The sequence below is a fragment of the Scomber japonicus genome, chromosome 2, assembly GCF_027409825.1.
Source record: "Scomber japonicus isolate fScoJap1 chromosome 2, fScoJap1.pri, whole genome shotgun sequence".
Taxonomy (NCBI): Eukaryota; Metazoa; Chordata; class Actinopteri; order Scombriformes; family Scombridae; genus Scomber; species Scomber japonicus.
In genome coordinates this window covers 28,383,944-28,499,240 of record NC_070579.1, presented here as the reverse complement: position 1 = coordinate 28,499,240, position 115,297 = coordinate 28,383,944, and the positions used below count along the sequence as shown (strand labels likewise).

Here is a 115,297-nt window from a genome sequence, read left to right as displayed (position 1 = left end):
ACATGCTGTGGTTTCTTACTCCATGCTTTCTTTTCAATGCAAGTATTTCTTTAAAAAAAAAAATCCTTATTATTGTGCCATATCATTTGTTTTAACTTGATCAAAGTCTTGACCTTACTTAAGGGAAAATCTGTTTTTTTGATTCTATATAAGTGCCAGTGCAGCGTGATAGGCTGAGCAGGGAACTATGGGAAGAATGAGGGAATCACATGAAGCAGTGTTAATTTATGTATTCTGCTTTGACACGAGGGCTTGATACAGTATTCATTTGTGCTAACGTCCCAGTGAAAAGGGGACGTGCTACAAAGCAGACTGCATAGATTTTTAGTTTGTGTAGCAGCTAAATGCACATTTAAGCACAGGTCTTGCACAGTGTTTTTCTCGACCACTTGTATTTGGTAGTTATTACCATCAGATAGCTTTTAAGAGTTGAAAGAGAATTCTTGTCTGTCACAGCATGTACAATCAAAAGCACAAAATCAAATCAGATAAGGGAATTTAAAAAATGGAAGAAGGTGGTTTTAAAAAGTGAGATCATCACAAAAGCAGGAAGGCACTTTAAATAGAATTAAAGTGATACTGTGACCCAAATCTGTCTTATGAGTATGAAACACTCACCCCTTTTAGACCTGAAAGGTGGCTATAAAAAGGTGAAATTTATTGAAGTGATGCTTGATTCCAGGGAAACGTTTCAAACCAATTCTGCAGCATAGTTGCACCAAAGTACGACTAAATACATCAGTCTCAGTTCTCAAATACAAACTTTGTACAGCCATCTTTTCAAGCCAAGGTCAGAGTTTGATATTCAGAACGTTTTGAGGGGAGTATTACTTTAAGTGGGACTGTGAGGGACAATCACTGTGTAGTTCATGATTAGATGAAAGAGCGGTCCACGTTGCTGTTGGTTAAAGTGTCAAATCACAGATCAGCTACAGTATCGCGTGTAAAACCTCAGACTCACATGACGTTCCATTTATTGCCTTCATTGCTAGAAGAAAAAAAACTAAACAAAACACACTCATCAGTCCATCACTATGTATTTATTCAGTAGCTAAGTATTGTCTGCCTTTAGCTGTGTGATTTGCTGTTGAAGGGGTGGGACTTCTAACTTTATCCCGTCACAGCCTCTATATTGAGGGGGCCCTCTACTGTATCAATATACTTAAAATTGTGCCACTTTAATTGAGTGATCTATAGGTGCAGTGCAACCTAAACTAGCTGATTGTTTTGTGGTGCCTAAAAAGTATGACTGTATTTTTGAGTATTTTGGTTTTCAGAAAGTTTTGTATCATGCTGTTGTCATAATGAGGATAGATGATTGTATGTTTGAGGAAATTATGCTTGTTATGCAGGTTTTGCTGCATTTTTCTTTCTTTTTTGACAAATTCCATCTTTTTTTTTTCATTAACTGGTTGCCTCGAATAGTGTGGTGGTGTTCCCATTGAATAGTGGTCACCTATGTAGTTATCTTTGCTCTTTACTCAATTCATGCTTTGTCTTGACTTTTGAAAACACTTGTTTCCTCCTTACACTTTGTGTGTGTATGTGTGTATGAGTGCGAGAAAGTCAAAAACACAGATAAGATCACTGTAATGTGATATAAAAGTAAATCAATCAACTGCATGGCCACTGAGAGCAGTTGGTTTTGCTATAGCTGTCTTCATCTGGAGGGAGGAATTGTATACACAAAGTTACATTCTTTGAAATGGGAAGAAAAAGATGAAGAGGTTGGAATCTATATAGTTATCCTGCAAAAACATCACTACATATTTTACAGATCATTTAGGTTAAAGAATCTTACCTGCAATGGTTGCACATACAGAAACAGAAATGACAGTGAAACAGAGGAACCATCTCTATTTATGTAGCCGTTTCCATCTGTAGCATAAGAAGTATCTTTGTTTACCTCTGCCATTGTGCACTCCACACACACAACCAGTGCCTTTCGAATCAGGAACACTTCTAATCAGCATGTGGACTGTGGTTATTTGTATCAAATAATCGCTACAGCACCAGTAGCATACCTACATTCAAAATCCAAAGAGGCTTCTCCAGAAGCTGTCACTCTAGATTGAGGCACAAAAAAAGCTACACATCTTCTTTGTGGTTAAAGGCCATTGGTTTAAAAGTATTTTTTTAAATCAGACATTAATCTTGTTATACTTTCAACATGCTCGTGTTTCCTAACCTAATAAACCATAGCACACTAAGTCATGAAAACAGATGACAATACCAGGTATCAATTTTTAAGGGGAGTCCCCCCCCCCACCCATATTTTCCAGAAGCTAGATTATCTGTGATTTTCAGGCCATGTTGCTGCAGCTATAACAAGCAGCAGCAATATAAAATCAAATCCATGATGAATTTGAGGTGTGAGATTACCCAAATTGATGGGCGCACCACCTCTATAATTGCGCACATCTGTACACATGTATAAATAAAACAAAAGTTTAAAGTGAACACTGCCGGCTCTGTGATCTGTGATGAAGACGGGGGAGAAGTATGCATGGTGTTCTTTGAATGAATGAGAAGTTTTCTTCTTTGTTAGACACCCTACAATTTAAGTTGGATATCGCTCTTAAATGTAATTTCAACATCATTCTTTCTACAATAATCATCCTTTATACAATTATGTTGAACATTTAGCATGTATTGCATGACTCTGCAAGTAATGCAACACGCGGGATTCTTCAAATCACTAGGCTTTGCTCATTTAAGGATTTTGTCCTTCTCTGACAGCGTATTGATAGATGATGTGAAACAAAATTTTGTTTTTGCAGAGGGAAAGAAGTGGCCCCACTACTCCAGTGCTCCAGTTAAGAAAATACGGTCAAAAAAACAGCTAAGTGCATTGAACAGACGTTGAAGGGATTAAGTCATCCCCATTCTACATCCTTGTAGAAATGTGATTCTGCTTTGTGACAGAAAAATGAGGGACAAGCATAGTGTTTTATTAGCACTTGTTAAAGTCATTGCAGTTTAGAAGAGCATTGCCCAATCAGTCATTTAAATGGTGTTAACTCCATCTTTTCATTATAAATTTGAAAGTAAATTCAACCCGTATGTGTTTTTAATTACACTGGGACAAAAATTAGACAGAGTTGTTTTGATTTAAAATCTTTGTGTATTTGTTTTATGTTCATGAATGAAATGTATTATGTATGTTTTGTGCACATTACCCATGTATCATTTATCAACACATGATCGTAATCTGTACACATTTGCACAAAGCACTCAGTGTTTGTACATATGCAGTTATTTTATGTCACATATGATTTTTTTTATACATGTGCATGTGTCAGATTTTGCCAGAAAACAATGAAAAAGAGACATGTACTATCAAATTGATTCAATGTGTGTCTATTTGAGAAAGTGTGAGTGTTATGATTTTATTACTCTTTTTTTCAGTATGATTGAAATAAATTTCAAAGCAGAAAAATAGATGAGTGCACTGTGAAGTATAAAGTAAAGATGGTTCTTGTCAAATCATACACAATATACGCACATTGCAGGTGGGTTTTGGAAAGGCTTACCGATTTCCACGCTGTTCCAACACTGTCAGTAGGGTGGAAATATTTTTGATCTGACTAATATGTGGCCATATAGTGTGTATCTACCTGTATATTCTGCCAAATATTCACTGCCAGAACCTATATAAGGTAATGATTTGCTTTTGATGTCTGTAATTACTCACTTTTAACACCAAATCAAAAGGGACATACATGTAAAAAATGGCCAGAAAGTGGAAAAAAAAACAACACAGAAGAGATCGGTAAACTACCTGTTGTCAATTCATGTTCCTTGTGTGTTTTTTTCCCTTGTAAATGTACTTGTCTGCAGGAAGGGCTAACATGCACAACAATCTGCTTTACTTTAGTGATGCAGAAAATTATTAGTGAGGTTAATGTTGACCTCAGGGAAAATGATGAAATGATGTGAGTCCAGTTGAGTCCAATGTTAGTTATCTAAACTATTTTATTACAAAAAGTGCAGCACAGTGCAGCATACAGCTATAATGCACATTTATTTAGAGAATATGTTCATATTTATTAATAATAATGATCTTTTATAACTGATTATTATTAATACTCAATGCAATTTAACTAAAATGTATATGGCATTATTAAACAGATGTATGCATGTTTTACTGGCATGTAAATTGCTTGTGTGTGTCTTTGGTGGTGCTGCAGCGCCCCCCGCGGTGAATAGGCGCAGTGTTTGCACGTAGGGCGTGATATTGCGGCCCCTCCCCCTCCACAGCCGATCTGGAAAAGAAAAAAAAAAACTTTTTTGTATCGAAGGAATCAACAGCCGCCATCTTGTCGTGGCTCGGAATTAGGATTTCGGTCCAACACTGGTTTTTACGTAGAAATCGAGCATCCTTACCGCGATATGACAGCGTCCTTCCCCCCGAAAACGAAATCTTAGCACCGCCTCGGAGACATTTTGTGCGAAAAAACGGGAATTGGCCCAGTGGTCGTCGGACAGAAAAGCTCCGTATATCTGATTTCCCCTTCGGAGTGCGGCGATTCAGCCCTGTCGCCGTCCGGGAGCAGTATTGTTTACCGTGGGCAAGCGGAGACCAGGTCGTGACTTTCGAAGTGATTTGCAGAAAGACGGCATTTTTATGCAATTGTGCATTTTTGTGGAGCTTCGCGCGATTTTTGCATGAAGAAATTTGACGTCACGCAAAATGGGTACTTTGAACATCTAAAAATTACGACGTTTTCTCCGGAATGCAGAAATCCACCTAATTTTATTGGATTGACAGCTTGAAGTTCGATTTTTACATGGGGAATATTTTATTCTGGGTTATTTAATGATAATAATGTGGGTGTTGGGTGTTGGATTATCATGGGGTGAATGGCGGTGGCGAAGCGGGGCGCTATTGCATCTCTTTTGAAAGACACCGACTCTCACGTCAAGTAGTAGCTAACAGTTAACTTAGCTGGTAGCAGGCAATTAGCTAGCTATTAGCCAGTTAGCTCACGTTAGCAGGCTACCAGCTTGCTAATGTGCTAACCGGGAAGATTCGGGTTGATAAAACAACTTCCCTGTCGTAAGGTTAACGATTATTACCCACTTGAGCAACCCGCCGGAGAAGATATCAACTATGGCTGAAAACCTGCTGGACGTCGGACCTCCCAACTCCAAGCGGCCGAAGCTGAATTCACCTGCCCTGTCAGCGTCTGATGGACCAGGTAAAGGCCTTCGTACAGTCTGCACATGAAACACAGAGATCATTAATATGTACACGTATCAACCTCCTTATGCAGCATAGTTAAAAGTTATCAGGTCAGTAAGGTGTTCGGAGCTGTGCAGCTGTAATAGTTGCTGCTGTGGTTTTACTGCAGTGTTGTGGTTAGGTCTGTGTTGAGCATGTCATTGCAGGGACCTAGCCTTGTGTACTGTGCATATGCACAATAGCCAATCTATTAAGTACACTCATCTAGTGCTTATGCTGTCTAACACAATGTCATACAGTATGTGCCACCTTCATGATAATATAACACAATACAGTTTAGTGGTACTACTTCACACATGTCTTTTAAAGTTGAATCAACATCATCAAACAGCTTCAACAAACCCTGCACATCTGATGCAAGGCTGTTTCATTAGTTTTAACTGGGTGTATCTAATACGCTGGCAACTGAATGGCATTTATTAGACACACCTGAGTCTGAAAGCAGAGTAGTCCTGTGTAGGAGGTTGTGATGTTCCAGGTAATTGTTCATAAGGTTGGACAGGCACACGAGTAATAGGTAAAAATGGCATAATAATGATGGTCTTCCATACTAAAGTGATGCAGAGTCCACTCCAAACAATGCACCTATTCCTAAAATCAGGTGTCCCTTCAACCCATCATGTGCATCAGAAATATGTGACTAACACAACTAATCATAATGGCCAGGCTGCTCCTGCTAAAGCATTTTCATTCATTTGAAGAGCGATTACATTTAATTTATTGTGATAGTGTTCAGGTAGTGAGTGGGGTCAGGAGGTAGTTGCTGGCCAGGGAATAAAACTGTTATTAATGAGCAGTGTTGCATTCAGCACTCCATTCAGTTATCAAAATAAAAAGGAAGCAGGAATTACCAGAGGAAAAACTGTACTTTGCCCAGCCACAGCATCCCTAAGCAAACATATGAACCCACTGACTAATCTGGATTGGAGTGGACTGCCATTGATTGTAAATATTGTATTTACTGATTATATTTAATGCAAGGTTTTTCTGTGTCATTTTCCTCTGTGGACGCATGCATTCTATAAATATGTAGGAGTACGTGGCAGAAGTAATCATGCATGCTCTCAAACATTAATTGGGAGTCATGAATGCCTCTCTGGTATCTGAACTTGTACATGTGCGTCATTTTACGTTTGAAAGGAAATATGCCAATTATGACTTGCCGCCTCAGAAAAGCTAAATTAGAAAACAGAGATTAAGAATACAACAAGGTATGTAACAAATTTTTACTTGTATTGCTCATTTATGTGAAAAAGGGTAAATCCGTACAAACAAAATGTCCAACATGTAAGCCAGTGATAATTCTGTTAGTTAGTTCCGTGTGTATAAAGTTGACACTACAAACGACTTCTCTTTCCTGTCAAAGTTGTTTGGGAGTCCCCACCTCCCAACCCACTTTATCTTATCCACTCTCTAGCTTATCTTTTAGGCTGTCATTTTCTGACACGGTACGCTGTAGTTTTTGGTCTTCGTCAGATGGTGCTCTGGTACATTTCAGAGGTAGCAAAATCATAAGAAATGTATTTTGTCAGTAGCAACTAATCATGCTAATCACATTAGCCAGCAGACATCTCCTATGGGCTTACTGGAATGATTTAACCCATCAGACAAAACCTTGCATAATTAAGGTATGAACAATCCATAATACAACACTCTTATCAAAAACCTGTATTAGGGTTTTTGATCTTAAACTTGAATGCAATGACAAATTCAACACTCACCCCTGCAGAGTTGCTGTGATGTTTAGCTCCTTTTTAGCTAATTGTTAAAGTTGTTAAAGCCTGCACATATACTGTATGGTTGAGTGTGAGCTGGTCTCAACATTTGCCCTGCACCAAACATCAGACTGACAAAGTTACCATTAGCTATGAGAACTTTATACACTTGTAATATATAATGGATGTGTGTGTGCGTGTGTGTGTGTGTGTGTGTGTGTGTCAACTTGGTTTGAAAATGTTGTGCCACAAATCAATTAATGGAGCGGATCAGTATGACCTCATTAAGCACATTGACTAATATCAGCTAGGATGTGATCAATCCACATTAGATATAGTGTATTTATGTTTCCGTTATCTGTTACATTCATTCAGTTTTCTTAGTTGGACAGCAATCCCTGGTCTCATGTCGCTTGCCATATAAATGATCGCAATGATTTCTGTGCAATTAAATGTACAGACTTAAAATGAATGATATCGAACTTTGATTACTATTATCTAATCGGTACTCAATATTAGCATATAGCCTGAGTTGAGTTATCTTGAGTCAGTATCAGGTGAGAAAAAGTTGGATTGGTGCAACTGGCTAACTCTGAAATCTAAGAGCTGGTATTTATTTGATCTGCTTGTTTAATGTTTGCTCTTGTCGCTAAGCAAATTGCTTTCTCTACATTATCAATCCTCTCTATCGTCTGGCACGTGTTCATTAAGTTTGATTTGTCTGAAAGAAAAAAAGAATTGTTGGACAGCCCTCAACAAAAACAGCAGCTACAACACCAGTGAATTACAACGCCCATCACACATGGCAGAGGCACACTGTGTCTGCAGTGATCAATCATTAAACCGTCTCCGCCTTCTCTTTATACTTGTCGCCAGTTACAATCGGGACCTAACGGACCCCGCGGGACTGTATTGGGCAACACTATTGTCAGCTGTAAATTACAGCAGATGAAGAGTCGACTCGCTTTGTGAGCAGCGCCCCTCTGCCCTGACATTTGCCCTTTGTCTTTTATAGCACAGCCTTTAGGTTTGAATTGCACACGGGTGTAAGGTAGCACATGTTTATGGCAAATGTGAGAACGCATTTATCCATGTGGCGTCTGTGCACACTTGATGTTTTTATTCAGTCAAGTTTCATGTGCGTTTAGGGAGGTTCCATCTTTATTGTTGTGGCAGAGAGCAAACACGTGCCCCCTGTCTCTCTATTCTAGCCATCTGTCACCCTGCGGGGTCCCTCGGCTCCCCTTTCCCCTCTGTTCGTGAAAAATCTACTGGCTGTGTGCACAGGTTTTATTAAGATGTTATGCCATCATAGTGACGTATTTCAGCTTGGGACAGTGGCTGTAGTTGTTAAAAAATGTTACTGCACATCCAGAGTTGCTGTGCTTTGATAGATTGCATTTTAATCATAGTCTTTAAATAGCCGCTGATGGACTTAAGCTATTATACTACTTTTCTTTGACAAAAGCAGGGTGTGTATGTGTGGGAAGAGTTTCAGCAAACTCTGCTTCTCTCTGTTTTCATCCAAGTCACGAGTGCTAAAACATAATCGGTGAATTTTGTTACATATCTCGCTGAGATCTAGTAGTGCAGCAAAGTCATGGCCAAGTCAGTGAACTCCTTCACCCCAAACACCCAAATATTTACTTACTATGGCGTAAATGGCACCCTTTAATGCCTAGCAGGCAGACAGTAGGCTCATGATGCAGCCGCTAATGGAGCCATTTATGCTTGTGCCTGCAAGCAACCAGAAAAAACCCTGAGAAAAATGAAGAGCGAGCAGCAAAGCAGACAAGGGGGGGGGACAGAGGGTGGTGGTGTGTCACCACCACCTACCTCTCCATGTTAAGTGTTTTTGACAACGTCATCTTGTTCCTTAGCTGGCTTAGTTTGCAGCATGGGCTAATTGGTGGTGGTGGTGGTGGTGGTGGGGGGGTTTCATAATGCAATTCGTTGGAAGCATCTGAGCTTGTATTTAAGCTTGTTTCCGCTTGTTATAATACAGTCTGTTTCTTTTGGACAGTATAGCTATTTTTACAGATCCCATGCTGCTTCTGTGTGTAGGGTAGTGGATAAGAGGCAAAGAGGATTGTTAAGAGAGAGCATTTTGTTTGTACGCAAAGTAGGAATATTCAACTTTCTGTTTTTTTTTTTTTTTTTTAATTGCAAAAAAGCTGCTTTTCCAAATATTTATGTGAAAAGCACAATACATCATTCTGCTATCCTGGCTAACACCAGACCGCATCTGTCGTATTCCTCGTATTTGAGGTGGGATCAATGCATGTTGATCAAATGCTTCTGTACGCTACACTACTTTTAAAAACAATAAACAATTATTTTAGTATTTGTTTCCTGTTAATTGTTTTATGTCCCTGTGTTGTTTTATCTATTTATGTACAGCACTTTGTTTCAGTTGTGGTTGTTTTAAAGTGCTATATAAATAAAGTTGAGTTGAGTTGGGCAAACTTACAGCCAATCATGTCAACAATACACAATGACGTATTCAGAGCCTGTAGGGAGCACCGTGAACACATGAACACTTCCAATTTATTAAGCACACAATCTACTGCTGCTTCCAACGGTTGCTGCACCTCCATGGCCGCCATGCTGGATGTCAACAGAGTCGCTCTACAGTCGTCATTGTTTTGAGCCCGCCTCCCCGTTTTGTGATTGGTTCCCTATCTTAGGCAAAAACCCAGGCTATCATTCTGTTTTATGCACACCTGAAATCAAGAAATGCATAAATCTCCCGTATCTGCATTGTACTATGAGAAATAGCCTGTCATTTATAGCCCATGCATGTCACTTAGACCCAGTGGTTGGTGGGTAATTGAGATGTGCAGCCTGGTGAGGATGAAAAGCAAGAACAGAATGAGTTCATAAAATGGAGGAATTTCAAGAAGTTCATAGGGGTAATGTGTACATCAGGTGTAAAGACAGAAAAGTTGAAAAACAGAAGACTTTGTGACAGAAGTGCAAGACAATGACAAAATTCCAGAAAAAAACATCTCAAGAGCTGAAGACATTACGCTTCACTGATTTAATCCACTATAGGAAGTAGCAGTGATTGAGGGTTCCACAGGTCGTCCTTTACACGCTCAAAATGATCCTATTACGTGGATGTTTTCCTGCCCATTGTAATTTGAAATTTGCTTTTTGGATGGACCACAGGGACCAGCCCTATAAATACGAATGACTGTCCTTGACTGAGTGATGAAGTTAAGCCATTGGTTGGCTGAGTAATGTAACTTCACATCACTCTTCCATCGACGCTTTGGTTGATTATTAGGAGGGCAACACTAATTTCATGTGTCCTTACAGGTACAGTCACTGATTTGTTAGCAAGCCTTACAGAATATAATTTCATTCATAATTGTCTCTACTCAACTGATGATAACATTTGCACATTTGATTGTTTGAATTGAAACTTGTCTTGACACGACTTAATAACTGTAATTTAAACAAACTTTTTGTGGTTTGCATGAGTGGCTGACACATTCAGTCTGTTCAGTCTTGCCCAACCTGTTGAAGGCCTATTAATGTAAAATGCTTAAACCACAAAGTGAAAATGATTTCAGTCCAGGGACTAGTTCATTGCAAGTGTGTGTTGGGGAGCTTGTGTTACGAGTAGCTAGCTAGGGAGGTCTGACGGCATGACCTCCCTGGAGAAAAAAATGTGCCCCTAATAGTCCAAACATTTTTAATCCCGCTATTCCACCACATACACGGATCTTAATTATTGCATATTTTAATGAGTATGCCTTCTGATCGTTAACATGCAGTGAATTATTATATATTATAGGGTAGTTAGACTACTTGTGTCTTTTAGCATATGCACTAGTGGTGTGAATGTTCACTGTCCTCACGATTCAATTACAATTCAGCTGTTAATGATTTGATTCTACTATGAATCCCGGTGCATCTCAACATATCACATCCTGATTGTTCTACATTACTGCATTGCTCATTTTTCATCAATTGATACAAGAAGTCAGATGAATATGAATTCCCTTTTTTATTTAGAAAGTACTTTAAAAATCTAACACAACATACATGTTAAACATAACTGTCTTCAAGTAGACCAAAATAAGTCAACAGTATAGACCTAGCAGAAAATAGACCTTGCCTGTATGAAAGTAACAAACTGAGGGCGGAGTGCAGCGCTGTTTATCATTTCTCCAGCAGTGCATAGTAAGGGTCGGCCGACATGTCGGTGGTGTAGGACTTCTTCGGAGTAAATGAGACAGATAAAAGACAAGCTATTTGTAATCTGTGCAACACTAAAGTACCTCGTGGGGGAGGTAAACAAATGCAAAATGTTTCAACACCACAAATTTAATCAGGCACCTGGATAAGGAACACAAGGAGGAGCATGCTGAGTTTAAGAAACGGAGCATGGGCAAAAAAAACAAACAAACACCGAAACGGATGCTAAAGCAAACGACTTTAGACACTACCCATCCGTAAATGGACTGTACTTATAGCTGTGACAGTGAGAAGGCAAGGGGTGGCACAAGGAAACTCATGGAGTTTATTGTGCTGGCCGACCTGTCTGACCTGGAGCACCTAGCATTGCAACGTTTGCTGGCATACTTTGATCCATGCTACCTTGATTGACCCACTTTATATTGAGCTTCAGGTCACAAATTTATACCTTGACAGAACTCAAAGCTCCATCAATGATTACAAGCTGTCCTCCTCCAGAGTCAGCAAATCAGGCCCAAACCAAAGTGCTGCCACCATGTTTCACAGATGGGATTAGCTTCTTATGTCGAATGTTTCGTTTTGTTCGTCGCTAATCAAAAGTTACTCATTTAAACCAATAAGTGCAACTTTGGTGTCATCAATCTATGAACATTTTTCTGAGTGACTTCAGGCTCATCCACGTGATCTTAAGCAAAGCTTTGATGAAAGCAATGTTCTATTTGGAGTGAAGTGGCTTTCTCTTTGTAACTCTGCCATGCCAATGATGGTCAATGTTCTCATTATGGTGGACTCATTGACTGGAGCCACCACAAGAAAGGCCTTTAGTTTACTAGACGTTACCCTGGGGTCCCTTGTAGACACCTCAACCATATCATGCCTGATTTTGGTGTGATCTTTGATGTTCAATGGTGTTGCATGTCTTCCGTTTGTACTGCCCGGAGTCCTAACTCTTTACAAATGGTTAATAGCCCTTTTCAGCCTGGTGAGCATCAATAACTCTTCTTCTAAGGTCCTCATAAATCTCCTTTGTCTGAGGCATGACACATTTCCACAGACCTGTGTTGTGAAGCTCAAATTATGACATTGGAGACTTGGGTTTCTTTTCTTTAATCAGGGCTTCCCAGACTCACACTTGATGGCCATCCCATTGTTTTAAACACCTGATTCCAGTTTTCTTCACATGCTTTCATCTCACATAAATATGTAACGTTAGATCATTTTCCTCAATGAATAAACAATTAAAAGGTTTTTGTCTCATTAGTTTAATTGATGTCTCATTGCCTAGTTTTAGGACCTTCATGGAAGTCTGATTGTGTTTTAGGTCCTATTTATGTAGAAATACAGCAAATTCTAAAGGGTTTACAAACTTTCAAGCACTGTATGGACAATGCATTTCCACTACCTACCGCTGTGCAAAAGTGAAATGAAAATATCTCCTTTCTGGGAGCTGCTATCTTGTTTGTGTGATGTAATTTTGAGCCAGAGTAGGCCTGCGGGACACGCTTCTTCAGCCGTCCCGCTGCCTGATGGAGGTTTGAGAGCGGCTGTCACTTGGACAAATATCAGCATGATAAGAACTACCTAAAATGACAGAAACCATCTGTCATTTTGAAACCACAGTTTGGCTCCCATCCACTAACATGGAGGCAGCAGGGTTTATAACCTATACTGCAGCTTTAAATGTTTGGTATGTTATGGGGTCACAGTTCATTATAGTAGAAAAAATAGTAAAATTGTAAAAAATAAAAGTAAACATCCAACAATGGCTCATTTGCCAAAACCATGAATACACTGACAGGAGCTGGACAGGAACAGTATTTCGTTTCATTTTTGTTTATCTTCTCAAGGTGTTATTGTCCACACCAAGGAACATTAATACTACTACTACTACTACGAATAATACTATGTTTACAGGGGCTGCATAGTGAAAGCAGCACATTAGCAGAACAGCAGCAACGTCAGTCCTGTTAGTGTCTACACACGATGAGTTAATGAGATCCCCTTAGTTATTACAGTGTAGAAATATGCTTCAGGTTTTAGTTACGCATGTGGAACGTGAATGAAACATGAGCCGTCCTGAAGCCTGTGTAGACAGCTGAATTGGTTAAAATAAACGTGTATCTGTTCTGTCAGACTGAAAATTCGAGGGTGAAACTCCACCGTTGTAGGCCAGCCCATTGTAAAGGGTTTTTAGGATAGATTACCTTCGCATTACCAAATGGGTCTCTTGCTATCCCCGCTGTGATACTGAACAGCTAGTGAAATGCCAGGCAGCACCATACTGCACCTGTCCCTCCAAGGCCAGACACTTGGCCCTTAGGGAAGATGACAGACAACCCCAGACTGGACCACTGCTGGGGCTGCTTTTGTGGCTATTTATAGCCTCTAATTCCCAGACGGGAGCCGCAGGGGATATAACAGGAAAAGCAGAGAGCAGTTGTGGCAAGTAGGAAGTTAAAGAGGGAGAGAAAACGAGTGAAAGAGCATAGGATGGAAGGATAAATAGGAAACAAATGGGAACAGGAAAAGTATTAAAAGATGGAGGCAGCAAGAGAAGAGAAGTACTACGTTTCTGCATCCCCTCCCGCTCCTCCCGTGGTTGGTGCTCCCCTGACTGCATGTGGTGCTACCTAACCAAAACATTGCTTTGCATTTTTGGTCCACAGCCAAGGAGCCTGGGGGCAAGGTCGCACAGTGTGTGTGTCCCCCCGTTAAGAAATGAATGGGGAGCCAGGCCTGAGCACATGTGATTGAATTGAATGCTGCTCTAAGAGCATCCATGTGGCTGCTGGTTTTAAGAGGAGCGGCTGTATGGAGCGAGTGAGGGAAAAGACGGATGGTCCCTTCAGCCTTAAACAAGCTTTCTCCACATGGAGCACCTGCTTGCCTGATGCCAGGGACCAACAGCGGGCTAGCACAGCAGATCTGGAAGGCTGTGTTTACTCAGGGAAGTGCGTAGGCCAAGTGCCCTCATTAAAGGCTGGATCCTGACTGAATCTCAATGAAGACATCCAGCAGCAGCAGATGGGAGGGGGGACTGCTTCACTTTGTCTGCTCTGTTCTGTCCTCTCCCATCGTGTAGTGAAAGATTAGGGCCCTGATTGTCGTATTTAGATGACTGTGAAGCTTGATTTGATCAGGGTATGGTTTAGATGAAGTAACATTCCTCAGCTCTCACTATCACTCTTAGCTGTGGTGTTGCCTGCCAGCTACTTGCATGAGTGTTGATCATGGGTTGTGCCCTCTACTCATGTTGCCTTTTTTTTCCCTTTTCAAATAAACATTTGCTCTTGTTCTTGAAAGATAATTTCATCTAAGATGATCAAATCCACTTAGTTGGATGTTCACAGGTGTTTTGAGTTATTCTGACTGATACCTGTGCTGAGGTTGACGATAGTTGGAGCTAAACTGGGAATTAGGTGAGGGTCACCAACCATAGTTATAAAGGTGCAGTCTGTCCCACTTTGACAGAGTGAGGGGAGATGTAAATGAGCGTAGTCTGTACACGTACAGGCAATCTTGAGAAGTGGTCTGTTCGCAAAATAAGTGGAACACCTGTGCTGGTGGATGATGGGTGTTAACATCTTTTAAGACAATAATTTCAACCTGCTAACATTATGTTAAGCTTGCAATTCAGAAACACAAGGACAGTTGGCTGCCTTATTTGTAAGAAGAAAACAAGTGTTTTTATTCTCCATCTCTGTGTCTTTCACATGAAAAGTGTTCCCTCAGTTCAATAGAACAAAACTTCAATTACGTGACATCCATGCTGGTAAAAATTTGGATCTTTATTTCTACGGTCCGTAATGCCAGCACACCTCTCCCATATTTCCTTGCTGTCTTAATCACTCCATCTCAAACAAATCATGAGTCCCTAGGCTCTCTGCATTATGCTCACACCTCTGGATGGTGTGACACAAATATTCCTCCACTGCTCAACATGAGCTCCAAGTGCTGCTGGATTCTCTCTGCTGTCACACTGTGTTTGTCAGCTACTGGCTGACAAACACAGTCAGCTACATGCATCTTGTTTCTGTCCTGTGCTGCAGGGACATGGCCAGAGAGCAGCACCAGTTGGCATGCTGGCTCATTACTATCCCATAACTGGGAATTGGAGATCCACACATATAAAATCTCAGGGACAATAATGATAACCATGATGGTGTGGTGTTTTAACAATGATACAAATTCGGAAATGAGAAGAGAACAGTAAATATGTAATTATGATGGTCTCCACCATCCCTAAAGTAAAGACTATATTTGCTTAATGGATCCCTAATGGTGTTGACTTTCAAAACTGGTCTCTATGGTATCATTCATCCATTCATTCATTAATACTGACAGGTTGGATTTTGTTCTATATATGGCAACAAGTATTGTTGCTGTAGACTCGAATAAAATATAACCCCAAGTAGGCCTGCACGATATCAGCAAAATGTGCGATGTGCGATCACACTGTTCAATATTGCGATGACGATATGACTTGCGATAAATAAGAAAATATTTAAAGTTTGCATACAGTTTCTGTCTCTTTCAGATTTTCAGCTTTAAAAGATTCCCTGCTTTTAGGTACTCTAAAACACTGAATAGCTGATTGTCATTACCGCAAATTCCGGACTACAGAGCGCACCTGATTAAAAGCCGCATGCTCTAATTTTAGAAAGAAAATCAATTTTGTACTTGTACAAGCCGCGCCGGATTTTAAGCCTCAGGTGTCCCACGTTGTAATATGAGATATTAGCTATGGTTGGTCTGGCGATGCCTGACAGCCATCACGCATTTATTGTGTATTATTTTATCATTATTAAGGCAAAAGAACTCAATTTATGTCCATGGACATTGTAATGAATAGGATATATGCTTAATATTAGTTTGCATACAGCGTGCTGCATGGACTTCAATACATCTGCTGCACCGCTGCTACCACAATTATCAAATGCTAAGTTTCTACAGTCTGTGACTGTGACCCTCATAAAAGTAATATTTTACAAATCTGCATTATATAAACTAACGAAATTCGTTAAAGTAAGTAATTTGGCGACTTCTAAGTCATTAAACTAAGTCTTACTTTTACTGGAGTAATCTACCTCGTTGGCACCTGTCATTGTACGTCTTGCTTTGAATTAAAACTTACCTACTGAGCGAACTCTCCCGTTCTCTCCTATGAACGAGTCGGACGACAACGTGTATCAACCATGAAGCAAAGTGAAAAAATAATAAAGTACGTAACAGCCGCATCATATGATTTTCTTCGAGTATTTTCCATGTTGATGAGAGTCAGTACAAATGACTGATTTACAATAATAAAGCGTGCTTGATTTATCACACAATTTCATTGGACCTCTGTGAACTACTCATCAATTTTATTGGTCTACTGTTACAAGGCAAAATGTTTTGGACGCCACGAAAAAAAAAAAAAAGTGTGCGTGGCCAATTTATCGCATTACAGACCAGCTTTTGCGATGGGTTCATCGCGAACGTTCACATCGCAATGACGATGAAAATTCGATTAATCGTGCAGGCCTAACCCCAAGTCTGTTTGATTCTTTCCGCTCTCTTCTCTCTGCTATGAAGTCGCACTGTGTGTGTGTGTGTGTGTGTGTGTGTGTGTGAGTGTGTGAGTGAGTGTGTGTGTGAGTGAGTGTGTGTGTGAGTGTGTGAGTGTGTGAGTGTGTGAGTGTGTGAGTGTGTGAGTGTGTGAGTGAGTGAGTGAGTGAGTGAGTGAGTGCAAAAGCAGACACCGCATAGAGGAGAAAAAGAAAAGGCCGTACAGACCACCATATACTTAACTAAAATCATGTTTCCTGCTCTGCTACTCTCAATTTCAGTACTGGCAGACAATCTGGTCTCATTCACATCTGGGTTTTGAACATCATCCCTAGTCTGCAACTGATGTGAAAATCTTTGGGATTATCTCATGTGATTATTGACTGAATTTAAATTGGAAGAACAATATGAATTACATTTTCTCATATATTAGCACACTGTGTATCCTTACTGGGAATATTTGTGAACATTTGGATTGAGGCAGAGATTCAGCTGAGGAGTGAAATAATATTTGTTTGGTTTTTGACACCTTCTGTCGTGTGTGGAATTGAGGGTTTTTGATATCACTGACAAATGGAGAAAATATAAATATTTGGCATTGGTTCTTCTGCAGTCTTATTTACTACAGAAGGCACTGAAGCCTAGGAGCGTGAATGTTTCTTACTGCCTGGCGCACAGTGTTGAAACACTTCATATGAGACAGTTTAAAAAAAAATAAATCTCGTTTGTCACCATTAACTTCTCTGAAATTGAATCAAATTAATCTTATTCCTCTCTCCTCTTTCTTCTCTTCTAGACCTGAGCTCACTGTCCTGGGATGATTTGGAGAATGACCTTCCAGATGAGTTGATCCCTAATGGAGAGCTGATGGGCGTGATGCCTTCAAATGGTGGAACAGCACCTGGAGCCGGTGGACCAGGTGGCGGTGGTGGGGCCACCGGCGTCCCAGATGCAGCCGCCAAGCACAAGCAGCTCTCAGAGCTCCTTCGTGCCGGTAGCACCTCCAGTATTGCAGGCGCAGGGCTGAACTCAGCAAGCCCTCAGCCAGGCAGTATGGGGTCTCAGCTGGGCACACCACTGGGTAAGAGCCCCTTAGGCCAGGGCTCCCCTAACAACCACCCGTCCCCCCAGGCACAAAAAGCAGGAACACCTACTGGGGTAGCAGGACAGAACAACAACAATAATACTGCAACAATGGGCTTGAACACAACAGGCTTCAACCAAGCCATGATGAATAATAGCCAGGGCCATACTGGGCTCATGGCCCAGGGAGGGCAGCCCCAACCTGGGCAGGTGATGAATGGTGGTCTTGGACCTGGAGCTGGGAGAGGACGAGGAGCAGGGGTGGCAGGCATCCAGTACCAGGGACCGACAATGCAGGGAGCAGCACCAGGACCAGGAGGAGCAGGGAGTGCGTTGGCAGAGACACTCACCCAGGGAGGACAGCAGATGGGCACTCACGCCACCCTCAGTGCTGCCCAGCAAGCAGGGAACATGAGCAAGGTGAGTCATATGCCTATTTCTCAACATCCTTTTAGTGTAATGATTATGAATGTGCATTTTTAGGCATCAATCTGTTGAGGTGTGCATTACTGTAAATATGTTGCATATGATTAATCATTTGCACCCAATTATCCATTAAAGTTGTGTATTGATGTTGTGGGTGGGTTCCCCGTCTATAGCGATACGCTGACTGACTGTAGTCCAGTTTGTTGCTCTCACACATAGCTGTCTGTAATGGAGATATGATATCAAACATGAACGAGAGGTGTATTCCTCTTCTGTGGCAGCAAACGCAACACTTGGGCCAGACAATAATTGTGCTGTATTCAATGCCTAACAAGATTCAGGGCTGGTGAACATTATCATCAACTCAACCGTAATTAACAACAGGGCTACGACTATGTACTGGCACTTTAACAGAGGGACACACAAACACACACAGGGACAGCATCTCGTAGTTGATCCGCTTGCCCAGCTACAACACAGGTACCCACACAAAAACTTAACTATGCTGTGATTAGATGGTTAGGGCTGTCATGATTACTGCAATATTTGTAATAATGCACTAAAGACAAGCCAAATGTAGTGCATGGCAAGTATTTGCCACAACCGCACCATGTTCATGATTTTACTTTTTTACTACATGAGGCAGGGCCCTCTTGTGCACTTAAGTGTGGGTGTTTTGACTGTTAGGCAGCTGCCCCAGTACCTGTCTATCTGTAGCGGCTTTGGAGATTCCAGCCCGTTGCACAGTTCTCACTCGTAGGGTTCCATGAAGCCTATCCTGTAGCTAGCATCCACACTTACAAGCTAACTTGGCTTCCAGCCCTCATACCAGAGCTGGGCTCAGGGTAAGCTGACCGTGTCGTGGCTCATGCGCGGTAGTTGACAACACGTATGAATAGTTTGTATCGGTTATATGTTTAAACTCTCCTGGGTCACCGCACGGCTGAGCAGGCTGACATTTAACACTCCCTGCATCGTCACACACTGTGTAGCCATGCTTTATACAGACGCTTGTCTCTGCACTCTTCTGTTGCATTTCTGGCTAGACTGCAACAGCAGGGCCAGCCCTACACACATGAGTCTGTCACTGACTGAGTGATGATGTTTCACCATTGGTCAGCTGCAGGCTGTTGAAGCTAAGTATCCCAGAATGCATTCTGCAGCAATGGCTGAGATTGTGTGGGAGTGTTTTATATGTGACTTGATGGAATTTTCTTTTCAAAATGAAGCACTAAATTAATAAAATAAAAGCAATATAACCAATATATTTACAAATGGAAACTTAACACATATGAAACACTGTATTGGGGTAATTTATACTCAGCATTAATAATAATAATTATTATAGTTATTTCATTAAGGTGGATAGGTGAAATAATATATAAAATATATTTTTAAATAAAACCTTAATCTTAACTCAACTCTCCTTGTAACAGCAATATAGTCTACACCCAAAATCTGGTGCAATGTATATTATCTACAGCACTAGTAGTAAAATGCAGCACTAATTCATGAAAAGTGCTAATAACTAGCATAGAGACAAATGTCTTAAAAATGTCTGATGGTAACCAGGCGACTTAAAAATTAAGAGCTCTCTAGTGTTTTATACGCAGTATAGCCATACACTGCTTCTTGTTTAAATATGCAGGGAGGGAGGATGCTGTCAGAATTTGAGGGTTTCTTACTCTTTTAATGAGTGAAGATTAGTGGTGTGCATCTTTGATTTGATCAGGATTCATCAGTCTATGATGCGATTCGATTCGATTATACGACGCATCTTCTTCTTCTTCTTGATGCATCCTCAATCTTCTATATTACCACACGTGGCTTTTTCATCAATTAACACAAACAGTCAGATCATCTACTCTCCTCTTAATGTAGCAGAAGACGTCACTAACATGACTCTTGGAGTCTGGGCATGAACACAGTAGACAACAGGGAGGCTTACAATACAAAATCTCTACAAATAGTAGTTCTACAGGAACTTCCTGAATATGGCAAACATGACTTTTAGAGTCTGAACTCAGACACAGCAGACAAAAGCTCTGTAACATAGTGATGCTTATAAAAAAAACCATAGGCCTAACGTACTTAGATTTATGTGCAATTGTTGTTGTTGCAAATGTTCAATTCTCAAAAACAAAATAAAAACCTCTTTTGCAGTGTACTTTCACATCAGTTGACATTTCATGAATGTGGACAACATCAAACATGACTGAGTGAACCTCACACAGTATATGAAATGACTGCAACACATTATTGTTCTCTTCTCCTCTGTCTTCTCATCCTCTTCTCCCACCCTCTAACACTACTCCTCTGAGTCCTCCTCTTTCTTCTCATCGGGAATGTATAGGTTCTTGTGTAAGAACACTAGTTGATCTAGGTGTTCTGGTGAGAGAGAGCTTCTCTTAGCGGTGACAATGGTTCCTGCAATGAAGAAAACCCTCTCAGTAGCCACGCTTGTGCCTGGGATGCACAGATAATGCTTCACCAGCCTGGAGAGGAGCGGGAATATTATCATTTGCTGTCGGATTCAAACAAACATGTCAGTGGTGTAGGACTTCTTCAGAGTAAATGAGACAGATAAAACACAAGTATTTGCAATCTGTGCAACACTAAAGTACCTCGTGGGGGAGCATCTGCAAAATGTTTCAACACCACAAATTTAATCAGGCACCTGGGTAAGGAACACAAGGAGGAGCATGCTGAGTTTAAGAAACGGAGTGTGACTTTAGACGGTACCCATCCGTATAGCTGTCACAGTGAGAAGGCAAGGGGTGGCACAAGGAAACTCATGGAGTTTATCGTGCTGGCTGACCTGCCATTTAATATTGTGGAGAACCTAGCATTGCAACGTTTGCTGGCATACTTTGATCCACGCTACCTTGATTGTTAAACATTGACAAAAATGCTTGAGAATACTTTTGTTTATACTCAGTAAACAGTAAATTAACAAGTTATTTAAATACACATATTGCTCCCTCACGTGATCAGATCGGTGATCAGTGATCGGTTTATTTAAACTCACTAATCGGTGATCGGCCCCAAAAATCGTGATTGTGTAAAGCCTAGACTCCTCCTCTACCACAGGCACGGTCAGTGCATCATCTGAAGATAAGACAAAACAGTGTGTTTATTAGGGATTTTAAAAGCACTATAACTTATTGATTACATGATATAATCCCCGAAGATATCTGTGGATGGGTTTGAATGACTTTGTCATGTATGTTTCATAACACACCTATAGATGCATTATGAATGGGTAAAGCATTGCCAGAAACACAACACAGAAATAGAATAGAATACATGGGCAAACTAAGCAGAAACAAACCTTCTTCCATAGGTCCTGATCCTCCAGGTGCATCAGCCACTTCTGTCCTGGCTGTCCTCTCATTCTGTGTTTGAATAATATAAAGAATAGCAAACCAACAGTTAGCACTTTCTCAACCAATGGAACAGCTTGCAATCTCACAACTACTAGGTTACCTGATTTTCTCAGTCTTATTTATATAGTTTGTTTTAATTTGTTTAAATTAGGTTTCACATGAAACAGTTAAATTTACCTCCAAAGTTGCAGCTTCATCAGCCACTCTGCTGTAGACCTCCAGTCCCCCCTCCTCTGTGATAAAATGCAGTCCCTTAAATTGAGGATCTAGGGCTGAGGCTGTATGCAGCATCTTCTTTTCTGCTTCACTGTTGTACCTTTTCTGTAGATCTGTTCTGATGGTCTGCTTGACCATCATTTGTGTGTCTCTGGTGGTGTCTGAATCTCCTGGATTAGCTGAGCCTTTATTGGAGCAATGAGGCAGACAGTAGGATGTTTGTCTACTGACATCAGTAGTGTGAGTCATGGGCTTCAAGGCCTTAACAATGTCCTCTGCATTTGTCACCTCAGTTTCAGTCTGAGTGGCTAGGTCAGACTCTGATCTTCTGATCTCAGGGGAGAGCAAAGTAGCGGTGATCGCTGGTTGTTGTTCCAAGAACCTCTGGGCCATTTTGTATGCACCGTTCCACCTTGTGGGAACGTCAGTCTTCAGTTTCTGATACTTCAAGCGGAGAAGTTTTTGCTTTTCTTTTAGCTGGTGGCTGGCAGTAGCGCTTCGATGGAAGTAAGCGGTTATACGTCGGATTCTGGCCATAAGCCTGGAGACTGGAGCCACATTAAATGCTCGCTGGGATGCCAAGTTCAGAGTGTGGGCAAAGCACCTCATTTTCAACTTGTGCAGCCACAATCATATATGATGCATTGTCCGTCACTAGCGCAATAGCTTTCTATCCTACCGCCACCTTAGGCACTGACTATCTTGTTCACAGTAATTCAATCTAACATCAATATAGACCCAATGCTGATCATGAATTTATAAATAACGAATAAATCGATGTGCCCAAGCCCCATACAAATAATACATTGTAATAGTAAAATCGTTCTATATTTCCTTATTATTCAAGCATAAACAATTCACACATGCAATCAAATTCAGATTAGTCACAAGAAAGTTTATTAATCCAAAACATGAAATAACTTAGCCTTTCGACAATGCAAATGAGCAAAACAAACATAGGCTATTGAGGTAGCTTCCCTGACATAAATGACAACAGCAAAGCAAACCAACTGCTTGCAACATAAAACGTGGTTGTTATTTTCTATTTTTAAACATAAAACTCGTTTTACCGTTGAACTCTGGATGTAGGCCGGGTATAAGGTTACAGTAGCAATACAAGCAATATAATAATATGCTACAATGTAATAAAACAAACTTAAAAAGCTGCACTAGAGGAGGTATCTTACTTTTATAGCTTGGACTTTTACAATTTGCTTATTGATTATTTAAATAAAACTGCCTATAATAAACTTTTGAAACAAAAAAAAAAAACAACAGAAAAACCCTCTTATTTCTTATTGCCGTGCTGGTAGGATTACTAGCCCACATGTTATTTCCAAGGAAAACCAGCATGTTGACTTTTTTGGGCTTTAAAAAACTGCGGTGTGGAGTTACAACCTGACCTGCTCAACTGAAGATGCGCTCGGAAAGGTGTACTGGTTGCGGGGATGTGTGTGTGCAAATATTTGTTTGCCCATTGTTTGCAAGTAAGGGGAACCTGCTTTCATTCACCTGCCACCATCTAAGGGGCCGCTCATCGCCCGCAATTACATCTTCTTGTATGTAAATGGCCATTTCAGCATGTGGACACGTGCACCCCCCCCCCCGCTCAGTGTGCCATTGGCTAATGTGGTTCCTCATATTAGTGGTCTTACGAAAGTATTTGATTTTAGGGTGGCAAGTTTTACAAATAGCATAGGTGTTGTCCAGTTGTCGTTTCATCCCAGGAACTTCATAAAATCCGAAATGTTCCTAGATATCGCTTTTAAATTGTGTGGGTTTTTTTTATTGTGCTTGGGCTACCTCCGCCATGTTAGATGTTGGGTTTACTGTGCTCGCGCGTGTGTCCGTCCTTCACCCACAGTGCAACTTGAACTTTACAACTTTATTGTCCAGCAGAAACGGGAAACACAACAACAATCGCCCATGTTTTATTTTGAATTTTAAAATCGATTGTGACGTTACTGCATCAATTCAGACTCGTCCCATTAAGCATCTCGTTGCATCTTTGTATCGATTATTTTCTGCACCCCTAATGGAGATGCGCTATCACTGACCATAACACCAAACACGTGTTGTTTTAATACATTCTCTACAGCAACTGAAGCTTTTGAGATTGCTGATAAGGAACTTGACTGAAGCCGCCTACTCTCCATATCCCTCCTTTTTATTTGATATGTATGGTGTATTGGCCACTAAACTCCATTTCTGGATTTGCTCAGCCGTCTCTCCCTCCCGAATCATTTCAGCAGTCATATTGTTAAGAAATTAAATATACACTCCACACTTGGCAGCTCTACTTGAGCTTTTGGCAAGAAGCTGATGTTGACATTGCTGTCAACTGCTCAGTCAGTGTCGAGATTAGTACTTGGACACTAATTTATACGAGTGTGCGAGAGATAATGTGTGTATTCATAGCGTCACTGGCTGTGTAGGTAAGATTGCCACCAATGTGGTTTCACAGGAAATTGGTGGGAAGCCATCAATTTTACTGGCTGTGTGTCAGAGCAGAGACGCCCAAGTTGCTCATAACCACAACACTCAGACAGCTACGAGCTACTGAGAAGAGACTCCGAGAGATAGTGAATGTGTGAGTTCAGATTCATTCTCAAATAGAGTATGCACACATGCTCTAACCGCAAGAAAGATTAAAAGCTGGTGTAAAAGTATCAGTGCAGGCATTGTCAGCATGGGGGAAGGCCTCGGTGTGTGTGTGTGAGTGTGTGTAAGCGTAAGCTCAGCTGGTCTCCCTGTGATTATCATGACACTAACAGCTCTAAAGGAGAAAACTGCTTGGCCCAGTCTTTGTGTGTGGCTTCCTCTATTGTGTTTTAATCGCAGGTTGTAAATCTCTTTCTGGTCAATTGTGTCGGTGAGAGGCTGCTGTCACTCCATTCCCGCCCCCCCGTGCTCCTTTTTTGTTATTGTCCGAAAGAGAACCCTCCTTCTCTTTCTCCAGCTTATTAAATGGCTCCTTGCCCTGTCAGTCACATAGAGGAAGACAGGTATTGTAAACCACTTAATCAGTTAGAATGACAGGGGGCGGGTGCAATGAGGAAGAAGGAGGGAGAGCAGCTCAGCTGAATAGTCTGCGCTGGCAGCAGAGCGGCGAGATGATAGCTGGCAACTGTCCTGCCTGCCGATGTGTGGAGTGTGTCAGAGAGTGGGGCACTGAATGGGAAGAGCGAAGCAGAGGGGGTGTTCATTTGTGTGCGTGTGTGTGCGCGACAGTGTGTGACCGCCTGCTCAGCTGTGTTGAAAGGCTGCCAGTGTCTGGTCGTCTCAGCTGGGTCTTTTTTTATCTGGTCTGTTGGAGCGGTGTCAACAGCCTGAGGGGATACAGGCTGGCCTGGCATAGCGGAGTCTGGTCGGGTCTCCCAGCAGCTCCTTGGATGAGAGAGCAGTGAGTTGATCAGTGTGTAAAGCATGGCACTAACAGGGATTTATTCCCCCGGTACATCACATCTTAATGTATGCAGTTATGGCTCCTGTTGAGGGTAGGTGACATGGGTAAACTCATCTAGAAAATGTTAGACAAATAAAATATATTATTTTTCTTACTATAACGGTATGTTCAAATTCATATTTTGAAATTTATTTTCTGGCAATTCAAATGAAAAACCACAGAGATATAGTACAAATAACCACATAAACCTTTAATAAAAGGTCCTATTTTGGTTAAATTTGTTTTATTTATTTATTTTTGACTGGACCCGCCGTAGAATAGCTCTGTCCATTACTGATTCACTGTCACAGAGTGTTACACCATTGGTCGGCTGACCCAGTGTTGGAGTTTCCCCATTGGCCGCTGCTCTTTTAAAATGAGTTGGTGCAAACAGTTTCGATGGCATACTCAGGTTGTTTACAACAGAGCCCCGAGTGCAGCTCACCCTCAGTGGGACTGAGAGTGACTGGGACTGAAAGTTTTTACTAACCTATTTACCGTGTTTCACATGGAGGCTCTGACTCTGAGAGGAGCACCACACTGCAGACACAAAGGGCCTGCGTACCAGCCTGCGTACCAGCCTGCACGCAGCTAGCAGCTAGTTAACATTGTTAGTATTGTTAGCATACCTGTGCTGTGTGTAACTCATAGACTTTATAAAAATAGGGTGTAGCCACGTTGTTGCCAGTTGAACAGCCCCTTACTGGGCATGTGAGAAGTGTCTTTACAGTGTTTGTGTGCTCTGCCCTCCTCTGAGGGAGACCTGGCCAAGACAGCACACCAGTTACAGTTAAAGTAGAAATAATACACGGTGCACAGGGAATACAATCTCTAAATCAGCTCAAATAAGGCAGCTGCAATTCTCAATTACATGGACTTTTTACATGCTTTTAAAATTTTCCATATTATTATATATGACATCATTAGATTATTAAGGATTGGCGTTAAAGCAGCATGTTATTGTTATAGCTGCAGTTCGACCATAAATCAGCATAAAACAGCTGTCAGCAGGTGTCGTGACTCCTTTCACGAAGCAGAAAGGTTGTTTTCTTTTTCAGCTGCAGCACAGCTAAACTGTCAATAGACTCTTATACAGAAATTCTGCTTTATAGCCATCAAGAAGATATGTCAGATTCAGAGGCGTGATGTGCAACACAACAGCATCAGCTCCTGTCTCTTTTTTCACAGACATCAACTGAGCTCTGTGACAACCTCTGTAGCCAGCTTATTGGTGGAGCAACTCTGGCCCCACCCACATTATGTCTGTACCTTTTTTATACAGAACAGAGAGAGGCAATAAAGGAGCAGCATGCCCGCCTTGAACAGGCTGTGTAAAAGTGGCTAGTAATAGTTTCCACTGCAGCACAACTGAACTGTTTCAGTTATAGTTTTGATCACTGAGCCACTGTTGGATGTTGACATTTTTTCAAAATAGATGACCAAAATGTTATTTTCTATCTTTCTTTTTTTTCTCCCTGCTACACTATCTACTGCTACAGCATCAAACCGTGACCCCTAAACTGAGGTGCTTACTGAACCAGGAATTTTGTGTTCTGTTACACCCCAAACATCCAGACTTCTTAAATCCTTAACTATGCCTGTTTGCTGTTCAGGAACAGTGGAACTTTCTTCACTTAAACAATCCACTAATAGTGACACATCATTTTCAGGCATATGTTGGCAGCTAGCTACGTAGTAGTAAGGTGTAAATAACAAAGTCATAATCCTCTCAGGTAGAATTTGAAGCGCATCACATTCATATTTTTAACTACCAAACTCTGAATCAGGCCCTGTAGGATTCAAGGCTGTATGACCATGTCCTGTCAGTGTGAAGCTAATGCCTCTAAATAATAACTTCTCTGTCATCTGCCTGTCTTTCCAGATGGGCCTTGGCAGCAATGGGGGTCCGTTTGCAGCTCAGTCCTACGGTCAGGGTGCCACAGGGCCCAGCCAGCAGCTAAACCCTCAGCAGCAGCTCCAGAACAAGGCTGCCCTCGCCAACAGTCTGCCACCCTTCCCCAGTGAGCTCAAAGGGGCCGCTGTCACGAGTGTGCCAAACATGGTACGTGCTTGTTACACATATTGAGACATTATGGTATACATAATAACACAGTATTTCTCTGTAGATGTTTTTATTGTATGAATTTCAGGATAGGGCAGAACCTCTTGTGTAGCTTTGAACTTCTTTGTACTATCTCAGCATCACATTTTAAAGTTAGCAAAGTTCATCATTGACAAGTTAGTTTTCCACATAGAGCTGGGTGATATATCTGAGTAATTACAATTTCTGTTATTGCATAGTGTGTAAAATATCTAAATTGTAAAAAATGGCGTTATTACAACAAGCACAAAAACTGACCTTCAGCCAAAAAGTAATATAGATGATAGCTGCTACATTAGTTGTCTTTTGTTACAACTGCCGCAGTTCTCAGGACTGTGTGTGACCCCTGTTGGCTAGCTTTTGGCCATCTCCTGGTAAATGTGACGGCCACACATATAAAATGGACAGACTGAAAATGACTCTGCATCTGTGCAGTTTGTGTTTGTTGACGGGGCGTCATGTCAGAGTTTAAAGGCTGAAAGTCGACTGAACGCTGCAGATTCTACTTTAATTGTGCCTTTGTCTGCTAGGTAGCTAATGCTAGCTAGCAAACAGTCGGTGGATGTTATGCTGATGTTTTGTCAGGAAACACAAACGGCAGGGGAAGGTTATTTAATGAGAACACCTTTCTGCTCCGTCTGTGTTGAAACTGAACATTTCACTGGATGCCTGTGTTCTACTCCGAGCATTTGAAGCATCTAGTACTGGCGGTCCATAGCTGTGTGAGATAACAGGTGGGATGCAGGTGGTGCTGGTCATTTGTTATTCTAACTTAACTGTCCTGAACATGATGTTCTAAGAAACATGATGCTTGCAAAAAAAACTGACCCCGCACTAAATTGTGATAGAGATTTCAGTTGTTGGACATATTGTCGAGTACTATTACCACTACTGCACTGTGTTAGTTAAAGGCCAGAATGCCAGAGCCAAATGTCCGTAATTCGTTTGATAGATAATTACTAATCATGCTCAACTGTCCTGAGGATTTGCACATCTGTATCCAACCCTGACCCCGTCTCTTATCTGTAATCAATGTCTGTAGAAGCTTAAATTTCTATACATCAGAACTTAAGGAATGTTTTAAAACTTCCTTTTGATTGGTGTGTGAAATGCAACATGATAATCAGCAGTTGACAGGCCCTATAATTAGGTGACAAGTCTATCAGATGTAATAGAGAGGTCGGACAATCAAAACTTTTTTCTTTGACCCTTCTTAAAGTGATAGAAGGGCAGCACTGAAGGCCTCTGAACTAATGAACTGATTTACTATGTGGTGTTGAGTCTAGAATTTGAATAGGAATATTACACAGGGATATCTCACACTTCAGATAAAGTAATTTGATAAATGTGTGGTGGCAAATTGGTGATCAAATGAGCCTCATGACATTCTCATAGGACTGGAGAAGTTACAGTCTCTCCATTGTACCAATTAATTAGCTTTTTACTACTTAAGACTAGATCACACACATTCATTTATCAAGATTGTCATTGATATGTTTTATGTTGATTTATATGATAAAGCTTTAGTGCTATTTGGAGTGATGATTACATTACCACTACCTACATAAAGAAATCATCTTTCCTCAAAGAGTGATTTCACAGCTGTATGTAAATATGATGATTTTTGTAAAACTAGGTCACCTATTGAAGCCCTGTGAATAGAGGAAACTGAGATTCTGCTGTCGCTCTACAGGGGCAAATCCCACAACAACCACAATGCATTGTGCGCAGTCCTGTCCAAAGCTACTGATGGCTTGTTTATGTTGTGCAGGTGACAAATACATTTCCCAGCAGAGCAGCCAGTTAGCAGAGACAAAGTTAGTAGTGATCAGCTTTGTATCTCTTACTGAGAGTTATTTTTCCCTAATCGAGTCCAGTTATATGATACCGGTGTGCAAGGATCCCATTGCAAACTTACCAACAACTGTGCAAAAGCCAGAATGCTGCCAGAACACATTGGTCTAAAAACCTCAGCCTGCAGGCTTCAGTTTGGTTTGGGAAACAATTGTAAACAAAGGGATGAGAAACTTACGACTAAAAACTGTCTTTTATCGCTATGAAGAACGATGAACCGGGACCTAACTGTGCTCAAGCTTAATTCAGCAGTATAAGTTACAGTTAACACACAGTTGTTGTTGTGCTGTCCTGTATTAAGTGTTGGCAAAGATATAATAATCTGTCAGAGAACAAAGTCAGGTTTAGCAAAGTAGCGTGAGGTTTGTTGCAGTGCAGAGTTTTCAGTTCTGTCTTGATTCTCTGTGATGAAGACACTGATCGATGCTGTGGAGCCAACATCCGCAGCGTTTCTCTTCTGGCTGATGCTGTAACTGCTCCAGTGGTCGATACCTCCTCCATGCTCTGTGGTGTCTGATTCCACAGCACGATATTGAGCCTCATATTTTGAAACAGTAATGTCACATCTCTGATCCAACATAATATTGTAAAGCCAGTTTGTGTTAGATTTTCTGTCCACTTGAGGCTGTTGTCAGTGGAATCACAGTTTCTCCAAAATAAACTCAGCACCATGAAGTTTGTCACAGTTTTCAATGCTATCATGGTGCATGTGCCACAGACACACCACCAGCCATCACCAATGCTGCAATGCTGCAGCCGTTATGTGGCTCTGGTGCTTACTTCCTCCACCATACTCTGTTGTGTTGTGTTTCCACAGCATAATATTTGCACTCATAACAATAGTTCCAAGACTCTGATTCCAGCATTGTATCACAAAACTTGTTTTCTTCACAAATATACAGATATTTTAATGTCTGCTTTTCCCTATCGCTCAAGAAAAGAACATGGCGGACGGAGTGTTTTTAGAAACCCCCTTGTCAGTCCTAAAAGGCACCATTACAAAAATGTTTTAAAAAGTACTTTTTAGTCCAAGTCTGGCGGACGTTTGCAGCTGTATAAAAAGGGATATTTGAATACAGGGAAGATACAGAAAAGTTAAATGTCACTTGCATGAATTTCCCTCTCTACATCTGTTTCTGTGGTTACAGCCCCACAAGCAAAAACAGATCGAAGACCTTACTTTAATTCATCACAACACTGACACTTTCTTAATCAACCATGCAGCAGCTCCAGCAGCAGTCCCAGCAGCAGACCATGCTGCCCCTGGCCGGCGGTGGAGGTGTGACGGTGCCTTCAGCAGGTCCCACAGCCGACCCTGAGAAGCGGAAGCTGATCCAGCAGCAGCTGGTCCTGCTGCTTCACGCACACAAGTGCCAGCGACGGGAGCAGGCCAACGGCGAGTTGAAGGCCTGCGCCCTGCCCCACTGCCGCACCATGAAAAACGTCCTCAACCACATGACCCACTGCCAGGCTGGGAAGTCTTGCCAGGGTAAGTTGGAGCGTTTGAAGCAATCAGATAATAAAATCTAACTGATGATTTCCAATTGTTCTAAAAGTTTGCAGATGTTGGCACCCTAACAATTTTGTCTATAGCCTTTTGAACAGAGTAAACAAAACATCCTGGCCAAAAACTGCTTGATTTCTGGATGTGAGTCTTGTGTGAAAATCCAGGCTTTGTGTTAATAGTGACAGCGTTTCAGTAGTGTGGATGTCACACCTACAATCACCCCTTTTTGAAATGTTCAGAATTAACACAGTAATCGAATGAAGGCTGGAAGTGGTTGTGATGGGCAGAACTGTTGGGTTTTCTGTCTTTGGACAGAAGCCTGTTCTGCTTATTTTTGATGGCAGACAAGCTGTTGTGTCTCAGATTGTTGAATTTATTGAGGAATTAATTGATGAGTTCTTTAAAAAAAACATGAAAATTGAATAAACATGAAGCACCCAACAGGCTGTGCTGTGCCAATGTTTCTTTTTCCCAATCACATATTACTCTTGACTGCGTTGACAAAATATGACTGTTGCAGATACAGCCACAAACAAAGCAGCCATTCTTCTCAATCTGACTGAAAAATCATGAAGTGACCTCAGTCAAGTATACACACACACTTCAGGCTCCTTCACCAACCATTTTAGTGGAAGACATGGGGTTCAAACACCTGGTAAATGTTCCCTCAAAGAAAAGTAACAATGTTTTGGAGAATTGGCACATAGTCTTCCTCCTTCCTAACCAAAAGTTGTACTTGGTGTTGTGTTTTGTGAACAAAGCTGTGCATTAGTAAAGTGGATTTGGAGAACTAAATGGAACATATGATGGGAACGTGTCGCTAAACTAAAACAGAATATAATGTGTCGTTGAATCAGTAATGTTTATACAACTTTTTTCACTCAGTCTGGATGGGTTTCATAGTTGCCACATTTAGAAAACAGTATTTGGAAGTGACTGACTTTTTTTTTTAAATGAGCGTGGAATGAAAAACTCACTCTAACCTCCATTAGGAAATAAAAAAAGCATTTTGAAATGGCAAGGCAGATAGGGATTCCCCTAAGTGGGAAGAGAAAATGTTAATGAGTGTAACGTACATATGCAGAATGTTCTAATATTTTAAGGTGGAAAGACGGGGGGGGAAACGGATGATGAAACTTTCAGTCAACATCGACTGTAGAGGGAAAAATTGCGTCTCGCTTAAGCAGCACAATGATAATCCCAGTGATTTACTGCACAATAATGTGATCTAGGTCATTCTTTTCTGTTTTTCTTAACAAAAATACATTTTTTCCAAATGTGGTCTACATCACAAGTGGCTTTGGCTCTCCCAACTTAAGCTCAGTTTGATCACATATAATAGTTTTAATTGGTTGTGAGTAATAGAGAAGATGGGCTTGTAGGGCCAATAAACATGAATTGCAAATGTATTGATCACAATACATACATTACAGCCATAAAAGTGAGACTAGACTACTTCATAATCCACAATATGAAAATTAGTCTTTGGCTTCACCAGATAGTTAAATATAACACAACATATTTGATTTAAGATGAGAAGAAGATTTTAAAGGGCATAAATAAAGTTATAAAACATCAGTATAGAACTGAGTGGGGTTGGATGCAAGATTTAATTTGACCATTTAAGTTACATCCTGTTAATAGCGCACCCTCCTGTCCAGCTTAGCAAACCCCTCCCTTTATATCCTTGGCTGATCTCCTGTTGAGGTCAGTAGCACAACCAGGGCCCTGACATATGCTTCCCTTCACTCCTCATTGGTCACACCATGTGTCTCTGTGTAATCCACAGCGCAGGGGAGGATTTCCACCCATTCATTCATTCATTCATTCAGAAAACAGCAACACTCGCCCCCTACCTGCTCACTCACTTGCCTTTTTGCGGCCTGGCTTTGCCGCTCCTCTTCATTCACCATTTTCTTTGTGTTAACACCAGACCACACTCTCCTTTCTCCCTCCTCTTTCAGCACCAGCGTTATTTATTTTATTATTTTTAATGAAAAATGCCCCTCAAGCCACTCTCAATTAAATTCGGGCCCGGTGACTTTGCACCGCTCTCGGGCTTGAATGCTTCAAGCAAAATTTCAAGCCAAAAATGCTCCGAGGCCAAGGTGTGTTAAGTGTGAAGGAGTCTGTGTCTCTGCTCCCCTCATGCCAGCTCATTTCCTCTCACTCGGGACCTCTGCTTCTCACTGCCACTAAAATAACTGTGGAGAGAGATTTTGTTCCCTAACACAGTTATCATCCATTAGATTTTAGATTTAACTGATGTCTGTTGGCTCAGTTCATTTTCACCTGAGGGACCCTGGAGTCTGTGGTACGACTAGTGCTTGGATTGGCTCTAGATTTAAATCTTCGGTCTTATCTTTGTTTATCACTGCATACTGAATCTACAAAAAGCCACCAATAATGATAGCTCTGCTGTGTTTGAGTCGTTGCCAGCAGTGTTGGCGTTGTTACAAAGATAATAGTTTAATTGTGTTTATTTGTGCGTAGCCCGTGGAAGGTTGAAGGCGTGTAGTAACTGTGTTTGCAGCAGCACTTGGAAGTGTAAGGCAACTATAGCAAAGCAGATTTTTAGCCTGCATGTGATTTTCTTGTCAGATTAGCTGCTAGCACATTAGCCTGGCCACAGATGAAATGAAGCGACTCGGTTTGTTCAGACACACCGCAGGAAATATGGTCTAGGTTCTCTTTCCACTGAGCCAAACGCACAGCTTTCCAAGAGTGGAAATCAGTGCGGTGAGGTGAACCTGAGACCTTTTTTTTTGGGCAGACACTTTTTTTCCCTCCAAGTTTCTCTCATTTTCTCTGGCTGTCCCTCCGTCTCACTTTCTGTACGTTTTTTTCCCCTCCCTACATTCATTGAACTTCTTTTCCCCCTTGTTTTTATATAACGATGAGGCTATCCTTTATATCATTATGACGTTCATAATGTCCTTTATATTCACTGGTGGGTGACTGGGATTAAAATGTGAAGTGAAGGTGAAAAGGAGACTGAAAACAAACAACACTTTATTTCTCTCCCTCACTCACTTTGTTCTCTCATTTCATCTCACTCACTCTATTTGGCTCTTTTTTTCCCCTCTGCTCCAGAAGCAAACAGAAAAACTTAAAACTTAAACAAAACACAATAAGAAATATTGTAGAAAAAGTTGTGGTTGATGGGTGAGAGTTCGACCAATCAACGACATTCAGCCGAACTCTGTCTCTGAGGCTTCTGTACCATGAGAAGGTGCGGTGCAGCTGCTGAGCAGGGACATGGTTACATGTGTAATTATGCAATAGTAACTAAATGAAGTCCCTGGTTGAATACCTGAAAACGGCTCCACTGCCAACATAAAGAATATAAACCCTGTTGCTCTCTCTCACTCACTCTCTCTCTCTCTCTCTCTCTCTTTTCTATGCAGTGGCTCACTGTGCGTCGTCCAGACAGATCATCTCCCACTGGAAAAATTGCACACGACACGACTGTCCCGTCTGCCTACCGTTGAAAAACGCCAGCGACAAGCGCACCCAGCAGCGTGAGTACATGCGGCAAAGCACTGACCCTGCTGTCGCTTAACCGTTGTCAAATTGCTCAACTTCCCTGGACATAACATGAGGCTAAACTGCTTCCACTGACTGTGTTGGGTTAAGAAGGACATCAAGACTCAAGCTCAGTCTTTACCTCAGACATTAATTAGGTTTTATTGTGGTATATTGATGTCTTGAATAGTCCATAGTGACAGCTTGAGAAAGAATAACACCAGCTAGCTGCTTTTCTAAAATCAGCAAAAGATGTTACTTTGTAGAGTGTGTGTGTGTGTGTGTGTGTGTGTGTGTGTGTGTGTATTTTGCGTCAGTTTACCGCTAGGTTCGTGCTCCTCCACAATGACTAAAAGCACTCGATGAGTAAGAGTGTGGTCCTGCTGGGCTTGTAATCTGACACACAGAAGGGATAAGAGTGTGATGGAGGGAGAGAGAGGAAACGGAGAGCGTGTGCTCGAGATGTCCCGCTGAGCCATTGGCTGTTGGGCTGTTTACCGCTACTCCCCACTATAACAGAGCAGAGTTTGACGCTCTCTCTGCCTCATACTGAAACTGCTTCTCTTACTGTTTTGTTTCTCTCTCTCTCTCTTTTCATGTAATGGTTGTCACGGGATCACAGTTAGTTTTCGTTTATGCAACCATCTTATTAATCCTCCTTTGCATTACTTAAAGCATTTTCTAATATTTCTCTGGATAACTTTGTTACTTATGAACTCTTTTTTTCTTTTTAGTTCCTTCTGTGTTATTTTTCTTTACTTCGCCACTCCACTCAGCAGCTTTCATCACTTAGAGCATTCCAGCGTTGGTCTGTCCCTGCTTGGCTCTCATGTTAAAGAACATGACGCCGGGGCTTGTGCTCTCTCCTGCCAACATAAACAGAGCCCAGTATTTCTTTGTTCTGCCTCCTCCGATTTTTGTCTTTGCACAAACGGAGATTTTTTTTTTTTTTTTGCCGGACTAGTGCCTGAACCCAGAAGAATATGCAAATGCTCTGTCGCCTAAAGAGATTTATGCATGTATTCAGGCCTTCTCTTTTTAAAGCGTTTAGCCTTACATTAATATTTCCACTGTATCATGCTGACATGTTATGACTTAATCTCGCCAGAAGTCAGAGAGACTTAAAGTATTCTACGCTTTTGCCATGTTTTGACCAAAACAGAATCTTTTTATATTTATTGTGCTTGGCACTCAGTATCAACATTAGCATTTTGTTTATGTGCTGTAGGTAGTGCAGCAGTAAAGTAAGCACGCATTTCAAGATTGTCAACATTGCAAGCTGTTAACAGTATAGTCACTATGGTTGTTTGGGTGTTTTTTTGACCGACTGCTCCATCTCTATCTCCAGCCATGCTGAGCTCCCCCAATACGGGCCTCCAGAACCCCATGTCCTCAGTTGGTGTGGGCCAGCCCAGTGCTCCCACCATCAATACCTCAGCCCCCATAGACCCCAGCTCTATGCAGAGAGCTTATGCGGCACTTGGACTGCCCTACAGCAGCCAGACCACTGGGCAGGCCCAGACCCAGCAGGCCCCGGGCCCAGGACAGACAGCAGGCGCACAGAACGCCCAGGCCCAGCAGCTTCCACAGCAGATGAGACCCATCAATGCACTCGGTAACGGACTGATGTTATTCCTGTATTTTCTAAGCACTGTGACGTTTATCGAGCTGGCAATTTTCGGATTTTTGTTGTGTATATTTGTTTTCAGTTGTAGCCATGGCAGCCATTCATAGCCAAATTATATTCACTGAGCTTGATTATGAAATCCAAGTAGTGCTGTTTGCTCAGAGCGTTTTGTATTGACAGGTAACCAGATGGCTCTTGGAGGTGCGACAATGGGCGTGACCACCTCAGATCAGACCAACCTGCACACAGACTCCCTTCCCAACACACTCAACACTAACAAGTCAGTCTCCACCCATAAATTCTGGCTTATAATAACTGAAGTTGTCATTTTGAATTGCAAGACATTATTATTATTATTATTATTATTATTATTATTGTTATTAGTATACAGTTGCCGGTAAAATTAAGCCCTTAAGACAAAGACTTGGCAATGAAAGCTGCAGTCTCTCACCTTTTTTTTGTGTTCCCCCTCATCCTGTTCCACTTCCAGTCAGCTGCTGTCAGACGGGTCAGCTGTGGGCTCAATGGGCAACCTACCCACAGCAGCACCCCTCTCTGCCACAGGCACCAGGAAATCCTGGCACGAGCACGTCACTCAGGACCTGCGCAATCACCTCGTACACAAACTGTAAGAGCATAATCCTGCTGTGGTTTAAATGACTGATTTTAAAGGGAAGTTTTGGAGTAGTAGAAGTTTCCAGTGAGATATTCATGGGTGCGAATTCTCATCTTCCACGGCAGAGTACAAGCCATATTCCCAACCCCTGACCCGGCAGCTTTGAAGGACAGACGAATGGAGAACCTGGTGGCCTACGCCAGAAAGGTGGAGGGGGACATGTATGAGTCAGCTAACAGCCGGGTAGGTGTTGGGACTCAAATTACTGACCTTTTTATAAGGACCACATTCAGTTAATATACCCTTAATGATGAATACATAATTCCCAGTTGATTGCTTGCTCTCTTCAAATCAAATTTACTGTCTTCTACTTTCCTCCTACCTATCTACAGGATGAGTACTATCACTTCCTGGCTGAAAAAATCTATAAAATCCAAAAGGAACTGGAGGAGAAGAGGCGCTCTAGGCTACAGAAGCAGATCATCAACCAGGCACCTATGGCTGCACAGGGGACCCAGCAGCCCACCCTCCCCCAGCCCGGTGCCCTGGGCCCCAGGCCACAGAGTGAGTCTAAATGTTCACAAGAGTGTATCTCTGGGAGTGCAGGGTAGTAAGAATGGTTTCTGCGCATGCCACATGACCACGTCTGTGGTTCGGTTCCAGGGACATTTTTTGTATGTCATAACCATCTCTTTTCACTTGTTTCCTGTTTACTACTTCACTTACAACTAAAGAAAAAAAATGTTTGCCCGAGGATGAGTTTTTTTTTCTTTTATATCCCTGATATACACAAAATGACTAATATATCAAGCAATATCACATACTAACATATTGATTACTAAAAAGAATAACCATTGGCTGTAAAGCTATGTAAGTTGCCATATTGCCCATTCAGAGGTACTATACCAGTATTAGATGGCACAGATTTGTCCTCTCGAAAAGATTTAGCTGTTGCCTTTAACAAAGATGATCTATAGATTTCTCAATTAAGATTCCAGAAAAGATTCCACAGAATTTGTCATCATAATCTAAATTGAGAATTACCATCAATTAAAATTTCATCTGTATCTACCTGCAGAGTATATCCAGTCACTGCTGGTATTTATAGTGTCTTCAGTAGCTTTAATCTTTTGTATTCTTGTATGAGAACCTGAAAATGCTCAAAAATGGAAAACTGTGCAGTAACACTGGAGGTGTTGAGCAAATCTTGTACTTTTTTGTCATTACAGCTGGTTATGTGGTTCTTATGATTTCCTTCTTTTTTGTCTGTAGACGGACCTGTTTCTTTGCCCAACATGCCAAATCAGATCATGAATCGCATGCAGGTTTCACAAGGTACGTCTTGCATGTCACACATGATATGATATTTCCAGATTCCGATTATTTAATTAGAGACAATAAAAACACCTGGCAACTGAGAGGGGAAAACATTAAACTGCATTTCATAATTGATCAAACATTTCTGGTAAACTGGCAAAGCAAAAGAGCAAGAAACATAAAGAAATAACAGGATAAAGGAAGTTGTGGGAATGTGGGAATTGAACCAGTAAAGAGGAACAGAGAAGATCACTGGGATGAAAAGAGAAATGGTGAGCCACATTATCTGCAGGTCTGAATTAAAAAAAAACCCAAAAGCAGAACATATTCACACGCATACACTCAAGATGACATCAAAGTTATACAAGAAAAGGGAAGAAACAAAAGTTTTTACAATGCTATGAGGTGCCACCTGCTGCTCAGTTTATTGAAGTATAACAACATACTGTAGATCTTACTTAACTGAAAATTGACAAGTTTTACTTGAACTGAAAGTTTATGTGGAGTTGAAAAAAAAAAAAATTGTGTAACCATTATCTTGGCATTTTGACTACTATTGTGTGTGTGTGTGTGTGTGTGTGTGTTTGTGTGTCCGTCCATGTGTCCATTAATAAACATTGCGGTGTACTCTCTCTTGTACAGGAATCAACCAGTTCAACCACATGGCTCTGCCCAACGCCCAGATATCCCAGACACCCATGGGAGCCCGAGCTGCCTCACCCATGAACCACCCGCAGCAAGTGAACATGAGCTCCGTCCCAGCGGTGAGGAGGGCAGAGGGCAACGCCCACACACACTCTTACACATTCAGTATACAAAGTAGCGTGAGATCACATCCAATACGACTGATGCTACAAATTTCAAGCGTATAAATACTTGACAATTACAAAAACCCAGTTAATGCTGTATCCTGCGATTTACTATTAGAACTGTTACTGTTTAACTTCTTAAGAATCGTCAATACATAGCTATGCAGGTGTATTGATTAGGATCTTGTAGGGAAATAGAATAACAATGTCCTTTTCTTTTTTTCTTCTTATTAATCGTCTGTTAATATATTTATCCTTAAAAGATAGTAAAACTGTAGTTTGCATTGGCAGGGACCATTTTTACAATACAACCCGATAAATTATGTATTGGATTTATAAATAATTTGAATCACAAATTGAATACAGCAAAACAATGCTGTCACTCAAAGTGCTCTCTCTTGGCCTCTCATTAGTTAACAAATTAGATTCAAAGGAATACACTTGATTCCTTTTTATTTACATGCTTTCTTTTCCTGGAAGACATAAATTAGAAGAAACTGAATATGTAGAACACTAAAGAAAAGAAGGAAATCCCTCAATGATTTGTTTTTCACACTAGCAAAAACTGTGTTGCAGCTCTCCACCCACTGTCAACCACACACACACAAACACACACAAGAAACTGTGTCAATACATTATTATTCTGCTGCCAGGATTGTGATCGATCTTTGCTACGGCTGATGTTTCTGGTTTGATCAATGGAAGCTCTCTAAGAATTCCTGTTGCTCTACTCACAATTACGTTTTCTCTTTCCTGTCTTGTAGATGGGCATGTCACCCTCCAGGATGCCTCAAGCCCAGGGTATGATGACCGGTCACGGCGGCGGCAATATGGTGGGCCAGACGGCGAGCCAAGGGCAGTTTCTGGCTCAGACTCAGTTTCCTCCAGGATCTGCTGCTGTTGCTGCAACGGGGGCCATGAATGTCACTGTGGGGCCTGGAATGGGCCAGCCACCCGCACAGGCTGCTGTCACCCAGGTGAGACATGAAGAGTGTTTACAGTGTGTAGAGAAATTAGGTTCAATAAAGTTGTGCCAATTGCTGGGGAGCTAAAGTCGATCAACTTTAACCAATCATACTACTCACTAATTGCACTTAAATTGTCCTAATACCAATCACAAGGTGCTCTGTAAACCTCAAATTCTGTGTGGTGTTTGTCTCTTTGACCTTATGACTGTTTGTTTGTCTGCTTCTCGTGTGTGTGTGTGTGTGTGCCTTCCCCTTTGTGTGTGTTCTTCTCTCCAGCAGCAGCAGCAGCAGCAGAGCTCTAACATCCCCATGAATGCACTTGGGCCCTCGCTGGGCCCTCAGTTAGCCTCCTCCCAAACCCCCTTGCACTCCACACCTCCGCCCGCTGCCTCCTCCGCCTCCACGGCTGGGGGGTCCACTAACCTGCCGCACCCCCAGCCCTCCAGCCGCAGCTCTACCCCCACCCTCCCCGGCCCTGCCCCAGCCCAGGGTGCCACCCCGCCCCGCCCCACCCAGCCCCAAACCCAGGCGGAGCTCCCGGCAGCAGCACAGACGCAGCCCCCGCCTCAGCCCCCTACCACGCCGGTGAGACTGAGTCCCTCCGCATGTCCTCCACTCTGATTGACCCCCCCCCTCCCAACCCTGCAATTCCCATCACTCTGAATGCCATGCACCAACCTGTCCCATCCACATTCACCCCTCTGTCTGATAACTGTATCTTCATCACTGTTTGAGCATCCATCACAAGGGGAATGTTGCATCTTTCAGCTTAAGGGAGGAATGACATGAATATGGGAGGTGTTCATCCATGTCATAGTTTCCAACCCTGCATGCAAAAAAAAAGAAGAAAAGCAGTTGATCTGTTGCAAATACCTCACGTGTTGTCTTTTCTTTTTCCTTCCTCTGTGTTCTATAGCTGTCAGCTCAGCCAGGGGCCAGTCTGGATAACCGGGTGCCCACGCCGGCCTCAGCTGCCAGCGCCGATCTGCCCGTCCAGGAGGTCAAAGCGGAGGCGCACCACGACCAACAGGATTTTGAGGCCGCTGGCGGCAAAACTGAGCCCAAGATGGAGGTGGGTTGAAGTACACTTCATCTGATTCATCCGTCTACTCATTAATTCACACTGCTTTGAACATCGTTTGTGCATTCTCTCCCTGCTGAGTCACCCTCAGTACATTTTTAGATCAAATGAAGCCTCTGTAGTTTGAATGGCTCAAATTTACATCTTAACTTTGAATGATCCATCCATATATTTCATATTTATTTATATTCCTATCATTTGACTAACATGTTTGATATTGGTGGTCCTCGGTCCTCATGTTTCTGTTTATATTGAACAATCTAAACAACAATTAAACTAAACCATATAATTGTTACTCCGGGCTAACTATAGCTAGTAGATTTAGTGCTCCATCATTTGGCTGCAGTCAGCACCAAACATTTCAGTTACTCTAAACAATCAGGATTCTTGTTGATTGAGTATAAAATAGGCAGAGTTAAAACAGCTGAACAAATCTAGTTCTTTTCTAAAGATGGATTTTGGTATTTGTGAACTTTGGATGTGTTCAAGAGAAGAAGAAATTCAAGAGACGCAGACAAAAACTTCTGCACCATGACTCACAAGCACACACACAACTAAATGAGAAGAAAAACATTGTAAAATACAAAAACGCTCTGTCATCCTACCCACTTGAGTTGTGTTTAAAAACCCGATTTTCATTGTTTGTCTATAGACTGAGGACGACTCTGGTTCAACGTTGGTGAAAAAGGAGGAGCCAGAGGAGAAGCCACAGCCTATGGAGGTTGAAGAGAAAAAGCCGGAAATGAAGACAGAACCCAAAGAAGAGGAGGAGGGAGGAGCCAACAGCACAGCCTCCTCATCTCCCTCTCAGTCACGGCGGAAAAGTGAGTCTGATGCCAAGGGATGAATAAAATCTGTGACTGACAGAAACAAGATCCGCTCAGCAAACATAGAGAGTTTTTCATCACTGCCAGTAATGTTTATACAACCGCGCTTTGCCAACTGTGACTTATGACTTATTTTGAGTTTCAGTAAAACTTATTATCACATCATTATTAGTCTGGCAATGACTCTGAACAACATCCAGGCTCCTTCTTCGATCTTTGCAGCGTTTTCACACAAATAATGAAAGGGCTGTGCATTCGCTGGTAGAACACCCTCAACAAATCATGATACTCACTTAAAACTGATTTACAGGCGAGGAGCGACGTGTGTTGAAGTGAGAAATAAGTCTCCTCGCACAAGCATGCGGCCAACACTGTATCATGTAGTTGGCGTTAGTCAGACGCTGAGATTACAGTCATGTAATGAGTGATGGTGTTGACGACTCATTCGGTTTCAATTGTTTGGCTATTTGTTGATTCGAAACAGGTGACGTAATCCGGATCTGACAATGCACCAGTACTGCGTAGTGTTCAAGATGTCTGTTGATGGAAAATGTACAGCATTTGATAGTGAACACACAAAATAAGAAGAGAGAAAAGGAAGACTATGGCCTTTACCTTTTTTTTTTTTTTTTCTGCTTCCATTTAGTTTTCATGTATAGTAAACATTTTAGATCTACTCGTGCTATATGTGTGTAAAACTTGCCTGGTCTTTTTTCTTGCTTGTTTTCCAGTCTTTAAGCCAGAGGAGTTGCGCCAGGCTCTGATGCCGACTCTTGAGTCTCTCTACAGGCAGGATCCTGAGTCTCTGCCCTTCAGACAGCCAGTAGACCCCATGCTTCTGGGGATCCCGGTAGGCAGCACACATGCACATGCTACCCTCTTAAAAAGAAAACCTTTTTAATCGATATGTTAGCAAATATAAGCAACAAGATGTTAAATGTTACTTATCATAATTCAGCAGCACTGTATCATTAATGTAGTCTGCAACACTAATACCCTCATCTCTCTCCAGGACTACTTCGACATTGTTAAGAACCCGATCGATCTGTCCACTATTAAACGCAAGCTCGACACGGGCCAGTACCAGGAGCCCTGGCAATACGTTGACGACGTCTGGCTGATGTTCAACAACGCCTGGCTCTACAACCGCAAGACATCCCGTGTGTACAAGTACTGCTCCAAGCTGGCCGAGGTGTTTGAGTCAGAGATCGACCCCGTCATGCAGGGCCTGGGCTACTGCTGTGGGAGGAAGGTGAGATGGAGCAGGCTGGGAACTGGAAGATAAAAAGCATAAATTACTGTTAGCTGGCAGTGAAATGATTTTATTTAGTGGCTGCTCAGTTACTATGACGCATCGCTAACTTCTGCTGAAATTTTAAAAAAAAAACAGTAACTCTGTATTTTCCTAGTCTGCAAAGGAAGAATTGTTGTCATGGTTTAGTTTGAAAAGTTTTGACCACCTTTGTCATCTGGTTTGTTTCTGCAGTACGAGTTCTCTCCTCAGACCCTCTGTTGCTATGGCAAGCAGCTCTGCACCATACCTACTGGGGGCACATACTACAGTTATCAGAACAGGTGTGTGTGTGTGTTTATTTGTTGGTGTATATCTTTGTCTTTATGGGTTGCTGCTGACTCAACTGAGTGTTTGGTATAAAATAAGGCACCAGCTTGAATTTTAATCTCACTGAATCATCTTATACGAGCCACACATTTGCGTGAACAGTTCCCTATTAAGTGTTTTGATGGGTTTTAAATTCGATATGTTCCTCTGTGGTTCTATAGGGACCACAGTGATCCAGGCAGTTGTCATCCTGACAGCTACAGATTTAATGGCTCTGCCTCCTGGTCCTGGCATTGCATGAGACCATCAAAAGGTTTTTCTAACATCATTTGTTAACAGCCAGGTTCCAGCACCGCACATAAAGGGAAACACTCCAAAGACGCTGAACCCGACAGATTGTCAGACACTGAAGGCAGTAAATCAGTTAGTTGGATTTATTTTTTCTCACTCAGGATCTATCCAGAGTGAATTTGGCGTTGCTGTCCCCCTCTCTTGTACGACAGATGAAAATATAACGCTTTGGTGAAGGCCACAAACAGCTTTCATCATTGCCTTTTCCTCTCTGTTGAAAGCCAGCAGATGATGGCTTGCACCACATTCCCTTGCGCCCCCTGCTGTACGAACTACGCAGCTGCAGCTATTTTCTCACACTTTGGGCACTTTGAGAGCAGCAGTAGTGATACAGCAGAGGCTGACAGACAGCACGAAGCTCACGCAGCGCAGTCCATTTACACTCTCAATAGGAGCTCAGGGATTCCCTGTCTATTATAAAACATAAAAGCCAGCCACTGTTGTGTGCACAGTTGTATTGGGAGTGGGAATCTTTGGGAAACTCACGATTCAATTCTGATTCTTGGGTTTCCAATTCGATTTAGAATCGACTGTGGAATCACAACAGATTCTTGATTGAATGAATAAAGAAGGGGGCACTATTTTTAGTCTCTTACTCTGGTACACTGTGTGCCAAACCATTCACTGGTATTCTTCCACTCAAATGTGATATGACACACAACTGACAGTTATAAATAGTCTGCAGCTTTTTTATTTTAGAAAGTGCATTAATTAATGAATTATTTGAAAGCATCTTATAGTCTTCTGCCTATTTGCAGGGGTGTGGTGGGGGTGTTGTGTTATTAACGTCATATCTCCAGCAGTGGGGAGCAGGCTGAGGAAAGACATCACTGTCCAACACACTGAGTGGGTGCAGGGTGTTTGAGGTTAAACAGACTGACCACTTTTCTTTGTCCCACCAGAGTTGGTTAAGTTGTTAAAGCGCTAATATGTGTTGGACAGTCGGTCTTGTTTGTCACTGCCGGAGTTTGTCGCTTAGCTTACCGGTACGTTAATCTCAGGGTGATGGCATAGGTAGTATTCACGATATACTTCACATTTGTCTTGCAGAGGTAATTGAGTCATTAAATAGAAAAACAAAAACACAAACGCTTCACTTTTTTGAGTTTGAACTACAAAATGTGTGTGTGCTGTAAACTGGGTACTGCACTGCCCTCAGAGCTGAGTGTTGCCTTTTTTCTTTCTGCCATGTTAATTAACATTTAGAAAATACATTTTTAACATTGGTGAATCGATTCAGAATGAATGAAGATTAGAATTGTGATTCTTTCACCAAACCCTCATTTGTATTGTGTACACACACAAAGAACTGAACACTAAACATTGCAATATTACACGTTTGTGCACCACTTAACTGTTGTTTGATCTGCTACATGTGTAGCGTTGCACGTGCTGAATGTTGATTGTGTATACCTGCAGGTACCATTTCTGTGAGAAGTGCTTCAATGAGATCCAGGGGGAGAGTGTGACGCTAGGAGACGATCCTGCACAGCCACAGACGTACGTAAACCTGCTGCTCATAAAACCAGTGTGTAAAGTTTTGAACTGCAAAGCAAAATACCCCTCTCACTTAATCTCCATCAGGTCATCTTAAAAACAGACACCGGGCAGTTTAAGAACATTGGAAGAGTTTTCTCCACTTGTGACAGCATTTGAAAAGCTGAGCTAACTAATAATCCCAAAATAATATTTTTGTCATTCACAGTCTCTTAGAGAATAGCCGGAAAGTTGTCTCCCTATTTTAATTATAAAATGCATGATGATATAACATGTAAATGTTCCTTAATTAGTTCTGATGATTATTCACTGTACAGTGGCCCATTAATTGTCAGAAAATAGCAAAAAAAAGTCTCACAATTTCGTTTTATTCTCATCTCATCTAACCAATTATCCAAAATCTAAAAATTCAGTTTGCAATTAAAGATGAGAGGAAACCATAAAGGAGTTATTTACAGTAAAAAGTTGCGATCAAATATTACTTGAATGATAAATGGATTGTTAAAAGTGTTACTGATATTCACATATCAGCTCATTTATTGGATTCACTCTCATGAACAGTGTCGTCATGCTTTTTATTAATGCATTGTTGAAGTGGTACACAACAACAGTCCACATACTCACACATTCACTTTCTAGACAATCTGTTGTATATAAACTGTCTTCACACAGACTGAGACCAGGTCTGAAGATAGAAAGAAGCATCTGTTGTTTTTTTTTCTTTCTACATTTGAATTATTCTCTCTGCCCTTTGTGTCTTGTTTTCACCATTACCTCACTCCTTTCTCTCATTTTGTCTTTGTTTCCCTGACACTTCAGAATGATATCAAAAGACCAATTTGAAAGGAAGAAGAACGACGTACTTGACCCTGAACCGTAAGTAGACACAAACCCCGCTCCCTTTCAGTGAGAGGGTCTAACCGACTGAGATACACGGCCTCTCTGTTTTTAATTATATTACTGCTTTTCCTACTTATGTGTTCAGGATCACATCTTTTTAAAGTTCTTTTTCTGCCACCCACATCTGGCTTTGTTTTTGTGCTTTTGGTGCACAGTCTGCATATTTTCTCTCTGGTGCTCTCAGATCAATCACTTGGTTTTCAGTGAAGCCCCAGGGCAACTCAGCAGCACCACCTGCTGAGTGGAACTCTGTTAAAACTCTGTTGAATGAGTCCAACAGAGAAGACTTGTCCCGAGTAGTTTTTTTCATGGAGTGAATATGATATTATAAGATAGATTAAGTGTTTAAGAAATAAAAAGATGCTCAGTTTACTTTTTAAACCTCCCACAAAGGCACACTTGCATTGGCTGGCTTGCCGGTGCGTAACGAAAGGAGGAACAGGAATTTGAATGAAGATGTTCGTGTCGCAGCAGTTATGATATCATCATTCATACAACAAGTGCGACTCGGACCGTCTTGGGAATAGGAACAGCATTTGATGTTGTGCTGCTGTTGTGTGTCTATGTAAATCTCAAGTCAACTAGGTCAGAGGATACGGGTGGATAGACGATGCAGTCGAAGTACCAAATGAAAAGAATCTGTGCAGTCTTTGCTACAGAGATCTGTGACTTTTTAATAAGTTTTAAATGTCTGATGTTATATGTTTGCTTTTCTTCAGGTTTGTTGAATGTAAAGATTGTGGACGGAAGATGCACCAGATATGCGTCTTACACTACGAGGTCATTTGGCCATCCGGGTAAGAAGTTAACTCTTACTTTTTATAGCTTGACATAACTGAACACGCATGTTGTCTGTGTGAATATTAACTGGAGTGTTATTTCTCTCTGTCTCTCTCTTACCAGATTCATCTGTGACAACTGTTTGAAGAAGAGTGGAAAAACACGGAAGGAAAACAAGTTCTCTGCAAAAAGTTCGTACTCTATGCATATGCTTAATCTCAAGTCTCCTGATAATGTTTCATGCTGTGTACAAACTTTTGTCTCAATAGTACTGAATAATATAAACCACCTCCATCTACATATGGGCTGCATATGTCTCTTACAGTGGCTTTCCTGCAGTGACGGCTTTGTGTGTTTTTGTTGTTTGCCTCGTGGTTTCACTGGCATTTGTTCTCTGATGTTTGTTGCCCTGTGACCTTTATGACATGTGGTGCGAACAGACTCGAGCTCTCACCGTCTCACGAGAAACTCCACTTTCGTCAAAGCCATCAGACGTAGTGGTTTTCTCAATTAAAGGCTAGCGCAGGTTATTTTAGAACTAATGTGACCCACGCTTTTCCTTTCATCCTAGAAAGTTCACAGAAATTGACAACTTTTTAAAATGTCTCCTGTGTGTTTCCGCTCACTTTAGGGCTGCAGTCAACACGATTGGGAATGTACATAGAGGATCGTGTGAATAAATACTTGAAGAGACAGAACCACTCGGAAGCCGGCGAGGTGTTTGTGCGAGTGGTGGCGAGCTCCGACAAAACGGTGGAGGTTAAACCAGGCATGAAAGCCAGGTGAGTGTGTCACAGAGGACGCTATTTATAATGACTTTGTGATTGAGTGTTTTCCACCTAAGGCCAATACAGATTCTGGAAGCAGGTTTATAAGCATATGTGTGTTAATGGTATTATATTATTATATAGCACAGCTCATATTTGCCCTGAGGTTATTTATTTTATTGCCCCTGCCTTACAAAGCTGAATGCCCTCTGTGAAGCTTTTTATGTCTACTCAGAGTGATTGTAGGACCTGCATGATTAACAAGATAGTGTGCACACACTCCCTGAGTACCTCCAGAGAAGGGTGTTAAGTGTTCATGTTGTGTTCATCACACAAGATCAAAGACTACGATGCTTGTCTCTTCCTCACGGAGAGGAGACCCTTTTTAGAGAAGAACCTGTTATCTTCAGGTTGACTGATTCAAGGTTGTTTGCTTTTGATTGACTTGAGGACACTTGACTTGAATTGTCCCATTATGCTCTTTTGACTGTTGCTAAAAGCAGTGACCACACAAGGCAACTTCTGACTGTCTTATTTCCTGGAAGTAAATAAAAAAAGGGGGGGGGGGCTTTATGTAACTAATTTTATATACTGTATTATATTATATAGCCATGGAACACTTTGTGTAGAGAGTTATAAATGTGCAGTGGTCAGGATTCAATAGTCCAGCAATTGCATGCAAAACAGAGTATTGAGTAAATAGAATTATTTTGGGATTCAGAGCAGATCTTTCAAACATATGGCAGTAAGACTGAGTATCACAAAATGCTGTAGCTTCTACTGTCAAGTTAAAGATCACCATTATGCACACATTTTAATATTTGTCTTCTCTTCATGACAACAGGTTTGTCGACACGGGTGACATGCCCGAGACCTTTCCCTACAGAACCAAAGCACTTTTCGCCTTTGAGGAGATTGACGGTGTAGATGTGTGCTTCTTTGGCATGCATGTGCAGGAGTACGGCTCTGAGTGCTCATTTCCCAACACTAGGTCTGTACATCCAATTATTGTGTGCAGCATTTTAGCTGCTTTGTAAGTTATGGGTTATTAACCTCATTCTCTCTCTCAACCTTTGCAGACGGGTCTACATATCATACCTTGACAGTATTCACTTCTTCAGACCTCGGATTTTACGAACAGCAGTGTACCACGAAATCCTCATTGGCTACCTTGAATATGTCAAGAAACTCGGGTAAGCCAACTATTAGAAAACTGGGTAGAGTCTCGGGAGAGAGGTTTGTAATGGGCTTCATTTGTATTGTTTCTTTGGTGTGACTTTTGGTGTGTGTGTCCACAGGTATGCCCAGGGCCACATCTGGGCGTGTCCGCCCAGTGAAGGGGACGACTACATCTTCCACTGCCATCCTCCTGACCAGAAGATCCCTAAGCCTAAGAGGCTGCAGGAGTGGTATAGGAAGATGTTAGACAAGGCCTTTGCAGAGAGGATCTTGCATGACTACAAGGTAAAGGGAAATGTTCTCTCACATATTCACACACAAGGCTTTCTCCACATTTCTGGATGTATGGTTTGATGTTAAGAACAAAAAGGGAAAATTATATGCGAAAGTTGGTCAATTTGTAAAAGGGAGATATTTTTTTGGTCTTCCTCTTAGGACATCTTCAAACAGGCAACAGAGGACCGCCTGACCAGCGCCAATGAGCTGCCCTACTTTGAAGGCGACTTCTGGCCCAACGTGCTGGAGGAGAGCATCAAGGAGTTGGAACAGGAGGAGGAGGAGAGGAAGAAGGAGGAGAACACAGCTGCCACTGAAACACCTGAGGTAAAAACACTGGGTTATGTTTGATAATGTAGTAACACAGTGAGTCTAATTATTTAGTAATGTCGTATAATCCTCAGATAACCTGGTTTTTCTAATGTCTGTGGTTGCATATCATCCTCAGGGTACGCCAAGTGACAGCAAAAATGCTAAGAAGAAGAACAACAAGAAGACCAATAAAAACAAGAGTAGTGTGAGTCGAGCCAATAAGAAGAAGCCTGGGATGCCGAATGTAGCCAATGATCTGTCCCAGAAGCTTTATGCCACCATGGAGAAGCACAAAGAGGTCAGACTGGTTTTGTTTTTATAACGTTTACAAGTGATACTGAATTTAAGAAAAATTCAATCGTTTTGTCACATGGAGGATATTGGGCAATAGTTTCAAGTGTAGCAGCGATTGTCCCAAAACAACACATTTTGAAAAAGAAAATGATCACAAAGATTCAGCAGAATGAAGCTGAGCAGTATTCTTGTTTCATTTTTTAGCCCCTAGTTGAGTAAATGATACTTGTGCACTGCTTGTGGTGCACATGGTTGAATCTGTTTGCATGCTTGTTTCTCTAATTATTTTTGTGTTTTTTATCGTCCACTGAAGGTGTTCTTTGTGATCCACCTCCACTCGGCTCCAATGGTCAACACCCTGCCACCCATCATTGACCCTGACCCCATGCTCTCCTGTGACCTGATGGATGGACGTGACGCCTTCCTGACTCTGGCCAGGGACAAACACTGGGAGTTCAGCTCCCTCAGGAGGTGCAAGTGGAGCACCATGTGCATGCTGGTTGAGCTGCATAACCAGGGACAGGACCGCTTTGTCTACACTTGCAACGAGTGCAAGCACCATGTGGAGACACGCTGGCACTGCACAGTGTGCGAGGTGAGTAACTACTTTTGTGCTGTTATGTTTTGAAACTAGACTTTCATGTTTCACTGTATGAAACAGTTGTATTGTAAGTGGAAGTGTGTCAGTGTTTAAATCGTTGATGGGAATTATATTGATGGACTTCTGGTAGATCTATTTATCAGTCTTGCTTAGACTCATGCTAATCATTGTGTTTCTGTCTCTCTCCCTTGTCTTAGGACTTTGATCTTTGCATTAATTGTTACAACACGAAGGGACACGAGCACCAGATGGTGAAGTGGGGCCTCGGCCTGGACGACGACAACAACAGCCAGAGTGGAGAAGCCTCCAAGAGCCCCCAAGAGAGCCGGCGCTTAAGTATCCAACGCTGCATCCAGTCCCTGGTCCACGCTTGTCAGTGTCGCAATGCCAACTGCTCTCTGCCGTCCTGCCAGAAGATGAAGCGAGTGGTACAGCACACCAAGGGCTGCAAACGCAAAACCAATGGTGGCTGCCCTGTGTGCAAGCAGCTCATTGCTTTATGCTGTTACCATGCAAAGCACTGTCAGGAGAACAAGTGTCCCGTCCCATTCTGCCTGAACATCAAGCACAAGCTACGCCAGCAGCAGCTGCAGCACAGGCTCCAACAGGCCCAGCTGATGAGGAGAAGAATGGCTACCATGCAAGGCAGAACCATGCCGTTACCGTCCCCACCAGCTGCCCCCAGCACTCCCAATTCCCATGCCCAGCCCAACACTCCTCAGACGCCCCAGCAGCCACTTTCCAACCAGCCGCAGACCCCCAACTCAGCAGGTGTTATGTCCCCCTCTTTTCCCAATGCCCCTCGCAATGGCCAGCCTCAGGCAGCAATTTCCCAGGGCAAGCCTGGGCCCCAGGCCTCCCCTCTACACCAGCAGCAGTCCCCTCTTCCCCAGCCACCCCAGCAACCTCAACAGCTACCACAGCAGCCTCCCCTTGCTGCAGTCAAGATGGCACGTCACATCGAGATGATGGCACAGGCCCAGCAGAACCAGCAGAACTACCGGGTCAACATGAACGGCTTGGCCATGAACCCCCAGCAGCCACAGCAACGCATGACTGGACCAATGCAGCCACCCATGCAGATGGTTCCTGGGCCCCGGGGACCACAGGTCTTGCAACCCGGCATGGCCCCAGGACAGTGGCCTGGAGCTGCAGGGTCCATGCAGGCAGCTCAGAATCAACAGCCAGGCCTCGTTCCAGGACAGACCCCACAGCAGGCCATGACCATGCAGAGAGCCATGATGCCCCCAGGGCAGCAACCTCAGCAGAGCCAGAGGATGCTGATACCACAGCAGCCTGGTGCTCGGCCACAGACACCGCAGAGACCTGGTGCTATAGCCCCCAACGCTCTCCAGGACCTTCTGCGTACCCTCAAGTCTCCCAGCTCACCCCAGCAGCAGCAGCAAGTCCTAAACATCCTCAAATCAAACCCTCAGCTAATGGCTGCTTTTATCAAACAGCGAACAGCCAAGTACCATGCCAACCAGCCGCAGCAGCAGGCAGGTCAGCAACAGCAGCCTGGTATGCCTACAATGCAGGCCATGGCCATGCCAGGTGGGGCGGGTCAGAGACCGGGGATGCCCCCTCAGCAGCCCCAGCAGCCTCCTGCTCAGGGCATGGCCGCATTAGGGGCTCAAGGGCAGCTGATGAATGCAGCACACAACCCTGCCCAACAGATCCAGGAGCTCTACCGTCGGCAGCTCTTAAGACAACAACAGCAGCAGCAACAGCAACAACAACAACAACAACAGCAACAGCAACAACAGGGAGTGATGCCTCAGCACCCAGGCCAGTTCCCTGCTCAGGCGCAGGGCACAGCAGCTACATACTCCCAGCTCCGCATGCAGCAGCAGCAACAGCAGCAGATAGCCATGCAGGCACCCATGGCTCAGATGGCCCAGCCTGGCATGGGGATGGACTCCACCCAGAACTTGCTGCACCAACGTATGCTGCAGCAGCAGCAGCTTCCCCAGCAGCAGCAGCAGGCCGTCCTCAAGCAGCAGATGGGCTCTCCTGCCCAGCCCAGCCCAATGAGTCCCCAGACCCACCTGCTGGCCGGCCAGCCTCAGGGTGGAGCCCACCTCCCCGGCCAGCCCGCACTAGCCAATGCCCTCAGCAACCAGGTCCGTTCCCCCGCGCCAGTTCAATCCCCTTGTCCACCCTCGCAGCAGCCACAGCAGACGCCACATTCCAGTCCCTCACCACAGGTCCAGAACCAACCGCAGCCTTCGCCGCAGCACCCGCCTCCACCCCACTCGGGTTCCCCCCACCACTTGGGGACACCAGAACAGAGCGCCATGCTACCGCAGCTTAACACGCCCAACAGAGGGGGGCTGAACAGTGACTTGGGGATGGTGGGAGATGCTACAGGAGACACTCTGGAGAAGTTTGTGGAGGGATTGTAGCATTTCTGCTGGGAATTAAAGAACACAGTCTTGCTCCCAGGGACCCATCCTCCCACACCTCCTCCTAGTTTCCCCTCAGACTCTTTATCCCGTTAGAGGGCTTTCTTTGTTCTTTCTAAGGTTGAGAACGTTCTTTTGTACTGACATGTAAAAAGTTTCAACTGTTGTAAAAAGAAAAAAAAACATTTGGTCAAGGGAAAAAGAAAAAAAATAGTCAACACTTCTAGGGAATGTAAATGTTTCCTAAAACCCGAGTAATGGGTATTTCTTCCTTAAGATGTTGAGGGATTTGCAAGTTTGCTTCTTAAATGAAATTTAAATCAAAAAGAATATATTTTTTGGTTGAGACCAAATGTGCTCAAATACTCAATTTATTTTTGGTTTGTTTTGGTATGATTTCATGCCTTTCTTGTTTCTTTTTTTTTAAAGAAAATGTACAATTGCATTATATTATTCATATCTTTTTATTTTGTACCTTTGGAAAAAAAAACTTACAGCATTTTTTTGTGTTGAAACTGTAAAATAATTTGTCTGGGAATTGGGCCAGGTTTTTTTGTTCTCTTCTCAAGCTGTCATTCCTGGCAATTGTAATCATACGTTGTACCATTACTCCAAGACGATGCGTTCAGGGACAGAGGCCGCGACCTTCCTCCTTGTGTGTATGAAGAGCACTCAGTTGTATTAAAAATAGGAAATGGACTGCGGCAGGTTGTGTATACACGGGCATGTATGCAGGCGCACATGAAGACACTGACACACACCCTCACAGTCACTAAAAGAAACACATGGACTGCAGCCTACATTTCAGTGGCCTGGAAATTGGAAAAGTCTGTCTTGCAGGTGTAGAAAATTGTTGCTTTGACATTAAAAAAAAAGAATTTGTCATACGTATTTTTTTTTTTTTTTTCATTTTGTCATACACATATTGTAAAGTGTAAAGAGAATGTGAGAAAGAGACCAGCCCCCTAAGCTGAGGTGGAATGATCACCGGTTGGGTCACATCTCGAATGATGCCCCATCCTCCAAATTTTTACACTAAGCTGTGTGTGCGATCTAGGGATGAAGGGCACATTGGAGATTTCCCCCTGAGGAAAACTAAATGTTATCAATGCTCATTCCTCTCGCAAAAACTTGAATTGGGGGGGATTTACTTTTTCTCCTATTGTAAATCAAGTTATTAAGCAAAATACTATAAATATAAGGAAGAGAGAATGAAATCACTGTATAAAATGGTAAAAGACTCATTTCTTACTTATATACCATATTGTTAAATAAACTGTGTGCAACAGAAGAACTCTAGTACTCTGTTGACTAAATAATGACGCATCACTCCTTCTGTTGGTTTGTGTTTGTTTCAGCTCAGCAATGTTTTTATCTTTCAGCCAGTGGATGGACAAATTAGTCCAGAGAGATGTCTTAGTGGGATTGAAGCTCTGTGTCTGCACATATCCTCTAAAATTTCATTTATCTCTAGGTTTGTTTTCAGATGACCACTTACAGTAAGAGCACCACCTGAAATTCTGCAAATTGAAAATGGAGGTGTGGAAGTTTTTTAGAGTTTCAGATGAGCCTGGATGTTGACTAGTTTTGCAGCCTTGCTGGAGAGCTGATGATATGTAGGTAACTTACAGCAGGTGTGTGGAGGGTGCATTATTTCAAGGAATTGATCCACTTCCATCAATAATAAACGATAAAGAAAAATAAATGTATGAACTGTAAGGTAAATCTTGTTTATTTAGTTTAGGGTCCAGCACAGGTGTGAAATAAGTCGTTATGGTTTACTTGCATGCTAATTAACACTCAGTTTACAATAATGGCAAGAGCTCCAGCATTTCATCGGTGAGTAAGAAGTTTGCAGTTTATCAGAATGAATATTTAGTGGCACAGATCAGCTACAAGAATGTGAAAACAGAATTACACTCTTTGTCAACATGGTAAAATCAGAATATAAGTAATAGGCTCAAGTGACTTATTTTATTGGTAGTTACAGCTTTTGATTATTCTGATTAAGTCTTAACACTAGGAAGAATGTCGTTAGGTCCTCCTTTCTGTAAATCTTGTGATGATCTGGCACAGTGTTCAGAGGTTTCTTTTGTGGCAGTTTCTGTGTCACACAGTGTATTACAGAGTAACAACAGACAGGATTATCTGCTAGCTGGACAGAGGACCTAATCATTGACAAGCTCTGAGTTTAAAAGGTATCTGTCAAAATATAGGACAGTTGTCTTACACCAAAAAAAAAGCACAATGACAAAAGCTGGTGATGAAAAGTGTAAGGTCTCGACAAGAATCTACAGTTAGTGTATAGATGGTTTAACAAAATATAGACTATATAGGCTTGCTACACAATAGCAGTTCTTAAGATTCTATTTATCATAATTCCATTTCATCACAGTCCCTGAATTAAAATTATAATGATACAAGTCTTGTGACAGGGAAATAATGAAGGAAAAGAGAACTTGTTTTAATGACAGTTGTGAATAATTAAAAAAAGGAAATTCTTATAAAAAACTAAAATGTTGCCTCGGGTTTACCGCGACGTTATCATGTGACCCCTTTCACTGTCACATGACCGGAAGTTACACTGACGCGGTTGAGTGAGTAATTTTGAAACGAAAACAAACCCCAGACGTTTTCTGTCCGCTTTATTAACACAATAATGAATAAATACGTTCAATTAAATCACGCCAAACAGAGTTTCAAACGATGAGGCGGAAATGCTGAAGCTGGAGAGCAATTCATCAATCCCGGGTGAGGAAACAGTGTTAGCATGATAAGCTAGCTGCTTTCTGTCCACTAATGATAGACTGAATACACCATCACATTTAGCTTTCAAACTCTTTCTGTAAAGCATTTCCATTATACTCGTTTTTGTATTATCGATAATGTTACTGTCCGCTTTGTATGTTGCTGTAGCAGTGCAATGCTTAAAATGGTGTAGTGTTTCCAAGGTTTAATGTTAGTTATTGAGAAAATACTTGAGTGAAATTGTTCATATTTCCCTGCGAGGTCTAACTATCTGTATGCTCCCTTGCAGGATAATTGTCACAAGAGGGGACATGCTGTCATATAAAAGCTCATTATCATGAACGACTCAGACCAGGATTTTGTAGACCTCAGCTCAAAGCCACTGAAACGAGTCCGCAAGCCTAGACAGCCAAGGCAAGCAGAGCATCCGCCCTCCAGTCAGGCAGGCAATGGAGACAAGAGGAGAAGAAATAACAGAAGAGATGGTGGCTCTGGGTCTAAGTGTGTTGCAGCTGTCGGTGGGACGCAGTCTGTTTGTATTGAGGCAGAGCAGCTTGTGGTCAGTGGTGGGGTTGGGCTTGATTCAGGAGACACTGGGTCATCTGTTTCTGCCCATTCATTTGCTTCTGCAGCAGAGAGAGGTTTGTGCACGAAAGACAAAGTGCTCAACAGAATGCAACAGTTCAGGAGAGTCAATGCTCAGAGGCTGCAGCACAACAATCAGAGCTTGCCAACAGGGCAGGAGAAGGACCGAAATACTGCCCCTCCACTGGGAGAAAGACGAGGTGAGATAACATAACATGATGGGCATACATGATGGGCCACATAAAAATGATTTTTATTATACATAACTAATATAATACGGCTGTTATGTCTTATTGGATTCATTCCTGGGTTTTTCATCTTGTTTGAATGCACCCCAATCATAAATGCAGGACATGAAACAAACTTTTACTGACATTTGTGTGCACAGTACACACTGCACAATGTACAGTATGGCTGGAAAATGTTGAGAATATTGAATATATCCAAATGTTTTTAAATATCCCAATGTTGCTGATATAAGAATTAATTATTTAAGATAAAGAATTTTAAATAGTCGTATTAACTGGAATGAAACTTTGGAATGAAAATTTAGGAATGACACAACTGAAGTCTAGTATCAGTACATCCAGTTCAAATATCCAGTAAAATATTAAACTGGTAAATCTCTTAACTGTATCTGTATCTGCCCCCTCTCTTCTGTGCCCAGATACTCCAGAATCCACCAGTTCAGGTCTCCATCTGAATCCCCCGGACAGTGACGAGGCTCTGGCCCTGCGGCTGCAGCAGGAGCTGGACAGGGAGGCGGCAGAGGCCCAGTCGGGGGACCTTGAGGACAGAGGCCTCTTCTTCTGTCAGATCTGTCAGAGAGACCTGACACACATGACCCCTGAAGGGCGCGCGCAACACCTCAACAGGTCTAAACATTTATATTCATACTGTAGGAACTGAACTGAAGCTCTGATCCAGAGCGACTCTCAACAGGGAAATGAGATTACACATCTTGACTGCAAACAGCAAGCCTTCCAAAACGAATGTATATACTATTAAAGGCAGATAAGAGAAATTATCCATGCCTTATCAGCAAGAGGCAAAGCAAGTATCAGTGATGGAGAGAGTGTAGTGGTATGCAACATATGGTTTGACTGAACTGCAGCCCTGAATAATCATTATTTTCCACTGCTGTTTTCTCCTCTTTCACCCTCTTCTCAGGTGTTTGGATGAGAGTGAAACCCTCATCCCAGCTCCTCCTCCACCTCCTGGTGTCCCTGACTGTCCCATCTGTGGAAAGAAGTTCAAGTCCCAGAAGAGTCGCTCCACCCACCTGAAGCGCTGCTCCTCAGACATGGGCGTCTCCCCTGCTGTCCTGCTGCAGGCTCTGCAGAGACAAACTGAAGAAAGCCAGAGCACTGCCACTGCTAACACACTGTGAGTTGGCTTCAGCACATCTATCAGTCAAGTGGCAGCACAGGAGAAAAATCCACTGATCAGCCAAAACAATTAATACACCTGCTCACCCTGTAGACTTTCAGACAGATGACTATAATTACTTTAATGTTGCTCTTGCACGTAAAAGATTTTACTCTGGAAAATAAATTACATCTGGAAAAAATGGGAAAGCACCAGAATTAAGTTTCTCTAATTGCCTAGCTCTTAAGAATTAATCATCTCAGTCAGACTGATTTATAGAAAGCACTTGTTAGATTTAAAGCAGTCATGTTTCTTTTTCCATCCTGGGGACAGCTTCTCCATCAGCGAAATTACCTTTGACTCAGTTATTGTAATCTAAAAACATGTAGATGTCCTTCCAATCTTTGTAAGGTGGGTCTGTGTTAATGTTGGTCACCTAGAAGTGCACCCATGTGTCGTGATATAGACTTAAAGTCCTCATATTTGCATTTGTCTCATTCAGTGCACAGACTGGAGGCACCAAAAGGAAAGGTCCACCCAAGCCGGGCCTCCCAGTGAGTAAGAAGCCCAGGAAGAAGACTGAACCCCTGGATGAAGACACTATGGTGGCCCTGGCTCTTTCGTCCTCCCTGCTGGAGAAGGAGAGAGAGTCACAAACAGAGGCTGCTGCCCATGGCACCTCTGTGATGCCTGTGTTGAAGTGGAGGCCAGACACAGGTACAGAAACATCACGTCAATACAAAGGAGTGTTTATGATAAAAGCAGTAACCTATGAGAGGGAGTGTTGTAGCACACAGCATAACTCAAGTATATGACTGCTTTTATATAAAGTCTTATAAATATTGTAACACCTCTTGTACTTGTGCAAGATGCTGAATTGCTACCATTTAACATGTTTTGGAACCAAAATGTTGATCCCTTAAGCCTTAGGAACCAGTTTGCGATGTATCTACAACAGGCTGGGTTTTACATTTTGTGTTTATAATGTGGGCGGTGAGAAAACGTTAACTGTAACAAACAATACATGTTGTATTTAGTATGGAACTCTCTAGAGGTTGTTTTCATGCCTTGAGGGATTCATGTTGTCTTTGTCCCCCTGGAACAAATATTTAATACAATCTGCATGTGTTTACGTTCGGCAGTGCCTGAAGCAGTTTATTCATTACTGTCTTGTAGACATTTAACAGCACTAAGGCTTGCTACAAACTGTGAGAAAGCATGTGATCCTATTCTTCTCCTCTGCTCTTCTTGGAGTAGGTAAGGGTCATGGGAAGAGAAAAAAGGGCGCCATACCGCGTCCTCCTCCACTCCTCCTCGTTCAGGAGGCTGAGGCGGCCCTGACGAGGCTGCAGGAACGCGTTTCTGCTCTCCTCCTACGCAGTCGGGCTCCATCTCCCCCCACCCCGACCCGCTGCCCCAGCGGTCTGCCCGGATGGAGTGGTGCTGCCCCCCTCTGGCAGAAGAGTGCACTGCTTGACCAAGGCTCCACCAGTTTGTCTGATTTCTACGCCCCGGAGCTCAGGGAGTTCATCACTCCTTGGGAATCGGCAACAGTGAGAGAGACCAACAGGATGTTTGCATAATGTGCTGTGTTATGTTTGTCACGTTTATTTAACAGTTATTGCAATCAATTGGGCAGCTGTGGCTCAGGAGGTAGAGCGGTCGTCCTCCAATTGTAAGATTGGCGGTTCGATTCCCAGCTCCTCTAGTCCACATGTCGATGTGTCCTTGGCAAGATACTTAACCCCAATTGCTCCTGTTGCTGCACCAATGGTATATGAATGAGAATGAATGGTTTAATTCCCCCTGATGGCATGGTAGCTCTGCCATCAGTGTATGAATGTGTGTGAATGGGTGAATGACATGTAATGTAAAGCGCTGAGTGGTTGTAAAGACCAGAAAGGCGCTATATAAGTACAGTCCATTTACCATTTGTTATTAGTAAGTGTGTTAAAATGCTGTCTGTAAAAAGCAAACCTGTCTCAGTCAGTAACTGCAAAAATTGACATACTAAAAAACATAAATGCGCTGTCATGATGTATACTCACCTACTTTTCTCTATCACTCTCCACTTCAAGACTGATGTAGCCTCCTTCAGCACCAACAATAAGCCCGATACGTCTCTCCAGGGCGTGACTGAAGGAACCCCCGTCACAAAAACTCAGCCCTCCGTCACACCCTCCTCCTCCCAGACAGCTGCCTCCTCTCCAGCTCCCTCCACCCCGGGGACTGGGCAACTCGCAGTGGGCAGCCAGGTCCTCCGAGATCTGATGGAGCTGGCTGAAGACGGCATGACGCTCACACAGTGTGGCTACACCGCTCCAGGCCCTGTTAAAGGTAACACACCATGTCACAGACTGTATTCTAAAATATTTACAAGTAAAATAACCCTTTTAATAACAAACTGGAACAAAGTATGTAATAATTCATCATAATTGTGATTTTGTTGGTAATATATTATAGCCAGATTATTTTACTGCTTTTTATGAAAGTTTTAACTTTTTGTTGTTTTTGTAAACCCTCCTATACTGGCCCTAAAATGTTCCCTTTGTACTGTGGTCTCCCAGGAGTACAATAAATTAGGTTTCAAATAATTCTGTGAATGTTCCACTAAAATAAAGTTATTTACATTGAGGATTTATTTATAGTTACAGTACAATAGATACTCATATCTCACTCATTCTTGCTCAGTTATTTAGTGTTTATTCTGAATATTTAAAAAGAGATTCAAATCAGAGAACCGTTTTTTCTTTTGGATTTCTGTTATCAAAGCATTGTATAAGCTGAACTTGTCAGAAAGGGAAGTGTCTTCTTTCAGCAAAAAACACAAAAATGTTTGGATGTATAGGCAAAATTATGAAAATTGATGTACTACCTTCTTCATACAATAGTTCAGCTTTTGAACTGCATAATACTGCTACAGTGTTCTAATCTTTTTGAGAAACTTGCCAACTCACACAGATATTTAACTGGTCGTACATTTTGGTTTAATGGTACATGTTTCCACAGACCAGAGCGCCAGGCTGTCTGCAAACCTCCATCTGAGCGGCTTCGTGCTGGATGAGGCAGAAGAGCACGCTGATCTCTATGTGAGCGGGTTCCTACCAGAAAATTCACACGCAAACGCACAGGACACCCACCGCCAAGCAAAAAGGACGACTGATCAGCCAGCACGAGATAAAGAGCGCCTCAGCCACCAATCAGTAAGACCACTTATAATCACATAAAATCAGGATTCTGAACATTTTCCTCCTGGATCTTTTCCAGTTCGCAGTCTGTATCGTCAGAACAAACAGACTACCCAGTGTCTCCTGCTGGTGTTTCCTCTGTAGGTGGCGCTGTCCAGACTGGCATCAGAACTGAGCAGTATGGTGAACAACCCTCAGTTTAGTGATGTGCAGCTCCAGGTGGACAGTGGAGAGGTCTACTTTGCCCATTCCTTCATGGTGTATGCACGCTGCCCCCTGCTGGCAGAAATGGTAACAATTATTACTGCATTATTACTACTTTTCTGTTCTCATCATTTCCTTTTTAAAAAGACAGTATAGTAGACTGTTACAGGTCATAATGTTTTGATAATGAGTGAATGTAGCGCTTTATGTAATTGAAAAAAATCTGTTACTGTCACAATACTGAACACATAATGGCCAAAAAATTCAGCTCCTCTTCCTCTTGGAGGCTTTCCAGTGGATGTCAGGTCCACACTTCACCCCTAAATTCCTTTCAGCTCAACTGAGCTATTCCAAAACTTTAATTTTCAAAACAGGCTGGTACATGTAATTTTTACTTATTTGTTACATTTGAAACAAATTTCCATTCCTTTTATGCAACTTTAACATCTTCATCTTTTACGTCTTTGATTAGAAATGTACAGAACTGTACAACACAAGCTTGTCATCTGCATATCTGCTCTCTTTGTCTTTTCAATTTTGTATTTACTCCATCTGTCTCCTCTCTCAGGTGCATGAAAGTGGTTTCGGGGTGCAGGAGGAAGGCATGCCAGCAGCTCAGCGGGTGTTGATGAGTGACGTTCCAGGAGAGGCGGTGTTGGCTTTGCTGCAGTACCTCTACGCTGCCCAATTCTCCATCCCAGCATCACTGCAGCCTCATGTACTGGAGCTGGCATCCAGGTCAGTGTGGAGTTCAAACACCCAGTGATTCATGCATTTTTTATAATTAGCAACTTAATCCAAGGAATGCTGTTTGATCAGTCTGTGGGCACCTTTTGTCACAGCTCTGCTCATGTCTGTCGTGATCCTCTTTGGCTTTTACTGCTTTTATTCTCATGTATTCAGTTAGAGGTGCAAGGAGTAGAATTTAGCAGCATCTAGCAAAACGAACTTGGCAAAAATGCAATTAATATTCATATGAATGTTTTAATTGGTGTATAATCCCCTAAAACTATGAATCATTGTATTTTTGTTATCTTAGAATGAGCTTTTATGTCTACATAGAGAGTGGGTCCTCTTTCATAGAGCCTGCCCCTGCCATGTTTCAACAGTAGCCCAGAACAGACAAACAATACGTTGATCTAGAGAGCGACTTTCACATCCAAGTTTTGTAATAGTAAATTGTAAAGAAATTAAAACTCCTTTAACTCTTCAGTGTCCAGTGCCTTTTTTACTTACTTGTTATTCTGTATTCAATTTTGTTCTTTTTGGTGAAATAATTGTTTAAGTTCAAGTGATGTGCATTAACATTTCGTGAAATCCTATGTTGTTCTACAGTCATAAAGTTAGAAAAGAGTTTTGTCACAACTCCTCTTGTTTCTCTTTTCACTTTTTTAAGGTTTGATCTGCCGGAGCTGCAGCAGCTTTGTGAGCTTCACCAAGCTGAGGCAGACTACACAAACCAGGAGGACCATCTCAACAACCAAACAGACCTGGCCTTCATGGAGCTCCTCCGCTCCATGTGGAACGAAGAGGATGATGATGATGATGATGACGACGGCAAGCAGACAGATGGGGATGGAGGAAGAGAAGAGAGAGGTCTAGAACATTGTCAAGACGCTGATGTCGAATCAGGCGACAGAGAGCTGCAAGAAGAACAGGTGAACGAGGAGGAGATGGAGGAGATTTATGAGTTTGCTGCCACGCAGAGAAAGAGGGAGGAGGAGGATGACAGCGTGGAGGAGAAGGTTGACGAAGAAGAAAATGGAGAAGTGTTCACAAAACTGACAGAACCCAAAAGAAGCTCAAGAGTATTCAGTGACAAAAGCCTGCAGCCAAATTCAAGCCTAGACCGCAGCTACAACCGCCTCTTCTCAGACTCTTGGGGCGTATACAGAGAAGAAGAAGAAGAACCCTCCACCTTACGTACTACCTCTCCCCCACCAAAAACGCACATCCTCCAATCCCAGCAAAACCAGTCCCCTCACAAACCCTCATCTGAACTGTCTGGCAGAACTTTGCTTCAGTCCTCAGCAAGCGTAGTCGATGACCATTCCCTCAGCCCTCGACCCAGTACATCCAACCTGCCTGTCCCAGGTTTGTCTCCTGGGATAGTGGCTGACTGGGACGGTGGTGGAGATGCTGATGAACCTGAACAATGTTTGCCTTTGAAGCGAGAAAGCCAAGGTCCTCGTAGCATTTGTATCTCCCTTTCTCCTGATTCCCCCCAGAAAGAGAAGGAACCAGAGCTAGTAGTTTTGTCTGACTCAAGCGAGGAGATGGAGGTAGATGTTGCTGTTCTTAACTCTTGCAATCCCTCTCCACCTTCTCCCTTTACTGCCCAGACTCGGCAAAGTTACACCCAGCTGATCCCAAAATTTAAAGATCCCAGTAGTATGGATTTTAGTCCCAGTGGTCCATCTTCAGTCACGGTTTCTAGTCAACCAGGTTCCGGCGATGACCAGAGTCCGGTAGACTGTTCTCCAGAGGTTTCCTGGTTGATCCCATCCACACCAGTCCAGCTTCAAAGAACCAGCACGAGCAGCTCCACTCAGACCAAAAGCAGCATGTGCAGGACGCAGCTGTTCCCTAAACCTTCATCACCCTCATCCACTGTTTTCGCTTCTCCTGCTTTACCGTTTAACAACAGACCGCAGACCTCAAACAATCCCACCAGAGATTCAGCCCATATCAGCCCAACAGATGGCAGTCTCTCCAGGTTGAAGCAGGACAGGGTGGGGGCCTGCAGCTCTAGTTTGGATCTCAACTTTTGTCCTAAAAGAACAAGTAGTCACATTATGAGTGAGGACAGAGAAGTGGAATCGCCTGTGTTAAAAGGAGGTCAGTTCTCACACCTCTCAAGCTCAACCCACCCCTATGTCCTCGAACCTCCTTCAAGGCAAAATATCTCTCTTCACCTCCAGCTGCATCCTCACAGCAGCACACCCCTGCATTCAGACCTTCACCAGCCCCCTGTCCTTCTTGCTGACTCCCCGCTCCACACCGAGCCTGATAAGTGGAGGCTGACAAGTCAAGAAAGGGATAGGGTGCCCTCTGAAAGCCCAGAGAAGACAGAATTAGGGAGCTTTCATCTCTCCCCCTTGTCTGACCCTTCAGGCCAACCCTCTTCTTCTTCTCACAAAAGTTTTCAGAGTTCACAGAGACGCAGTAAATCCTCAAGTCAGAGTATACATTCTGTAGAGTCCAGCAATCACTATTGCACAGGGTCTGAGCTGAGGAGCGGAATAAGAATTAAGGACAGAGGAAAAGAGAGAGATTGTGAAAGTAAAGGCACAGATGATGATGGGGAGCAGGAAGAAGCAAAAGGAAAAAGTGGAGAGGCAGAAGCTGCAGACTCCAGTTTTCAGCAGAGCTTCACGGACGAGCCCCCCATAGCATTCAATGACTCGTGGGGCTTCGACGCCTGCAATGACTTGGGAGAAAATCCGGGCTGCTTCAGTCTGAGGCTTGAAGACAGCGAAGCATCTAGCCTACAAGAGCACAGCTCAGAAAACACCAAGTCTGGTCATCATGTCCACCAGAACGGTGTGACTGCCTCTGCTCCATCCAAATCCCTCAGTTCACAAACATCCACCAGTCAACAGGCTCTTAGAGGCCCCTCCTTCACCCCCTCACCGCCTAATCCCACGACCCTTACCACACCAGATAAAATTAACAGCCTCCTGGACTCTAAAATATGGGACAGCTGGGAGGAGGAAGAGGAGGAGGTTGTTCTTCCCCTCTCTCAGAGGGTGAACCCACTTAAAACCCCAGGTAGGTAGTCTCAGGTAGTTTAATACAAACATTGAAAATGTACTCTAGAGTGACAGCAGCCTCAATGCAGCACAGCCCCAAGATGTTGTCATTTGAGTAAGCAGTGTAGCTGCGGTTTCCACTTGTTCATATGCTAGTTGGCTCAGTAGTTGTATTTGTTTTCCATATTCCATTCTTTTTCATATACCCACTTTCCTGTGAGAACAACTAGTTCATGTGTCTAAAGTGGTGAGGATGTAAACCTTTCTTGCTGTAGATGAGACAAACTGAAAGAAAACAGGCACTGCATTAAAGAAGATATTTACTAATTCCATTTCACTACACACATTTGTCTGATTTATGAAGCTGCGGTACAGGAATCAGTGGCAGTGCATAAGAATCTCTACCTGTTTGTCTCTCTGTAGTGCGATCGCACAATAAAAAGCGTCGTTCTTTGGTGCCCATCACTCCCATGCCGCACTACTCTGACATGGACACACCGGACCTCAAGAACAAACTGAACAGGTCAGTCAGTTCACACTCATCCCTGTCCTCGCACTAAAGAATTGGTAAAGCAGGGCCTCATCTGTTCTTTTTTTAATCAAGGCAACTGAGGAGCTTATCCATTACCTCCCCTGGTGTCACTGCCAACTTAGTTTGTCTGGCGCTGCTCTCTGTTTAGACTATTTTTCTCCCGTTCATTTGTTTTTTCTTCTGTCCGTCACAAATGCTACTTACTTTCTCCTCTGCACAGGTTTGGTGTTCGGCCTTTACCCAAGCGCCAGATGATCCTCAAATTGAAGGAAATCCATCAGTACACCCACCAGTTGGTCAACTCTGACTCTGAAGATGAGACACCCTTTGCGGGGGGCACTGCTCAGATATTAAAACCCCCTCCCACTAGTTCAGCGGCCGCTGGCAGCAGGCCGGTCTCCTGCGCCCAGACCGTGAAGTTTAAAGAGCCCATTGCCATCTCTCCTGTGAAACTCAGCAGAGAGGAGGATGCAGAGCCGCTGTCTGCCTCACAGGGCTCCAACACCTCTTCAACTGCTGCCAGTGAAGAATCTGAAAGGTACAGTGTAGATTCAAGTGTGTGAAATGTTTAGCGCTCAAATCATTTACTCTTAAGTTGTCATACTCTAAACATAAATATTTATATTTTTGACCTCTTGGGGGCAGCGAAATAAGCCCCTAACCCTTCACTTGATTGTTACCACCCTATAAAGTTTTTATTGATAAAGTGTTGCCTGTTAACACATCCCATAGAGATGCAGCAAAACAATCAAAACAATGAGCTGAAAGATGCTGAAGTGCTGCATAGAGCTGAGGGGAAATGCATAGGTTAGAATTCTTATGAGTTGGTCTTCATGAGTGACGTGTTTCTCATTACAAACTGTAATTTTATTGTTACCATAACAATATTGATTGGAGTTAAAATGTTGAGGAATAAAAGAGTCCTCTGGTTTACCAAATCAGCTGTGGTACTTCTAAAAGGGACCGACAGGCAACATATCTAATGTTCATATTTCTTTATTATAAACCATGCTGTCATGTTTAGTAATGTGTATGTTTTTTGTTGTCACATGTTTACATTCAAAATAAGAGCTTTTGGAGTGGAAAGGGGGTAAATGTACAGGATGGTTTCACAAGATGCTTAAAAATGTCTTTTCAACCCCCTGACTCTCTCACTGCAGGTCAAACCCAGAGATATGTCTTTCCTCTGATGGCGACTCAGACAGCGACGGCGGCATCTCAGCGTCACAATCGGCCACGCGCCTCCACGATCGTCTGCGGGCAGTGCGCTCCTTCATCCTGTCTGACTCAGGACTATACAGCCAGATCCTCCAGTACAAGCCTCTGGTCCTGTCCCAGCTCCAGCAGCGACTGAAAGCAGCAGGGATCCGCCTGGGCGCCGCCAAGCTGATGGACTATTTGGACTCCCAGTGCATCACCTTCACCACAGCCAAGCCGGGCAACTCGGCACTCAGCCGCAGGCGGGGCAAGAAGACAAGCAAGGGGGCAAAGGGAGCGAGCAGGAAAAGAGATGCCAATGCTGTGCTTTAAAACTTTGTAAGGTCGAAAGAGAAACTGTGAGAGGTTGCAGGTTTTACTAAAGGTGCATGGGACATTTATCTTAAAATAACTTAAGAGAAGGAAAAAAAATTAATTATGAAGATGTTTTTTAAAGACTGGCAACAACAACTGGCACTCAGCTGATTCCTACAGAGGAGATTCCAGGCTTCACTGATGAAAAGTTTTACCATTTTGTTTAAAATGATGAATATTAGAATTTTTCATCAGGGCAGGTTTTGTATTTTAAGTATTTTGTTTCAAATGTTGCATTTATGATCCCCTACTGTGAAAATAAAACATTGTAAATGTTACGGTGGCATTATAGTTTCTCTTAGACACTTCTGATGTGTATATAATAGATTTTACACACCTTCTGCCATGCTCTGCGTGTGATGGTAAAAGAAAAAAAAAATTACCTTCAGCATGTATTATTTAAAACCCAGCTCAGGTGCAGTCACCATCATGCATCATAGTGATACTAAATGTGTTTCAGTTGAGTCAGAATTTCATGGAAAAACTATTTTTAGTTGGACCAGGTATAAAATGTAGCCAAATTACAAAGAAAATCATCACAAGAGATTTTTGGAAAAACATTTTACTTTTTTGCTCTTCAGTAGATTTATATCCAAAGATGAGACAATGAGTACATACAGCTGAGCACACTTGAGAAAGGAGGCAGGTTTTTAAACAAGGAAGAATCTCACAACTTCTATCCGATATGTCATTCAAGTAGAGAGAGGCGGGTCCTTTGTGGCAGCACAACATCAAGTCAACACTGTCAGAGTTCACAGCCAGGGTGCTGTTGCATTGGGGCGGTTTTGTGTCGTGCACCTGGTTTTCTCTACAGCAGCGTGAAGCACAGGGCATCAAATCAGATTCCAAATTATTTACGACCCTTCGCACCGCAGATCCTGGAGACTGACTCGGCTCCTCTCTACCCCTGCGATGCCTTCACTGATGGAGCATCGACACGGGGCTTCCTGTCCCGGCTCACAGCCTCACGCAGTCATGACATGTTGGCGATGTTAGCGAGGAAGCGCTGAGCCCACCACTCCTCCAGGTCTATGGGCACAAAGTCTGTGGAAACAGGGGAGGCAGACTTACAGAATGACCCACGTTCAATGATGCACTATGTTTTGTTGCATGGATACCCACTTCAAAATCAGTCACCTTCTGAGAAGGATACAATTAAAACTTCTACACATGGTTTAGTTTTATTTCTTTACTAAGTTACTGAATGATTTACTCCTTACAACTTTTATTTCATGTTGAATCTCATCCAAAAAAAAAGTACCAGTGTCACGTTTGTTGTCTATTTAAATGCAAGAATTTCAAGTGTGTGTGTGTGTGTGTGTGTGAGAGGAGGGGGCAAGATAAGGAATATAATTGTCACTGAATGTCCATGTAAATTTAGAGTCTGCAGCCACCAGCAGCTGTGTGAGACTGTAGGCATGACAAGGGCAATGCTAATATAAGCTGATGCTAAGCAAATGTTCACCATCTCAGTTTAGGCACTTACATATTTGCTAATTAGTCCTATTCACAAAGTACAGCTGAGGATGATGGAAATGTCATTCATTTTGCAGACACTTGGCTCTAAACCAAAGTACAAACAGTACAGAGCAGCAAATCAACTACTGCTCTTAAGAACTGAGTGCCTCAGATCGTCTAATAGATTAATTACAAGGGGGAAAATAATTTGATTCCTGAGTGAATCCGGCTTGAGTGGCTGTGTCATGTCTTTTCAGGGCAGTGAGCCACAAGAGGAACCGGATCAGACAGGCCGGTGCGAGCCAAGACGAGACAAGCTACAATCAACAGCCAAGGATGGTTTAACCAGAACAGACAGTAAGAGTTAAAAATTAAAGCAGACTATAAGAACAATAGCCCTCCAGCTGCAGATAAAGCTGAGCCAAAAGACAGTTGGCATGTGATTCCTTGCGGTGAGATGAGAGTAGCCATTCAGCTTTCCTGTGGTGTTAAAAGTACTAGTTATAAAAACATGGCAAGGTTCAAATTTCTTGCCATAAAACTGTGTGTAGTAAGACTTGATTAGCTCAACAGACTAGATGCTAGTGCACGTGCATCCACAGAGAAAAACACACTGGTGGACAAATGAGAAGAGGAGACGCTGATTGCTTACTCTTCATCGCAGCACTGGGGGTCTTCTCAGTGTACTGAACTGGCCCCTGGCTGCCGGTTGATTCCCCAACACTGCCGTTGCCCAGCTTCTGCTCCACCTCCTGCCATGCTGCATACAAACCAAAACACACATTACATTACATTTATTCTAGCAACAACCTGATTTCCTAACTAAGGTGCAGCTTTATGCAGGGGTATAAAACACAACCTGACAATGACATTTGATCTGAATTCTGACTCTCCAATATTCCCCCGCCATGATATATGACTAGATGTGCACAGCAACCTTGTGTGCAGTGTGTTTATCAGCTGTACGTTAAGGCCTCAAGGTTTCAGCCCATCTTGAACACACAAACCTTCAGCCTTCACACTACTTGTTAACATTTTGTGCTATCTAAACATTTGAGGATCTCTGGAGGTGACATTTGTTGTTGGTGGTAGTGAATATTTTCTCCCTGCAAAGACACCCGGTCAGGTTTTCTATCTGAAAGCAACTTGATGGACTGTGACAGAGGTTTTTCTTTTGTGGTGTGAGCGGTGAAGAAAAACCGTTCCTTTCCCCCAGATGAACTTTATAGTCACAAAAGGACGCCACAGACCAAGTGTTAACTGGCAGCAGTCCAACAGTAACACAGATAACTAGTGGAGCTGATTCAGCTCTACAAGTCATTCATTTCCACCAGGGCATGAAGTATTGGCCAGCGCTAAGGCATGCTGGGTAAACTTTGGATTTTTAATAATTGTTAGGTCTTCTTTCTACTATAAGCAACACACTCCATTGCTTCACTCCCTCCCTGTGGGCAGTTTTAAGAACTCCTGCACCTTAAACCTTAAACTTTGTAACTTTGAGTTAATATGTGGCATCAGTTGGTGATAAACACTGTAACAAAACCTGTTTACATTGTATCAAACCACTGTTCCCAATTGATTTAAAGATCCACTCCAGATATGTATCAAGACTTAAAATACTCTGCGCCCATCAATAATGTGTGTCAGAAATGTTTTTTCCACACACAAAAAAAGTACAATTACCACTTTAAAATCCTTATACCTTATCCTTATTACATGTACTCCTTCATTAAAAAAATCCATAATCTAAATATGCAAATATCAAAAGTTTTAAGTGCTGGACTCCTAAAGTCCATTCTCAATGTCTGTACACAGAAGGCTTCAAGTTTCAACATCACACTTGTGTAAGTTGAATATTGGACCAGGAGTGCCTCCAAACTAGTTGTGATGTTATGAATCATACTTGTAGGCCCACTCCTTAAAATCAGATCAGAAGCTTTCCACTTTCAGAAGAGAAATGTACTTAACTATACTGAAATGAACTGTAGGAACAAGAGGAAAAACAACCAACACTTCACAAAACGCTTCACAAACACTTGTCATTGATAGTGTTACCAGCCACCTCCTGTTCTGATTGTCTCTGGTAGATAATATTATATACACTATTTTTGCCTTGTTATACATACAACAAAATGCTGACATGCACTAAATTATGACCCTAACCCTGTTTAAATAGAAAGCACATTTTCAGGCAGCTCTTACTTTACCAATCAAACCAAACTGTACATCAGTACGGTATCTAGTTGTAGTGTCTAAGCAGCTTCTAAGCATGGCAGAAAGCAAAGAGAAAGCATGGGATTATCTTCTAACTGCACTGTCCCAGTTCCAACCCTCACAACCTATGACCAAGTGACCTTCAGCAAGCTCACGATTCTGTACCAGTGCCAGGGCGTCAGACCTTGCATTACAACCCACATCCACCCATCTGTTGATCCCTGGACCCTCACCTTCAAACACAAATCTGACGTTCTCCTCATGTGCAGGAGTGAATCCCTCTGCTGTGCTGTCAGGCTTCTGCGTGGACGCGCTGTGGTAGCGCTTCCCGTTCAAGCGGTTGAACACAATTTTTGGAGGTGGAGAGCTGGAGAGATCAGACACAGAGTTAATAACAGAATGGTGGCATGTGTGAATGAGTGAATGAGTGTGTGTGTGTGTGTGTGTGTGTGAGTGAGTGAGTGAGTGAGTGAAAGAGAGAGAGAGAGAGTGTGTGTGTGCGTGTGTGTGAGAGAGAGAGAGTGTGTGTGTGTGTGTGTGTGTGAGTGTGAGTGTGTGAGAGAGAGAGAGCGACAGAGAGAGTGTGTGTGTGCGTGGGTGTGTGTGTGTGTGTGTGTGTGGGGGGGGGCTAGGACGGTCAGCATCATAACAAAACACAAAAGTTGAAACTCTAGAAGGCAAATATGTTGCAGGTTGCCAGATGACTTCAGATAACCTCATGGCTGACTGACATTTACTCATCATGTAGCCATGCTTGAAGCCTCAGGTTATCTCTTTAGCTTATGACGGTTCATTAACCCAGGACACAGTCGAGGTTCACTCGAGGTCTGCTTACAGTCTTCAACAGATGGGGCTTACAGAAATTGATTTTTATACACCAAGACGCCTTTCAGCGACTCCCGGGGGCGGGGACAACAACAACAACATTAAACTCCCTATTCAGAATGCAATAGCTTGTCATTGCAATGCATTCTGGTCAACTGAGGCTTGCTGTGGGTGAATAAACTATAGATGATCTACTCCTGTGATTTTCTCCTAGTATAAATATTAAATGTTAGACCTGATAATGACCTTTTAATTTTACTGCTGTTTTAATTAGCCGTTATTGCACTGGAAATAAACTAATCTCATTGTGCCGTTTATTAGCTACAACTCCCTAAATAAATACAGGAAATATAACCTACTTAATTTAAAGTAGTGTTGTTGTTCACATGGTTCTAGCTAGGTGTGCCTAATAAACTGCAACTGCGCGTATCGGTATGTGGGTCTGATTTGTCCGAGTAGCACCTGAAGGCAACACGTGATTCCCACTACTTTTAAAGACAGAGCAAGACAGGTAGGCTGCGTGAGATCAACTAAAGATAGCGGCTCTACAGATCGTAAATGCGCAGTCAAAGGTAGTCAGGGCTGCCGGGCAGAAGACCACAGTCATCGGCGGTAACGCGGACCGGGCTGAGGCTGCAGGGAAAGTTCTGTCCGATAATGGATGCATGTCACCAACCCGAGTCTCACCTACTATATGTTACATGATCGCGCTGCACGTGTGGAGTATTTTGGGCTCTAGCTCCTCGACCACATCACAAACATACCTCTAGAAATTAGACATTAGAGAAAGACAAACTGCAACTACTTACTTTGACGTGAGCCAAGATGTCGGCTTGAGTTTCAAGTCGCTGAATTTGCTCTCGATCTGCTGTGTGGGACCTTTTAAAAACAAAATTCAAAGTAATAGTTTCCATGTTGGTCCTTCCAAATGCTCCTCTGTCAAACACTGCACCGATTTCATTAACGCATTAACACAAAATATTTCCACTTCGTGATCCCAATGTGATGTGACGTTACGTTGCATCATGCTTTAGATAACAGACATTCACTCACCTGTCCTTCGTTGTGTAACAAGTTTGCTGGGACCTCTGGTGATTGTGTACATCATGTGAGTAACCTGAAGAAATTCAAGAAGTGTCTATGCTTTAAAAGCCTTTCTGTCGTGTTAGTTATGAAGTGAAAACATTGGCGGTCAACTCTACAACTTTTCCGTCCTCTGTCCCTTCCTCCTCACGCAGTCACGATAGGGGGAAAGACGCAACGTGGTTTATTTTGTTGCCCAAGTCAGCTGCTCCAGAGTCGGCCTGAAGCCTGCAGGAGCCTCGCTTTGACTTGTTGCCCGTGCTGTGTATTAATACGCACCCCGCTGCTCCTCTCAGCCAGCAGGTGTTCACTGAGACGACGTGCTCTGCTCCTGCCAGAGGCGGCGTGTAGGTCATCCAAGGAGAAAGCGGCCACACAAGCCGGGGGTCAGTCAGTCAGTGGGAGGAGAGGATGAGAAGGGGGCGGACACTGTGGTTCCTGATGGCCGAGGTAAGTGACACTCCGGGCGGATACTCTGACGTCTCTGCTCCGCTGATGCTCTCCAGGATTGACTGCAACAGAAGTGCTCTCTGGCTGAATACAAGGACACCGCACACTGTGTTTCCATCGGGACGTAAAGTGGTCATGCTTCTCTGCGTCAAGTTAAACGGAATTAACTGTATGACTTCCGGTAAGGATTTTCAAAATAATCAGGACACGAGTCTCATGTGATGCTTATTGTATCTGGATTAATACATTAATTTTAATTGAAAGCATACTCCATTATAGGGAAAATGACCAAGCAGCATTTGACATTAAATGTGAATTATTCACTTAAGCAAATTTACACTACCTTATGCTACAGAATCATGTTTTGGTTAAATGTGAAGTATCTGATTTATAAGATTTAGGTTATTATTAAACCCTGCACAATGTCAAACCATATTTTTGTATATACTTCGCAATGAATGACTCGTGCTGAATTTAGGCCTTTTCTGAATATGTCTTTAAGATTTTAAGGTTATCTACAATCTCTTACAGTTCTGTTGCTTTTATTTTGAAGTTAAAATCTCTCAATTTCCGCTCTTGATGTTTCTGTTTACCTCTGGGCAACCCCCATCAGTGACGTCACTGCACGCCCCTCAAATGGGGTTTTGGAGGAGGAACGGGGGGCTCACCTTTCACCTATTAAACCAGACCCACAGATGGAGTCTGTTTACAGTGATTTAAGAAAACTGAAATAAAAGTGACCTTTTCTGCAGAGTTTGTAGATTAGTTTATAACCCAAATACCTAATAAATGATAAAAACACTTTGCAATTTATAAAGACTGTATATGGCGTTACACAATAGTTTACAATAAACTTATGTGAATACTGTAGTCGTGGATGATAATTTTGTTTAAGTGCTTATTTTTCTGGATACTTTTTATAGCATCTCTGTAAGATCCATAAGATTTTATTGTAAAGGAACTAGCGATGTGTCTTGTTCAGGTGAAAACCACAAGTGACTCCATACTGTAAGGTGACAGTCTGATCAGGCGGGACAAGAAGCAGCTCAGACAGACTTATCCAGGGTGATATCCAACACTACACCTCCCACTCACACCCTCCCCCTATTCATCTGTACTATCTGGGTCAATCACCTGAGTCTCCAGGCCAAGAGGCTAATCATCAACAGTCCACATTACACAGGTTTAGTGTAACAGCAGTAAGAGGCCACAATTGACAGCTGGCCCCTCTCTGTGGAAGATGCATTTATCAGCTGTCACATGTCTAATGAATTTACTAAATATCTGCACTCTTTATTCAGAGCAGTGTAGACATATGTCAATATCATACAAGGTAGCTTAAGGTTCATTTACCCATCAGTTTTTCAACCACCTGTTTTTTAGGACTACTTACCCTCTTTTTGTCACATTCATGATAGGAAACGTGTGCCAAAATGACACCCCCCCCCCCCCCCCCCCCCATCTCCCTAATACAGTATGCTAGCCTTTATGTCCTATCATTTGAATAACCTAAATGATCATTTTTGTGGTGGTATATACAGTATATTGACAGATTTGTTAATAGTCAGTGAACCCAAACACATTAAAGACATTTCAAATTTGCTGAATCACTTGTAGTTGTATTTATATTGGATTTTATTTAGATGTAACTGTGGTTTATTGCCAGTTCTGTACCTCTTTTCACCCAAGTGGGAGACAATGTATCTAATGAGGATGTTCATTCCTGAATAAGACCAAAAGAAACAGCTGATCTGTGGGACATGATTGTTTCAGCTGCCCCAAGGTTTCATGAGAAATAAGAGCTTCATGTCAAAAAGAGATATCCATCATTTGAAACATGATACATTTTAAGTCTACCCCCAACGTCACATTTCTTTATACAGATTTTAAGACAAATGGAAACAGTACAGTGAGTCTTTCATGTTTTGTTATCTGTGATAACTACAAGATCAAAGAACCTTTAATCACAACTAGTCTGGTGTCTTTTCCACATCTTTCAGAGCAAAGTTTGGTGTACAGACCTTCCTTACAGTATATTTAATTTGTCACATACAGGTGTAATTAATAACCTGAATAACAGCTGCCCTGATGTTGTTTTGTGACTGTCAGCTGTCATCTGAGGACACATTTCTGCAGATCCACTACAGCTTTAGTGCCTCATAAAATCTCCCACTCCTGAATTAGTTATTTCTATCGCCATTGCTTATCCTTTACTCTGTGTTACCTGACTGTGTCTTATGTCTTGTGTATGTCCTCTACAATGCAATTACAATTCTTCATCTTTTGTTTCAACAAGAGCACATCATCTTATGATTTCATGATAGCTTCAATCATCTCTGGTATCTGTCTACAGATACAGTGAGTTGCAAAGGTTAGCAGTCTACAGCCAAGAAAATGATGTTTCTCAAACAACATGACAATTTTTTCAAAAATGTTAATGCTGAAGAGTATGATAATTATATTGCATGATTCATATATGAACCTAAGATCAGATATTCACTCTACTTTGTACAAGCAAATCAAAGTCTTGCATTTTGAAATCTGACACAGCCTGAAAACTTGCTATTTGGTTGCCAAACTTTCTGTATTTTTACATTATAGGTTCATATGTGCATATCTCAAAGATATAAAATGTTTACTTGTATTATTAATAAATGCTGTCAAAGAATTTCAAGGTAGTTTCATTCAGACGAAAGGCCTTTTCTGGATAGAAATCATGGGAACTGCATGACTTAACAGGACAAGACAGTATGATACACACGATAACAAAAAGAAGAAAAAAAATCTAAGCAGTCCTGAGTTGGTTAATACAGTACACTTGATTCTGGTCTATTATAGACAGGTATTACCAACACATTGTATTAAAAGGTTTATAAATGCATGTCAGGTACCTCAACATGTTTGAGTGAATTCATCATATCATTAAATTAATTCAATCAGAAAAAAACCTGACTTGGCCTCTTGTTATTGAGTATGGCACCCTGTCTGGTAAGTATACTATTCTCTGGAAACATCCAAATATAAACATACATGCTCGCATACACACACACACAAACAGTAATCATAGTATACATGGAAATAAATAAATGGTATATGTTTTCTTGCCTGATGCCACCACATGGGTGATATATTCTTTTCATTTGATTCTTTTGATTGATTCATTTGAACTTGGAGTATGTATTATGCGTGCTGGATTCACGTGAGTGTCAGTAATGGGGGTCACAGTCTTCCACAAGGCTGTCTGTGATGTAGTTGACTTGCAGCAGCTCTTGGTAATACTCTTTCTCCACCTTTGTGTTGACCGTCCAGGCTACCACCTCCACCCCTCTCTGGGCCCAGTACTGCACGTAGTCCCTGCAGACAGCACATAGAAAACCAGTGTCTCTCGTAACGTTAATAGGACAACAGAATTAGTTATGATGAGTGTGTATGACTGTTTTGGTCTCAGCTGTGGAAAACTCACGGTGAGACAAAGTTCTTCTGTATCAGGAATGCTGAGATGCCACAGAGCTTCCACAGCACGTGATGGTGTGCCCAGTCCAACACCATGTCCATTAGTGTCATCCAGTGGTGTTTCCACAGTGATGAGAAACGTGGGGCACCGTCTCCAAACCGGCTCAGGCTCCAGGGCCGATGGGTCAACGCTGTGACCACATCTGGGTTACTCTGCCTCATCTGCGCCACAGAGAGAGAGAGATTAAGTCATGGTGAATGGTGGCAGTACAGTACATGATAGGGATGTAAGCAAATATTTCAGTTTTTTTAATCAGGAGTGTTTTAACTATGAGACAGTGTAGGAGTTTTGAGGGCTATGAACCAAATAATTTACATTTCATTTTCGCGTGGGCAGAAAAGTACATTCAAATGTGACTTTACCCAGAAAGCCTGACCTTTTGTTGTCTAGGTAATCCTTACAGGTCAGGTTATCTCAGCTGAGCACTGCGAGTATTGTGGTAAAGTCATATCTCTGAACTTATGGAAAACATGCAAACTCTTTTGAGACTGAGTCACCTTCCTTCTTTTCTGCTACTGGTGAAAAAAACAACAGCTTGCTATACAAATTCATCTTCCCACAGTGGTCAGGCTTTATTCTCAATCATAAACAATGTGAAGTATTAGTTTATGGTCAATGTGCTGCAGCCTGCTGTAATGTAGTATTTATACACAAAACAAACCATTGCATATGGTGGTGTTCTTACAGTAAGTGTACAGTCATTACTAACATTTACTGAACACCCTGAGATACTGCAAGGTGACCTCTTACCCTGTAGATGACTTTGGGCTCAAAGGAGCAGACAATGCTGCTGTTGTAGAGGACTGCATGTTTCTTATACAAGGCTGTAAGGGCTGCAGCTGCCTGGAAGAGGAGGACAACCGCATGGTTATTGTAGGTCAGTCAATTGTTTACAGTGTGTGTGAGGCTTTGTGTCTTAATGTGTGTGTTCCTTTCCAAACACTTGGTGGTAACTAGCAGCTGAGTATGTCACAGACACTTGTGGACCATAAACTCTAGTGTGTCGCTGTCTGAAACAACAACAACTACTACTACTACTACTACTACTACTGCAGCTTTGCATTCCTTATTGATGTAAAAATGTGCTGATTGAAGAACTACTCATCCAATAGTTAAAAGTACACTGATGCTATATTGATAGTGTGATAACTTTCTATTGCTTTAAATGGTACAAACACTGCAGTTTAAATAGCACAGAGTAAGGAAAGTGACTTCACTGCTTCTTTCAACTGGTTTCTGGCTCAGTTTGTATGTAACTGACACAGTAAAGTCACTTTTCACATTAGAGTATTTATCACTAAGGACATTGCCACTTGGTTGTGGCGCTCAAAAAAGTTCATATGTGTGTGTGTTGGTTTGTGGGGTTTGTTCCAAAGTACAGTAAAACTGGAACATGTGTTATGTACACCTTACAATACGTCTCAGTGTTTGTCAAAGTAATTGTTGACTCACTGGTAATGATCACTTAATTATCAATTAATCAACCATGTTTCAATATATTATCCTAATGAGTTACTACAACATAAATAGACTGATGCAGCAGTGTAATGCATGATGTTTACAGATGTGATAGTTGGGAGTTGCATTTCAGAGGAAATCCTGATTTTGTCTGCAATACAATTACCAAGAGATGAATGGCACAATTGGTACAGGCTGTAGAGAGTAATGAAAAAACAAAAGTAATGAGATATGGAATTAGTTTCCACCCTCAGGAATGATTATATAATTACAACTTCATTAATTAAAATAATCATATAGTTGTTTCAGCATTAGAACAGCTTAACAACCCTATTAAACTCCTGCAGATATATTAAGATCATTTTGTACTGGAGCTCATTACAATCTGTCTTTGTACCATTATAATCCCCAAATCATGTTCTCCTCATTATGTAACCTTTGTCTGGGTACAAATCAATTAAATCGACAAATATGACAGACAGGTTGCACGTTATCAATCCTTGTTTAGATTGTTTGTTTTGTCGGCCGCACCTCGTCTGGATGACCTTTGACATCAAAGTATATGGTGAGCTGCAGTCTGATGCATTCCTCCACCGCTTCCTCCAGAGTTGGGATCTTCTCCCCGGCAAACTTCTCCCTGGTAACGCAGGATGCAGATGTTATAGGGTGATCTCAGGCTTTCGTGCTTATCAAGCTTTTTAAGCTAATTTTCCATTCACCTAGGAAATAAATCACTTCATTTTGATCAGCGATGCACATAACTTTTCTTTGCCTGGATTACAATGAAATGCAAGTAATAATTTGTGAGTGTCTGTATAGAAAGGCTATATATTGTATGTATGTTTGTTTTTTCCTTAAATCCTTAAATACCCTTAAATCCAGTTAGAAATAGTGATAAAAACCCCTTCTTATAACTCCAGAACCTGCCTGTGAATAAACACATTTTTACATACTGTAGCTAATTTGGCACAATTTCAGTTTTAATAGTGCCAATTTGCCAAAATGTACACAATAAAATTAGGCTTGAGTTGTAAGGAATGGAAAGTTGTAGGCCAGAGCAAAATGCTACATTGATGTCAGATCAGATTAATCATGATTATAAGTTATATCTAGCTATATCTCTCTTTCACCTGAGTCGATGCTTAGCAGCTGCGTCCAGTTTACTCAAGTCAGAAAATTTTATTTGGCTGAGTGGCCCCAACCCGTTGGTGGTCCGGTCCACAGTGTCATCATGCATCAGTATTGGGACACCATCTGCTGAGAACTCAAGGTCCAACTCCACGCCTGTTGCCCCATTCTTATTGGCCTAATGCAGGATAGAGAAATAACAAACAGTCTATCAGACAGTTATCATAAACCTGAACTCCAACACAAACTAGAACACAGGTTGTTGAAGAAAGCAGATCCATTCAGTATGACAGCTCCCATCTTCTACATCCAGAGTTTAAGATCTAACTGATTATCTAGGGTCCCATTAACAAAAACGCTCAAGAAGAAAAGGTGATTTGAGCTCAGGATACCTTGAAATTTTACATGATTTATATATTTATATTGAAACCATTTACTGTAATTGGTTTTAACGTGTGTCATCTGCTTTTTTTTGTATTTATTCACTGTTTTTATAATAGATGTGCTTTGTGTTTGAACCTGTGCTGATTTGCTGCACAACCAGTCACCCCTTGGGGACGAATACAGTAATAAAGTAAAACCAAGGTTTTAATGTTATACAACTTTTGTGATCATCATTTTCTGAAGACTTATGGACTTTCAACTGTGTAACTGTGAAAACTACTTTAGAGAACTACTATAAAATGAAAACAGAGATCATTCAAATTTCTCATTAAAAGGACATTGGATTAAAATTTGATATACATTTCTTATAGGCTATACTGCAGCTATATCAACATGAGTGTCTGTCAGATGAAAGGTAACAAGAAATTGCAGTGTAGAAGTACAAAAGACACCTTGTTCTAATGTTCTAATTTAAAAACATTGTCTCCATTATATAGCCTGTACATACAAGAGCAATGACAAGTTTATTTTTCAAATTCAAAATGCCCTGCTCAGAAAAAAAATTGCAGTCTCAATTCTTCAGGAAACGACTTTTATGATACCTTTAACAATATTTAATCTTATGTCCTTGATTAAAAAGTATTATATATTGTTATTGGATTTTTTTTAACATCTAGTATTACTACAGTCACAAAGGACATGTGTTGATGAGTGTCACACAATTTGTACTGTCCAATCACACATCATATACACCACTGACAAGTCACGAATGACAGAGAGTGTGTGATGGTAACACTGTTGCTACCATGGTTACAAAAGACCTGATACCATAATATGTATAAAGGGGTGACAAATTACAGGGGGAAAACAACATAGTGTCTTAGTAAGACCCCACCTGCCACCAGAACAGCTTCAATGCTCTTTTCATTGATTCTACAAGTCTGAGCTCTACTGGAGGGATGAAAGCCATTTTTCCAAAAGATATTCCCTCATTTGGTGTTTTGATGATGGTGATGGAGAGCACTGTCTATGGGTTGAGATCTGGTGACCATGAAGACCATAGCATCTGATCTACATCATTTACATCTTCATCAAACTATTCAGATGAAGGTGACCAATCAGAACAACGTTGTATTGATTTGCAGTGACCCTTCTCTCTAAGGCAGGAGTGTCAAACTCATTTTCATTCGAGGGCCCAATGGAAGAAAGGGAAGGAAGGACAAAGAAAGGGAGCAAGGACAGATGGAAGGAAGGAAGAAAGGAAAAGAAGACAGGAAGGAAAGATGGAATGAAGGAAGGACAGATGGAAGGAAGAAAGGGAGGAAGGACAGATTGAAGGAAGAAAGGGAGGTAGGACTGAAGGAAGGAAGAAAGGAAAAGACAAGAAGGACAGATTGAAGGAAGAAAGGGAGGAAGGACTGAAGGAAGGAAGAAAGGAAAAGACAGGAAGGACAGATTGAAGGAAGGAAGGGAGGAAGGACTGAAGGAAGGAAGGGAGGAAGGACTGAAGGAAGGAAGGGGGGAAGGACAGATTGAAGGAAGAAAGGGAGGAAGGACTGAAAGAAGGAAGGGAGGGAGGAAGGACAGATTGAAGGAAGGAAGGAAAGATGGAATAAAGGGAAGAAGGAAGGAGAAAAAGAAAGGGAGCAAGGACAGATGGAATGAAGGAAGGAAGGAAAAGAAGACCTGTTCTGGCCCACGGGCCGCATGTTTGACACTCCTGCTCTAAGGGGACAAGTGGACCCAAACCATGTCAGCAAAATGCCCCCACAGCAGAGCCACTTGATCCTCTCACTATAGGGGTCAAACATTCACACCTGTACCGTTTGTTCCAATAATTTACCACCCATCTGTCACCCTCCAGTGGTGATGCACCCCTTGTAACTACAGCTGTTACCTGCTGTGACCCCAGCCCTCTCCACCTCCCCCTCTCACCTCCCGTATGGCTGCTATCGTGTTCTCCGGTGCGTCGTGCCCGCCACCACGGTGTGCGACCACTGACACTTTGCCGGAGCCCACCGTGCCCTTGGCCGGGTGGAGCACCTGTCGGGCTCGGGTCGCCGGCACCTGAGGGAACCGGAACATGGCCAGAAAGAGGTAGAGGGAGGCGGTGAGAACGGTTGTCCACACCGGGCTCCGGGTCCCCAACAGGACCACCACGAAGACGAGCGAGTACAGAGTGGCTTCATCACCCAGCTGCAGCATTGTCGTCCTCTCTCGTCTTTCTGTTTGGAAGGTGTCACAGAAGATGAAGAAGCCACTAGCTGCCCGTCCGACCTGCTAACGCTAAGTTTACTTTCCTCAAAAGCCGTGTCTGAGGTAAGGTCATGCTCCACCCAGCTCACTAGATAATAGCACACTGTGTAAAAAACTGAAACTACTCGGTTTCAAAGTATCACAATGCAGCAGGTATTTGACTTGAGACGTCAATCTGAGGCAGATATAACTGCTCTGCGGCAAGTGTCATTTTTTCCCCCTCTTTCTTTTTATTTGGTGTTTAAAGGTGGTCGGAAACCCAACTGAGATGTGCATCAGCACCCCCAACTGGACAGGAGGAGGGAACAATGTGTGGTTTATACCAGATAGCACAGAGTCATTGAAACAATGTTGATTTTCCATCTGAATCATCAGAATGGTTGATATTGAAGTCTCAATGCTAAATCAATGTTGAACCACTGTTACAATAACCCAACTCTTGATAACAGCGACGTTGAAATAACACTGATTTACAGTTATGATTATAATTGATTGAGCATTGATTCCTGGTTGACAATGTGATGATACTGATGTTGAAAAGTCACTGAATTATAGTTGCCCGGGAAATGGCATGTTGTTGAAAAACCATCAGTTTATAGCTAGTTGACCGGTAAAGATGATTGAAAAGTCATTGAATTATAGTTGACCGGGAGACCATCATGTGTTAGACCAATGTTTCTATAGGTATAGTTCAGATATGAAACAAAAAACTATGATTGTCCTCCTGAGGGTGGGAAAACTTCAGGAAACACAACATTTCACAAAATACAACAAGTATCACAGCCAGAACCCTGATTAACAAACTTCTTATTCACTCTGGTAAATTTGGAGAGAGACAGGTGCATCACTTTTATTACCAAGGTAAACCAAATGACTTCATCTGTCCAAACAAGTTATGCGGGCTCTCTTGATGTATAGCCTATTTTCTACAGTGCAGTAGGTAGTACATGTCCGACTGTTTGGGTGCTTGCCTGTTTTATATACTAGACATAATGTATGGTTGAGACCTGTGTAACCTATTCTCAGGAGTGATGACATTTTCTTCCATTTGTTTCCAGCACCATCCTTCAAGCACCAACATATAGGCTATTTGTATACTGTAGATATCCAGTTTCATTATCATGCCAATTCTCCTGCCATACTGTGCCTATGTCCTGATGAAAGTCTTAGCTTTAGCATTACTCAACGGGGCTTATAGGTTTACATGCTTAAGTATGAGTGTAGGTTTGACTAAAATATCCACCTGCTCATTTCCCTCCAACATGTGCAGTCGAATGTAATGTTACTGTTAATGCAGTTTACAGCATTACAGCAAGGTTACCGCAAGTCATTGCTTGATTACATGTTGAATAAGATATAGCCTATCTAAAGGTGATAGATCCCAATTTCCTACAAGAGGGTACAAAAATAAAATGAAGACAGCAAACAAATTCAGAACCTCAAAAATATAAAAGTACAGTTATATCTAATGCATATTCTACACAATCACTCAAGAAATTAGTGTTTTTTAATCCTAGCAGTATTTTAGTCTAATTTAATTGAGAAGATATGAATTTTACAAATACTTCATACCAGCTGGTGGCGATAGTGCGCCAATTCGTTGTTTGCCAACCATTAAGAAGTCTCGAGGAAGAAGAAGAAGAAGCGGAAGCAGCATGTATTACATTCATGAGAAGACGACTTTGTGAAGCACAACCGGCGCAGAGTGTCATTTCGAAAAGAAGGACACGAGGAATATTCTTATTTCTGTCTTTTCTGTCTTCTCCTTACACACCTGTCAGCCATGGTGAGCCTTTATATCGCTGTCACTTATTTGCAAGTCGTGTGAAAATAATGCATTTGGATAATTAGCCACACAAGCTATCTGCTGCTGTCAGCTCAGCAGGATTTACCATAATGTCATTTTATACATCAATAAAGTATTTATTGTGAAGGCTGTTCACTGAGAATTAATCAAAAAGTGCATTGTTTTGTGTTTGTTGCTCATTTAATGTAACTGTTACACAACCGTATCATAAAAAGAGCAACTGCTGATTAATCATGGATGCATCTGCCGATTATTCTTGATTAATATCTTGTTTATAAAATAACAGAAAGTTGTGGAAGGTTTCCCAGAGGGTTAGGTTCCAAATCCTTAAGATATTCAGTTTACTGCTGAGGTTGACCAATACAGGATTTTTGGGTCAGATGCTGATAAAGGTATTCAGGAGTAAAAATCCTGATATCGATATTGGTTTATAAACTTATATATACAGAATACATAATCTTGCAAATTTCTTTTCAAGTTTCTTAAATGTGGTTATTAAACACGTGATAAATATATACAATGGAGGCCATGATTTTTTACAGTTCAACAATAAACTTTATATTATAAAATGACATCAGTGCACTGAAACATTTAATGAATTTGTTATTAATATTTAATAATTATAAATAAAAAATAACAGAACAAAAAAAACCTATATATCAAACTTGAAATAAGAAAAAGGCCAAAATATATAAAATAATGCCTATACAACTTTATATAATTAAATAAATATCTGCCAATATGATATATCTGTGATGGGCCAATATTTATAAGGTTGTGGTAAAGAAAAAAATGAAACATTTCTGTCAATTTATTAATCATATTATATCACATCTACTTAAGTGTTGTTATTTTGTCCACCACCTATGTGTGTATGCATATTAAGTTAATTTACATTTAATCCGTTTCCTTTTTTTTAATAGATGAGGTCAGTGTTGCTACCTAGACTAACCTCCCACATCCTGTCCACTACCAGAGGATCATGTCTACTAGCTAATCGGATATCTCATCGTGTACAGCCTCACTCACCTGGACACACACCCTTCCAGCAGAGCTTTTGTGGACCCCTCATACCTAAAGTCACAGGTGTGGTCAGGTACTCGGACTTGTCCACACAGAAGTATAATATGATTTATAAACTTCCACACATTAAGCTCCTCAGTGCCTTGTCCAGGCTAAAACTGATCCAAACAGCAATCACCGTGGTCCTCCTGCCCCCGGTTATTTTCCTCTACCTCCAGGGAGATATCTCCTCTTTTCTTGTCGGCTACACAACCGGGATAGCACTGTTTGCTGGCGTCATGCTATACACTGCTAGTCATTTTGTCAGGAGGGTGGTGGGGATAATGTACCTGGATCCATCTCAGACCACACTTAAAGTATCCCACCTCACCTTCTGGGGCAAGCGGCATGATATCTACTTGCCTGTGTCAGATGTTATGACCATTAGCGATACAGGAGACTCTGCAAATGAGACGATATTGAAACTGAAGAGATACAGCAGCCCAGAGACATTGTATTTCTCACCTTATTTTGGACGTGTGGTGGACCAACAGGGTTTTGAGAAGGTGTTTGGCAGTTTAAGATAATTTATTATTGCTATAAGTGTAATTTATTTTGTTCCAAATGCAGCCTTGCTTTAAAGAGACTCGCCTGTTCTCCATGAAAGATGATATCAGAGTTAAAAATATTACAGTGATCCACATATTAGATCAGTTCACTGTGAACATGTTTTTTACTTTGTGATTGAAAGTAAGGATGTATGGCTAGATGGAAACAGTATGCCAAGTGACCAGTGTTGGCAGTAATACATAAAGAGAATGAAAATTTCCTTTTGTCTGCTAACCAATGACTAAAATATAATAAAAGTATTCTTGGTACAGGTGAGATTGTCCAAATGTTTTTACAAGTTACAATAATTGTGTTGAATCTTAAAACAATGACAGACAACACAATTGGGTGCATAAAATGTTCAAGTAAGCAGAAGGACACTGAAAAAAGGTAAGTAATGAAGGAAAGTACATTAAAAACAACTAGGAAGCGGCATATCATTTACTTGTCAGATAAATATTACGCATGTACAGGTCAGTTATGATTTTGTCCTCTGAAGCTCTGACAATTTGAGTTTTGACTGACTGAATTTGAGCAGTATGCATCTTAGAATTAACATTGAAACATGTAGTTTCGGGGAAAATCTGAAACTTTTTAAATAAAGATTTCAAAAATGGTTCTGTCCGGTTGCCTGGAAAGACATGGCAGAGATAATTAAAAATGTTGGAGGCACTGCTGGTTGCTATACAGGACAGGATACCATTAAAGACCACATTTGTCTCCTAAACTAGATTTCTTGTACATTACATTTTGCTGACTGTTTTCATATGCCGACTGTACCGTTGATCTGATCCTGTTGCTATTGGATTTTATTCATTATTTGTAATGATACGCAGATGTGTTTGAAGAGATTTTGGGGTGAGATTCAACCATCATTCAGAAGTCTCACACCTGAAGCATGACAGCGTACACAAACATGCACAGTGGTGCATCTTTAGGCAGCAACATAACATGTAATTAACTTTCATAATACCTACATTCAACTAATAATTATATTCTAATCACATGGAAGAAAGGTGTGAATTGAATAGTTTAAAATGGTGAAACATGTCGAATCCCTGTATGCACATTAAGACTGAATACAAAATAGAAAGCAGACTTTTCATGGTCACACTACAAACGTCAAAAAGCAAATGCCTCAAATGTTAAGCACAACAGTTTGACTTTATTGTTTGCTACAATAAATAATCTAAAGATTGGATTAAATATGGCAGGATGTAACAGTCTCATCCACTGTTGGCTCAGAGGTGATCAGCAGACAAGTGTCTCAAAGTTCACAGAAGGTACCAGGCAGTGAACCCAGCGAAGACAGCAACCCAGGCGGCCAGAGCCACCTGACAGGGTGGATGGCGGAGAAGCATCATGGCTAACTGGCATGCATAGGTGGTATTTCCACTGGCGGCTATGAAGATGAGATGGAGGATGTGAGTGATGGAGAGAAAATAAAGGAAGAAGAATAAAGGATTGACAACAAACAAGGCAGGAAGACACAGGCACATCGTTAATCAGGCAGTCCTGTTACCTGGTGTCCATCACTAAACTATCTTAACTGTTATTTTTACAACCAAGGTCTATGGTTCATCTAATTTCGCAAAAAAAAAATCACAATCAAATGCATGAACTTCATACATTGTACTTGAGCTGAAAAGATAAAAAACATTTCCATTTTTTCAAATCATTAAATATATGGGATACAGTTGGTAAAAGTCATATTTGTGCCAGGCACTTCTGCCCATTTACAGTTCAGAAAACTTTTTATTTGTTATTTTAGGAAAGTGTGTTTCTTTTAAATCTAAACTCTTCAAATGATGTCTTACCCATTTTTGCTGCGTAGTAGGGGCACTTGTTAATATCTCCTCCCTCCATAATTTCAGCATGACTGTGTCCCAAACCTGCATCTTGGACTTCCTCTTTGATGGTCCTCCCAATCTCTTCAAGTTCTGTGAATACCTGTTTACAAATCCAAAGTATATTTTTGTCAACAATTTTTTCATCTCTGAAATCGGTTATGCCTTTTTCTTCACATTTCTTTATCATCATGATTTTTGTGCACATCTATTGTTTTCTATAATCCTCTGTGCTTCCTCACCATCATGTTAAAGCCAAACGCCTTGTTGGATTCTTCTACAATCCTCTCCTTGGTCTCAGTGTCCATTTCCAACTCGTTCATCCTGCTTCTGTAAAGCTGCTTGAAGCCTTTTTGACTGTGGATACCCTCGAACTGATAGAAATTGATACCCTCGCCGGTTGAGGGGAGCTTCAGTGCCCTCTGGGCCACTTTCTTGAGGATCTGTCCACCTGAGAGGTCTCCCATGTAGCGTGTGTAGGAGTGGGCCACCAACAACAATGGATCCTGCTCACCTACCTTATGGATGCGGTCCACGTAAGGCTTGGTGCCTGCAGAGAGGCTGATCTGTGAGAGAGAAGAAAATCAGGAGGCTTTGAACTTCAAGACTATATTGCAATTAAGTGATGCATCTTTTTAAAAGAAAATGAATATTCATGTTGGGTGAAATAACACTGAATACATTGGTTAATACTAAAAAAGTCACACTAGTTCACGTCTGACTCTCAGTTTAACTCTAACTGGTTTAGTGATGTAGAGAGGGCCAACCACTTTGCATCCTTCGTGTTATGTAATTGGTTCTGAGGGCTTTCAGCTGACCTGGTTCTGCCAGTCCTCTCCATAGAAGTACTCGAGGTCCCGACCAAGGGCCTCGCACCTGTGCAGCTCTGCAGGGAAATAGATTGGAGCGATCTGAGGATGGTCTTTGTTCTTCTCAATCTCCTCTTCCATGGCCGAGTAGACGAAGTATAGAGCTGCAGTACCTCTCTGGCAGCATAAGTGAGGGGATAAAAAGTGCACCGACACACAGATTAAATGGTAAATAGTCTGATATCATATCTCTGGCTTTTGATTTATGTAATCATAAGTTTTGGAGTTGTTACACACCAAATACTGGTAATTGGAGAATTGTGGTTTTACAACTGACAATGTGCACATATCTTTGGCAAAATTATTTACAACGAAGTGTTGCAACCAAGGCAATGCATTAACCTACACTGTGTCACAGTGACAGTCTCATATCTTAAGTTGCTTATCACTTTCACTATCTCACCAGCCAAAAGCATTGCACTATACTTCCAAATTGTGGTCGCCAACACCTTTGGGCTGTGGCCCCAATTGTGGGTGCCCCATTAGCAAACAAAGTGACATTTACAACATTTTTCTGCTATGTTTTCAAACTTAAAAAACAAAAATGATGCTATGCTGGAGGAGTGAACCAAAGGGTTACTGCTGTGTTTCTTTGTGGAAGTGCATTTGATGTGCATAAGGGTATTTTATGCAAGGTTCCCTACCCTGCAAACAGTTTTTGTTTTTTTTGTTTTTTTTACCAACAATATTAAAACTTATATTAAATACTTATATATTTATACAAAATGCAAGATGCCTTGGAAGGCCAACCTTAAACAGCTCCCTTTTGATGCGGCCTCTCAGGAAGTCTTTGACAAACTGGCAGTTCTCTGCTCTGTCATGGGACTCCTTGGTCCCCTCTGCTAACATCTCTGACAGGTCAGTCGGACTAGATGGAAGAGGAACAGAGCAGAGGAGGAGGACAGGCATGAAAACTTGTCATTTGGCTGTTGTTTAAATGCTTTCTACAACAAGTCAAATAGTAAAGGGTGCCAGTGCCAAAGATTTCCCTCCATACCTGAGAACTTCATCATCATTATCCACAACAATCCTTGCCCCTCCGTTCTTCACACCATTGGATTTTGGTTCTGATGTCACCTTGGTTTCCATTTTGCTGGCTGTTTAAAAGTGTTTTCACCTTAAATAAAGAGGATATATATGAATAAACAATAATACAGTCATGTTGATATGATGAGAAAAGTATTTTAAAAACATCAGTCACTTCTCATTGTGTACACCTTCTTAGAACCCCAATGTTTCCTATACAATCATAGGTTTTATTAAGTTACAGACTTATAACGCTAAAAATTGTATATGGACACAACAAGAGTGAGCACTCTCCACGATGCATTCCCAAATCACACTACAGTGAGCTATAGCTTATTACAACTACTACTGTCGCTTTGAAATATTATCTAAATAAAATGAGTGTAGCAGTTTTTAACAGCACTGACACAAGTTGAAGCGAAGAGTACACAGCCGGACAGTTACAAAACTGACACTGCACGTCTTCAGTATTATGTAAGCGCCTACAAGATACAGCTCTATGAACACTGCAGAGACTCGAATTATCTCTGTGTAATCGCAAACGCAGACTATGTATCATTCACGTATTCCCAGACAAAGAACATAAAACGTTTTACCTTGTTAAAATGCTGCTATCTCTGTCAGAGCCCGTCACAATACATAAGGACACCAAGTGCAGGGTAGAGAGGCACTCTAGTGCAGGGGTGGGGTGCAGTGAGGCAACAAACCAATCAGAATGCTCCCGTAGAAAAAAAGGCGTGCTGATTGGCTTAGGTCAGACACTTTAAGACAATCATATTCCTCGGCGCAGAAAAGAGGCGGGCCTCATTCGACGCATGTGTTTATGAAAAATATAACTTGAATAGTGTTTGTGGGAAATGAAGTTTAGTGTTTTCAAAAACAGAAATATGCGCTGTGCATATTTCAGTTGTTGACCTTTGTGCTTGATGAACACCAAATGGCATGTTTTTGACACACTCAGAGCTTTCTTTTTTATTGTTAGAATTATTTTAGAGAGTGGGACGGTCATTTTAGCCTAATGAATACAGCCTCGTCTTATTCATCTTATTTCACTTACTTCCTCCTCTCTGTTTGAAGTTGTGGTTTTCAGTAGAGTGGCATACTACTGTTAATATCAAAAATGAAAACCTACTCTTTACTCTTAGTCACGCCCACGTTTACAGGTCTGCTTGGAGCTTTATATATCCAGTTTCTATAATATGCCCTTTAATCCACCAGGTGGCACTAAACTCTTGAATAAAATCTGCAGTAACTACCCCAATCTATAAATTGAATCTCTCATCATGTGTTTGTAACTCTGTTACATTACCACATTTTAGTTTTTCATTAATTCCTCTGCATGATGCCACAGATTCAAATACATAAACACACATCCTACTCTGGCACCAACTGACAATTTACAGGAACTGTATGGTTTACACATCATTGTCATATTTTGCAAGGTATGTCTCCCATGGCAATCTGTTTAAATTGCTTTGTTTTTTTAAATCTATGCGTCAAGTGGCCTTGACTAATCCCCTTAAGACCAGCTTTATCTTGCATGTAGATTCCCTCCTCTCATGTTTAGTCAATATCTGATTGTCTGATATTTGTTTTGTTTAAGTCCTGTTTTCTCCAAAAAGTACTTATATATAAACCTGTATTGTTAAAAACACTGTTGATGAGTCAATGGACTCAGGAACTTAGTACCATCAACCACCACCAACAAAAATAAATAAATAAATGAGCCCAAATATAAACCGACTTCACACTTCACTTCATATTCCATTTCTCTTATAATTTGTATCAAATTGCACCTACCTGTAAAATGCTGTAAAATATAACCATCACATACCTGAAAATTAAACAAAAAAATTCCAGGAAATTAGTATAAAATTCGAGGACCTGACAAGTAAAACTTTACTAAACTTGACATGTCTGTGTTTTTTAACTTCATTTGCACTGACATGGCCATGCACTGAAAGCCTCCACATGTGTCTACAATAACTCTAAAATTGCTCTAAACACTAATCTGTGCCCAACTACATTCTGTTTTTCAAGCTAGTGAGCTTTGTTCTGCTTTCACTTAGTTTTTTGTGTAGAGTGACTCATTTTACCAGACAGCAGTAATTTGAGGGTATATCATGAGTTCAGATTAATTGAAGTATTACGTCTTAACCAAAGCCAAAAGGATTTGTGATGGATCTAAAACCGAGACTGAGTTAATAGATAGAATAATACAAAAAAATAATGTTGTGCTCGAGTACTTTGACTTATGTTATTTGTCTACAGTATATCTTTGTACATAGGGCTTTTAGCTGCTTTCGTTTAAAGGAACTCATTTGCACATTTTGGATCCATGCTTTATGACATAGCTGTAACACATAATATCATAGTGATATTATATAACTCATGTTCCATATGACAGTTTTTATATCTTCAAGTTTAAATGCAAAAAAAATCCTATCAACAAATCCAACAACAAACTCAAGTAATTGATGCAGTTATTCCGTTAGTTATGAATATAATACATTAAGATCTGTGTACATTTACTCTATTCTATAATCTTTTAAATTGAACTCATTGAAAGTGAGAGGATGTATTCTTCTAGATAACAGTTCAATCAATCAGTACAAAGTGCAGGTTAATACTCAGTTTTTACTAATGTCTCTTGATTTGTGTGTAAAATAAAACATATAGCTTGATATTGAATATAAAGTCCCAGCAGCTAGTTTGGATCAGGATAGTTTAACACTGAGGTGTTTATAATGAGACAATTACAAATGAATTAAACCTATTTTTCTCTTTCATCACAGTTTGTTTTTAGCAATCTTTAAGAAAGTCATCATGAACGGAAACAAACTCTACCCAGTACCAGCTACCCACCAACTATGAGCTGTTGACAGTTTTGAGAAAGGGAGGCTTTGGAGAAGTAGTCAAATGCATTAAAGTGGACACTAAAGAGACAGTTGCTGTAAAGGTTCCACACTGCAGCTGCAGCTTGACTGATTAAGTTACTTCATTAAGTTAATCAGTGTGAGATGATATAATGTGTGTGCAAGCATCAATCTTATCATGTTCTGAATTATCTACAGTTTATGATATTGAGCTACTTCAAGAGGATGAACCTGGACAACAGCAACATTATCAGGTTCATTCAGTCATTCCTGCTGAAAGACCACAGATGTGTTCCAGTGTTCTGATGTTGGTGAGATGCTGGATGCCACCCTAAAGGAATACTTTATTTAACAGAGGGGCTTTAACCCTCTGTATTTCCATGAAGTAAGAAGCATATTCCAACAGGTATGGATATAGTGTCATCAGACCACACCACTCAAAGAGCTGTCATTGTTGGTACATTCTGTGAATTTCATCATTAATCTTTGTACTTGTAGATGGCCAATGCATCACATGCACTGACTATTAAAGTAATCAATGCTGACATAAAAATGAACAATATCATGTTGGTGAATAGTAAAGTGCATCCCCTCACCGTGACGCTAATTGATTTTGGATTTGCTCTTCCCATTTGTGGAGCCAGGCAGGGTGAAATTCACCAAGCAACACACTACAGGTGATCTTCATTATTCTACTAGTTTTAGGATATATCTGCCATCTGCTAAAATACTACAGTGTTCCTCATTCTGTATGATACATTTGTTTCATATTCAGGGCTCCAGAAATTATTTTAGGATTCCCATTTTCAGAGGCCATCTACATATGGTCTCTGGGTATTGTGATGGAATACATAGTGCTTGGTGATGCACTCTTCCTGGGCTACAGTGAATATGAATATGAAGTTTATTGCTTCTTTTTTATATTCTTCATATAAAATTTAGTTCTGCTGTGTCCACATACTCTTCCTAAGGGACCAGTCTCAGTTCCCTATCAAACATGTTGAATTCATTGATGTTTTCTGCAAGTCCTGTATTTTTGACATCCATATCTGCTGGCTAGCAGACTTTGTCCAGCTTTATTAACTTCAACTTTTTAAGATTCTCTGTTGTACAGCCACATTTTGACTGATACCAAAAAGTATTTAGGTTTGATACCCAGCCCTAACTAGTAGTGGCCAAAACTTTCAAGTTCTTTGAAAACAGTAAATCTGACCAATAAAGCAACCACAAACTTTTATATGAGCATATATTGTATAAAGCAGCATATTTGGGTTGATGTCTATGCTTTGGAAGCATCTCTGACAGTTGTAAAGTAATTGGACCTTGAAATGTATATCTTGATGTAATGCTGTGTTTTGTTTCCAGGTGCGACTCATCGTGGAGCTTTTGGTACTTCTCCAGACAATCTTCTGTGTACTGGGAAGTATTCAAATGTGGATGTGTGAACATGTTTTGATCAAATGAATTCAAATGTTTGAATGTGTAAGATTAAGTTTAATTAAGATTATATGTTGAAGTAGATGTAGTTTTCAACTTTTCACACATGAGGAGTACTGGGGCCACTATGTACCTTTCAATGGCTTCAGGGCCTATCAGTATCGCAACCTGGATGAAGTGGAAAATGTTTAAGTAGATGGTACTGTAGCTGCTGAAGAGAAACTGATCGCAAAGCTGACTTTACTGCTGCTTTATTTCCCCTTTGTGTCCAACATTAGTTGAACCTGGTGAACATGGAAATGGTGAATGCTGCTGAAAGGAATGCTTGTACTGGATGGCAATTTGACGATAACACCCAGTGGAGTCCTCAATCATCCTTTCATCACATGGGGAACCCTACAGCACAGCTCATAGTAAGTAATTGTGTTTGCAAACTATCAGACAATACAGACATAAGGCAAGCTAATTTATCATTATTAGATTGACAGGTCACATGATCAGCAGTTTATGAGTTGTAGGTTCACTCTGACTAGTACAACAGAACAATTAACATGATTGTAGCATCAAATTAAAGTTTATGTCTGAAATTCCAGATGACCTTGTTAGCCAGGCATGCTAATGTTACTGGATTGCATTAACACACACTTTTTAGGGCCAAAAGGCCAAACATATTAAAAATACTTTGTATTCACACACTTTGCACAAATTTGCATTATAGTGGCACATCACACTTTATACAGGTTTATTATGATGATATACTTTATATGTTTATACTAATTTATTTTGTTTGTATCGCTCTGTTTCTTGTATTATTTTATGAACAGCAGGAAAGGTTAGCAAGCTAAGTGTAAATGTAAATATATTCCTGTTGATGGTGCTAGTTGAAAAAGCAGGTCTACCATTTGTGTCTATCTTCTGGAGACTGTGAATGTCTCCAACTAATTTAATAGAAGTCTATTGAGTAGCAGTCAATTCCCACTGCACAAAACTGTTTGACCACCACACCAGCTGGCTTACTGTCAAAGAGAGAGTGGAGCAGGTGAACCCAAATGCAGGAGATGACAGGCAAACAGGATCAAAAGCAGGTGAGGGGAGTGAGTTGAGGAGGTGATTGTCTGGGGGGAAACTGAGACCAGTGCAGCATTAAGGAGGCTTCATGCAGGGCAGGTGTGGAGGGAAAAGCAGGCTGGAGAGTAGTACATGGATACAGGAGTAAACACAGAGCAAAAAGAAAACCAAAAACCCAGAAAACACAATGGGCCTCTTTCACATTTGTGAATGGGCCTCGTTTGCACAAACCTTTGCTTAAACAATGCATACGAACTTCTGATGTATAAATCTGGGATTCATAAATATTTTTTTACCTGAACTTGTTTGTACTCTGCGAACAAATTTAGAACTGCCTTAAACCAGCATAAATCATAAAAAACCCACAGTCTTAAACAATGATATAATCAATATTTATTCAAAGGAAACAGTGTATTAAGACAGTAATTTAAAAAAAATGATTTGGCCTAAATATACAACATTTAAACGTGTCAGATTTCTTATACTACATAATTCATCAATCATCATGAATAATGACATTTATTAGAAATGTCCTGTTCCCACTTTTAGATGACAATAGCTTATATATCAGAATTTCTATATTGGAATGTGACAGTGATTAATTTCCCCCTTCAGATCTGGCTGTGATATATGCAGGTGGTTAACAGTAGCCTGTTCTGCTTTCCTCACAGCCTGACAGGTCAGTAGTGTGAAAATTACACAAAAAAAATCCAGGAGATTAGTATAAAATGAAAGGATTTGAAAAATATAGCATTACTAAATTTGACATGTCAGTGTTTCTTTAACTTAATCTGCACTGACATGGACATGCCCTGAAAGTTTCCCATGGCCACACGGGTCTACAATAACATTATAATTGCTTTAAACCTATAAACTCATGTTCACATCTATTACAGGCACTTTGAGTGTCTTAGCTCTGTTTTTAGCAAATTCTTCAATACTGTGTGCACTCTGGTGCCCCCCTGTGGTTGAATAGGGAAGCTACAATTGTGGCTGCAGTAATTCAGATAGGATTAATTTTTCAGTACATAACCAAAACCATTCGCTTAAACCTAACAACCTGCAGGAGAAGGATGTAACCGTGTATCCCATGTGTTGTTAGTTTTAGTTTATTGTGAGCTTTTAATATTTTGTTTTCACTGTGCTTTATTTCTGGGCACTCCTATGGTTCACTTACTCCAATTTCAAATTCACAATGTATGTCCATTCTACCTGTTTTTTTAATGCAGTCTGTAGTTTGTCCATAACTGTCCATAAGTAGCAATGTCCTGCAATGATGTGCTTATAAATTAGGGGAATGTCTCCAGCTAGGAACCACCTCTATCATCTTAATCATCTTTTAGAGCCTGCATATTTTTTAAGTAGTAGCTTTTGTGGCCCCTTCAAATTGAACATTTTGCATTAGGAAAAGATAAGTTTCCTCCTTCTAGCTGTAATTTTGGTTTAGTTACAAACTTTGCAGCCATCAAAATGAACCATGTATAGATTATGAAAATAATCTGTGTTTAAACAGGCTGGTAATGGAGGATGGTAACATATTAAACTGCACACAATTTCAACTTAACTGCATTGTTGGACTGACAACAATAAACGTCTTGTTTTATTTATTTCGCCACAGGCTTCTTCTACCTCTTGAGGACTAAGGGCCTACAGCAAACATACCATATAAATAGACAGCTAAGTAAAATGTATTATAGTCCAGTTAGGAAGGTTTTCTCTCTGTCTCTCTCTTTCTCTCTGGATATATATATTTATATATGTATATGTATGCCTGTCAATCAAACGCTGTGGACTGAGTGATTAAGTTCATTCATGAAACATGATGTCCTTCATAGCAACCTCGCTCTTTCTCATAGGTCAGGAGGGCTCTCAGTTTCTTACTTCAAGTCTCAGCAGCTCTGTGAATTGGTATTAAGATTTTGGTGACACTGAGGAGGTGGTAAAATAAGATACAGATAATATTCACTTTTTTGTTGGTAGAGTGACTATCAATGAAGAGAACAAAACAAAATCAAATCAATATAAATGTAATGGTTTCACAAGAAACCCCCCTCCCCCCTCAAAATATTTGTTACAGCAGGAAAGCAGAATTCCTCTAGAGTAAGTATTCACAAGCAGAGATGTTGGGAAATTTTTCCACCAACAACTCTACAAAATACAATTGGTTAAGACAACTGTCAAAATCAAATACTTACCATTGACTGGAGCTACACAGGCATTTGTTATAGCTACTGGAGGTCCTGGCAGGGGCAAGTCACTGATTCACCCGGATACCATCAAAAGAAAAATGTGATTGGTCTATTTCCCATTCTGTTATATTAAGCCACTGTTTGCCAAGACATATTAGAATAAGTTTATAACAATGATCTAGAAATGAGTGGTATTATTAGTATTCAGTGAATAAAAATAATTGAAACATATTTATGTGGAGAACAAAAATTCTTTCAATATTTTTTCTCAGGCCTTAACTGAATATCATGAAGGCCCAGAGTGCTTTCATTTATAAATAAGGAGCTTTTTTTAATGGTGACTCATGCAAAGCTACTCTAGTGGAGTCCCAGGATAAAAATATAGGGCTGGAAATGAGCATGATAGGCCCCCTTAAGCTTTCCTCAAAATAGAAAAATGGCTACAAATTACTGAGAGACCATCTTTTCAAGGCTACTTTGAAGATGCGCTCTTATGTGCTCCATTTTATGCTTGAAGGGAGATAATTCTATTGTACAGCAGCAAAATAAAGAAATGTGTGTGTGATTACCTACCATAGTCTTAAAAAAACAATTTAAATTTGTTGAACTATATTTCCAGTAAAATAGCTGTGAGTGTCTATTATCACTGATAAGTGATTTCATAAATACACAGGCACATTTTAATGGCTAATTGACTATACAGTCATACAGGAATGGACCATCAGTGTGTTTAGGCACACTCACACACATATACACACATGAAAGCAATACTGACCAGGGGTCCTACCAAGTGCACTAAGTGTAAATATTAAATTTGATGACCGAATTAGATGACCACATAGTTTGTTTGCATCATGCACTCCAGAATAACCCATTAGAGCATAATATGCTGCTTTCCAAAGCCGTTACAAATCACTATTAAAAAATAGTTATGGTTTATGGTGTGACAATGTTATAGCTGAAGTTTGGTTAGATTTAGGCAAAAACAACACTTAGTTAGGATTAGATAAGGGTCATGGTTTGGGTTAAAATGATCACTTGAAATTTATGTCCAAGCTTGCAGTTAAAAACATGACACTCACAGTTGGAAACTGGCACAGTGGTCACCATCCACCCAACAACCCTCTTCCCAAAAGGGAAGTCACCTTACATTGAGGTATGTGAACTGTATCACTTTCCCCGGTCATAGTTACTACAGTTGCTAGATGTTTTAATTCAAATAATTAAAATAAATGTACAACCTATAGAGTCACTTGATAGGTCAGGCTCAGATTTGCACATGACAGATGTGACAGCTGCTAAAATATTAAACACAGTGAAATAGTGGATGTTATTTAGTTAGTTTAGTGGTCTTATGTGATCCACTTTAGCCCTTGAGTTAAAATACAGTCATAAAGCCAAGACCAAAAATCTTTAAAGATACTGCTTTTTCAGGGCCTCTATACTGAAGGCAATTGCTGCTCCTTCTCCAGTAGATGGTAGCATTGTCCAACTATTTGGATGATAAACACTGACTTACTTCTTTTGCATGAGCTGTTCTGAACAGTGTGCTTTTGGTGTGTGTGTGTGTGTGTGTGTGTGTGTGTGTGTGTGTGTGTGTGTGTGTGTGTGTGTGTGTGAGAGAGAGAGAGAGAGAGAGAGAGAGAGAGAGAGAGAGACTGTGTGTCCATAGCATGTGGAAGTATGTCTCACCCCTACAGCATTTTGATTATTTTTCAATTTAATTCTCAGCAGAGGCAAGACAGTGAGAAGGTGTTACAGGGGGAAGACAAGGCATGTTGGAGAGATACAGGAAGGAGAGCAAGGAGGAGTGAATGGATTGCAAAAACAGAAGGAGGGAAAGGAGAAACAAGATGCTCAGAGGGCCGATAAAAGGCACAAAAGAGGGAAATCGGGTATAAAAAAGAAAATAAAAAGGCAGGGAGGCATCATTTTGTAGGCGTAGTAGAGACTAGAGGAAGACAGACAGAGCCGAGAACAGTATGAAGACTATTAGAAAACAGAATCATATGGTAAAGGAAAAGTGTAAGCAAACAGGGTATGACAAGTTTGTAAGAGGATGGAAAGGATTAGTGAGGAGCAGATATTTGGTTTACCTTTGGCATACCTTGGAGAACAAGAGAGAAACACTAATACAGCAAAGAGGGAGAGGTGGAATAAGAATAAACCCAATGGAGAATGAGCACTGCACAAATACATACACACCAAGGTAAGAGTGTGTGTATATGTGTGCGGGGAGAGAGGGTAGTGTTCAGTGAACTATTTCCCACATTCCCAGCTGAGAAAAAAAAGAATTGAATACAGCTAAAGAAAATACAGAGAAAAGGGGGTTAGTATGGATGGGAAGGAAGAGAGTCAAAGCACAGGGTACATGCTGTAGCTATAACCAAGTTGGCCCTTGCAGAGAGAGAATGAGAAAAGGATGGTAAAGCCACCATGGAGAGTGGAAGAGGATGAAAATTCAAATGTGCAGAATGAGCAGAGAAGAAGAGTAAAAAAGGAGAGAACTAGTAAACCAGGAGAATGGTGGAAAAGTATGAAAGGGAAAAGGAAGAGTAATATAAAATCGAAGAAATGTTGCTATAGTAAATTGTAAAGCAACGTGGAAGTAAAAAAGGAGGGAGGGTGCAGGGTGTAAGAGAGGGAATGAAAACTAAGAAAGAAAAAAGAGCAGGGGGAGAGAGCATAGGAAGGAAGGAAAGGAAGGAGAAAAGTGGGGTGGTGGGGGTTGTAGAAAGTATGAGAGAGGGATACGAGTAACAGGAAGGAATTAGTCAAAATAAAAAAAGAGTATAAGACCTGGGAATGAAGTATGAGACTATATGAATTTTGGGCCTACTCATCCTCCTCCTCCTCATCTGAAGGAGAAATCTGGTCTGGGACCTTGGCTGGACGACTAAGATCTGGTAATCTAAGGGGTTTACAGATCCAGTCTTAAATCTTGCAAACTCATCAGGCCCACCATGATAATTTCAAACATATTTGATATTTAGGGATTAAAATAAGGGTTATTATTTAATCACTTTTCATTCGGGACCACTGAACTTGAGCTGATGAATAGAAAATGTTGAGACTGAAGGATAAAAATAATGGTGCAAGAAATATAAGAATATTTCTCAGTTGTGTATTTGTCTTAAATTCACGCTCTGGTAGGATTAGATAAAGTGTCAAATAGCTTTTACATTGATTTTTGTGGAGGTATCCAAATGAAATTTTATTGGGAAAAATCAACATGACTGCAACAAAGGAATTTATGTTTTGATCCCAGTCCCTTGTGCATAGAATAAGAGAGGTGAAGTAGATGAATGGAGAGGCTTGTGGGGGTGGCAGAGTTGAATTAGGGAAGCATTTTAGTTAAGTTACACAGTGGTAGAGCCATGGGGGTGATTATAAAAGAGTGAGTCCCCATATCAGTGAGTTACCATAGCTGAGAGTGGCTGCATGAAGCATGAAGATGATGTGTTTAGTTTTCTTTTAGTGTTCTTGGCCCAGCTTGTATCTGCAAGGATGTAAGGAAGGCAGCCAGGAGAGAGAGAGAGAGAGAGAGAGAGAGAGAGAGAGAGAGAGAGAGAGAGAGAGAGAGAGAGAGAGAGAGAGAGAGAGAGAGAGAGAGAGAGAGAGAGAGAGAGAGAGAGAGAGAGAGAGAGAGAGAGAGAGAGAGAGAGAGAGAGAGAATGATAGCATGATAGGAACAGGCATGGGGATGTGACAAGGCAATATGATTTATACTGAATTGGGTTTTCTAAATAGATTTTTTTCCCTTCATAGAGACAAGATATTTCTGTATAGAGGTTTCAGATGTAACTATAGATAGACGGAATAGTGAAAATGTGATCGACTTCCCAAAGTTAACACAATAGTATCACAACCACTAACACTGGGATGGAGGGTTGAGGCAAAAAAAAAAAAAAAAGGACAGATGTTTGTGAGAACTGATGATGGGGGTAGGACAATACTACATAAAACAACTGGAAGTGACTCATGTCCGGCATGCATTGTGAATAGAAAGATGAGTGGGAGAAGGGAGAGAGATGTGGAGGAGAGAGGCAAAAAAACAGGAGGGAGAGGAGATGTTTAGGTAATATGTTTAGGTGAGTTAGTGCCAGTAGACACAGTAGAAGGGATCCTTTTCAAGTGGGTCATAGAGGCTACAGAAACAGACATTTATCATAAATGGCAGCATGGCTCTGTGAATATATATATATATATATTTGTGTGTGTGTGAGTGTAAATCTCTCCATTGTTTCCCCCTCTTTTTTATTAGAGTTTGAAAAGTGTGCGTGTGTGTGTGTGTGTGTGTGTGTGTGTGTGTGCATATTATAGTAAGTCAAGTGGCTCTGACAGGCCACAGATGCTGCGGCAGATGAGGAGAGACTGTTCTGTCTCTCGTGCTTCTCCATTTTCCCCCCTTTTTTTCTTTTCATCAGTCTAACCATCTTCTGCTCTCCCCTCTATCATATCTAATTTGATCACTTTACTTCATCCCTCTCCTTTGTCCGTTTTCAATTTTCTGTCCTTGTTTCCTTCTCACCCACACTTTCTTAAGCTCTTTGATTGTCATGTTATTTAGCGACCTTGTGAAATTAACAAATTAACCTCAGATAGAAAATGCACTGTCATGGATACAATTGTGTAATTTCAAGCTCTTACTCACATATATTAGAGGACAGGTTGCAGTGGTAGATCTATAAATACCACTATCAACATCTTGGATTTTAATTCAAAGTTATGACTTTCCTTCATAACATTTAATTTTTTTTTTTTTACATCAGAAGATCACATTTCCATTGTTCCATCACACAGAGACCTTAGCTTCTTTTTGGCATTTTAGCATTATTATTACATCAATTGTGGGGGCATGACACCATGGTGTGCAATAAGGATGGGCATTAACAGAAACCTAGAGTCACTTATATTGTTATTGATACAGATAGATTTGACTATTAAACCATGTATCTTTATGTAGGGAGGAGCAATGTGTCATGATATATGAGGAACATCATTTTTAGGACTCTTACCAAAACCTTATTGTAGTGTTTTTAACCCACTTCAAATGTTATCACTCAGTTGTGTTTTTGCTATTCTCTTCTAAGCACTCATTTACATGCATGTTAAAACACCAGACAGATTTTAATGATAATTTGTGATTTCTTGTGGTAAAAATGTGATTGTTTTTTTTTGTTTTGTTTTTTGTTTTTTAGTTGACACTAGGATACATACTCAAAATAAGATTTAGTATTAGTAATATTGATAGTTCAGGTACGATATCTCTATTGCTTTGCCCACCACTATTGTGCAAATAAAGTATTTCTTAAATCAATTTTATAGTGGGAGGAATGTATCATCTTGTGGTAAACATCTTTCTCTAAATCATTTAAGGGTATTGTGTATTATAATACCCATTATCATTATAATGATAATTTGATGTCTTTTAGTAGACAGCCACCATCCAGCATCCCCTTTTGCAGTTAATATGATGAAATCCAGTTTGTTTTCTGTTTTATTGTCGTTGACCAAGCTTTTCAAAGAGTTCTTCATATGTATGTCTGACATTTTGAGATATCTTGATGACAAAAAATTACACAAAACTTTAGGCACTGGGAGTTGGATTTTCTTTTTCTTGATAAATTATGTTAAGCAGTATAAGCTCTGTAATCTCTTTAATCATTATAAATCACTCTTATGTTATTCCTGTGTGAACATGGATTTTGCTGTGCAGTAAACATGACATTTTCCTTTCTATCTATCCTTGTTTACACATTTATCTTAAAGTTCATTCAAAGGATAGTAGTATTCCTTTAGGTAGACATTTTTATACAGTAAATAACTGTATAACTTTTATACAGTGAATAACTTTCCAAATGATCCCCCAAGAATTCATGAGACGTGCTGTTTTCCTAGAAACACTTGTCTGTGTGTTGTGTGCTTCTTGACTAAATCAAGTGAAACTTAAATTTGCAGCAGAACAGTCTGAATCAATATCTTTTGTCACATCAAAGGAAAATAAGACGTGCAGTTAAAAAGTTGGATATTCAGTTCCTGTATTTTCAGTGTTACCTTTGTTTGTTTTCTACATGAATGGAAATTACAGTATGCACTACATGGACTGCACTTGTGTACACTTGTAAACCAGACAAGAGGTGTACAAGTGCAAGAGGTCTTAAAGGCTCTACCTTGGTGCATATTTGTAGCTCAGTGATTTTTGGCAAAATCAGTACATTAAATAAGGGATGAATGTCAATATCGCTGGCTTTTAAATCCCACTCGCCAAAACACACAAAACAATCGGATCGCTTTTAAATCCTTAAATACGTGGATGTCCCAAGGGACTGGAAATTTTACACCACATTCACGTTCACTCTCTTTCCTCCCTTTATCTCCTCTGCTTTCTGACTTCTTCCCCCTCTGTCTCTCTGCCCTTCTTTATTTCTGTCTGCTGTACTATCAGGTAGCATACAGTGAGGTAGCAGTGGCTGTAGTCCCCAGTGCCGTGCTATCACTCTCACTTCCAGCTGTACTTCAAATGAACTGCTCTGAAGCTAACAGTGGTCAGGAGTCACACTGAAGTTTCCACAAATAATAATAAAGACACAGTGTGTGTGTGTGTGTGTGTGTCTGTGTGTGCGCGAACCTGTGTTTATTTTTCCAAACACTCTGGCACAGATTGATACAGAAAATGGAAATAAAGGCATATAGGCTTTACAACTAATGAAAAAGAACATGAGGACACACCACAGTCAGGTGGAGAAAACACGGATGATGATTGACTGATAGAACAAATGGATGGGACATGGTACTGTAACAATCACTCTCAAAACAGATGGTTTCTGAAACAGCATGCAATATGTAGCTCCCAGACACAAAAGCTTTGTAGAAGCTGAAAAATGAAATATGACATAAGGTAGGGTACATTGCCATAGGCAGGAGTTTTATGTAAAAAAATACAAAACCAAAAACAATCTATTCTGAAAGGTGGGATTTAACAGACAAGAGCATCTCTTCCCCACTAACGCAGACCCAGTGGATTTGCCCTATTTACCCAAATTAAATGTCCCTGCTGGGCATTGACTCTGCTGGGAAATGTTCTGAGCCAGCAGGAAGTGACAAATCGAAACTTAACAGTCCTGACTCGTAGAAAACCATAGCACCAATACAGCAATGTAAAAATACTTCATTACAAGTAAATATTATTATTAGTAAAAATGAAAGTAAAAGAAAGTATGTAAGTATTAAGAGGTTGATGTAGTTAAAGTTTGCTGTAAAAGTAGTTGTTTGGTCCCTCTGATTATTAATAGTGAAGCATCAGTGTTAGAGCAGCATGTTACTGTTGTAGCTGCTGGAGGTGGAGCTAGTTTACACTACTTTATATGCAGTTAGTTTAGTTCAGTGGTTCCAAGGGCTCAGGCCCTCCAGAAGGTCACCAGATAAATCTGAAGAGTTGTGAGATGATTGAGGGGAGAGGAAAGGAAAATTGTTATTATTGGTGAAATATTTGATCATTTGAATCTTTATTAAAATGAAACCATATGAGAAGTTTAGGGGGAAAAAAACACTATTTGGTGGCACTGTTTTAAAAATGTATTTTAAAAACTTGTTTTATCCATTGTGTCAAATCTTCATCTGAAAAATATAAAAAAATGTCAAATAAATGTAGTGGAGTGGAAGTATGAAGTAGCATCAAATAGAAATACTCAAAATGCAAGTATCTTAAATGTGTACTTAAAGGTGCTGTGTGTAGAATATAGGTGATTTCTAGAACAAAGGACTTGGTAAAAATGGAATATAACATTCAAAAGTATGTTTCAATTCCTGTTTAATCAAATGAAGATATGGGCCGTTGTGTTTGTATTATTTGAGAAATAGCATTTTAATCTACACAGAGGTTGGTGACTCTTCAGAGGGTCGCCATGTTGCACCGCCGTTGCGGCCTACCGTAGCTCTGAACGGACAAACTTCTGCTGGCTCGGGTAAAAACTGTTCGCGTTTGTAAATTAGTAGGCACGCAGCCGGTTAGAAGATGACAATGCAGAGGAAGGTGTTGCTGTTGCACACCAAACGTTTTATATACTGTGAGACGTTTTTGAAACACAAATCTAATAGCTGGAGGATTATTATTTTCATCAAGAAAAAGCACAGGAGCTTGGATCACTGTCAGCACAGAAAAGAGGATAAACAGCGGTGCTGCTGAGAAGTGTTTGCTGACTGACGGTGAGGTTGTCTGTCTTCTGCTGGACTGGTAAGAGTAACATTAAAGATTACTACTGTAATAATCCCCCCCCCCCCTCTCTCTGCTGCTGCTTCAAAACCTGATAGTGTACAATGTTTATTCTTGTTAACCTTACATTATGGATAACGTTAGTTTTGGTGTAGCCTCAGTTTGAGTCTCTCAGGGCTGATGACGTTAGCAAGTCTGATAGAAGACAACAGAGAGGCGAAGTACTAATAAACCAAAGATCAGTTTATTTTCTGTGGCAGTTAGACAACACGTGGACGGACCAATAAGATATTTACTACAGGCAATTTGCTAAGGACAGTAGGTTAGAGTAATGACTTAGTGTGAAAAATAAGCTTAGGGTAAGTCTGCTCATCACAGTTAATAACTTACGTGAATATCTGTCAGGGAAAATGTGTTGTGTACTTCTGTTTGAGTAGCTTTCCTCCCCAATTTGTATGCTCATATTTTTGTCATTTAGGATCACATACAAATCGGGGAGGAAAGCTCCTCAAACACAAGTACACAACGCATTTTCCCTTTTTCTATGTTGAGCAACATGTCATTTCTATCAGTCAACATTTCAGTTGTTTCTTTTGGTAACGTTATATTTATCTACAGTAGGTGAGCGGAGACTCCCAGCATCTTTGGATGTAACATGATGTATTACAGGAGTGTGTGACTTATTTTCTTGCTGTTGTAGTATTTCTCCAGCTATATACATTTCTGAAATTATTTGTTTTGTCTCAGTCAGACAGTTAATTCTCTTCAACTGACTGAAAGATGTTAGAAACCTTGTTTTGGTGGTGTTGTAAGACAGCCAACACAACTAAGCAGTTTCTGATGAGCACATAACATATAAATAAATATGATTTCTAATAGTAAGTTCATTCATTTGTATATGATGGAAAATTTATATTGCTGTTTTATTTTTCTCAGGCACTGTGGGTTTGGTATTATTCATCATATCTGACATTCACATCTGGACTAAACATGCTAACATGAAGGAAACACCTGAACGGATCCACAAAGACTCCAAGTGCCACAAAACTTGAGTGGACATAATCCTCAGCTCAGCGAGCATTGACAGAAGGATGTTCATAATTATCACATGTATAACTGCATAAAATATAAATTAGTCAACTAACTTCCTGTGTAATGTCATTGTCTTCAACAGAAGCAGTTTTCTAGCAGCTGCTCTCTACACACAGCTCCTGGAGCAGATGAGGAGCTGCCCTCAGTGAATAACGGGTTCCTACACAGGCAGGCCTGAAGTAAACAGGACAGTAGAGAAGCTTCACTTTCTGGTTGTGGGTCACTTCCTGCTCCTCCAGTGCTTCATGTCTACCACAGCCAACATCTACTACAAGGAGATCTTCAAAGAAAGAGACCAGCTCACTGGATACCTTTGGTGTGGTACTGTATATAACGGTCTGACACAACATCTACTCCCTGCCTGGGTCTCATCAAAATGTTTGTCTGAACACTAAAAGCTGCATATTCCATCCATCTATCCACCCTCTTCCGCATATCCGGGGTCGGGTCGCAGGGGCAGCAGCCTAAGCAGGGAAGCCCAGACTTCCCTCTCCCCATCCACTTCGTCCAGCTCTTCCCAGGGGATCCCGAGGCGTTCCCAGGCCAGCCGAGAGACATAGACTCTCCAGCGTGTCCTGGGTCTTCCTCGGGGTCTCCTACCACTGCATATTTATATATATTAATAAAGAATAAACCATATTAATTACTATCTTACGTGAAATATAACTTACCATTATACACTACATAACTAAATACATTTTCACCTCATCACTTCGAGGTGCTTGAAGCCTGAGCGTCTCTCATGCTCGTTTATGAGCTTTTGACTTTAGCAAATAGCTTCTTGTCCCCCAAGGCCACCGTAGCGTCAAAGATTTTGGGAAAAGGAGAAGCAGAGTGTTGCAATCTAGAATTTCACCGCTAGATATCACTACAAATTACACACTGCACCTTTAAGTTCAGTACTTGAATAAATGTACTTTGTTATAGATCACTGTGGCCAACGAAAGCGATACTTAATATGGACAAAACACTGGTTCTCTTTTCCCTCTGGTACTCAGTAAATCATCACTGACCGGGATGGTGTTCAGTGTCTGAGTGCAGCTATGAGTTTACACCTCACAGGATTTCAGGAGTCATCAACTTGCAAATTGCCTGGTACCTCTGTAACACCACAATAATAACACACATTTAGTGCATGTATATACTGTTAAAGTGGGCTTGACTGAACTTATAAGAATTTATTTTTGATAAAAATACACACTGAAGCAAGCTTTTAAAAATGTCATCTTTCATCAACGTTTCATCTTGGCATCAGGAACATTAAAAACAAACCACAGAAGAAGATGTAGGCAAGGCAAAGACCAGGAGAGAGACAGAAAAGAGATTGAAAGGAAAACTGTGACAGACAACTGAGAAATGAGTCTGTGATACTGAAGTGGTGCCTAATACCACAATTTCCATACATTATCTGATTTACTCTGCACCATGGGGGATATGTATATAAACCCTGCACAGGAAGAACAATTAAAACATTTTCAACTCCAATCATTCCAACAAACTTTAAGTCACACCCCTGATTATGTTCAGGACAACTGGAGTGATCATCAGCCGCTGGAGATAAATGGGCTAAGTGTGGAGAAGGTGGCTACTTTTAAGTTCCTGGGCTCATACCTTACTGAGGATCTTACATGGGCACAAAATCACCTACCCATCCTGGAAGGCATTTTCAACTCCTGCTGTCTTCAGAAAGCCAACAACATTCTGCAGGATCCATCCCACCCAGCCCATCATCTGTTTGAACACTTGCCCTCAGGCAGGCAGGCAGGCATCTATCTATCTATCTATCTATCTATCTATCTATCTATCTATCTATCTATCTATCTATCTATCTATCTATCTATCTATCTATCTATCTAACTGTGTTAAGCTTGTGCAATAAAAAAAATTAGAAAACAGATCAAATATTGTACCAACACCTAGTCTTTTTCTGATTTAAGTTCATGAGTTGCTTATACAGAGACTCTGAATCAGTTAATAGCTAATTTTCCACTGGATTTAGAATCAAGTGGGAGTATGAGTCTGTCCAAGGTATTAACAGACACTGAAATGGTCCAAAAGTCATAAACTGACCTATGTATAAGGACTTCAATACTATTAGATATATTAAATGCAAACTATATTTTATTGGTTTTGTCAGTGTTAGGTTTATTATAACTCTGATATCTAACTTTGCGAAATATTAAAACAAATCTGCACATACTTTGCTATCAGATTGGGTCTGCACATATGTGTTTGCATTCACAGTATGCTTCATGTGCTTCATTTGATGCTCTTCAGAGTTATTTTTATTAAACTGGAAGCTGTCCTACTACATTATCACCCTCTCAACAGGCTTGTGACCAGAGGGAAGTAGAGTCTGACCAAGAACAACAGCAGAGCCAAAAATATGTATGCGCTTATCTTTGATTGCTGTTTAAATCTTTTACATTTTACTACTAAATTAGCTTTTGGTTTTGACTAAAGCAACATGCTTGTGTTGATATATAGATATCATTAAACAGAGGTACTGGAAGCATATCTTAATTTACAGAATTAAAGATTCTTCTCACAACCTCTTGGCTGCTAGTCTGCAGTTTATGGTTAAGTTTGGAGGCAATTTGTTTAATAGAGCAACATCCCAGCTAGTTTGTTAGTTTGGATGTAGTCAATGTATAGGTTGTGCACTTGTAGGTTGTATCTGTTTGCTGCTGAGTGCCCCCAGGATGACTTGGTGTAAGTGTAGTAAGTGGTCTGGATGGCCTTTAGGGATTAAAGAAAAAAAAAAGTCACTCCAACATGAAAACTGTCATTATTTACTGACAGACAAGTCAGTTGATAAAACAGTCATTATCTCCCATCAAACTCTTGGGCAGCTTCTTTTGAAAAACTGAAATGGGTGGAAACGCTTTGTTAACTGTTCAACAACAGTCAAATGCACTGCACCACCCTGTAGACTCTTTGGCGACAAGGAGACGACTGGTGAAGATCTTCTTTGTGCTTTGCTTACTAAATGACAAAGAAAAAAACTGTAATTGGTATTAAATTAGTTTATTAAATATACATGACACAAGTTAAACAGTGAGACTATGGCATATTTGGTATGTAAAATATTTACCACTTTGTATCTTTTGAAGCATGCTCTATCTGTAAAAATGCTTTCCAAAACCACTTCAAGGTGGAGTATTATACTAAAACTGGTCTGTTTAGTAGCACAGTAAACAATCATAGAACAGGTCTGGATGGTAAGGGAAAATATTGTATTATTAGTTTGACAGCGTAGTTATTTGGCTGCAAAACACCTTGAATAAGTTGTTGTGCTGGGATGATCCTGGGGTTGTGGGAGTTTTGAGTCTTTCAACATCAGACCCCCTCATATAGTAGCAGGGGCCATAAAACCCTTGGCAGAATGGCAGTCTGGTATATCCAAGCCTGGGCAACCCAGATTTTCACCTTGGTAAGCCAAACCTCAAGGTCTCTGCTGGTTTTGTGGATAGCAGCTGTGTCCTTCAGGCTACAGTTTTCCTAAGATCTTGGCTGGCTTTTTTGTTAATATGGGGATGATGGTTTTTGATATTGTGAAGCTGAACTTGTCTACTACTTTTCCTTTCTTTAGCATAAGGGACCCTGACTTTGATGGTTTAGAGCCCATCATGAGATGAGCTTCTTAAGTTCCTCTAAAATTCATCTGCTGCCAGGGACTGATGATGGTGTGACAGTCAGCCCGCCCATGTAAGCTCTGATTTGTGACTGCAACACACCATTCTTTGCGAACAGGGTGTCTCAAAGGGCCTCTTCAACCAGTTCTTGCGGTATGGAGCTCTGGCTTGGTAAGGTCCATCCACAGGACCACCAGGTTGCCCTTGTCTTCCTTTGATTATAGGAAGCAAGCAGCCAGGTGTTCCAGAGATCCCACCTTTCTGTACTGACGTGTCAATGTAATTGTTCATCTGGGCCGAAAAAGAAGAAGCAGAATAACAACAACAGAGGGCAACAGAGTTGACAAGAAACAAACGTGTTGAAGTGGGCTACCGGTAAACATGGCAGAAGACGAACAACAAATTCATAGTTTACCCAGCCATACATACAAGTCCAATGTTTGGCGTCACTTCAGATTTTTCAAAAAGGACGGAAACCTTGATAAGTCCCAAGCAATTTGTAAGATATGTCGTCTTGCTATAAAGTACACAGGCAGCACGACCAACCTGATAACTCACCTGAAACGACGACACAGTGTGGCTGAAGAAGCCCCCTCGGTATTAGCCAACTCGCCCGGCTCGGATCATGCCTCGGATTCACCTTGTGCTACTAGTAGCCCCAGCGGCGCTAACAACACTGGTCAACAGCCAAGCATCAGTGCTTTTTTTCCAAACTAATTTAAGAGATCTGTCCTCATTTGTTATAAGCCTCTTAATGATGAGAAGTATGGTACTGCTTATGTTCTTGAAGGAACAATAAAGTTGAGTCGAATTAGCACAGATTTGCATTGTTTTTGAATCGTGATTGCATCATGATTGAATCGCGGTAGGAAGATGAATCATATCGTACTGAATCGTTAGATGCTTCACCGTAGCCTACATATCGAGATGCATATCATATCATCCTGGGGATGGAGATTTCCATCCCTAGTGCCAAGTAGTGAGGTAGTTCTAAACTGTTGGCTGTTTCTGAGTTCTCCTCCTTGGGGATCCAAACACCTTCAGCACACCTCAACTGGTTAGCAACTCTTCCTCTCCACTAGATCACTCTCAGAATCCTGCGTTTATACATACGGTATGGTACTCTGCTGGGCCCTGGGGCAGAGGCTGATCTTGCTGCATTAACAACTTCCTGGACGTCTTTACAGCTAGATTCCTTCATGTAATGTCCTTCATGTTCCTTCAGGTCACTCATGACCAAGCAGCTTCTTGGTAAAGCCAAAGGGTGGCAATGAAAGATGTCTTCTTGGCCCTTTCCTTCCCTCATCTTCTGTGCCACTCCGCTCTGCAAAGAGTAATGAGCTTTCTTCCCTGGATGCCTCACAGCTTCATTGACCACCATGTACTACTTCTTGAGACGTCTCAGCTCCTGCTGCAACAGTTGCATTTCGGTGGCCTGTGGTCGTCTGTCAGCGTCGCCCTAGGCTGTGGTTTATATGATTCTGAACTCATAACTTGGATTGGTTTCTTCTTCACAGAAGACACAAGCTGGGGAGCTTGCGCATCTTATTATGCTGTCATCCAATTCTCCAATAGTCACCAAACTCCTCAGGGAAATATCTGGTTCTTCTGGTTCTCTGCTAAATACTCCACTATGTTCACCAGCTAGTTGCTAACTTTGCCTGTCTGTGGTTGCTGCTGGCAGGTAGCATTCAGTGGGTCCGCAACCGTCAAGCTGCATGCTGGGGAACCAAACTGACTCAGAGTGAGAGATGCTTTGCTACAGCGCGGTGCAACACAATGTTAGAAATCTTGTTATAATGGGGAGCGTAAGCTAGCAAAAAAAGACCTCACCTGTAATAGTCTAGTGCTACTGCTTGTGTGAAAGCAACAGGATGCCACTAGTTTTATTAATGAAAAGGAATTTGTGGTTCTTACATATAGAACCTTTAAAGCACATGTATCAATCAAATTCAGTTCTTTTGGTGGTCACTCACCTAGTTTAAGGAACATTATGTAAGCATGCAACCCTTGACTTCAACTTTAATTTCAGTATGTATGATTTCTTCATATAGTTGCTTCTTTAACTGGATAAGCAAAATCAAGCCTCTTTGTTGACTAGATATGTGTCCTGTTACTATTGATCAAGACATGGATTTCCACCAAAGGATGATATTCTGTCACTGACTTCTGGCCTCCTTTAGAGTAAGTGTAATAGTTCTCATTGTGGTTCAACAAAACATGTTCATATTGTTGTTTGGTTTGATCTGGGATGTATTTCCTCTGGATTTTTAGATCTTTTGCAGTGCACCACAGTGGGGTAAACAGAGCACGCTAAGAAGTGCTGTGTCTGGAGCACTGACGGAAAAGAATTCTACTTTGAAGAGGTAAACTGTTTTTCGTCTGGCAGTATTGACTCGTTTTTAATTTAAAATGTGTGCCACAGTCAGCACACTTTCTCGACAGTGACTTCCACAGGGATTTGCAGGTTCATTTAAAGTGTCCGGGGGCTTTATTCTGGATATGCCTTTAGTCAGTAGTGTGTTCCATCCCCATATTCTCCACTGGACTATGCCCGTGCCAAGGGGGAATACTGGGTTTGACTTGTAATCAGCGTTGTTGTTTGGCATGCATCTACCACAACCGACTTAGAGAATTTGATGGGAAGAGGTAGTTCCTTCAGGAACTGGTCCAAAGTAGCTGTCATGGTAAACAGACAAACGTATGGTGGCAATCTATGTGTTTTCTGTGTTTATGTCTAAAGGTTACTGACCATGAGAGAGAAAATAATTCTGATGTGCAAGATTCCATATTTAACTTTTGCTAGGCAACAGCAACAGTGGCCTTGGTTTACAGGATCCTAGTGCATTTAATTCTGTCGATACTTGAGTGGTAAAGGTGCTGTACTATTCTAATGGTAGGGAACAGGTACAGGTTGTGACAGAGGAAAGGAAGCATGTCTTCAGATGAGGTGAAATGACTTTACTTTTGGTTCTATTGTTGTGACTGTTGTTGTATTTCCTCCGACATGTTTGTTGTATTCACCTGCTTCTTGTTCTTTTTATACTTTATGTTGCCTGGTAAACTATGAAGTGACTCACTAACGCCACCTACTGCTTTGGAGTCTTTTCTTTTTGCTCAATCTTTGTTCACGCTGCGTTGCTTTATTCATGTTTATTGCACTAAAATCTATGCTTTTTTTTTGTTTTTTTACAAGAAAAACAGATGAGAGATTGTGGATGTTCTTTATTGTACTGGAAGAATGAACTATCGGCTCCAGTCAGTGGCGTGCACAGACATTTTGGGGGGTAGGTGCTCTGTGAAAAATAAGGGCATTTTGTGCAGCATGTGAATAGAAATAATAGAAATAACTTATGTTTGGCACAAAATAATATAATTAGCTAATATAGCTTCATGCCTGATTTAGTACCGCCAAACCACTTTGTGTAGTTAAATAAAATGTGGACAGCTTTGAAGATATTTCAATAGAGTTAGAGGAGCAGTTCAAATTTAAAATCTGAGCTTTAAAAGGCCCTAACATGACTCTGGTCTTGAGCCTGACCTTTCATCTTCCTCTTCCTCCTTGCTGCTGGTGGATGCTTTTATCCAGGAGAGCGGAGAGCTGCTTCCCTGGGCTGCCTGCTGTAGCTTCCTTTCTTACCCTCTCCTTTCTAGGCATTATGCTGCAATTAGTAAATAAAAAGAGACCAAAAGTATGAATAAGACTGCTTGGTGACTTTACAACAAGGCAGAAGGCAACGTTTTCTGCAGGCAATTGGGAATTGCCTGTTTGTCATTTAGCAAATAAATTACTGCATGTGTTAATTATGTAACCTAATGTAAACCTACGCAATACTAAATATTCAGCTTAAGTATACCGATAGATTCACCAATGGCAAACTCTACCGCCATTAGTTGTGTGGTGGTCATTACGTCATATCTATTATTGATTTGGGCTAACGTCGCTATAGCTTGGCAACTGATGCTTAGGAGACAAACAATACACTCGACTCGATTCATTTATGTGTTACCTGGCTGGTGGGGCAGGGGAGGAGGTGTTCAAAAAGGCACTTGATTGGCCCAGAGGGCAAAGGGCAGGTGCTATAGCACCACCTATTGTCTATCTGTGTGTGCCACTGGCTCCAGTTGTTCTAAGTCAATGGTGCAAAACTAAAGGAGAACCCCACAAATTTCTAGAAACCTCCAACAGTTGTATAATGTCTCCTGTAGCTCTGAAATTAGTTTTGTCATGTCTAAGAAAATATCACAAGTCATGTTATCAGTAGTGTTTGACATGTAGGCTTTCAGTTAAAAATTGCAGTCTCCTAGTGCAAGTACAATCAGGAGCCCTGTTAAAAGGTGATTTTACTTGGAAGGGAGGTCTTAAAAAAGACACAGAAAAGGTGTTTTAGAAAAACTGTGAGCCTTTTTTTTAGTTGAATCATACAGTGTAATCCATGCAAGGGACAAAAAGTCAGGGTTGGCCTCTGCTGCACCAACTTCAACCATTTCCCCCCAGTTTTATGGAAGGGCCACACTACTATAAATCACTGGAGACCCCTTTAAAGGCTTACTTCAAACACCTCTCTTGATACTGATTAGCAGGTCCAGTATTCATTGTTTGCCTAAAAGATAGGAAATCATTTATAAGATGCTGTTTTATTTATTTCATATTAAACGGCTTCTCCCCTGTGTCATAGAATAACTTAAAAGATTTGTAATGGAGTTTTGGTACAGTAGGGTTGAAATTCTTACCAGCTCCCCCCAGTCTGGGGGGGGGGGGGGGGGGGGGTTGTATAGCTGGCATGCTTTTATGTTTACTTCCACTACTGGGATTGTCTGGTGTTTGATTTGAAATCTATTCCAAAAGGGGCGAGTTGTATGTGGTTGTTATCCCTTCTGAAGGACAAAGGAGTGGAACATGTCCCAGAGTGTTTAAGATTAATTATTCACAGGGACAGAAAATTAGTCATTTTTTAATTATATTTGACATTTACATGGCCCTCTAATTAAGTAAACAATATTATAATGGTTTGTCTGTTTTTGTTGTCATATATAGATCCAATCTGTGCCAAAAAGTGCCAAAAATACATATTCTGTTCTTCTATTTTTTATTAAAACCTACATTTCTACTGTGTTGGGACATGATCTGTAGTGTCTGCGGTGTCCTCCCTTGAGAGAATGTTGCTAGGTTTGGAACGTGTCCCAGTGCATGTAAAAATTGGCTGACTGACATCCTGTATAGAGCTGAGGCTTCCAGCAAAACCCCTGACATCACCTCATCTCTTCCAGGTCATGTCTCTCTACTTTCTCCATTGCTTCTTTGTCTGCCTGCCCCTATTTTTTTTTTTTTTTTTTAGTTTTTTCTTACATAGCATATTGGTATGACTGGCTCACAATATTGCTACTATTGCTCTGTCCTCCTTACACACATTATCTCCCTCTCTCACTGTCTCTTTCTCTCTATCTCTCTCTATCACTCACACATACATACAAATTCCCACATGTACGTTTTTTGTCTTTTCATACAGCACCTGCAAAGACTTTTTGGATGTGTCTGGCCTCCTTTGGATTGCCAGTAAATCCTAGTTCCCCACTAGCAGGAATGCTGGCAGGAACACTGGTTCATACCTTGGGAGGTACAACTGACAGCTCCAGTGCTGATCAGCACCCTGAATAAAAGATGAAGTGGTCTGTATGTGTGTATCAGCCAAAGAAACCTGTTTTACCCACAGTCACACATAAAAGACATTGCCAAAGGTAGAGCAGTATTTCATATTAAATTAACCTCTTTAACAAACAAATTGCAAAAGTTTAAGACATATTAAAAAATGGACTTAACTAAAACTAAGCCAAGTTTCAGAATGGCTGCTGTATCAGTGCTCTCCTCATACTTTTACATGTGCACCCACACAAAGACTACATTCATGGATGCATTTCCTTGCCCATTATATTCTGGAGGCTATCTGGCATCTGATCTTTACAGTAATACCTTTAATCAGATGTAATATGATATAATGACAACACCCAGAGGGGAACATCATATACAGTATTCCATGTGCATGTGTAGGAGTGCCTTAGAGGCCCTTTAAAGTGTTGTGATTACAGGTGCAGTCAAAGCAATCACCTCCCACTCTTTTTCAATGTGTTAAAGTAGTGTGTGTGTGTGTGTGTGTGTGTGTGTGTGTGTCTTCTTCCCCGACATTATTGCACTTTCTTGACTGTGAAATGGCAGGTTAATGGGAGCCGCTGTGCCCTCCTCATCTATTCACATGAAGAAAAGACACACAGGCACACACACACACACATACACACACATACACACACAGACACACACACACACACACACACACACACACACACACACACACACACACACAGAGACGTTCATCAGTTGTACATGGCAGATCCATGGCAGGCTATTTTCAGGGTCAGGGTGCACACTCACTTAAATGGAACAATGCTGTATGTATGACTGATAACTATACAACTACAATAAATAG

At 41.2% G+C, this 115,297-nt stretch overlaps 6 protein-coding genes across 10 annotated transcripts; 3 read left to right on the top strand and 3 right to left on the bottom strand.

Annotated features, from left to right (window-relative positions):
* Positions 1–4,334: 4,334 nt before the first annotated feature.
* Positions 4,335–53,747, top strand: crebbpa (CREB binding protein a). Of its 4 annotated transcripts, none has more exons than XM_053338940.1 (31): positions 4,335–5,201; positions 17,510–18,216; positions 27,152–27,331; positions 30,449–30,713; positions 34,139–34,252; positions 35,605–35,871; positions 36,064–36,163; positions 36,374–36,511; positions 36,625–36,742; positions 36,892–37,063; positions 37,772–37,834; positions 38,459–38,580; positions 39,390–39,602; positions 39,879–40,178; positions 40,510–40,665; positions 41,327–41,498; positions 42,233–42,351; positions 42,514–42,753; positions 42,988–43,076; positions 44,833–44,913; positions 45,730–45,786; positions 46,530–46,607; positions 46,714–46,781; positions 47,222–47,372; positions 48,202–48,348; positions 48,437–48,550; positions 48,656–48,821; positions 48,972–49,139; positions 49,261–49,422; positions 49,732–50,013; positions 50,217–53,747. In XM_053338940.1, exons 1-31 carry the CDS (start codon positions 5,114–5,116, stop codon positions 52,422–52,424), a joined length of 7,305 nt encoding a protein of 2,434 aa, XP_053194915.1. In that variant the 5' UTR covers positions 4,335–5,113; the 3' UTR covers positions 52,425–53,747. The 4 variants fall into 4 exon arrangements, with proteins under 4 accessions (XP_053194915.1, XP_053194911.1, XP_053194906.1 ...); XM_053338936.1 differs by having other exon boundaries at positions 39,876–40,178; XM_053338931.1 differs by having other exon boundaries at positions 39,870–40,178.
* Positions 53,748–55,509: 1,762 nt separating this feature from the next.
* On the top strand, positions 55,510–66,331 carry slx4 (SLX4 structure-specific endonuclease subunit homolog (S. cerevisiae)). The gene is made up of 13 exons (XM_053326863.1): positions 55,510–55,957; positions 56,425–56,632; positions 56,928–57,143; positions 57,628–57,842; positions 58,380–58,678; positions 59,204–59,462; positions 60,135–60,328; positions 60,458–60,604; positions 61,086–61,255; positions 61,914–64,288; positions 64,693–64,792; positions 65,022–65,339; positions 65,962–66,331. Exons 1-13 carry the CDS (start codon positions 55,510–55,512, stop codon positions 66,329–66,331), a joined length of 5,319 nt encoding a protein of 1,772 aa, XP_053182838.1.
* A 509-nt stretch (positions 66,332–66,840) lies between these two features.
* On the bottom strand, positions 66,841–72,514 carry mcrip2 (MAPK regulated corepressor interacting protein 2). Its single transcript, XM_053339019.1, has 5 exons — positions 71,924–72,514; positions 71,680–71,749; positions 70,279–70,412; positions 68,484–68,591; positions 66,841–67,417 (listed from the first exon to the last, which is right to left on the bottom strand). Exons 1-5 carry the CDS (start codon positions 71,976–71,978, stop codon positions 67,347–67,349), a joined length of 438 nt encoding a protein of 145 aa, XP_053194994.1. The 5' UTR covers positions 71,979–72,514; the 3' UTR covers positions 66,841–67,346.
* A 1,517-nt stretch (positions 72,515–74,031) lies between these two features.
* Positions 74,032–81,347, bottom strand: gde1 (glycerophosphodiester phosphodiesterase 1). Its single transcript, XM_053338981.1, has 6 exons — positions 80,823–81,347; positions 78,506–78,681; positions 77,907–78,012; positions 76,668–76,760; positions 75,867–76,078; positions 74,032–75,757 (listed from the first exon to the last, which is right to left on the bottom strand). Exons 1-6 carry the CDS (start codon positions 81,090–81,092, stop codon positions 75,610–75,612), a joined length of 1,005 nt encoding a protein of 334 aa, XP_053194956.1. The 5' UTR covers positions 81,093–81,347; the 3' UTR covers positions 74,032–75,609.
* tmem186 (transmembrane protein 186) lies at positions 81,126–84,644 on the top strand. 2 transcript variants are annotated; one of them, XM_053339009.1, is made up of 2 exons: positions 81,126–81,206; positions 83,874–84,644. In XM_053339009.1, the coding sequence occupies exon 2, from the start codon at positions 83,874–83,876 to the stop codon at positions 84,537–84,539; it is 666 nt and encodes a 221-aa protein (XP_053194984.1). In that variant the 5' UTR covers positions 81,126–81,206; the 3' UTR covers positions 84,540–84,644. The 2 variants fall into 2 exon arrangements, with proteins under 2 accessions (XP_053194984.1, XP_053194978.1); XM_053339003.1 differs by lacking the exon at positions 81,126–81,206 and adding an exon at positions 82,830–82,929.
* Positions 84,645–85,807: 1,163 nt separating this feature from the next.
* Positions 85,808–88,366, bottom strand: LOC128379372 (heme oxygenase 2-like). The gene is made up of 6 exons (XM_053338992.1): positions 88,275–88,366; positions 88,028–88,145; positions 87,227–87,394; positions 86,651–86,974; positions 86,379–86,511; positions 85,808–85,963 (listed from the first exon to the last, which is right to left on the bottom strand). The coding sequence occupies exons 1-6, from the start codon at positions 88,364–88,366 to the stop codon at positions 85,836–85,838; spliced, it is 963 nt and encodes a 320-aa protein (XP_053194967.1). The 3' UTR covers positions 85,808–85,835.
* Between the last annotated feature and the right edge of the window lie 26,931 nt (positions 88,367–115,297).

Bases quoted from the DNA above. Each gene is read 5' to 3' on its own strand.
- slx4 (XM_053326863.1), top strand. From the start codon at position 55,510: ATGAACGACTCAGACCAGGATTTTGTAGACCTCAGCTCAAAGCCACTG. The intron at 57,144-57,627 runs GTGAGTTGGCTT...TGTCTCATTCAG, and splicing joins ACTGCCACTGCTAACACACT to TGCACAGACTGGAGGCACCA. The intron at 60,605-61,085 runs GTAACAATTATT...CTCCTCTCTCAG, and splicing joins GCCCCCTGCTGGCAGAAATG to GTGCATGAAAGTGGTTTCGG.
- LOC128379372 (XM_053338992.1), bottom strand. From the start codon at position 88,366: ATGGAAACCAAGGTGACATCAGAACCAAAATCCAATGGTGTGAAGAAC. The intron at 86,975-87,226 runs GTCAGCTGAAAG...TCTCTCTCACAG, and splicing joins GAGAGGACTGGCAGAACCAG to ATCAGCCTCTCTGCAGGCAC. The intron at 86,512-86,650 runs GTGAGGAAGCAC...ATTTGTAAACAG, and splicing joins CGTTTGGCTTTAACATGATG to GTATTCACAGAACTTGAAGA.
- crebbpa (XM_053338931.1), top strand. From the start codon at position 5,114: ATGGCTGAAAACCTGCTGGACGTCGGACCTCCCAACTCCAAGCGGCCG. The intron at 40,179-40,509 runs GTGAGACTGAGT...TGTGTTCTATAG, and splicing joins CTCAGCCCCCTACCACGCCG to CTGTCAGCTCAGCCAGGGGC. The intron at 42,352-42,513 runs GTAGGCAGCACA...ATCTCTCTCCAG, and splicing joins CCATGCTTCTGGGGATCCCG to GACTACTTCGACATTGTTAA.
- gde1 (XM_053338981.1), bottom strand. From the start codon at position 81,092: ATGCTGCAGCTGGGTGATGAAGCCACTCTGTACTCGCTCGTCTTCGTG. The intron at 76,761-77,906 runs GTGCGGCCGACA...CTCCTCTTCCAG, and splicing joins TCAAAGGTCATCCAGACGAG to GCAGCTGCAGCCCTTACAGC. The intron at 76,079-76,667 runs GTAAGAGGTCAC...TCTGTGGCGCAG, and splicing joins AGCCCAAAGTCATCTACAGG to ATGAGGCAGAGTAACCCAGA.
- mcrip2 (XM_053339019.1), bottom strand. From the start codon at position 71,978: ATGATGTACACAATCACCAGAGGTCCCAGCAAACTTGTTACACAACGA. The intron at 71,750-71,923 runs GTGAGTGAATGT...TGTTTTTAAAAG, and splicing joins TGTTACACAACGAAGGACAG to GTCCCACACAGCAGATCGAG. The intron at 68,592-70,278 runs GTGAGGGTCCAG...GTTTGTATGCAG, and splicing joins CGTCAGATTTGTGTTTGAAG to CATGGCAGGAGGTGGAGCAG.